Source organism: Centroberyx gerrardi, chromosome 2, assembly GCF_048128805.1.
Source record: "Centroberyx gerrardi isolate f3 chromosome 2, fCenGer3.hap1.cur.20231027, whole genome shotgun sequence".
Classification (NCBI taxonomy): Eukaryota; Metazoa; Chordata; class Actinopteri; order Beryciformes; family Berycidae; genus Centroberyx; species Centroberyx gerrardi.
Genome location: NC_135998.1, coordinates 20978166 through 21109758, shown reverse-complemented (window position 1 = coordinate 21109758; position 131593 = coordinate 20978166). Strand labels below are relative to the sequence as shown.

At 40.7% G+C, this 131593-nt stretch overlaps 1 protein-coding gene across 1 annotated transcript; it reads left to right on the top strand.

Moving 5' to 3' along the window:
- Window positions 1–31027: 31027 nt before the first annotated feature.
- hcn1 (hyperpolarization activated cyclic nucleotide-gated potassium channel 1) lies at window positions 31028–96809 on the top strand. The gene is made up of 8 exons (XM_078287911.1): window positions 31028–31383; window positions 42548–42971; window positions 62984–63145; window positions 71200–71418; window positions 78363–78509; window positions 80955–81195; window positions 87926–88090; window positions 95698–96809. Exons 1-8 carry the CDS (start codon window positions 31028–31030, stop codon window positions 96807–96809), a joined length of 2826 nt encoding a protein of 941 aa, XP_078144037.1.
- The last annotated feature ends 34784 nt before the right edge of the window (window positions 96810–131593 follow it).

Here is a 131593-nt window from a genome sequence, read left to right as displayed (position 1 = left end):
CTCACTCACACCACACAAATCTCTCTCTCTAATAGTTCACTAAATCGGTATTTCAGTATTTAGTGTTTTTGAGAACAAAAGTGATTCAACTGTAAATACAACTGCAAATAATTTGATGAGTCATTATTAAGATGAAAATATCTACTCAGGTGGCATAATTATTGCCTATTAAGTGATTATTTACTTGTCATCTCTATCTTTTCCTCTGTCACACACACAAACACACTGACACACACACACACACACACACACACACATGCACAATGTAATTATTACCATAAAATAACCAATCTCTCCCATTACAGCTGCCTATAGCATTATGCAATTTAGCATTATGCAATTTACAATTCTATGAGGTTCTATATGGTCCATTGCCCTAAAGTGGTTGTGAGGTAAAAATGAATCATCTACTTGAAATAGCCACTGGATGTTTATAACCACTGGATTATCACAATGCATCACCACCATTCATTGTCAGTTCAAAATGAAAAATGGAAAAACTACTTATCATACAACACAGAACTTCTTATTGGAAAATTAACCTGAGAGACCCTATCTTTCCTCCTATCTCTCTCTAACTCTCCCTCTCTCTTCCCCACTGTCTTCCCCTCGCTTTAACTCGTCACTTAATCCTCAAAGTGAGTACCAACACTGTTTAGATAAATGCACACTTTCACTCACTCACTCACACACTCACACACACACACACACACACACACACACAAACACACACACACACACACACACACACACACCATGTACATAAGCATACACCTGCTGTTGTATAGCTGCCATCGGCTGCCATCGGCATGATAGATGATAAAAGTGACATGCCATGAGGGGACAACTGACAGATGAGAAAGTGATGAGAGTTTAAATTAAATAATGAAGTAGTTGTGGCTGGTACAGGCCCTGGAGAGGGAATAAGAAACACAGCATGCAGAAAAACAGAAGGCACAGGACATACTGTAGGCTACTGATGTCCTGCTGCTACGGGGATTGAGGTACAGTATTCTAACAGATGACAAATGAATTCCACTCTGTTTGGGTATTTCTTTGTGTGTGCATACACGTTTGTGTGTGTACCCATGTGAGTAGGCATGTTCTTTATGTGTTATCTGTTTGTGTGTGTTTGTATGTTATCACTGCAGTGCATTTATTGACCCACAGCAAAATGCTCACCGCTGCTGTAGAAAAGGTTTGAGTCATTGAAGAAAGGCTGAATTGAAACGTGGGCACAATTATCACAGCAGTGCTTTAAATAAGTTTCAAAGATAACAAAAAAAATACTAAAATACTGAACTATACATAACTTCTGTAACTGCTGTAACTCTAAGTTCATATCTGTATGTAATACCACCGCTATTACTACTACTACTACTAATACCATTACATTATTATTATTTTTGAAGTACTTTGCAAACAGGGTTACATAAAAATTAGATGAATACACATGTATATAGAAACCTGTCTGTATGTCTTTTCAGAATTGACTTACAGATCAATTTACGCAAATTACACCGATCCTGCTGATCTCCGACCTTGACAACCTTGACACATCTTGTTCCTGAGATCCTACACTGCTAACTACCCTGCTCTCCATGGCTCCTTCCTTCCATCTCCTTTCTTAAGCCAAAGCCACCTTGAGGCTCTCTCTGCCTCCTCTCCCCAACAGTGCCTAGCATGCTGAAGGCCGCATAGATGGATCGGGCTGTGAAGCCCCTGCATCCAACCTCAACTGGCATCTTGCTCTCCAGCAGGCTCAGTCGCTGACGAAGCCCTTGTACTTTGAGTTTCCTCTGAAAGGCCTCCTTTAGACAATTTTACCAAGGGACTGTCAGCTGTTGCTTGGTGGGTTCCAACATGAGGACTACGTCTGGTCTTAGCAAAGTGACTGCAATGTGTCAGTGAACCTCAAGCTTTTTCTCCATCACCACCATCAGCTGCCAAATCCAGTGCAGGAGCTAGGATTCCTTTGCCTGATATCAGACAGAATTGTCGACTCGTTACACTCCATTTCCATCTTCAGTCTGACATTGCCTCCACTCTAACCGATTTCCGAGGGGGAGGGGGATTCGATTTTCCCTAACCAATCACTAGAGACCAACGTATCCGCCTGAATCTAACGTCATTTTAAGTCGACACTAATGCGAAAAAAAAACATCTCCCCTTTGAATAGATGCCTTCAAAGCAGAGTGCTGTTCGGATTTCAAAGTAATTGGTACTTTTAATTGATTTAGAACAGCCTCGATAGCAGTGCCTACCTTGTCTACAGCGGTCGCCATTGTTGTTATTACTCCTCCTTGGTTCCGGCGCACAGCTTGACAACGCTTGACAACAGCTTGACAACGGCGTTAGTCCCGCCCAGTGTGCTGATTGGCTAATCGTTAGTCTCCCCCGGCGCTCATTGGACCGATCATTTTTCAACCGAGAGAAACCGCTGTTTCATGTCACGATGCCAGACCAGAAGCAGTCAACTCGGTGGAGTGGGCGGATTCAAAGGTCTGGACCCAGGCAAAGGATTCCTGCAGATGGTTTTGCAGAGGGCCTAGGCTGTTCTCAGGCCCTAACAAATGCAATGGCTTATAATGGGAATGCATCCACTTGCTTTCCCCAATTCCTGAGTGAATAGCTTCCACAAAGGCCCTCAGGACTTGGCCATGCCACCAGCAGTGCTGTTTTCCTCCCAGTGCTTCGGGGCAGATGTTGAGGATGTGCTCCAGCGTCTGTCGTTTTGGACAGAGAGGACACCCTGGAGTCTCTGCCTTACTCCAGCTGTGCAAGTTGAATGGGCTGATGAGCACATCGTAGACCACCTGGACAAGGAATTTGATGTGGTTAGGCTCTGCTTTCCTCAGCTCTGCCCAGGTGTCCTACCTCCAGCGGATGTTTTCATCTTGTCTAGGCCCCCTGCTGCCTCATCCCCACCATTCTGCAGGCCCTCTCTTCCTCCACAGCTGCTCTCACTTCCTTCTGCCCAAACTGGTGCCTCTCTTTCCCCTTGGTGGTGTCAATGTGGGGAGCTGGAAAGAGCTCAGACCAGCTCTGCTGCAGCAGCAGCTTCCTCTGCTCTCCACTTTCTCCCTGTGGTCACCTCCACTCTAGCTCTGGAAACCTTCATGTCCATTGAGTCTCTGAACTGCATCATCATCAACTGCATGGTGCCTCACTGTTGTCCCTGTACAGATGAATCCCTCACATTTTGTGTGGTGGAAGGTGATGTGATTCTCCATTAACAACACTGAAAGGGATAATTACTGGCAATTATGGTCACATATGATAAATATTGCACCACTTCAGTGCTCTGGGGGCTACCTCATGATCTCAGTGAGCCCAACGCAGGAAGTAATGTGGCTTGCCAGATAATTGCAGTAGAGTTAATGAATTATTGCTGATGATATCCCATTATTTAAAATGCTGGCATCACTGCCACGTTTCACAGCTAAAACGTTCTCTCCCCCTTTCTTTTCCTTGGCCTACTTGAAAAAGAGGAATGAAGTCAGTCAACAAATCCACTTGTAATATTGAATGAGAAATGAAAAGTAAACTGAAATTGATCCTACCTGTATCTTCTGCCAGTCATTGGATATCTGCAATAAGATTGCATGTCAACTTGGGTCTGGATGAATGGTGGAGTAAGAAGAATCCCCAGTTGAAGAGTAACCTCCACCTTTATAGTTTAGTTTCATTGCTTGATAATGTATACATTATGTGTACAGAGACTGTACTACTCTCAGATCCATGATTCAATTTCATATTAATGGCTGTGCTTTTGGTATAAATGATTTTCATCAGAGCTCTGATGAAGGCCATAAATATGAGCACAGCCATAAATATGAAACCTGCAGGGATCTAAGTGTTTGAAAGTTTTCTCTTTTCTCTTTGGACTTAGCAAAGTGTTCCATGCATCTACCAATAAAAAAAATAGCAAAACCTCATTGAACACATACACCTAATGCAATGTTTTATGTAAGAAGAGTGAAACTTTCCTTTGTTAAAGTCAAATTCACATTTGATGAATTTCCAGCAGTTAAAAACATGTGGAACCCATGACAAATCATACCAACAAAAAGTGTGGGATTCACCAAATATTAATAGATATGTGTACATCATAGAGAAAGATATTAGTTAGTTAGTTTTGATTATTTGAACCAAAAAAAAAAAACACCAAACAAACAAAAACTGGTCAGTTTATGAAGCTCCTCAACTGTCTGCTTTTTAGAGCAAATAAAACAAACTAAATGATGAGGTGAAGGAGAGGTTCTATCCTGACTGATATATGAGGCTCGTCATTCTCATTTATACGTAAGTTATGGAGCCAGTAGACACCAGACAGCTGTTACACTAAGGAACAGTGGCGTAAAGAGTACTAATGTCCTGCTCAAGTAGAAGTACTATTACTTTACTGATATTTTACTTAAGTAGAAGTAAAAGTACTGGTGTAAAATTCTGTTGAAGTAAAAGTAAAACATTTCAAATGTACTCAGAGTAAAAGTTCCTGAGTTACTTTTTGGAAAAGAGTTCAAACTTGATTCTTGATCTGAAAATTTGGAAATTACAAAATAAAGTTCACAAACAAAGTAAAGCCATTAGTATTAGTATTAGTATTAGTATATGGATCACCCTTCTGGAATATGTACCTGATGTATGACACAGCAAGATGCAGCTAACTATCCTACTCCTGTCACATCCCCTGGGGACAGATGCTTGAGAGGAGTCCAGAAGAAGAGCTTTGACACCTCAAGCTAAAAGAGTCACACCAAAGTGTTGTTGGTTAAATGTTGGGTCTACCAATGTCAAGCCTGATGAGCTAAGTGAGTCATTAGTGATTGATTCATTAGCAAGAGATCGAACTGGAGCACCTTGCCATGGTTCGCATCTGAATTATTCATGAGGATGTGAGCTCAAAGGAATTTAACCTGGATTTAAAGCTTTGTCCTGGGCCTCTTTTGGATCCTAATTAATGTGAAAAAGCCACAGGAGGAATGTCACCTATGGACACTGTATGCCACTATAGAATGTGCTTTCCTCATTTAGAATCTATTGGAATATATTTAGAGATATTTGCCACTGATTAGTAGTAGGGTTTCATGAAAGTAAATTGTTAACAAATCAACTAGACAAAACAAAGATATGTCTGTTTGGCCTGTGTAAAGGCTACTGTTTTAGTATGTGAAACACAGATCAATCGATTTCTTCATTGAATGATATGTGCATAATCCAGAAGTCATTTATTTAAATTAAATTAAATTAAATTCAGTTCTTATGGTGCATACTGGAAATCTAGTTTGCAAAGCAGAGTTTGAAAAAACAGGCAGCAGTACCATCGACACAACAACAACAAAAACATCAACAACAACAGCAATAATCTATCTGCTTGAGGTTTTTAGACTTTATCAAGCATGCATTCAGCTTAGCGGAGCAGCAGCATGTTTCGTCAGATTTTGTTGTGAACTTGTGCTCTGCATGCAAGAACAAACTCATACTTCACTGTCTTTGCTGTGTCACTCGTCATTGTGTCACTTGATAGACAGAGACAGATGGCTTTGATCCACAATCAGGAAAGGTATAGTTTTCCATGTTATGTAGAGGTGGCTCATATACATATCTAGGGGTAAGGCTGTATGGTAGGTGTAAATATCATGGGCTATCAATAAATAATTGGGTCCTGATTAATGTTGAATTTATATATGTAATATCGTAACTCTAGGCATCTTTTGTACAGCATGATGAGTGTTTTTTTATTGCTTTACAACTGGGAAACTTCACATCACAAAATCATCAACACAATCAGCAAATCACAATCATCATTTGTATGACCTAGTCAAACAAAATCAGAGTGATCCCTTTTTTTTTTATTTATTGGTGAAATAGCATTACAAAAAAAAAAGAGTGACATAGAAGATAAACAAGATAGACATAATGGACAGACATACAGACAATAACATAAAGCAGTTACGATGATGTATGTGATGATTTGATAAGAGTCCGGGAGTGGAGATTACAGGTTGGCGTGTGAAGCAAGGAGTGTGGCATGTGTGACGGAGAGAGAGAAAAAGAGGTATTGTTAATGTTATAGTGATAATAAAAATATGATGTAACAACAATATCATTATAATAACAATAATAAAAAATATGATAATAATATAATAATACTATCACTATCATCATTATATACAATACAATATAATATAATATAATATAATAATGACCATTATAATAGTTAACATTACATTTATACAGCAATGAGGAGAGAGGCCAGACCAGGGCACCGGAAAGGCGAGCGAGAGGCCCCCCAATAAATAATTGGGTCCTGATTAATGTTGGATTTATATATGTAATATCGTAACTCTAGGCATCTTTTGTACAGCATGATGAGTGTTTTTTATTGCTTTACAACTGGGAAACTTCACATCACAAAATCATCAACACAATCAGCAAATCACAATCATCATTTGTATGACCTAGTCAAACAAAATCAGAGTGATCCCTAAACTGAACATGAGTGTTGCTTTTCTCATAATCCAAACTGTATCTAAGAAGTACCATACTGTATAGATTCTTTATCTTTCTGTTCTCATTGTCACTGACAAGCAAGTACACATTCACTAATTAGATACCTTAATGCAGGATGTATCACTTAGTAACAAGTCACTTTATACATGTACATGCTGAATCAGGGGGAGCTGTGGTATTGGACACCATCCACTTTAAAAACTTGATTGGTCAATTAAACATGAATGGATCCTGTTACTATGGCTGTGACCAGGAGGTTCTTACCTCACATTTTGATCCTGGTAGACAGAACACAATAAATTTTGCATTAGTTCAGGCTGCTATACAGTGAGAGGAGCAATAAGTAAGATGCAACTGACCTTTTTGCATCACACTGAAGAGCAAAAAAACCCACTTCATGGCCATCTATTAATATAAAACGGAAATAATAGTTTGTACTCTTTTTGTTTTGGTCCTGCTTAATGATGTTCTGTGGACATGAGTACCACAATTACCATAGCTTTCGAACAAACAAACTGTATATAGGTAAAATGCTATGTATGTATGTATGGACATTGGGCCACTTGTTTGTTGTATTTGGCCAGCATCTGAGTGCATGGTGTGTTTTTCCCATATTCAAAATGACCACCTGGCACAGGAACAATGTGAAACAAAATTAGGTCAAGACAAATCCTGATATAGCAGTGGGATCTGTGCCAGGCACAGCATCTTGTTTTCTCTACTACTCATGCAGTTCCAACCAGTGGGAAAGCAAAGAGATGTTGATGTTGATGTCTGTCTTTTAATCCATATAAAATTCATATCAAAAGTGCCATGTCAGACCCATTGAGTTCTGTGATTCAGTTTCCAACCACTTTAATTAATAGTGTATAAGTGGTTCTCTCTATCCATCTCATTCTGACAGAAGGTGCCATAGTTTCTGATGTGTGCGAAATAGGTGTTTTACAAAATCATTTGCCAACAAATTTTGAATATTTTCAATGACATTAAGTTCAACAATTACTCATTAGTTATCCAAAGCCTTTAGTAATGTTATTATGAGCCGTTATTGTGCCTTGTTAATACAACATCATGCCACTGAGCAGGGTCCAACATGGCGATACTGAAGACACAATATAAAGCAATTAAGCTGAAGATAATCAGGAGACAGATAGCTCACATGATTAGCAAATCAATGTCTCCCTTCTCAAAGTGCCACTGAGGACTCTGAAGTGATTCTTAATTATCTGTGAGAACTGATCCACTCTTTCTGTCTGTACTTTGCATTATTGCACATGCAGAGCTATAGTTAATAGCTCAATCTTTATAGAAATAATCATATTCCAGCATTGTATAATTCTAAACGTGAGTATCCAATTCTAAATGTGAGTATCCATTTTGCAGCTTGCAAGTAACTGGCAGGACCATTTGTTATCCACAACTTCCCAAAAGTTCAGATATAAAACAATAAGAGGGACTTCAGTATGGTAACAGCATTGATCTCCAATTGTCATGTGGCAACCTGTCACGTGAGGCAATGTGATAGGAATTAAGTGCTCCTACTGCTACAGCACTCACAACTGTAGAACATTGCCTGTTCCCAAGTTCCGTTGTGCTGCTACACACACATCACAAGGGGATCTGGACTGACTGAAAAGACTGGAAGCCAAACTGAATGTCCACCATGTCCTCACCATTATAGATTACACATCACATTCGGTTATCTGTTTAACTGTTTTGCAAACTAAAGGAAGGCCAACCCAAATTTTGTGTTATTCTGACCTGTGTTCATGGAAAGAAGATTTTTATGGAAAATGGCAGAAAAAAATGATAGGCAGAGCTTATGGTTCCTATTGACAAAGTTGTTCACCATGGGGAGATGCACATATGTACCAAGTGCCATGTTACGCCATGGCAGTTATGAGGGTTTGACTTTGAGACCTCCTTAAAGCGCCCCTATGGGCACACCTGTTCCACTCTTTATCGCACAGTAGCGAGGGGCCTAACATGTCTATGTGCCAAAATAGAAAAAAAAAACACTTACAAATCAGTGGCTGAGTTATTGGGCAAAATACAGGAAACAAAATGCTACGTGCAGCAATGCAGCAGTCTCCACTGCATGAGGGCAAAGATAAGAAAACCAAAAAAACAATAATTTAATGAGACATTAACAAAACCGACGTTTAAACGTAAACGTCGGTTTTGTTAATGTCTCATTAAATTATTGCATCAGAGCTACGAGTGTGCGGCTACTTTCACCATTTTTATGCTTGTTTTCGCTGGCCGGCACCTCATCACTGCAGGTGTGCGTTTCACCTAATTTGACTCACCTTTAGTACTTAATCAGGAGAACAGAAAGTGATGAAACAATTATCTGCTTAACATTTATAGGTATAAAATTATATTTGACACAAATGTAATACAAGTAACAACATCCAATTGCATGGGATTATTTCCTGTTTTCCTCCTGTATCTAGTCATTACCTATCTGGCAAGGATACAACATTTTTTTTTTGTATACTGCATTCATTGCATATTAAAATTCTCTGTATCTCATCACACAAGGACATTTGTGATGGTGTTATAATGTATTCCTCAGCGCTTCCCCCTTGTTTACCCTTTTTTATGTGAAATGTATAATCAAGCCTGAACACTGTCGCTCTTGCAAGGTGAGGGCACAATATGTGGTAATGAGTAGAGCCGCAGGGAACCTCCTACTTTTGGGAGATTTAACCTTGCTGTGCTGCTGAGGCAGCAGTCCAAAGCACCAGGGAGCCTTTCTGCCATGATAGAATGGGTAGGTAGTGAGATGAGCGTTGAAGGGAAAGAGGGCTGAGTGAGGATAAGGGGTTGAGGGAGGACAGATGAAGAGATAAGAGGCAACAGCAGGGGGAAAAAAAGACGGAAATAGGGGAGGACTAGAGGGGAAATATAAAAAGTGGATAGAGAGGAATAGTCAACAGGGAGGCTCAGTGTTTGGACAAGAGAATGGGATAAGGCAAAGGATAGATGAGGGAAGGCGTGACGTCACAGGTTACGTACGTGGAGTATTACGTAGAGTTATGTCTGTGAGCACCCTTCACTTCAATTCCCCAGCCTTGGATCAGGAACACATCATATCCTCTTACCCTGAAATGTTCTGAATTCATCTACAGTAATTCCCTCCTCTCGTTCCCTGTCCCAAATGCAAGCACACACACTCACACTCACACTCACTCACTCTCTCTCTCTCTCTCACACACTCACAAACACACACACACACACACACACACACACACACTCACTCACTCACTCTCTCTCTCTCTCTCTCTCTCCCTCTCTCACACTCACACACACACACACACACACACACACACACACACACCCATGCCTGTCTATGGTTGGCTGTGGTCTGCACTGTCTGAGAGCTAGAGTACTTCAGATCACCATGGATTATTATGGGATTTTCCCAACAGCCCCTAAAATCTCTGGCTTTCAACATTTAGGCGATTTGACTTTTTGGATCCATAATTAACATTTAGATTCCTCTCATATCTAGCCAGCCATGACGTAGCCTTTGTTTTACTCCAGGGTTTCAATTTGCTTCTACCATGCCAGAAAAAAACAACCCAAAAAAACTATATATATATACACGTATATATATATATATATATATATATATATATATATATATATATATATACACACATATGTATACACACATATATATATATATATAGATATACTGTATATAGATATATATATATAGACATGGAACATGGAACATGGAATTCAACAATGAGCAAAGCTCACATCTTTAAGTATGTTTAGAGAGTAGTATCTAAGTATCTATTATTATCATTATCAACTACTCATGCACGTGCGTGCTGGCAGTGCTGCAACACACTTGAAATAGCATGTACATATTGTATGCTTGCAAAAAGACAGCATCCAATTAAACATGATGATCAAGGACAGGTAGGGTTCTGTCCTTTTCATTTTGTTCTGGCCTCCCTTTTTTCTTTTCCCAAATTTCAGTTCATTAGGTCTAGCATCGGCCTAGCAAGTGATGAGCCCATGACTAACAGTGGTTAATCTGTTTATAGTATTATAGAAACAAGACAGGTCCAGCAATGAAAGTAGACTCTTGGGAGGATAGGCAATTAGACGCATCAAAATCTAATTTCAGTCCAACTGTAACCACTGCACCATCTCTCCACTCACACACAATAATGCAGTGTCTTCACAGTGAGAAGGTCTTCAGCAGATGCCTGTTTCATTGTGGTGAGTGGCAGATAAGACAGCAGAGAGAACATTGCAACTTTTCTGAGTTAGAATGTAAGAGCAGTAAGATAGCTGAATGCATTTCTTTATCAGGTTTGCTACATTTTTCAAGTATCTTGGTTGGCTCTGAGAGGAGATGGCTGAGCAACAGAGGAAGCATTTTCTCTTTACAAAAGAAAAAAAGGGCACATACACACACACGTGCATACTAGTAAACACTTCAGTCAGCAAGGCTGAGATGGTCCACTTCTCCAAAACTGTTCTAAAGGACACCACCCATCAAGGGATCAACGCCAGGACGTCAGTAAATCCATTACTAAAAATACATGCCAATCCTTTGGGATTACTACGCTTAGCAAGTGGACACTGTGTATGCCATAAATCTGGAATTAGGCAGTGAAAGGCTGTCAATGGTGCATCAACACCTGATCCACTGTCTAGGCATTTCTGTGCTCCCAGGGTAAAGGTGACTGTAACTGTCTCACTTAAACTGACCTGTGCCATAATGACCTTTGTTCCCTTTTTCAAAGAGGTCAAGAAGGAATTTCCTGCATTGCTACTTGAAAAAACATTTTCAAACTTACAATGGAAACCACACTTATGATGTTGAATGGCTGTGTCCACTCATCCACTCATTTCCATGAGACGTAATGATATAAACAAATAGCCACACAGCTGGGCCAGCTGTGTTGTTGTTTTCACCTCTTTTCTAAAGCTTGTTGTCAAATTCGGCCCGAATTTGCCTGAAGCTTTTCCTTTTTTTAAAACTAGCTTGTCTCCTCCCTCGCTGTTTGAAAGCGGCGCTCTCCCCCTCCCATCCCTGAAAAAAAATCTGGTAATGGTGGAATCGATAAAGCGAGCGAGTAAACGTTTTCAAGTAGTAAACTTGCTACCTACCTCTTCACTTGTCATTGTGGGACATGTAACCTTCAGCGGAAGAAAACCTGGCCAAAGCGAGACTGGTAACCGGCGATATTTCTCCGTAGGTACGTTTATTTTAGCCATTAGCCTTTATGCACGGTTTGTCCTTAAGGGCTTCTGTCGCCCAGTAGCTTTGCTGTGTGTGTTTAAAAAATGTGTTGCGGTTTCTGTCACCCTCTAGTGGTCGGAAAATCGTTTAGTGTAGCTTTAAAAACAATTAAGCAACAATTAAGTTGTCGTTTTGGATGATTTTATAGTTATAGTTGTAGTGTAAACACAGACATTCTATTTACTTTAAAATCTATTTAAATTCTATTTACGATTTAAATCTTGTTAAAGTTATAGTTATCTTTATAGTTATCGTTCTACATGTGAATGGACCTTTTAAATTGTACAAATGCCACTTATATAGTATATCACTACAATGCAGAGGGCAGAACATATATTATACTAGGGTGTGAAAGCCAAGAGGAGGCGAGACATCAAGGGCCCGGCTTGCACTAGGTCAACCTAGTCTTGTTTTCCTCTATTTCTAGTGAGACGTCAGCATTACCTTCTTGATGCTGAAGAGCGGCAAGCTTGATAAACGTGTTGCAAATGAGTAGCTGCCCAACCAAGCCTATAATTGTGTTAATTTATTGCTTTGAAGTGGTTGTATATTTTTTCAGCACTATTTGTAGCAAATAAACAGTTTTATGCATTATGTGGTTTCCCACCTTTTCTATTTCAGGAATGAGCAAGACACATGACAATACAATGGACCAAGATCCATGTGGGATTTTTCAAGCACCTTGTTGAATCCATGTCTCAACAAATTCAGGCTGTTCTGGAGGCAAAATTGGGTTCTACCTGGTACTAGCTGTTCCTCAAAGTGGCCACTGAGAGTCATAGGTTACAAGTAATGACATTGTGCCATAAGTTATTAATTAATTGCCCTTTAATTAATGCCTGCTCAACTGTCTGTCTTTGCTAGTGGCATTCATGTTCACCTTATATATTATATCTAAGTCTGACCAATTTACCACATCACTCACAACTAATAAGTGTCAAGTTACTGTACTATCTAGTTAATACTATCTAGCATACTTTCTAGCAAAAGTTTTACTTTTTGTGGTTGATGTAACACAATGAGCCCTGTTAAATGGTTCTATTTCATTCTTCCTGACAGCCAGAGGCAGTGCTTAACACTGGATGTCATCCGTCTCGTGCACGTGCAGGTCGAGTGTTTATACCAGCAGAGTGGCGCTACCAGCCCCATAGTATAAATGGCCCTGTCATCCTGAAGTTTGTCCCTTCTGTCTTCTCTAGTGTTGGGCAAGTTACTGAAAATTAGTAATTAGTTACAGTTACTAGTTACTTCTCTCAAAAAGTAATTGAATTACTTTACCAATTACTGCATAATAAAAGTAATTAGTTACTAGGGAAAGTAACTTTTGCGTTACTTTTAAATGTCTGCTTCAATTCTCTTATTACACATAGCTATATTATTTTAGTGTTGCTGTGGCACAGTGTGGGACAAGACAACTGTCAAATTTTAGCTATCATTGTGCCCATTATCACTATGATGAAAAGTAAGTAGTGGAACAATAAAACACAATAGATATGTTTTGATAGGCGTATTTATTGTAGCCTCGACAGGCCCCTGTTTTGCGTCTGATTGCAATTATCAATGTGGCAAAGTATAAATGTTGCCTTAGAGAAAAATGATTTTTTTAGACCGCGAGCTGCAAGTCCTGACGGATGAGGTGCAGAGGCATTCCTCAAAACTTCAGGCAAGAAATTTAACCGGGACTGCGAGAAACCATATTTGGGATTTAATATCCCAGTCTGTCAGTGCTGTTGGTGTTTCCAAACGCACCTTCAGACTGCAAAAGAAGATGGCATGATTTGAAGCGGAGAACAAAGGAGAATGTAGGGGAGCTTTATTCATTTATTTTTCATGGCACAATTGCATCCTGTCACTGCATCCTTTGTTTGTCACTGCATTTCACTGCATCCCAAAATAAACTAGAAGGGCACTCGGAGAGCGCAGACCTCCGCCAAGGCCAATCCAGTCTTCTATGATATGTAAATGTACAAGCGCAACCAACACGGATCCGCTCCAAAATTTAATGGGTTCTTCCTTGGCCCATGCTACACCCTTCCACCAAGTTTCATGATCATTTCAAATCGGGCCAGTAGTTTTTCCGTAATCCTGCAGACAGACAAACAAACACACAAACAAACGCACCGAAAACATAACCTCCTTGGCGGAGGTAATAAATGAGTTTGAGCGGGGCTGTCCATGGTGCTGGATCTTTAGGCCAAAATAAAGCCCACTGTGCTGACTAGTGAGATAAGTGAAAATATTTTCAGAGTGAGAAATTGAGTTGTATTGATTGTTTGGTTGTACTGATTTATTTGCTTTTGTTTGTGAAGCAATCTGTGTTAAAGTTCTATAATAATAATGATGTCAAAATATTATTTACAGAGATTGTTGCAGAGACATTTGCAAGGTCAATTCAATTCAATTCTCAGTTAAATCAACAAGTGATAAAGTCTGGGCGTGACACCCCTTATAAATGCGCTTCAGTTACCACCAACTCTCTGAAGACGCTAATAATTTCACTCTAACTGCGTGTGGCAATTAGCGCCGACCTTTGTGAATTGGACTGTTTTTGCAATGAGGCTCATTTGCATAGAAAGGGGCCAATTTTGCGCCAAATGTATGCATATTACCTAATTTAAATACGTGCAAATAGCACAGGAGCACCGAGATGCTATTTGCGTGGCAGCACAGTTAGCGGTGCATTTCACCCTTTGCGAGTGCTTTGTGAATTACACGGTTTCTTTTTGTTTTATTTGCACAGGTTTAGCGTCAGCAAAAGCCGCGCAATCCTTTTGTGAATTTGCCCCTGTGTGTGCTAAGTTACCGGACCGGTAGCAGTGTTGCCAACTCTTTTGCAAAGAAAGTAGCTATTGGCTGCTCAGAAAGTCGCTAGAAGTCGCCAGATGATGTCATACGATAATTTGCATATCAATATATAATGCTGCACTTGTTATGCACGCTGCGGTGTAGCCCGTTTTAATATAAGTGCTGACTCCGCCCACCCGGGCCAGTTTCGGCGTACGCCGGTAACAATTACAAGTGGACCCTATCCTACAGTCCCTGCTCTCAGCGGAGGGAGTGGGCTACACTGTGTGTGGGAAACGGTGTGATCATCAGACCTCTCTGGATTAGACAAGCAAGTAGAGAAAACCGGCATCAGCCGTACCAATTTATTGCCAAATGCTTTGGGATTCAACACATTAACATTGCTTCCCATGGTCAGAAAAAGTCGCCAGATTTGTCGCTAGTCGCTTTTGAGAAATAAAGTCGCCAGGGAGGTTGGTAATCTTTTGATTCATATGCGCCACCGTAAAGTCGAATGATCATAAACCGGATAATCCAGTAACGAGTAATGAGCCCATTTAAATTTCAGTAATTGTAATTGCGCTATTTAATTTGAAAAAGTAATTAGTTACATTACTAGTTACTGCCAAAAGTAGTGGAATTACAGTAACGCGTTATTCCCAACACTGGTCTTCTCGTAGAAATTTGCGAATACAGGTCTGAAGTAACACAAAGCTAAAAACAAAATTATTGAGGTGTTTTTTTCGTGTGGGAAGCCTCGTAACCAAATAAGGTTGGAGCTACAGGTTTCTTCCTCCAGAGGCTGCTACTTGCCAACAGCTGTTTGATTTTTTTTTCTCCATCAGAGCGGTGTTTTCGCCGGTCTCTGTTACCACTAGCTGACGATCGCTTCAGCGCCCAGCACTAGCAGTGAGTTACCCTGGGTATTATAGCCTGTTAAGTTAAGATAAGTTAAGTTGCTTGATTTATACACAGCAATCGGAGGACTGTCACCGGGCATAGAGTGTTTACGCTCGCAGCCACAGGATAGCCATCAGGGGGGGCAGGTATTGGCGAGTCCTTTCGCTTGCTTCGGCAGATAACGATGACGGGCACTCTGTGTCTAAAAGGCTTATCCCAGTAGCGCTTCATCTCCCTGACGCATGCTGGGACAAAGGGCATGAGCTACTTGGCAGGGGCCTATGAGGTGGGGAGGATTTTGCCGTCGTACAGGTCCCTCTTAGCTCCTTGGTCGGCCTGGGGTACTGGCCACTCGAGGCCTAGCCTAGCTGCAGCTCGCTTGCACACATCATACAGGCTGACATCAGGTGGGAGGGTTGGGAGGATGGCATCCTCCGTATCATCCTCAGGATCCTCAGTGAGAAGATCTGAGGCAGCATCCTCATCATCATCAACTATTCCCTCCTCCACATCGTCATTCATAGGCCTGAGCTGGCTGAGCAACAAGGGGAAGTCAGAGGTATCCATAAAGTCACCCCAACTTTGAGCTTTAGGCTTACTAGCTGACTCTGCCGGCAGAGAGGCAGTGAGGGGGGGATCACCATTTGGGGAGGCAGCAGCGCGTAGTCTCCTCTCCAGGACTTTCACTGGCATGCTGCAGCAATGCAGACAAGACTCAGGGTTTGCAAGGGAGGTTTTAGCATGGCTAACACCCATGCATACAATGCAGACGGGGTGGGGGTCCCTGCTGAAATGTAGGATCCACATGACAGCGGGAAAAGGCGGGATGATGACTCTCTGCTCTTCTTGCCATCCAAATCCAATGGTGCCAAGGTGTTAGCGATGACCGGGAAAAAAACATGTGGGCTTAAAAAGCTGCTTTGATGGAAGCTTTTAAGGTTAGAATAGCCAAGTGCAAGCTAGCAGGTGTAAAGCTGCCAAGCTAGTGGGGACACGTAACACATTAGCTATGTGGCTATCTAGCACAAGGACATATTTTTCTTAACAAAAAAATATACTCAGCGGCACCGACAGGAGAGCCGTAGTCCTGCACTTGGCGATGATGTCCTTGACGGCTCGTCTTTGAACAGTTGAACAGGGAACAGATCTGGTCGTGCTGAGGTGAGCATACACTTCTACAAAGTGAGGGTCTTTGGAGAGTCGGTGTTCTGTAGTCAAGAGGAGAGAGAGAACAGATTGCTTTGTGGCATGCAGAGAAGGGAAGTTGGGATAACAAATCAATGGAGTTGCATATCGGAGCTGTCCATGGACCTCCACTTGTTTTGTTTTGATGTGGGAAGGATTCTACTTGCCATGGTTTCACAATCATCCTCATGAATTCACTTGCATCCCATGAGGAAGGGGTAAAAGTGAAAAGGCATTGTTGCTTCCTGGCAGAAGGTGAAACCAGACTAGTGGGCCCTTGGATGATCCACCCCAGGACAGTGCAGACAGCTATAGGGCCTCCCGATGGTGTAATGTAGACAGGTCCAATGGGCACGATCAATTAAGGATGATCAGAATTGATAAGGAGTAAAGGCTGGACCCTATAGAGCTGAGGTCAAACATAATGTTGCTCCAACACTCTCATGGGGCAAGAATGCTCCACTAAGCTGAATTCCTTGCCAGTAAATACATTCTGCACTTCGTGGTGAGATGATACATTTCCTGCTGGTGATATGCGGAAAGTCACAGATTTCCCATTAACATTCACAACATGTTGCCTAATTGGAGAGTTAGAGTTAGGGTTAGAGAACGTCAGGTTGTCCCTCCAGACCCAGCAGTTTGGCAGCAGCCAAAAGATAATGGACCATTCTGACTCCTCATTCAGTATAGGATAGGATTTCCAGTTGTTGATTGTTGCCATAGAGAACAACAGGGACTACTTTCAAGATTACACAAGGTGATCTTTTAGGATGATCAAGGAAAAGAGCTGATGCTGCTGTGCTGACCATCATACACATCATACAAACAGGTACAATACCATGTAAGGTGATTAAGTAAAGATTCTTACAGATGCCACAAGATTTCTTGAGCATACGTATAACAGTACTTGCAACTTCACTTGTTCTCGAAAATCCACTAGGTTCTCTGGGCAGTCGTAAGTTTGGTAAATTCAGAAGAGCTGTTAAGTAAATGTGCTTTATTTTTACAGAAGGGACAGAATTTTGGGTTTCTTTTGTCAGACAGGTTGAAAGGTCCTCCAATGTGTAGTCCTGCACTGCCCTATCCTGTAAGATACCCCTCATTAGGCAATGTTCCACAAAGGAGTCACGGTAGCTCACAGGCAATTTGTTGAACAGTGTATCTACATGAGAACCACATCACATTTCATTCCCATTGTCTCCCTCCAGGAATTTCAGTAATCAGAGCATGACAGTGGGAATTCCTCAGAGACCTCTATATCTACAATCTTAACTCCAGGGGCATTGAGAATGAGAATGTGACTTATCTCACTTTGAATTAGCTGCTGAGGATGCCCATACCTAGTTTCCAATCCATTCAAATATGTAGGCTCTGGCTAATTTATGATCACTAGGGTGTTTGAGATGATCAAAAAGGAGCTGATATTTATTATTGCTTTGAGAGGTGTGTCTGATTACCAGGCAGATTATCAAAGGTCATCTTCAATAAAGGAAAATCCCTTACTCTACTAGATTCAAATTAAGGCAGACAGGACTTTGGGATACCATATGTGGATAAGACCAGAAGCTCTGCCAGGTGTGGTCCTATAGAAGGCTGTGCAGGGAGTGTCTGCTGCTAGGCCTGAATAGCCTGTAGCCCACTAGTTGATATTGAAGGCCTGTAACTTTGTGTGATGGGCTGCTGCAGACGAGACACAGTAGTTCTGTCTGGCTGAGAGGAAGATGGTCCTCAGACTCAAAAGGAGGATGCTTGAGGTGGCATGATTACAAACTCATTTTTCTTGATCTGAAGTTCCAGGCCAGTTCCACCTGCAGGTTTCGGATTTTTCTCAGATTAAGGTAGATGCTGTGTGACGATGGAGGGTGCAACTGAACCCCCTACAGCACCAAGGGAGATGAGGAAGAAGAGGGGTGTGGTTGAAAGCCTGTTCCATCAATGGTATCTCTGTTTTAGTCAGAGGTAACATTCTTCTTTGTCTGCAGAAAAAATGAGATGAATTTTGCTTCCTCATATTCCATCTCAACTTGTCTGAGCTTTCTAGTCCTTTACCATTTCATTGGTTAGAGCCTCCCAAGTCCTAGCAGCCTCACAAGCCTGGTCATCCAACTTCTGGTAATACGTTTCTGTCTGTTCCTCCTCCTCTTGCTGCCTACAGAGATCATTCAACTCCATATGTCTGAGTCAAATTCAAATGAGCTTTATTGGCTTAAATACTTCAGTATCTGTTGCCAAAAGTCTCTGCTAGGAGCGCAACAGGCTGAATGACCTGTATGAACTCTAGTTGCCAAGATGAGAACACATAGTGCCCGTTGCCACTGTCGGGGCCTCTGATGAACTTCACCTACAGCGAAGGAGCATCCAAGGAGCGAGGAGGACAGTCAAGCCTGCTAGCGCTGCTTTCAGGTGCAGGGAGACATTGCCGTTGGTCTGTATCTGTGCACAACGCCCATTCGCAGGCGCTATGGGAGTGTGTTGTCATCTGATGGCAGGAAAGTGCTTTTTACAATAGCACATTGAAATGTCTTGTCCATTTACCGGTTACATGTTTAGTTTCTTTAAATTAGCTTAGGTCAGAGAGGGTCTAGGCTGATGGGGGGCTGTAGACTGCCATTGGGTGGAGCTAGGTCAAAGTCTTATTCTGTGGAGACTAATTTATGTGCAGTGGATTGCATGCTATAATTTACCTGACACCTAGCCTTGATGGCCATTCGTTTGTAGTGGAATAATTAGGCTACGTCATTTGACTTTTAGGCCCTTTTGGCCCTTATAGTTGTAGGGAGATGTGATGTATTATCATGTGTGGTGTTCAGTCAATTGTTGAGTTGTGTACAGTGTCTAGCCTGTTTAGTCCACAAAGGAGGGTGGTTGGGGTGAACTTAAATATCGATATCGGTGCCTCTTAATGCTTATTCAATAAAGTGTCCCTTTTCTCTCTTGGTGGATTATTCCTTGGGCTCTGACATTGGACAGGACCGGTTTATCAAAACTGGTGGCAGCGTTACCTTCTTCTACTCAATCCAATATATTCCCCTCTACCTTCAGGTCTTGGTTTGTTACAATAACAATCATCGCCAAAATAACCAGTAATGCAAACAAAGAATTAATTAAAAAAACTATGATTAAACCAAATGGTCACTATGGACACACTTGATAAATTGTACAAAAATGATGGCATACAGGTTAACAGAGCAAAGTGAAGTGAGAACAATGACTGAACTTGTTGGTCAAGAGAGATATGAGGCTTGATCGATGATTGGGCTCACTTGTGGCTGGATTGCCTCTGCCAGCAGAGGTGCGCTTAATTTCTTTGCCAGAGCTATACAGTGGTCATGGGGTGGGCACATAATACGGTCAATAAGGGCCTGTCTGTCCTTTTCCAACTTGGAGAGAATGCTTCATGCCTTGATATCTTCCCATCTCAATTACTGTAACTCACTGTATTATGGTATTAGTCAGGCATCTATCTTCCATCTCCAGCTTGACCAGTACACTGTGGCCAGACTTCAAGATCCAAAAAAGGGACCATATTATGCCTGTGACAAGAAAAAGAATAAAACATGTTATTCACTAAGGTGGGTAGATCCCTGTGCACAAAATGTTCAAAAAGTTCAACCATCTGAAAGAGAGACTTAAGGAATGTTACTGCAGTTTTGATTGTTCTATAGCCAAGTCAGCTGCATTTGAAGCTGATTGCATAGCTCTGCATCAACTTTCTGGAGTAAAGTTCCACTGTAGCGAGGAGGTTCTGCAGACTGAAGATGCTCCGAAAGCACTCTGAGGCCATAAACCGGGACATGTTGGAGGTGACAGCGTTGTTCTCTGATGAGGGTGGTGAGGAGGTGCATACCTGATAGATCTCTATGGAACTATACAAGATCTGCAAAATGAAAAAGAACAGATCTTGTACAGGCCCACGGTGCGTGCATTGAATTCCACTAGCTGCGGCCACATTGATCCGTCGGAAAACTGAAAGAATTATTGATGGATATATTTCTGTTTGTTGGGCTGTCTTGGAATGTCAACATGGTGGGAGAGGCATGTAGCGAAGGGGTTGAGCCACCGCTTGGGTATAACTAGTGTGTTCCTGCCTTGGCCAATTGTGATAGTGGAAGGATCTGAGTCCCCACCCCCAATATAATTACTCTCAGTACTCACGTGTGCAACTATGTCTAACCTGCTCAATAACGTAGCCAATAATATGAATACTACAAAATATGGCAAAGTGGGTTTCAGGATTTCTCTCTCACATGGCAGCTACCTGAACTGCAAAATGTGCACTCGCTTACTCTGATTAAGACTTAGCACAAGTCTTAATCACCCTCCCTCCCCATATTCAACAGGATGGGTGAGACACCCTTACTCCAAGGTAAGCCTAAACTCAATAACATGAACTGGAAACTTAGTTAACATTGATTAATGGAGGACATTTATTTAATCAAATTGTATGAATTATTCCCTTCTTTTGTATTTAGGTCTAATATGAATTGTCAGTAGACTCTACAATAAACACTACACTTTGCAGTGAAATCAATGAACACTCTTAAAGCTTAATGTCAAAACAAAATATTCCAACTTCACATTAAGTCTTCAATATTTCAACTTAAATACTTTTCCCACTTCACAAAGTGTTCAGTAATAAGACCATCAGATTATCTCTTAATTTCAAAGAAGTCCATGTTCACACTCTTTGAATAAACAAAAACAATAACTGACACAATAGAAGAAATTTCACTTTTAACTGTGATCATGTATCAGTCAATTTTCCAATGTCCAGTTCAATAAATGATAAAACTTAAACACACCTCCATCTCTGGTATTGAATAATGAATAATAACCAACCAGTCTGTTGAGATGACTCACGACAAGATGAGGTGAGATGACTTGCTGGGAGAATGTTGTGTGAACGGCAGGGGAATCTCTCTCCTTGTAAATAGTTCTGATGACTTCGATCTCCGGTGTATCTCCCGCGACGCAACGTGCAACTCTCACTGCTATCACTGCCAAAATCCGCGCACTGGACCACCGCAGAATCCTCTTCAAAGCCATTGCGTTGTTCCACCAGCAAATTATCCACAGCAGCTACGAAGTGAATACTTTGTCACTTAAACTTGTTCGTAAAAACAACAAATAGTCCACACAACTTCAACATAGCTTCCCGTTTCGATGTCTCTATTTGAAGGCAGAAAATGTTCCTATATCATAAAAGGGGGGCCTGACAGAAAAAGTTTGGGAACCACTGGGCTAGAGGACATTTTCCTATCTGTGCCAGTCCAGTTTGTAAGTGGCTTCTCCGAGAGAGAGAGCTGGACTTCTTCGGTCTTCTCATGGCTGCCTTGAAACAAAAATATGAATGAGAATATTTACTGACTCAACGAGGAGTCTCAATTAGAATTACAGTGTTTATGTAGAAAATGGGTCATTCCATTTACATCACGGAAAGACAAAATGTTCAGATAAATTAAGTGCATACACCTAGGCCAACAAATGAACAGAAGCATTGTGGCAACATCTATATCTAGCTAGCCAGCTACAACACTGTTTGTAAGTGTTTGTTAACTGTTTGTAATTTGCTGTTCATCTGCTAAGCCAATAACAGTAGGTGTTATGGGCTTAGCAGATGAACAGCACAAATGGGCCAACTTAAACCTGTAGTCCAAAGTCATTAGCATTATACAGACTGTCATGCTTCCCTCCACCACATATGACAGGAGGTAGCCTTTGTTTTGTGAATGGTACAGGGAGAAGGCAATAATGCCTGAGTCATTTGTCATGAAGTCCGTCCTCCTTTTCTATAAACATTGTATGAGGCTGGCTGTACCGCACCCACAATAATGATATGAAGGCCCTGAAGGCCCTTTGGGCAGCCACACTCTAATAACAAAGAAGTCTGCAGGTTGTGTACCCCCAAAAGTCCCTTGGCTCCTAAGCTGGACATGGAGGACATGAGGTGGTACTAGAAGCTCTTTGCAAAACCTTTGAACCCTTGGACTCTATAGACCTGAAACATATGTCCCCCAAGACAACATTTCTAGTGGCCATTACTTCTGCTAAGAGGGTGAGTGAGGTGCATGGCTTATCAGCCAGCGATGATGGCTATTGTCTGAGGCCAGATAAGGCTAGCATTGTTTTCAGCCCTAACAGGTCCTTGTTGACCAAGGTTTTACCTCCAGATCATGTGAACCAAGATATGGTCCTAATAGTGTTCTCCCCTACCTCCTCTTCTGGATCTGTGGAGGACAATGTGCATGCTATATGCACACTAGAGCAATGACTCTCAACTGTGAGTCATCAAGGCCCAAAAGTATGCAGGTTTCATTCCAACCAATCACTACACCAGCTGTTTTCACGAATTTGTATACCTTTAACCAGAGAAGGGAGAAATATCCAGTGCAATAACCTGGTCTAGTTTTGAAATGTGGAATGAAAACCTGCATACTCTCTACCTCAGTGGGACATGGTTGAGGACCACCCTATATGTGGAATGGTCCTAGGCAATATGTTAAACCAGCATGGGGTTAACTCACCAGTGCTTGGCACTGTCCTGTCCTCCAATGTTAGTTTGGATCTAAGACATGAACTTCCCAATTTGAAAGCAGCTGTGAGCTTATTTGAATGTCCCCATCTGAATGAGCCAAATCATTCTGAAGTGTTGACTGTTTTGTAAAAACAGTTCAGTTCAGTTGTGAAACAATGAAACGATTGTATCTCATAAGGAGCCGCTTCTCAAACCTGTTGTCAGACAGTCTGTTCCTACTGATGGTGAGCAGCAGCAAACTTCCTAAACTGAACAGCCACTCAGGCACTAGATGGGGTCGGGGTATTGTACTTGATGTAAATGTTTTTGATGTTTGAGAACTGGTTGAGGGTCTCAATCCCATATCCTCCTGATCTCAAATAATCCATCACTCCTTTTTCTGCTGAGTAGCTGTCCACCAGCATGTCCTGCTCTGAAATCCAGATCTGTTGTTTAGTCGGAGTGCATTTGTCGTTGGCAGTGGAGCCTCCTTGTCGGCTGTGTTGCCGTATTAGATACTTTGATAAATTGGATGTTGTGTTTTTCGCTGTGGAAAGCGTTTTGCTGCCACACAAAGTTTACAACGGATGATAATGTTCTTTGCATCCTTAACTGAGATAAATTCAAAGTAATGGGAAAACTTCCAGCTGCTGAAAGTCTGCGTCTCTCCCTTACCCTTCATTTTTGGTTTGCTTTTTTAGATAGTAGCCGACGTAAACTTGCTTGCGCATGTCCTTAAGATACATGTGAGGAAAAAAAACAAACAGGGATTTGGGGGAAAAAAAAAACCCTTCGAAAATTTCAAAGGAGAGAAAAGAAAAGGTTGAAGGGGGTTCGGGTTTAAGTAACGCAGTAACGGAGCATTACTGGGATTAGTAACTGTAATGTGATTACTGAATTTGAAATTGTAATCCCTTACACTACTAACGCATTACTGGCTAACAGTGGTTATATATTATAACCTACACTATACATTACTGCAACAAAACCTTGTAAGAGCTATATTTTGTCTTTTGCACCCTAAATGCATTTGCAATCAGAAATTTCTATGGTTAAGGATGTTTAAATGGCTTCTTGCCAATTTGAATGATCATGAGATGGGTCAGACAAAAAAATCTACATAGACAATGATGTAATTCCAACAACATTGGAGAAGCCAATTGCCATCACCCCAAAACCTCAGTCAGTGACTAGTGAAGACCACTCATGTCCTCTTTGTTGAAACACAGCAACACAGCAATAACATAAACATATCTATAGAATGTAAAGTTAGTCTTTCCCAAGGTCGATATACTTGGTGGCATGACCACGCCTGGCAGCAGTGATTGACAGTAAACAAAAATAAAGTAATTCTTTATCCATTACGCAACAAGTTGGATTTGCACTTGAAGAAAAACAGGTTGTGAAAGAATTATTATTGAGTTGACTCACATTAAGGTAGCAAGGGGAGGCTAGAGATTGGGAAATACGAGCAGACATAGGCCAGCAACCTGAAGTCCCACCAGAGACAGTCAGTATCAGCTTAAGACCTGACATGGTAATGAGGTCCAACACTCAGCACTCTGTTTACCTTGTAAAGCTCACTGCGCAGGGCTACAGTATAATGACTAGACACACCAGTAACCATTTTAGCCAATAGGTTATGAAGTAGGGCTGCATTGTTACTGATGTTCTAAACCTTGAAACTATCACTCAATAATACTATAAAGTATGACACTATCACTGGGCTGATGCACACTAAAAGTCCTTTGGAGGAAATGGGAGAAATGGGCAATGACAGTGTGCTTGTGCATGTAAAGGAATGTAGACCTGCACTGTCTTGTACCTTGCTGCCACCAGCAGCAGCCAGCCATACAGCTACACACTTCAGGTCTCAGATCATGCAGTCACTTCAACTAAGTCTGAATGTGCACGGCATCGATATCACACAAAAAACCCCAAATCTGATAGTTACATGCAACTGACCAATCCACAGTGAGCAGCACTGGGAGGACAACTTTTTAGGCCTATTATTCTTGTGTCGACATACTTACGCCCAGGTGTCTACTGCTCTCTTTCTCTCCCTCATTAGAGACTATAACACCACAGACATTATACACCACAGATCAAATAGGATATTTTTCTATCTACCATATAAATTATGTTAGTGTCAAGATCGTACTGAGTAATTGCTTAAAGAAAATTCTTACTCAGTGAGAACAGCAACTCCCAAAGACGGAGTGCAACATTATTTCTCTTAAAATAGCTCTCTTTATTGTTAAAATCCATGTGTCCACAAGGCACATGGATTTTCAATTCAGACAATTCAATATTTATAGGACATTTCAATATATATCACATTCAGTGTATGTGAATTCATGTAAACTGAATTGTGGATGCATATTTTACTATGACCATAGATACTTAGTGATGTGTATGTTGTATTTATGTATTTGTGCTATGTTATGCATATGTTTGATACTTGACGTCCTGGGTTAATAGGCACACCTGTTCTTGATTATTCATTAACAAAAAGAAAGAAAAGGAGGAGCCTACCTGTGTAACACGTACTTTGACAAACGTGTTGGTTTTTAACAATAAAGAGAGCTATTTTAAGAGAAACAATGTTGCAGTCCGTGTTTTGGAGTTGCTGTCCTCACTGAGTGAGAATTTTCTTTATGTTATTGAGACTTTTTTGACAAGCACCCCTCTCCCAAGAAAAAACTTTTTGTCGCGCCGGCACAATACTAGAAATAGAATAATTGCTGTAATACAATAAACATTTGAAGACTAATAATAATATTTAGATGGGTTCTTTATATTTTACTAATCCATTATTTGTGTATTTCTGAATACGGTATTTAGATTTGGGTACAACCCTCATCATTTTATTGAAGCCATTCCAACTTAACAACCAATGAGTACATTGCACAGTTTATCCCCACAGTTTAGTCTATACATACAGTATATATTATGTGTGAATTAGGATGTGTACTGTAGCTTAAGTACAATGTGAATATATAATTGTAACTGCAATGGTAATCTGCTGGTGTTATTCACTGACTCCAATTTGTTATTGTCATTACACCTAAGCTCTATTAAGCCTCCCACACATAACCAGTACACACTACATTGTACAGAGTAAAGCATATTTGTGTTATTGTGCTGATTTGATTTTGTGAAATGAGTACATTCTAGCTTTATAATAAAAATGATAAATGACTCACTGCTGATTTCATCTCTATTTTGATTTTTTGTTCTTCAAAACAATCCAGCAATGACACACAAATACAGGACAATCTAAATTCAAGTAGGATATAATCTTTCACCACTGAAACTCAATAATGACCTTGGTTTCAAAGACAGATCTGGTGATGTAATTATCATTTACTTGGGGCAATCAGTTGGCTACTGCCCAGAATTTTATCACAACCTGAACATAGTAGGATAATTCAGGAAACAAAATGGTGTGGAAACACTCAGTTCAACCTCTGCTGGCAAATGATATAACGTATCAACTTCAGGGAGACACAAAATAACAATTTCAGAAAGGAAAACAGTAGGAAACATTGTCACATCACTCAACAACATTTTAGGTTTCTGGGACTTGCATAGAAGTACTTGTTTTACGACATGATGTTTATTCACTTTGTAGTTGCACTGTGTTGTTACACCCTTGTAACTACATAATCTTTTAGAGATATTTAACACAGGTTAATACGCTGGAATTAATCCACTGTTAAGTATTATCATATCAATGGTAGCGTAGATTGTGAAAGGAAAAATCTTTAATTTTAAGTTTTAAAGCATCCATTGTATTGTCACTGAAATGTCTCAGAGACCAAGCTCAATAACTGACACAAATTAAAAGTACAAATCTTCTAGCTCCTGGGGCAGACAGGGCTACTAATTCACTTGCCCTCTTTGGACTCTTGTCCCATGACTGAATACTTTAATTAAACCATGATTGGGGCTGGGAAGATGGTAGTGGTGTAATAGGATTGCAAGCTTTGGTCTCTCTCCAGCTGAGACTATCAGGATATCATGGACCTCAGGGATGAGGCTAAGGCATTGGCCAGGAACCAGCTGAGGCCAAGGTTCACTTACAGTAATCAGCAAACTGATTGGTATAAACAAGCGAGAGTATTAGGAGGCTCAAACAAGAAAATGATTGTCGTGAAATGATGGGGGATGGGATTGTAACCATCAGAATGAGTAAACCAGTACAGGAATAGTTATCATACAAGTGGAAAAAGAAAGACTGTCTCATTGTTGCTTACTTCATCACCAACAAGCACTCTCACTGATCTGTGAACTCTTGGATAACTAACACTAACATGGATGGGTGTCTTCACGTATTGGGTACTGCTTAAAGACTCTCTGTTCAGACTCTCCAGATCAGAGATCATATTAACATACCTAATGCTATATTTTATATAGATTGAATTATTAGGATTTTTTTCTGATTGAATGTTGCCTGCAGAAACAGTGCCTATCTTATGGAGACTGAAGTATACTGGCTATACATTGAATGACTTGCAGAAAATGATAAGAGGCCAAAGGGGGTATTGTAACACAATGCTGCCATCCTGTAGCTGGCCGATGCTATTTGTGGCATGAGCAATGGCTGGCAGTGCGAGGGTATGTAATGTTTCATGTCTAGATGAGGTATTGACTGTAAGCAGAGATGACTGGATGTAACCTTAGAGACACAATGCAATTTCAGCAGGCCATTGAAACCATCAGAAGAATCAGGAACACATTTTACCTTGCAGGAAGCAGGATATTTGCCCCACCATTTTCTGTATGTATTATAATATTAGGCAGGATTAGATCCTCTGTAATAGCTCTGCTTCTCCCATTGAGATCTGCTAAATTTAGTTAAAGTGTACATTCTGTGTAAAGATCTCAATCCCTATATATTTTCTGGGATAAACACTGTAAGTGTATCTGCTGAACAAACAGATGCAAAGTAAAATCAAAACCACAATGGTTCAGCCATCTCATTTTTGCCGTTTTTATCTGTAACGTCATAACCCACACTCAGCCCTTCATAAACTCACTATCACTACAATGTAGGAGTAATCCTGCAGCTTGTGATGTATGACAACACTTTGAACCTACAGTATGATGAGATTTGGGGGGAACCTGAATGGAGCCATACTCCACAGGAGAGTCCTGCTGCCAGAGGTCTACTTCTCCTGTGACGCACATTCCTCACCCTGCACATTTATTTTTGTTGTATTTATTCCCTGACACGTGAATGGGCCATCTGGGATTTGCACTTTGGTCAATATCAGTATTACTTTAAGCCATAAATCTTATGCAACATTTTTTTTTCTCTCTGTGCCCCTCCCTGCCCCATTAACTGAAGTTACACAAGCGTTGTGTTGGGGAAACAGTTGGCATGCCAACTAATCCAACCCAACACAAACCCAGCTGAGAGGGAAAACCAAAAAATCAAGGGATGTCTGTTTCAATTATGATAACATTGGGATCATTACATAATAATCCACTACCAAACATGCTAAATATCTGAGCTAATGTCCTGTCTAGTGATGTACATAGCCAGCTGTGGTTTTGTGCAGCAAAGACTGAGTGCGTGGGTTCAGCGTGGGTAGATAGTATCACATTGTGGAAAGAGTCACAGCCTCACTGAGCGGTGATCTGTGACTCAACCAGTTGGATGGTTCTGGGAAGTGTTTCTATTATCCATTTTTTTTTGCATTGAGATTTAATAACAGCTGGTTCCAAGTGGTTCAATATATGCATGCCAAATAGACCCAGAATGTCATGCAATTTTTAACTAATATAAATAAAATACATACAGAAAAGATGTCTAAAAAAGCTTATATCCTATCTGCTAGACATTATAATTTTTATTATTAGTATTAGTATTAGTATTAGTATTATTGCTGTTGTTGTTATTATTACTATTGTTTTTTTTTGTTTGCTTTTTACAGCAGTTACATAATGTATGGCTTTCCTGTTCTATTGATCAATTTCTATTGAATGTTTAGCACCAGCTTGTATGAAATATCTGGTGTATGTATGGAAAATATGAATGGTAAAAGCATTTTCTGGAACCAAAGTTGAGATGTAACGTCTGGGCTCTATATGCCAGACGTGCATTGTCAAAACTAACTTTTTGTGGGTTTAATTGTGAGAAAAAAAATATGAGCCATTTATTAGCAGTGTGTGTGGCAAAAATGTTTGGGTTTTTTTTTGCAACAAGCCAGCATCCATTAGCTTAGCATCTTGACATATCCTATTCTATGAAAAATCATACATTTATATTTGCTTGACACATATGTTTCTAATGTGCAACATTGGAGTTCCCTTGTTCAGAAAGCAAGATTCCAGTTCCAGTACTCAAAATATTCTATAGGGATCTTAGCAGAGGCGTCTGTGTGTCTATAAGTTGATTTCCCATGGGCAGAAGGGTTTGTGTGTTATGTTGTGCTGTGTTGTGCAGTGATGCCATCACGGCCACGGGGCAAGCCTGAGCTGGGGCATCCCTATGGACGAGCAGCTCTGCCTGCTCGCTCGCTCTCTCTCTCTCTCTCCCCTCTCTCTCTCTTTCTACTTCTCACTGTTCTCTCTCTCTCTCTGTCTCTGTCTCTGATAGCAATAATCAACTTCATTTGTTGAGGTGCCCTGTGGACAGGTATTTTGTTTATCACAACAATGAACCCCATAATTAAATTATGAATGTGAATGAATGAAATGAAAAACAGCCCATTTATCGATATAACAAAGGTGGTGGATTGGTAGTAAAAACATTTTGTGTAAGATTACATGGGAAATGTATTAGAAGTAGTCATACACACAACTTGCAGTTTGTTGAAAGGGCACTTCCATAGAAAGAGGATTCAGTGTATTAAGAATTTTAATCACAATACTGATTGGAAATCAATGCCTTCTGGAGATGTTAATGTACCCTTTTGTTTTGAAATACACCATACAGCTGATGTTGGTTTGGAGCACGACATTTACACACAATCTGTACATGCAATGCATATAGAAGTACAGTACATTTATACAAAAAAGTAGTCATATAACCTACTACTACACTACTACAGTATACTCAGTATACGTTATGCACTGCACACTGCAACTCTAAACTTTGGATCATATCTGCAACACCTTAAAAGGTGTGATATCCACAAGATGTTCCAAATGGTTTTCTCACATGACCAATGGCACAAACTAGATGATCACACCACCATTACAATCTGTTTCACCGCGTTGTCTTCCATTATCACTCCTCAGTTGGAAACAAACGTGGTGCCAGCCACCACGGAAGTACTTTTTTTTTTTTCCCCCACATAGTGTGTCAATTGACACCCCCCCCCCCCCCCCCCCCTTCAAAAACAAAGAAAAAAAAAACAAAAAAACAAAAAAACAAAAACAAAGAAAAAACGTCTTCATCAACTCCATATACCATTTAATGATATTCAATTTGCCCATATAATTTGGCTTCTTCCTGTCATGTGAGAAACTGATGACAGAGGAGGAGAGAGAACAGAGGAGAAGGAGGGGGCTATCATGAGCCACATTATGGAAATAAGGTGCAGGAGCATGTGCCAGTTAAACCGCAGTGCCGTGCGAAGTGAGACGAGGCAGAGGGTTTGGACGGTAAACCGGGGCGGTCGGTAGATGGCGGTAACCCAAGAAACCTGATCCACCGGGTTCACAGGCACTCTGTCTCAGTTTGCACCATTCGCAGTGAAGGCAAAGGAGCTGAGCAGTTTGAAGGACATCAAATGAAACAGGAGAGCTCGCGGCGGGTCCTCTTGAGTTTTGCGCGTAGCCTGTCCTCCCGAGCAGGAGACAGTACGTTTTGATAAAAAACGGGGGAAAAAAAATACAGTAACATGGAAGATAAATCAAATTCGTTCTCCAGCAACAAAGAGGAGAAGGCGGACGGGAATAATGTGTTTCAGAGGCAAGACTCGATACAGAAAAATAACATGGGGAGCCAGAACATGAAAGACCATGGCAACTCAGTGGGCTTCAAGGGGGAACGGGAAGAGGCCATGGTCGGTTTTGACGATCTAGACGGGGCGTCCAGGCAATATGGTTTTATGCAGAGGCAATTTGGAGCCATGATGCAGCCTGGAGTCAATAAGTTCTCCCTGCGTATGTTCGGCAGTCAGAAAGCCGTGGAGAAAGAGCAAGAAAGGGTCCAAACGGCTGGATACTGGATCATCCATCCATATAGCGATTTTAGGTAAGGGCTGGAAAAGTCACCTGCTATCCCCCTTTTTCCACCCCTCCCGTCACCCTAAGGTCCGCAAGCCAGCACATACACTTTCACACATAACGCTCTGTCACCAACACACGCACAGCCTGCCCCAAAGCGCATACGCTAATCTCCCTCTGTATTTAGGCAATTACCGCTGGCTGAGGGTGCCACTATCAAAATGTGCTTTGTGATTGTGTGATTTGTATTGCGGCATTTTATTGTATTGGAGAGGGACACATTACAAAGGTGTATCCGCGGTATGTCCTTGGAAAAAGGATGGTGAATGTCATGATTTCAATACACACACGGGCGCACACACACACATACACATACACGCGCGCACGTTCTAATTGTTACACCATAACAGCAATCACTGTGTCAGGTCTTCATTGCGACATATGCGGTTTCTCTAAGGGGCGACGGTACCTGTGCACAACGTGACAATTCCATTGCAGCATCACGGTTGTAAACATTTCATTATAGGCGGCAGTGAGTCGACGGGCCTCAGTGCAAAAACACATAGAATGCGGTAAATTAATGTGAGAAACCATCAAAGAAACGGCCATGTTTTCAATTTGGCCAATATTTGAATGAATGAGTGAAAATTGCTACTCGGATTTGATTATTGAGTAGCGAAAGACTCATTTATTAATAATCTATTGGTCAAAATTAAATATTCACGATGCTCTTTTTGCGGCTGCCCTGCTGAGGAAATGTGATGGAATGTATTGGTTTCAAAGGGGCTGCAGAAGGCTTGCTTCCTTGGCATTCACATGATGATTACTAAATGTCATCATGACATAATTATGTTGGCCTATCATTCTGTCACCTGGATAAGCTTGTAGCGCATTGTCCCAAACGTACCAAAGCATAGCCTAGAATATTGTGAGCTAAATCGGAAGAGCCATTAAAACTGCCTGGTGAAAGAACCTGACTTAGCAAATAATCGTGTTTTCATGATAAGCCTAGTAGCGTACTCAGTTGGGGCTTATCCAAACCACGTTTGAACGTGCAACAAATTGTGCTCAAATGGTAAACAAATTAGAGCAGGTGCAGGCAGGACTAGTTCTCCACAAGCTGCATGTTTACAGTTCACCACTTCACCAATTAAGCATCTCATCTGGCCCTGTCTTTGCACCGGTGTCCCCTGGCACAGCTTGACGGTAACAATCAACCCCGTTTTCCGTTATATCTCCATGCAACGTGCCAGGGCACGTTGTTCCCTCTCCCTTTAAAACGATGCTGTCCATGGTCCTGAACCTCTATCCGGCCTGGGTATGCAGCACCCGGCGTTTTCTTTCAGCTTCGCTGCTGATTCAGAGGAACAGTCTGAATTATAACCTAGATTACTGGTGCGTTTAAAATTTAAATTGCCCCCACCAGCCTCAATGATTGTCCAACTTTGCCTTGCTTGTATGGATAGATAATGATTTCAGTTCAAAAATGCAATGCAGAACAGTGAGCATGATAGCCCCAAACTGCATAGATGTCCCTGTAAGATTTGTGCTTGCCATATAATTACACATAATAATAATGCTACTTAGGATATGCTGCATTCACACAGACAGACAGACAGACACACAGACATACAGACACACAGACACAGACACACACAGACACACACACAGACACACACACACACACACACACACACACACACAGATGTACAATGAAGGTGGGCAAGGATTAGTAGTACAACACAACAGTCAATGAGTTTAACAGTTCCTGAAAACAATTATGTAAGGAGATGACCCCTTCTAAAAGATGACCAAAGGTTACAACACAACCTAACCAATCCAGTGATATGTATCCCTGTTGAACAGTTATTATCATTTATTTCTTCATTAACAGTATTGTTAAGTGCATGGGCTGTATTTGCAATCTACTTTGCTGAACTACTTTGTGAGTAGAGGTCAATCTTGAGACAAGATCAGAGACCTGAGAAAGAGCAGGAGAAAAGCCCCATACTGAGGAATGATGGACTGTGTCATTTTGTTACACGATATGTCTTAGAACATATTTTGTATATCCAGAGTAAGAGAGGCAGTTTTTGCCAGCAATGGGAATCTAGTTAAGCCTAGTTAAGGCACCTCAGTTTCATACCTCATGACATTTTCCAGAGGGCAGTAAGTCAGAGGAAGTCCTTGTCCTCTGGCCAATGTAAAGAAGGAACCCTATTGCTATGGCAGAGTGATTGCCTCCTGGCTAGAGCGTGATGCTGTGCGGTTATATCCCAGTGCCTCAAGCTAGCTAACAATGTTGGTACATAAATGATAGATTTGCAAGGGTGCTTTTTGCTTGGCGGGTCCCCTTGTACTGTAGCTTGAAAGTTAAATCCGTTTCTCTACTGAAGGGCAGGACATTTTTTGTAATTCAATTTATCCTGTTTTTGTCTGCTACAGGAGTCTGGAATTACAGTAGCAATCTTTCACTGTTACATAAATATAAAATTTCATTACTGTCCTGTATTTCTTCTTTATGCTGTGGCACATGCTTTCATGACCAAAAAACCACGCTATCTGATCTTATAATGAAAAACCTTACGTAACTACAGTCCATGAATGACACCACTATTCACGTGGGCTTTGTATTGCTTTGTATGAGCATTTGAAATTCAATATCCAACATTGTACACAGTGGCTGCTTAAAGATTAATGGCAGGTTAGTAATATTCATTATTCATAGATTTTTAGAGAGGCCTCATGCATGGCCTCATATAGCTCTGGTTTTGCTAAGGAGAGGCTTTTGTCTCAGTCTAAAAGTCTCTCAGTGGGGTTTTCTGTCATTAGTCTATCTTAAAGAATGACATGGGTGTGTCTTGGCTATTACAAGGTAACATCAGATCATAGTTAAAATGTCATGCTCTTTATCTCACACACCCTAGTTTTTCCTGCTATTGAGATTTTGTCATTGGTGGCTAGAATTTGTTGTGCAGAACATTGCACTGACTAGTTCTAAAGCTGAAAATCTGTTAAATTTATTTAGATATAATTTATCTGAAATAACAGCTCATATTTGTTTACTACTTCACTGTGGTCAAAGTTAACACTGAGAGATTGCCCATTCCAGATTATATTGTATTCTCTCACGAAAAGACACTTATACAGAAATATAAACAAATTTAGTGCTTTGTATTTGTATTGTTCTTTTGTATTGGTTTTTTACTATGTTTTTCCATAGTAAATTAAAGATGAGATCTTTTCTGGTAAGCTCTTCAACTCATCCACAATAACAGGCATGGTTTTACTCTTAGTAGAAAAATATAATATTAAAGTGAAAATAAAAATAAGAAAACGTCCTTAATTTGAGTTTGTACAATGGAATAAAAACTGTATTTAAAAAATGCTAAAAAACATTGTTTAAAACAGGTGGCAACAACCACAACATTGGAAACTCAGATAATATATGTATAATAAATAATAATAACAATAAAAGAACAGTTAATATAGTTAATATATCAATAAAAAACATTTTATGAAAAAAAATAATACAAGCCATACGATATGATGAATAAAAGTAATGCAAACAGATGATAATAAATATAAAAAGCAACATTTTCTATTTAAAATAATGACAAGGCTTTTTTCGACAATGGGGGCTCTAGTTGCAAAAACATGATCACCTTTGATTTTCATCCTATACTTAAGAGTGATCAGCAATGCCTTGCCTGAAGGCTGTGCTCACATGGAGTTAGAGAGCCTTCAGTCTCAACTGGGGCCATGCATTGCCTTTAAAATAATCAATATAATTTTAAAATCAATCCTAAACTTTACTGTGTAATGAGGCTCCAATTGAAGTGATGTGGTCATTACATTAAGTTCTAGTTAGAAGACTTGCAGCTGCAAACAAAAGACAAAGTGAAAGATGAAATAATTGCAGAGATGAAATTAACCAACGTTGGAAATGTCTCTCAACTGATTGAAGCAGAATTTAATGACCTTTGTGGTTTGTCATACATTTAAATAAGAATCACAATGAGAACCAAAAGTAACTCAGAGAATTATTCCATTATCATAGATGGTGATGGCTGCTGGTCCATCAGAATGGATTGATTCGTATGTATGCATATGTGTGTGGGTGTTTGTGTGTGTGTGTATGTGTGTGTGTAGGCTTGCTGGTGGTGGCTATGAACCAATGAAGTCGGGGCACATTAGACAAAGCATATGCTGGATTTCTCTGAGGTCACCAGTAGCAGATGATTTTGACTTACCATATATCTCATATCGTCATATATCTGAAGTCCAAATGTTTTTCCTAGGTATAAACACATTATTTGACCTCTTGTGGTACAGTGCACCTGGCAGTGCCACAGTGCATTGGATAGGGTCAGGCTGTGCTGAGTGGGATTGTGTGGGGTTCCCTCTGTTGCTTGGCAGGGGCGGTCTGGCATTGATTATGTTGGAGCAGCTGTGGTAGGGAGGGACTGTATAGGGATAAAATGGGCTGGCCGGAGTTGGAGATGGATTGCAAGGCTGGTAATTCCTCTGTCTCTGCTGGAGCTGGCTGCACTAGAGAGCAGGGGGATCTCTACCATGGGAGTGGTGGGTGTGATTGTCAGTGCTATATGATTTTTGTTTTTTTGGGTCCTCCTTAATGCAGGTGCCATGGACATAATAGATTGGTGCCTGTTAGATAAGGGGGCTGTGCAATGCGGACATTTGACAAACAGGCAAATTCTATGACTATGTGGTTGTTAATTTTTATTATCCACTTGTTTGAAAGGTCTTTTCTTGGACACATGGGTGTAGGATTACTTTTGCTTTTTCCACCACCTCCCTCAGCACAGCAGAGACATGCTCATTCTCAGGTTATTGGTACCCATACAAATTACATCTGTTGTTATCTGGTTTATCAATGTTCTGGCAGAGAAGCTGACAGAACTTGGCAATGCTGTGACTGTTGGGCTGTTTCAGAGCCGATTGAGAGGTTGGAGCTTATATCAGTATTGTAAATGACTAGAGGTTGAGCAGGGTGCAGAGCTTAGGGCTTATGTGGAGGTGAGTGCATTGCTGGAGCAGCAGCTGTGCAGCAACACTTTTGGGGCTGGAGCTGGAGGTGGGTACACTGTTAGAGCACAAAGTGGAGCTGGAGTTAGGTGCACTGCTGGAGCTGGAGATGGAGCTGGAGCTGGGTGGACTGCTGGAGCTGGAGCTGGGTGGACTGCTGGAGCTGGAGATGGGTGGATTGATGGAGTCGGAGATGGGTGGACTGCTGGAGCTGGAGGTAGGTGCATTGCTGGAGCTGGTGGTGGAGGTGGGTGAACTGCTAGAGTTGGACCTGGAGGTAGGTGCACTGCTGGAGGTGCAGGTCGGTACGCTGTTGGAGTTGGAGCTGGGTGCACTGGTGGACCTGGAGCTGGTTATACTGCTGGAGACGGATGCTGTAGCTGGACTTGGAGCCGGATGCCCTGCTGGACTTGGGGCTGGAGTTACAGCTGGCTGCACTGCTGCTGCTGGGTGCACTGCTGGAGTTGGAGCTAGAGTTGGAGCTGGAGCTGGAGTTGGAGCTGGAGCTGGATGCACTGGTGGATCTGGGTGTGCTGCTGGAGTTGGAGCTGCAGTTGGAGCTGGGTGCACTGCTGGAGTTGGAACTGGATACACTGTTACAGCTGGACCTAGATGTACTTTTGAGGCTGGAGCTGGATACACTGCTGGAACTGGAGCTGGATGTACTTTTGGAGGTGGAGCTGGATGCACTCTTTGACTTGGGGCTGGAGATGGATGTACTGATTGAACTGGGGCTGGGTGCACTCTTGGAGTTGGAGCTGGAGATGGATACACTGATGGAGCTGGAGCTGAATGCACTGTTGGAGCTGGTGTTGGAGCTGACTGCACCGCTGCAGGTGGACATGCTTTGTGAAAGGTTCTTTAAAAGGAAAGTAAGACATACATTAGTTGTTGCTTAAAATTAAGAACTTTTGTCAAAGTCACACATTTGGCTTTCATTAAACTTCTGCACTGTTCTTTACTGGTTATTCTTTCAGGCGTTTCATTTCTTCTTTAATTTTAAGAACAGCTTCATTCTCATGCAGCTTGTTTTCTCTCAGTTCCACTTCAAGATGTGAGACACAATGTTGAATTCATTTCAGTGAAGTGAAGTGATGTATGCATGCAACCTATCCAGATGAGGGAGAAAGAGAAATGTTCAAAGTGGCATGTGGAGCTACAGCACAGGGGATGCGGGCACTGTGTGGGGTTTGATTTGAGTGTCTTTTCAAAACAAGGCTTTTGATTCTGTCAAAATCAGAATGGAAATCTTCCAACATTTTCTCTGACCTTTGGGACATGACAGTTTTTATAGATGAACATTTTTACAGAAGTTGATATTGAAATTTGGAGAGGTGTCTATATAAATTCGACTTATTTTCTAATTATTTTGAATCCTTCATTGTTAGTATATAAGAGTGCAATGCATTTTGGTGTGACCAAAATGTCACATTACATAATTTTCTTCTTCTCGAGTCATTTTAGTATCATTTTAGTATCAACCTTAGCAAGCAGGCTGCTGAGTGAGGCTTTTTAATGTTCTGTGAAATGTAAACAATTCTGAAACAAATACAATTTATTATTGCTTCAATCAACATAGCACTTTTTTGCATATTATTATGCAAGTTATTCTAGAATGTCCTATAATGTTCTGAGTTATTGTTTTTTAGTGTTTTTCTTCCTATTTTCTCTCTTCCTTCTCACTGACTAACTAAGCCAACTTAATTACCTTATGTTTTCTATAATAATTAAAATAAATGTTAAGAATATGTTTATAATGTTGGTTTCATCTTTATCTTTGTTCTTGCCCCCCTCAGATTTGAATATTTCTTTCCAATGTATCTTGTTTTAAATAAACTGAAAAGGTATAAATCTGCAGGAGCTATTTTTTACTGCTGCATCTTATTTAAATCTTTAGCATTAGACTATAATGCCTCTTTTGTTTAGAACATAAATAACAGACACCCATGTCCCACATATGCGCACTCTCCTGTCATGTTGGGGTAAACGTCAATAGACTAGAGCTTGATAATAGCAGTAACTATAAGCACCTGTATTCAAAATGGCATGGTTTAAGGTGTGTTTGTGTGGTAGTTGCTAAAGGTGGCAGATAAACCCTGAAAAGATTGACAGTGGCTCTTGTGTGAAGTGTAATATCCATCTGATCTGAGTGTTATGGGTGAGGTCGGCCCTCTTGTTCTCTTCAGGACTCTCAGATAAAATCACATCATGTTGTGCATGGGATTTGCTGCTCATATCTTGAGAGCTGATGCAGGCAGCACTATATTATATGGGCTGAGAAACGATGGTCCTCAAGCTCACTGTGAATGTTGCATAAGTATGTTGCGATTATTAAGAATAGAGGAATGGCATCAAATAACATGAAGAGCATCATGTTCTCTGCTTTAATGTGCCTAAATGAAGGCTTTGCAAATGAAAAGTCCAAACCATAGATCCCAGTGAGACAGTTTGATGCCTGGTGAGGCAAAAGTATATGGTGGATATTCTTAACCAACAAGATGACTGCCGTTTAGCTGAAGTGCAGACAATTATCTGACACATGATCTGTGGATATTTATAAAGCCAAGGCCCCAGCTTAATTTATTCAAACAGATCCATTACTGGATGGCTAGTCTGCCAGCCAGACAGGCAGCCTGCCAGACAGTCAGCCAGTCCATTTCCATCTTCACCCACAGTAGTAGACAGACACCAAGGCAGAGCAGAGGCAGGCAGTTAGGCAGCAGCGATGGCGTCAGTGGAGAGTTTTTAGCATGAGATAGGATTCCTGAAAGCATCTATTTTCATTCATGGTTGCACCGGCTTTATCAGTGGCCAGGACACTTTGTGAAAAGAGTGGGGTGCCCATGAATCACTCCTGGCTCTGTTCATCACAAGACAGAGGGCAGGGACATTAACATAGCCAGGCAGTCCTCCCTCTAGGCAAGGGAGGGAGCAAGGAGCACCAAAGCCCCAGTGGTGGCAAAAAGGGCTCATACAGGGCCCCATCACACAGAGTGAGTGGTAACACCACACTACTTGATCTCTTTGAATCATGGTTGACTTCTGGTCCTGCCTATCACAAGACATGAAGGGATACTGTATCAACACAGGCACATGTAGCTTTTAGAGCTGTGCCTGCCTCACACTGAGTCCCCAAAGCAGGATAGCACATGAGGACCTGAGACCCACCACACATCCATAGGCCACAGACTTGAAAGATGTTTCTGCTGATTATTGTTGGTTGTTCAAATCAGGTCAAGGTATTTAGTCAGACAATAGAATAATAATGGTAGTAATAATACATTTTTATTTATATAGCACTTTTCTAAGAAGTGATTTGAAAGAAGACAGTGACTTTTCTAGCCTAATTTCCTCAGGCAGGCTGTTCCCTGGTGTAGGGTTCTGATGACAAATGCCAGATCTCTTTCAGTCTAAACTGAGGAACGGCAAGGAGGGCTCTGCTGAAGGATCTCAGGCTGCGATCCGGTTCATATGGGGTTAAAAGGTCTGCAATGAAGCTAAGTGAGATCTAGCCATACTTGGAAAGTGATCAGTAAGATCTAATGTGGTCTCTACATTTGACACATGTCAAAACGCTGGCGGCTGCGTCCTGAATGAGCTGGAGGTGTCAGAGGGACTTTTGACTGGACTTTGGACCGGCAGGAATAGAAGGAGTTGCAGTAGTCTAAACGAGGGAAGATAAAGGCGTGGAGGACCTTCTCCAGGGTGGTAGATTACAAGAATGGTTTGGGTTTGGATATATTTCTCAGCTGAAAAAACAGGACTGCATTACCGTCTTAACCTGCTGGTCAAAGCTAAGGTTGCAGTAAAAAAGAAAAATGTGGTCACTGGCTTCACATTGAAGATAGACTACCTAATCTGATCTGGATTGAGTTAGTGGAGCTGGGGGAACCAAACAGAACAATTTCAGATTTACTGTTGTTGAGACATCCAGCCTTTGGTATCTGCAAGGCATTCATGGAGGGTGTCAAGGCAGTTTGGGTTGCTAAATTTGAGGTTTAACTGAGTATCATCGGTGTAACAGTGAAAAGAGACGTGTTTACAGATAATGTGACCTAGTGGGAGCATGTACAGCGGAAATTAGATGGGACATAAAGTAGAGCCCTGCAGAACGCCGCAGGTAATATGTGCAGAGGTTGATGAATTACCTATGGTGACTATTTCTATTGCAAAGGTAGGAGGTAAACTAGTTGGGTGCGGTATCTGTAATAGCGACCCCAGTGCCTCAGACAGTCTATTAAGTCTGCATCAATTGTATCAAAGGCCGCGCTTAGATCTAAAAGAATTAGGATTGCTGGTAATAAGTCATTAGTAACTTTGAGCAGAACAATCTCTGTGCTGTAAAACTTGTGGCAAAACAGTTTTGAGATGGACCTGAGGTTATTAAGGACCATGGGATCTAAACTGGGTTGGATTATTGCATGTTTAAAACCAGGTGAGAAGGTGCCAGTGGTTGGTGAGCTATTGATGATGGACAGAATACAAGGACTGAAAAAAACCTCCTTAAAAATGTTGTGGAAGAATGTCAGACAGACAGATGGAGGGTTTTATATGTGACACAGCCTCCTCCAGGAATGGTAGGGTGGTGGGAACAAAGTGGGCACAAAATACCAAGATTTAAATGCATAGGGCTGTGGTAGGAGGTGAGATTAGCAGTCCTATGTCCTCAACGTTTTGGGTGAAAAATCTTCACACTTAACTAAGGAGGGTTCTAAGGTAAAGCCGTGAGCGGGACTAAAGACAGAAATTATGACAAACAGTATCCTAGGATTATGATGATTCTTGGAGATGAGATCGGAGAAGAATGATGCTCTAGCTTCCCTAACTGCTGCCTGGTAATTTAACACTTGCTCTTTCATAATGTCATAAAAGATTTGTAGTTTGCTGGCCTTCCATTTTGGTTCTGCTTTTCTCCACTCTCTTTAAGGCTCAGGTGTGGTCATTTAGCCAAGGCAGGGATATTAGTTTGGATTTTTTATTTTTGAGAGGAGCAACAGGCTATTAACAAGAATAGTTAAACAAGTGGAGAACTCCATTATAATGTAACTTTGTTGATGTTTTAAAAACTCTGATTTACAGTATTAAGATCTAATTACTATTAGCTAGAGAGATACATGACCAAATGTCATGATCATGACAAAACAAAAATCGACAAATAAAAACACTTTTGAACATTCCATGTATTTTCTGACTGCTGTGCCTTTCCTTTTAGTCCACCTTGTTAATCATCAAGTGGAAGCTTTTTTTGAAGTGGTATGGTACTGTGCTGGTGCTTCAAAGCCATCAGAGTTGTACAGCAGTCGTCTGTCCCTCTCCCTCACACACGACCTCCACATGGTCGCCCTCGTCTCTGGAAATTACATAAAAGGGAATGCACAGCTGGCTTTACCTTCTGATACAAAGAAGAGAAAGAAAATTGGGAAGGACATACATTTCTTTACGGATGCATACATTTAAACTCAGTATTGACTAATGCCACATTATAAAGGAGTTTCACTTAATATCACATAAAACACAATAATATTTCTTCTTGAACAGTGTAAAGGGGATTCTGTTTTTGCTTAGTATTGATATCCTGAGATTTCCATATGATTTTATTATTTGGCCTGTGGCTGTCTACCTGAGAGTTTAATTGTGAACACTCAAGTATATTCCAACATACAAACAGACACAGGCTATGTGCATGTGCACACGTGCAAACACTGACATATACACACATACACCTGTGCTTCTACACAATCTGCTGAGATGTGTAAATAAAGGCTCTCCATAGAGCGATCATTTGTGATTTATTTATTTATTTTTAGATTATGGAGGATTTTGAGGAAAAACCTCTAATTGCACAGCTTTATAATGATAAGCAGATTAATGCATTCTAACTTGTCTTCAATAAAACATCGCAACTAGGAAATGTGGCAAGGTCTATGGCTGCATTATTATGGTGATTATTTTGATAAATTAAGTGTTGCTATCATAACAGGGTTTACCCTATTAAACTTTATTCTCATTATTCCTGACACGTTCGTTTATTTTTATTTGTGTGTTATTGAGCGAGGTGTAATCCTTTCCGATTAATTCTCTCCAACATTGCTGACATGTTTGCTTACTTTTTTGTATATTTATTTGTGTGTGTTGCTCTGCAGGTTCTACTGGGACTTGATAATGCTCATCATGATGATGGGGAATCTAATCATCATTCCTGTGGGAATAACCTTCTTCTCGGAGCAGACTACCACCACCTGGCTGGTCTTCAACGTGGCCTCGGACACCATCTTCCTGGTGGACCTGGTCATGAACTTCAGGACGGGCATCGTCAACGAGGAGAGCTCCGAGATAATCCTCGACCCCAAGGTCATCAAGATGAATTACCTGAAGAGCTGGTTCGTTGTGGACTTCCTCTCATCCATCCCAGTGGATTATATCTTTCTAATAGTGGAGAAAGGATTTGACTCGGAGGTGTATAAGACAGCGCGCGCCCTGCGCATCGTCCGCTTCACCAAGATCCTCAGTCTTCTGCGTCTCTTGAGACTCTCCCGACTCATCAGATACATACATCAGTGGGAGGAGGTGTGTATATGTGTGTATGTGTGTGTGTACGTCAGTGGACATAAAGTGAGAAAAATAGAAAGAGACAGAAAGAGAGAGCAAGAGAACAAGAAAGAGAGAGAGAGAGAGAGAGAGTGAGTTGTATATCTGTTTATGTTTTTGTGCTGGGTGGTGGTTGTAGCACTGTCTGGGTGCATTTTTTCTGAGCAGCGTGGTTATAACCTTGAAAGGTTCATGCACTGATAGAATTCTGCGTGTATGCAGCTAACAGGTGCTGTCAATCACCAGTCTGGTCACAGGGCTTATCTACGGGTAACAAGTGATAATGTCACTTTCAGCTCAGTGATGGGTGAAATTAATTTAAAATCAGAAATAAAAAGTAATCCTTAGTCCTTTCAAATTCTCTCAGAATTAAAAGCCTTAGTTCTACCTATATATTAAGGATATGAATTCAAGGCAGTAATGTATTGATTTTATCAAGAGATTGTGACATAAAGGAAACAGATAGAAACAAGAATTGATAGTGGAATAGAACCTAAATGAATTTCAGAATAACACTCTTTTATGATAGCTTTTTTTGGTGGTGTGTCTGTTCCCTAGGACTCGTTTTGTGTTAACATCCACAAAGTTATGCCCCGCTGGACATAGCCCGGAGTAATTTATTACCCTCCATTGAGTCATAGCACTCCTTGACTCACACCATTTAACCAGACTCTATCACTTCTCCTCTCTTTCCGGCTAGCATTTTCATTACATTGATTATCAAATAATCGTGCAACTGTGCACACTAGTACTGGGAGTAAGTTGTTTTTTTGTTTGAGGATTGAGTAGTCATAGAGAAGATGGACCAATTGAAAATTACATTTAAAAGAATATATATATGTGGCGTGTCCTGCACAAAGGTCAGATATTAATTTTATTCCAGTGCTCTAGCTGGTAGCAATGTTAAACTAAAGAAAATATGCTACTGTTTGGATTTGATTGCAAACACTGTCAACCAAGTAAACATGCCATTTCAGCAATGGCCAATTGCCATTATGTTTGATTTGAAACTTAACAACAGGCCTATTAGATCAACTGATCAGGGACAACTAGATTGCTGAAGTTATCATGTATTATAGCAGAGATGGGTTGTTATATCACTCAAATGATGAGTAGCCCTTTCCTGTGGTAGGAAAAAGTGATGGATGTTTGGTTTAGGACAGGTCAGGAACTGGAGTGCAGTCCCATCTCAGGACACATTGATAAACACCGTCTTCAGTCGGCACATTTTGATCAACTGTAATTCTGTAATGAAGTCTTCACAAGCACACACACACACACACACACACACACACACACACACACACACACACACATTCTCCTGCTATTGGTTACAGTCTCCTCTCACAATTAAGGTCTGGAATTCTCATAGCACAATCATTTTGAAATGAGCTAGCCACTCCGTGACGCCGCCTCCTTCGTCCTCTTTCCTCCTCCTTCCTCCTCCTTAACTTCCTTGCCCGTTGCTCCCTTCCCATCCCTTGGTTTTTCTCTACTTTGTTGTGATCACTGCCGTTACCAATGCTGTTTGTTTCATTGGAGGCAAAGTGCTTCGGCTCACAGTCTGATTTTACATCATTTAGAGTGTACACATACACACAAGCACACACACACACACACACACACACACACACACACACACGCACACACACCCACACACACACACACACACACACCCACACCCACACACCCACATTAGATGTGTGCAGAGATGCTACTATTTGTATTTCTTCATTCTCACTCTGAACTATGAACCCAACCAACCTCCTAACTGGGAGACGCTGAACAGTCAATTAATAATGGACTGGGAAAAAATATTTTTAGAGATGAAAAGTGCAAAGGAAATAGCATACAATTTTTAGTGTTTATAGTTTATGTTTTTGGATCAACCTTTTTTAAAAACATTTTACCTCCACTTTTAGTTTAATCTTCATATTCTGCTATAAATAAAAAAGAAAAAAAAAAGAAAAAAAAGCTTTGCTGGGATGAATACTGACATTTCTCTAAGCTGTAGTTTGTGTGGATAAGCTCCTGCACATGGTAGTAGTCTGGAGCGATGGGGAAAGAAAACATCCCTGCTGTACTGAACAGACTCAGAGGACAGCCAGTCTTCATCCACTCCCAGTCAAACCAACTGCCCCTTATGAAGTCTAGTAGAGCAGAGGAGCAGATGCCTCGGGGAAAGCAAAAGCGAAAAACTGACCTTACTAATGCTAAATTAGTAATCAAGATAGACTATTCCCATAGCAAATAACAACAAACAAACACCTCTCTCTTTCTGTCTCTCTCTATTGTGGCTCTATGTGTGTGACAGGCAGTAACGACACAAGCAGACTGACTGAGAAACACAAACCCCGATCCCTTCTCATCTGAGTTCAATTGAGAAAAGCCAGTCAAGTTATTTTCAGCTGAATATGTTCTCTCCACAAACATAGGCATACTATTAAAGCATCTGAGTAACACTGAAAAAATTTGGAAGGAACATATATTCGTTTAAAATACATTGTTCGAAACAAACACACGACATTATAGACTATGTGCTGAAACTGCGAGCTGCATGGCTCTGCGACATATAGATTGTGCTACTGTCTTGCCGTGTATCCACAGGTGGGAAGTTGATTATAAATTTAACATGAGGCAATATATTATTTCACTATCTAGTTTGCACAGCTGTACATGCAGTGGGAGGATGAGCCGGTATAGGCCATGTTAGAAACACAAATAGATGGTGCGGCAAGGTTAATGAAAATCTGCAGCAGGCAGGCAGTGCAGTAGGGCTCGGTCATAATGCATGGAGCTTACAGCACTGCAGTCTCTGTTTCTCTCTCTCACGCTCACTCTCCTTCCTCTTTGTCTCTCTTTGTCTTTGTGCTTATCAATCTGTCTCTGTTTCTTTCTCACTACACCCCCCCCCCCCCCCACTCTCACTGTCTCACTTATTTTGTCTCCCTCTTTTCTACGACCACACCTCCTCTTCCTTCCCTGCTCTCTCTCTCTCTCGCTCTCTCTCTCTCTCTCTCTCTCTCTCTCTAGATGTCGTTCTGTCTAGCCTCAGTTTGTTTAAAAATATACATTGTGTAGTATGCTCAGGGAACATAGTTATTTCGGTGTAACCGAATGAAATAGAAGTGCTGAATAAAACAACAGCAAATCAGACACATTCAGACGAGATGAGAGGAAAGAAAAGGCACACAGTGGAAAAAGCTCCAAGCTGTCGCAACGTGTTAGGTGTGGGATGCAGGTTTAGCGCTGTAACGGAGGGACAAACACAGTCTCCTGCCGTCGTATTGGGCAACAAGCGGTGATCCATCATTACATCAGCCTTGGGATGAAGTCAGTCAGTCATTCATTCAATCAGTTTCCACAACAAGTCCTCTACCAGCCTGTATTCCTGTCATTCCTTCATCTGTCTTGTGCTCCCCAACCCCCCCTCCTCTTTGTCAACCCCCCACACACATCCCGTCCCTCCATCTAAGAGATAAAGAAGTCCCTTATCTCATCAAGGCTGAGGTCCAACACTGCACAGACCAGAGAGTCCAGACTGGACCAGGCCAGTTTGTTTCTCTGCCATCATCCCCTATTGGAGCCATCCTTAAGTACATGGCTGCAGTAGCTTATTCTGTTGTCAATGTCCATTAAGGGACTCATGGGTCTGACTGAAGCAGCTGACTCCACTGTCACCCATTAGAAAGGAGTAGCAGATGACTCCATCTGGCTTTGCCCATTATAATGAAAAAAACAAACAATGTCATGACACTCAAATCAAAATAAAACAGCAAATGCCTTTCACTTGATTCTTTGATGAAATTTGATGAGTGTAAGCCCGTAAGCCCTAATATTACTATTAGGGCTGATGGTCAGAGGTATAATCAAATTTGCTGTATTTGGTTGCATAGTAGAACATTACATGTCGTAATGACTGTGACCCCAGCTTATTAGGTACTCGGGAGGAGATGCCACTGTTTGTATTTGTGTGTTTGTTGGCTCAGTCATTCATGTGTAACACTTTCTGCAATGCGCAAAGCTTGTGCAGGGGAATTACGATATGCACTGTTTAGACTGTGCAGAGCCCCAAGAGCCCTGCACAAGGGAAATGCAGTGTGCGCTCGTACACCAGGCAGTACGGTACACATCCACATACCAGGAAGCAGCTCTGTGATTTAACACATCAATTTAATATTTTGTTCAGTGATTCTCTCAGTTACAACACTGTGCTACCACAGCACTGTGGTGTTAACAGAGTTTTTAGAGTCAACGTAGTTTCACTCACTCACAATCATGCAGACCCCCCAACCCACCCATCCACCTGAGCACCTAGAAAGCCAGCACACTTGTTTTATTTTGCTTAAGGTTTAGAATATGAGACGGGGTATCCTGTGGGTTCAATTCATACATACTCAGCTGTCACACTATCAGTTTTACTGTCTCTCCTCACTGTACTATCTCATCAACAAATGAAATGCTTGGAAGCGTTAAACTGACCACTCTTCAAAAAGAAACAAAAAACAACATAGCAATTGTAATTGAAGTGCTACAAATGAATAGTGTAGGTTATTCTGAATATTAACATTGCCATGACAAAGCACTGAACAGAAAAAAACGCCTGCAATAAACAGAGCTCAAGAATGTTGGAACTGGAGATTAACTTGCTGCCAAGTGAAACAAGTGTAATTCACTTGTTTTCAGAGGAGTATTTTGGTCCTTTTTGGGGGCACTTTTTTGAAATAGAAATACAAGGTACAATGCAAATACACACTCAATTTGTACAACTGACATTTGTTTTATTTTATTTTCCCATTGCTGGAAACTCATGGCAGGGTTTACAGAAGAGGGTGGTGCTGTTTTCCCAGTCCATCTTCCACCCTTCGATTGTTGAGTTTTGGTTGCTTTATTTTGTTGCTGACGCAGTGGTTTGTGTGTGGTTAACATTTTCTTCTATTGCTGGCTACATGGTGTTAACAATACTGCTTCAGGCTGCGTAGTTGGTTGTTTTCTGATCAAAACTGCTCCATTTTTCTGACCCAGAACGCACCGGAAAGAATCCCTCAGTCATCGCCTCCCACAACCCACCAACGGTGGCCCACAGGGGACAGTAATCACATTCACACATGAATATTTTACAACTCAATGAAATAATTTGAAGAGGGTGAAATGCAAAAAAGGGTACTTTTAATTATCGGGGGCATTTTTTGCCCTCTCATTTTTAATTTCACAGACATTTTAGGAACATTCAAGGGCATTTTTGCCCCGTGACCCCATTATGTTCCGACCCTGCTTACGCCATGTTTCTGTTTTTATTATATCATGCCCTCTTGGGTACACAGCTAGTTACCTCAACGACCTTTTAGTCATGACAGGCTGTTTTCCCCAGTTTCTGCTCATGTTACCTATGCACATCCAAACACTTAACACTGCGCCACACCACAGTGAGATCTTCATGATATACATTACCAGTAATGGTTGTAGATACAACCCCCTCCAGTGCTGGTTTCAGATCAGTTGTTTTTTTGTTCATTTGTTTGTTAGATATTGAATAACAAATACAAGACCGTGCTGTAAAGACCAGGGGAAAGGTTTTTTTTTTAGCTGCTGTAGAGAATCCCCACGGCTCCCAGGGCCACATCTGGCTCATCACAGACAACAGGCCTCCTGCCAGATCCCAGCCCAGCACAAGGGCTCAGGTTGGGCTTGTGGCAGCACACCAGCCCACATGTGAAACTCCACTTTCACTTTATTTGTCAACAGCAGAATCATGTCCCACAAGACTTGTCATGCAAGAGTAGAACCTGTTTCTATGAAGGCATTATGACACCAGTTCAACAGAATGAGTTGGCTCTCACAGTTACATGCACTAATAGACTCATGGTGACTTTAATGGTCGTCTGGTATTGTTAGTGACATACTATTAAATGAAAAGATAATGGGTGAAGTAAGGTGTTCCTTTCAGCTGGATATTTCTCCAGGTGACTAGTGAGATAGCTAGTATGCGCTAAAGGCAACGCCAGAGCAAGTTGCAACTGATCTGTTTAATTAGAGTGTCAGTGGGGCCCCATGTCTTTATCCTTCTACCTAAGCAAGGGTGCATAGTTGATTCACGACTGGGCTGGTAAATTGATCTGAAAGGGGGAAAATGTGAGCCAACTGACCTGGGTATCTAGTTTACTGGGTGGGAGCAGAAGAGGAGAGTTTAACCACAGTACATTGGGTAAATTGTAAAATGTTTTATGGTAATTTTGTTTTACTCCAAAATGGTGATGCTGAATTAAAGCCATGACTAGCTTGTTATAAAAATAACATAGCAAACAATAAATAACAAACATAGCATAATACATCATTTCTACTATACAGTGTGCTTACAAAGTTATTTACATTCATAAAAAGGAAACACTCATTTCAAGTCAGGACATAAGACAAAGTTGAAATAAAATATATTACTCTGTCATAGATGAAGACGCATTAAAAGTTAGTGGGACAGTATGTGATGGGAGGCCTTGGCATAGTGAGAAAAAAAGGGGGCATGTTGAAGTCACTGTGTGATTTGCCACCTCAGCAAGAGATGGAGTTTAGTGCCAAAGGAGATTAGTTGGCTTTGGTTTATAGAGCGTTGTGGACTTGCTTCACCTGTCTCAGAAGAGGTGTCATGCCAAGTCCTCAGCGCCTCGGGACCACCATCCCTGCCTCATACAGGGTGCACAGGCACACGCGCGCACACACACATGCATAAGGTAAAGTGCTGAATCATGTGTGAGGTTGAAGGACAGTGTGAGAAAGAGAGAGAGAGTGAGCGAGAGAGAGAGAGAGAGAGAGAGAGAGAGAGGAACAATATGTGTGTCTTTGTGTCTTTATGTGTGTATCACAGAGCAGCAGCAGTGATTCCTGTGGTGCGTCCCCCTGATTAATTTCCTGTCGTGTTGGCCCTTTTTGCCTCTATAATTACAGCTTGTAAGAGGAAGCTGAATGAAGTAAGGACAAAGAGAGATATTTAAATGTGATGTTGTAAGGTTTTCAAATTACCTGTTTGCATTTCAGTGCATGTACTTGACCTCTGCTCTGTTTAAGTTGTTAGAGCTGCACATAAACACAATTTATCACAGTGACTGCAACGCTGTCTCGGACAAAGACAAGTTGAGCAGTCCCTATTTCTGCAAAAAAAGTATACAATGCATTCATCACAGAGAACAGCAAATGACATTTATAGGAAGATAATTAAAGGCAGCCTGGCCTCATTTTCATGTTCTCTGAAATGCCATTTAGTTGTAGGACACACATAGAGAACTAAGGAGCAGTAATGTGACCCGCTGCAGGATTCTCCTATGTAAAAGCTGCATTGGAACAGAGCAGCCGTTGGCTAATGACTGTATACGACTGCTGCCTTTTATGTGATGTGATGTAATTCGATGTGATGTGATGAGTGTGATGCGTGTGCGTGTGCGTGTGTGTGTGTGTGTGTGTGTGTGTGTGCATGCCTATGTGCGTGCATTTGCGTTGTTTGTGTGTGTGGTTGTGTTCTCCATGTGTGTTTGTGTGTGTGTATGGATACGCCATACCCTATAGCCCCTGCATTAGCCTGCACAGCACTGGATAGCCGCGGCCAGGCTTGCTGTAGGAGGCTAAGCAGATCTTCCTTGTTGCGTGTGGGGGGGTTGCAGCCTGCGGGGGGCTAAAGACCTCTGTCACGTGTCTCAGTGTGTGACCGTCTGCCTGGATTTGACATATTTGGAGGAAGGGGAACTTTTCCCCATTTACTAGAGAGGCAACATGCCACAGCATTGCTCACCGGCATCAGTGTTGAAGCTACAACAATGTGTTGTTTTATAGTAAATTATAGTCACTGAAAAAAATCAACTACATTTTAACATCCATACCTTTAAGCTGTCTATACTTGGCTTTGTTTGGTGTTCTTTATCAGTATTGGCTTGCTCTCAAAACATTGTCATTACTGTAACCCTGGTTGTGGACTTGATTTATGTGAGCTTTAGATTTTACTTCATTAAATATGTTAAGGCAATTAAAATGTAGAATTATCTTTCTCCCCCAGATATTAATGTGGTGCTTAATTTGATTTAACAAAATAGCAGCTCACACTTTTTGGGGGGTACAATTGTCTTTTTTGGTACACGCAATTAGCAATTAATCTTCTCCAAAATACACATTATCTCTCCCCCCCTCTCTCTCTATCTCTGTGGACTCCACCCCCCATCCCCCGGTCCTATTTTGTCTGTAAGACAAAATAAACAAGATGAAAGGCTATCCAGTTTTTTCTCCTCATTCTTTCTGTGTTCTTGTCCTCTGTGTAGTAAGATATGGCTTTTAGACGCAGACCGTACTGTGCCTAGAACCGTCTTCTAGCTCAACTCACTGAGGGAGGCTCACTCTTGCCCCATGGGTTGGAAAACCCAATCTCCCACAGACTCTACTGATTTAACCCATTTCCCCTTGCCAAGCCACTCGGCTCTCCTTCTGTCACTAGTTGGTCTTGTTAAATGCAGTAGGGAATGTTAATTGCATGGCCATATGGTTTAGAGTACAAAGTTAATTGTCAGACCCATGGTGTTAAAGTGGTGAGGAAATTATAGGAGCTTTAAACACTGAATCTGAATTAAAGTGCTTTTTCCTTTTTCCACCTTCCGTTAATTGGTTGAGCTTTTGACTGACAGTATGTGCCAACTAAACTTGAGTAAATGTATTTCGAATCTGTAAAGGTTTGTTTATTAAATTTGAATCAAATTGTCAAGTCAAATTGATTTGTATTTTGAGTTACAAATCCTAAACTTCAAGAATCTATCTGTATTCACTTATAGTTGATATGTTTTCAGAAATGTTGAAGCTTTAATGTTTTTCATTTATGTGTCAAAATCGTAAAATAAATTAGTAATTGTATAAGAATAAATATACAAGCAAGGTGTATGGTCCTATACCATGCATGCACACAAAGAACCAAAGTGCATCTTCTTAGGTATTTTCTTAGATAGAGAGAAAGGCGAGAGAAGAGGGAGGGGGAGGCTGTGACGTTCTAGTGAGAGCTGATATTTTCTTTCAAAAGAAAGAAGATAATACAGCGCAGAACCACTGTTCTATATCCTATTAAGTGGATCTTCCTGTATATCTTGTATGCAGACCAAAGTGATGGTTTGTCAACTAGGACATTTTTTCATCTTAAGCACTGACATCTCTGGAACTTCAACCATTAATACATACTTTTTTAAATTGTAGATCATTTTCTTTTTCGCTCTGGCCTTTTTGGAACATACCTCTTCAGTACTTGACGCCCGAGTTGACAGCTGTATGAAGAACATGTTCCCTAGCTGTGGACCACTGTGTTGTTTTAGCTATGGTGTCAGTTCTGAGAGGACAGGTCCTAGAGACACTCTGGTATTGACAGGGCCCTTGTAGGCTCACTTCCCTGTCATTTGAAGCAGGCGGGTGGATCAGTGTATGATAAAAAAAACAAAAAAAACTGCTGCAAGTTGGCCTATATTGACAACTGTTTGCTCTACGGCTCACTTTGTGTATCATGTTGTCAATGTAAAGTGAGACACGACACTTCCAGTGTTGTATACTGTCCCACTGGGAATACCCCTCTTTATATGTGTCTCTCTCTTTCACTGTCACTCTGTCAGCCTGTCTCCCTCGATTCGGTCCTTTATTTGATATAAGATATAAACAGACATGTCTCCATATAGCAGAGACACACAAGGAGACAGAGAGAGAGCTAGAGAGACAGAGAGAGATACAGAGAGACTTTGAGACAGCGAGACAGAGAAACAGAGAGGGAATAGATTTTCTAGAAAGCAGGCTGATCTTTTAAAAATTAAAATAATATATTATGTTTAAATCATTCATATTATTTCTTAAAAATAAATGGAGCCAAGCTTTACGCTATATGCAAATTATTTATCCAGTTATCAGTGCAGAGTGGTAAGTATGATACATGCACTTTTTTTTGCAACATACCCTACCTTGCTGTTTCACTACAGTGGTAACCCTAACCCTAGCCCTTGATAGCAGATCATATTCATTTTTAGCCCCAACCCACTGCCATGTTCCATTATTGGGCCTGGGGCGTAACTGTTTCAGCGGCCCCACAGTAGTCAAAGTACAACAATAGCTGCTATTATGGTATATTTGGGACCTGTTTTTATCCTGATTTCTTTTTTATCTCATGTCATATTTTGACATTCAGCAGCATTCCTTTTTTCTTCTTGAATTACATTAACCCCCTAGAGAGTAAAAAGATACTAGTTGGTGAAAGTAGCTTAAATCTTCTGTCCATTGCCATGGGCTTTCCCCTGTGAACAGTGTTCTCCTTATGGATGGTGTGCATAGTACAGTAAGCAGACAGATGACAGACATAGAATTGGGAGGGGGCTAAAGTGATAAGTGCAGAGATTAGGCTAATCGGGGTTATTTCTGTTCGTTGCTCTGTGGTTGTTGTTGTGTCTGTGTGTGTGTGTGTGTGTGTGTGTGTGGGCGTGTGTGTGTGTGCGTGCGTGCACTCACACAGTAGTGATACATAGAAGGATACATGTCATGGAAATCCCTGGTAGGTAGCCGAGAAAAGCTGTCACATGACCTATCTAGTAGAGACTCTCTATACTTGAATGACTCTGATCCTCCAAGGCACATGATGAGGCCTTATTTGTCATATTAGGTTGAGGGGAGTAATAACATTCATGGCAGACATCCTGTAATGATGCCTTGCACCAATTAATTCATTAGTAACTAGTGGAGCATTAAGGGCTCTTCCACTTTCTCTTCCCAAGAGTTAATGTTCTGGTGGATGGATTTACAGGAAAAGGAAGCACCCAGCACCCATCTGTCTGGATGATTGCTATGCTCAGCTATTGCATTGATTAGCTGGTAATGTGAATCCAAACACAGTTTAACAATCTAAAGTTTCTTGTCTGTGCATTGCTACATTACAGCACTGACAGTATACTTGCACTGTAGTCTGCTCACACTCTGGTAAAGTATTAATATTCATGTAGTCATGCAATGTTCATGCATGACTATAATACAGTGTAGATTAAGCAGCACATCCGTTGTAAAGCTGTCATGTAGTTTGTCATGATGCTACAGTTAACGTAGTGAGAGGTCTTTGTAGGTGAAACTGGATACTGTGCTGTTGTTCCAGTCTGGGTTATTAGGGGACTGATGCTAATGCTATACTGCACTAGTAAGGCTCTGTCTTCGCTGTTATAGAGTCCTGTTTCTACTACACTTAATGTTGTTTCTACTGTGTATCTTAGAGGAACCGCATGGCTACTATTCTACATTTGGGAGGGACATCATTCATTCTGTTTGGGCTTTAAGGGCTACAGTATGGAAAGGAACAGTTTTAGCATGGTGTTGGTATACTGTGTTTGCACTCTTATGCTTTATCAGGAAGGGTCTGTCGCTGGTGTTAGCTATACTGGGAAGGGTCCATCTTGCTGCTATTTACATGAACACAGCAGGTCATCCTGTGCAATCCAGTCAAATCCCCCCTGCCTTCACATGGGCACTAATCTTCCCTGACTGCGTTCTCAGCACACCCACAACTCACGCTAAAACGCTCCTCCTTCCTCTCTTTCCCTTTCTCCCATGCCATTTGCAAGCTGCATCTTGCTATCTTATTTGACCTTTTTCATATCTGTCTATCTATCTATCTATCTATCTATCTATCTATTACTCAGTTTACCCAGTTTATTTTTTAATACTAGGAGAGCTCTAAGTTCAAATGTAAATGAGCTATCTAGTTATAAGCCATTCCAATCCAGTTTATCTCTGGACACATTAATGTGTGGCTTGAAATCACTTTTTTTAACCCTAACCCACAAGTAGAGCTAAAGCAGTTATTGCAGCAAAACCAATCTTTCCCAGGGGCTTTGCTACAGCCTGCAGTATTGCACATATTCTAGATGATGTATGTACTATAACTCATACAAAACACAAACTGTAGGATATTCATACTTGATAGCCCATTTGAAAAGCTTACATTGTATTGTGAATATAATTTTAATCATTTTAAAGCTTTTTCTTTGTGAGAAATCACATGAATATACCACATATCTATGCCAAATGAGGACATATTACCTGAAATGCCACCTAAAGGTATCTTATGCTAATTGAAACCAAACACAATAAGAATGAGAATGGACATCGTAAGGCTTGGCTGCTTGACCAGCTTACAATTCCATGAGATGTCATGTTCTTGCTTCTCCTTTAAATATTTTACATGTGGTATTATTTTTTTTTTTGGCTGCTATAATTAGCAATGTTTGATGGGCTCTGGGGCCTGTTTCTGGGTTGTGGTGGCAGGCAGCAGTGCCTCGGGTAGATGTAGCGTGCATTAGGCCTCTGCCCTCCCTCTTAGCTCACTCAGCTCTTCTCTCTCTCCATCCAACCCCGATATGCAGGGGACATTGATTTAACTCCTGGAATAATGTTCTTGTCAACTGTAGCGCCGAGACGGGCTTCCTTTATCAGACAATGGGAAACAAAATGGGTCATGAGGGAAAACAGATGTTCTTGACCGTAGTGGAATGTGATGGTGGGATTTTGAACCAATATTTCTACACATATAAACTTGTATCCTTAAAACCTTTCTCATTGCATTGATGGGGCTCCTTCTGATTGTACACAGGTACAATTGTCTGGACTCTGAAATGTGAGTACTGTTTGCATTTGGAGATGTCAGTTATGTGCACATGTTTTCTTGGAGCTGATGTTGTTATTTTGTTACCATTGCTCAGGTTACATGCACAAATCAATAGAACATCCCATTCAACCTCCTCCTCATCCATAAATACATGTAGTCTTTTTCCTGATGCACTTATTTTATTGCTGATGCACTGAGACTTACCCGATATAGAATAGACTTTCTGATATGTATAACCCTTGAATTTGTCTAAAAGCATGCCCATACATTAATGGATTTCTCCCCCCAGCTCTCAGAATAGTGTCCAGATGCCACCATTTTGACATGAATAAATCAAACAGGATCGTTTAAAAATGTGTGGCTTACTGACTGTAACTTGATGCACCACTGCATGTTTTACATGTGGTTTGAAATGGCCCTTGACCCCTCTGCCGTGAAGAAGGTATTCATTTTCATCAACATAGACAAACTTAAGATACTTGTATTGTCCACACAAAATGTGCCACAACAAAAAGAGATACAGTATTATTTTTCTCCAAATCAAACACTTTTTTTTTTACTGCTGTTTCAGTCCTAAGATCATTTCCAAACAGAGCTCCTTCCCTGTGTCTTCACAATCCACAGGCACACTAAATCCATGCAGAAAACATCGTAAGTGTGACCCTTTGGGCTGCGAGGGCTGTTGCTCCTGGGGACGCTACTGCCACCGATGCTGCTCTGAATGGTAGAGCACAGATTAAGGCAGAACAGAAGTGTTGAGGTTATCACGCTCACACGACCAAAATAGATGCAGAGCGGGCGAGAGAGAGCGGGCGAGGGAGCAAGGCAGGCGGTACAGTGTGATGTGCTCAGTGGAAGGCTGAGAGAGTACTGGGGACAGACACACAGATGACAAAAAAACATGATGGATGAACAATGGTGCTCCCACTGAAAGCATACGAGGAGAGGATGGATAATGAGATAGATGGATTGAAAGATGTGTCTCTAGTTAAAAAAAGATTGACAGATTAACGAGGGGTGATTTCTCCAGTTAAATGAATACATTACTAAATGGATAAGGGGCTATTCCACAGACGAACAGTGTCTTTTAGTGTTTTGTTATTCTGTGGGTAAACCTCCTACAACATTTGTGATATTAGTGGTCCTAGACATTAGCAGTTGATGTTAAGGATTTGCATCTGTTGAGGTCACACCACAGCTCTGTTCTTTGTGTTTGATTATTGGCAATGAGTGCCATACACCATTTCCATGACTTATCACAGTGATGCAAGAACCTGTTCTCTAAACATGCAATACTTGTCAAATGGCTTCCTCTCATTAAAGTTTAGCTTGTGAAGTGATGCAATAATCAAGCTGTAACAACTTGTTATTTATTAAAAGGAATCCACATAATAAACAAGATGAATGGGAGGCAGATGTTTGTGTGGGATGAGCCAGCATGTTCAACAAATTTCTGTCTTACCAAAATGTTACAGATTATGTATGACAACAAAATCTCTGTAATCGTTTGCCTCTGGTTTTCTCCTCATTTTCATTGATAATTTATAGACCAGTTATCTGGATATCATGCTCTTCCAGGCACCTGGGGGCAGAAGTACATGCAGCGGGGGTGGGGGTGGGGGGGGGGGGGTGAGGGGGGGGTTGCTAATTTCCCCTCTAAAACTGACACTGCTCTTTGTTATATAAATGGATCACTCATTGTTTTCTCCCTGTGTAAAGATCCCATCGATCGCTACCTGGCTTTTAATTAAGTCTCTGGCTACAAATTACTGTGCAGTCTCATTAACTAAACGATCTGCCTTGGAGCTGAGGATTCAGGGATGTTTATGCAAGGAAGAGATCTTACTGCACTTTTGACACGGGGTACACTGCTTTAACACTATGTGGAAGGAATCGCTGGACATATTTGTTACATCACTGACAAAGTCCTCAATTGTAAAATCTCTTCTCTTCTCTTCTCTTCTCTTCTCTTCTCTTCTCTTCTCTTCTCTTCTCTTCTCTTCTCTTCTCTTCTCTTCTCTTCTCTTCTTGTCTTCTCTTCTTGCGTAGTCTTTTCTTGTCTTGTCTATTCTAGTCTAGCCTGTATTACAGAGAGATACACATACATATTAGCTTCCCAGATTATACAGCATGTTGCCTGAAGCTTTGAAATGATGTCAGCTCTATTTATTCACATGTGGAATATTGTTTGCTGAACTATACCTGTATCAACATGATTACGCACAGTGCGTTACAGTCATGTAAATGCCAGTTACTTCCATCCAGCTGCTTTACTTTGGGGGGGGGGGGGGGGGGGGGGGGAGTGGCATTGTAAATATACTTCTAGTGCACTTAGAAGATCCCATATTAAGCTTTATCTGCTAAGACAAATATTACCTTGAATAAGTTTGTTATGAATTACGAGCTTTTGTGGGCAAGCAGCCATTTTTGAGAGACATGGAGAAAATACGAGACTGGCTAAATCCCAGTAAAGTCCCATTACATGATAATATGATTTTTCAAATCCTAGTTCAACTGTAATTTTGTGATTAAGAAAAACCAAGAGCGATCCAAAAGGAGATTTACAAGACGATGTTAAGCGGGAGAATTCCAGATTTTCCTGGAAGCAGTTTTGTCATCCTTCAATGCAATAGCCAGCGGTGGATTTAATCCCCTCAAATTAGTCCCTTGCTAATCCCCGCTAACCTTAAACAGAGGTCACTCATTGCCATGTCCAATTTGAACATGCATAAAGGACACTTTCTAATTGTGTGTCCAAGGCCCACAGCTTGATGATGAGTAATTCTTCTGCATGCTCTTTTCTCTGCAAATCAGATTCAAAAAGTCAGCCTACAGTACACGCATTAACCTGACAGGTTTCAGTGGTGTAAACCCCTTGGAGAGGTTTAAGCAAAGCACATTTCTGATCATTTCTATTAGTTTCATACACATAATACATGGACTATGACAAGGAAATCATTACTTTCGCTACTGGTTGTTGAATATATTTTTTGAAGTTTTATTGCCCACAGCATTGTCTATAAATCCTGCCTTTTGAAGGGTTTTCATGTACGTCAACATGCAACTAGCTGCACTTGACATCTCCGTATTTACATCCAAATCCTACTCTACCGTACTGTTGAATGGATGGGGGAGGGCCAAATGTGAATGAGTGCAGTGCTGGCTGGGCATGACCAGCGTGTGACCTTGTGCCACTATCACATTACATCTTGGCCGTTAGTCTCTACTGTATTAGAGGATTATTCTGACCTATGGCCCTCCTGGTCAAATTTAAGCTTGATGCACTTAATTCTAAGCTTATATTGTGCCAGTGCCAGCCGAGAGTACTGGCGGTGCTTTTGGCTTTATGTCAATACTACCTACCACCTACTGTCATGCTGTTTATTAGAGCTTAGTGGCAGAGAGAGCATTCTGAAAATGCATTCAGACCTTTTCGGCGGACACAGGCTTATACAACATTAGTGAGAATGTTCTGCCACGTACATTTAACGCCGCTGCTTCACTACTGTGTGTTTGTAGTCTGAGAGCAGACCTCTGCTTGCATCTCGAGCACGAACTCAAACTCAATCCACAAGAACTCTCTTTCCACTCCCTTTATTTCTCCTCCTCTTCTCCCTCATTCCTCTTCTCTTTTCCATGTGTCTCAGGGGGTTCACTGTGAGATCAACTCGTTAATTAGGATAAGGAAGCGCTTGTACACACATAATTCTTTCTTTCTGGAACATGTACAGACAAGTTGTATGAATACATTAGATTATTTGTATTATTACAAATGGAGTGATATTGCTGACAGTTATTCACTAGGAGACGTTGTTAGTAAACATTCTACCGCATTTATACTATCTCTCAATACAGTGTATGTTAGATGAAAACATTCATGTGATGTCTATGATTTGTGGGACGTCCTCAGCTTGTAGTTACACAGCAAGAAAAAACCGACTGAAACACCCCACTAGTTGCATTTGTAAAAGCAAAATCAAATCACTGAGCTTAGTGCGTAATGAAGTTTATCCTGTATAATCTTGTGACCTGACCAGCAATCCACAGTCAGAGCTTCTATTATTAGGAGCTCTATTAATAGGCTGCAAGCCCAGGGATCGGCTACCTGCTGCCTCTAGCTAGTACTTTTCTACCCGGTGCATCTGAAATGGTTAGTACACCCAAACAAATGCCGCAATGTGCAAATCAACCGTAGCTTGCACAACTTTTGTCCCTGCTCCCGATGAGTCAGCATGACCCAAAGATCACAGAGGCTTTCCAGCAAGGTGAAATGGTCCCTGGGAATTTGTAACCGAGCCTCTCTGCAGCCTTCATAGACATCATCTAACCTGAAGCTCAATCAACAGCTACGAGCTAACCTCATCACTCCCTCTTTGTTTTTTCCCTCCCTCATCTGGAATCTCTTTTGTTGTGTTTTCGATTATGTATTGGTCGATGAAGGGAAGTGCAGACAAGCTGTCAAGCCCTCTCTGTTTCTGCCTGGTGTGTGAAGCATTAGCAATTCAAATGGGGCTAAAGTGCTACTTCCTGTTTTTCGGTCTTATCCCAGTCCTCCAGGAATATGTACCTTTATTACATGTGATGTCTTTCGTTCTGTCTTTGTTTCTGTTGCTCCCTTTCTGTTGCGCTCTCTGTCTCTTGTTCTTTCTCAGTGTAAGTAATCAAATTGTGATAGACTCACACTCAAGCGCGCGCACACACACACACACACACACACACACACACACAGAGAGAGAGAGAGTTCTAAATTAAGAATAAAGATGTAGGCAGCAAGAGAGGTACTGGGTGCTTTGAGACAGCCATCCTGTAAGCTAGTGGCTAATTTTAGCCTTTCAGGGCAGTGCACTGTATCTCTCATGTGGATGAGTTGAACCATAGAGGGATCTGAGCATCAGCTCAGCCCCTTGTTCTCTCCTCTGCTCTATGTGTGGCCACTGTCCTTTGTGCAGAAAGGTTACAGGACAGTCACAATAGGCAGGGGTGGAGGGATGCGGATTCAAAGAGCTTTTAAAACACCTGGGGTTTAGTGGGGTTGATTAGGCGGGGTTGGTTTAAACTGGGCAAAACTAGTTAGAATTAGGCCAGACTGCATGTCAGCAAACACCTCCCATTATGCCCTTGATCAGGCTCTCCTTGTTTTATGGAATCAGTGCACTATATGACAACAGGTAGTCACCAGGCCTTTGCTATTTTGTTAAAATAAATGGTCTGTATTTTTCCCAGCTCCTATGTCCACAAGCCAGAAAAAAGCAGAACTGAGGAGAACAGTAGATGACAGATGGCTCCAAAATACAGATTAGATGCTAAATTAGACCTTTGGGGATGAAGTAGAGTAAAAGATGGCCCATAGTAAACGTGGCTAGAAAATGGAAATGTTCAATGCAACTAGAAAGTGCTGCAAACCCCACCTCTTATTCAAGTCAAATATCTCAATAGATTATTAATTTATGTACTGTACCTGTGCTCTCTCCGTGTCACTCCATCCCGCCATCCCTTTCTTTTTCAGTCACCACAGTTTGCTTTTCTCACTGCATCTCTTTATCTCTCTTTCTCACTCTACCTCTGTATTTCTTTCTTGTATGCACACGAAAGCACAAAGATGCATGCACACACATACACACACACACACACACACACACACACACACACACACACACACACACATATCACCTCAGACCATCTGCTCTTTCTGCTTAGGTAGCGTCACAAGCAGACAGCAATGTCTTTTCACGCAATTTTGTTTTCTGTCTGGCCTTTCATCTCTTCTTCATCATGTTCTACAGCGTTCAGTGCAGTGCATTCATTACAATTAGAGCCTTGGCCATTACTGAAGTCCCCCATTCCCCATCTATCCAGCAATGTTACAGTAGTACTGTGGTAGTGCATGGTAACAATTTTGGCTTTACTGTAATATGGTACAGTTGAACAAAATCAGAATATCGTAACTCATAATTAGTGTTTTTCAAACATCTGGTTCTTAGATCATGCACTGCAACTTCTGATAGCTTTAAAGACAATACATTTGGTTTTGTAAAACATGGGTGAGCAACAGTTCAGTCCAGGTTCCCTCCTGTTGTTTGAAGACATATAATTGTTGTACTTATTTAATTATTTGCAGCATTTTCACCCTTGAATTTCAATACAACTGGTTCACTTCCAGCATCTAGAAAAACTCCCCAGAAACATAAAGGTCACTATTTCTCACTTTCTGTCAATTAACTTCTTAATCTGTCATGACAGTGTGCTGCACCATACCATAAGGGCCTATTATAATGCCATTACATAAATTCAAGCTTAAGTAGAATAGGCAGTTTATGAGGGGAGGAATGCCATCACCCTAAAAATAGATAACAATTACCTGAAAATCCTGAAATATTTCATTTGGGGATACGAAATGATGGCTTCAACAATACAGTGGGCTTCAACAAATCGGTAAATGGAGCAGGTTTATTATGCAAAACCTGAGTAATCACCGACAGTCTTTATCCAGATGTAACTTTTTTTAGTAGGAAAATTGAGCTTCAGCCTAAGAAAGATGATGGAATAACCAACCTGGAAAGAAGTAATGGATTTCTCATGCAAATGAGAAACTGAATTAGTGGCATAGCCAGCCAGGCGTGAGCCAATTCTCTTTGTCCAGACCCAATGTCAATGAAACCTCTTCTCATTGCAGACATGCTTACTCACCCAGCTGATGACTTTCTATTCTGGAAACTTCCCGCTCTGATTAAATAGCCACACCAGCAGTACCACTTGCCTCAGCTCATAGCATTTAAACACACTTATAGGCTGACTATTCCAAAGGGCCGTACTGCCTTGATCATTCAGTATTTCCCTGAACGTCTCTCGCTGTGGGGAACCAAACCAACCATTAGGCTTTTGCTACGTGTTTTTCTTCCGCTGGTCAGTTTGTTTTGGACAGAGGCCATGCTGAATTATGAATAGCTCAACATCTGTGAGTGCAGAGATGCACACAGACACACTGGCGGCAAACCAAACTCTCTGGTGGCCAAACAGGCACACCATGTCCTCCACTTCAGAGGTGATTTTGTAGTTTGCGAGTAACTATGCCCAGGACATTGCTTTTATAAGTACAGCATGCTGTTTCAAAGATACTGACAAATATCAACTGGACCCTAACAACTGTGTGCTCATGTTGACTGCTATAGTTTGTAAATCACTTTATGACACTGTACAATACACTTAAACATGGTTTAAGGACCCCTATCACGTTTTGATTGTACATTTTCATGCAAAAAAGGAGTGAGCAAATCTTTAAGATGACTAACTGAGGTCTCTCTCTCTCTTTCTCTCTCTCCTCTCTATCTCTCTCCTTCTCTTTGTTTCACAGATCTTCCATATGACCTATGACCTGGCTAGTGCTGTGGTAAGAATATTTAATTTGATAGGGATGATGCTGCTTCTCTGTCACTGGGATGGCTGTCTCCAGTTTCTGGTGCCTCTCCTCCAAGATTTCCCCCCTGACTGCTGGGTGTCCCTAAACGGTATGGTTGTAAGTATTACTCACTCTTCTCCTTTGTTTGTTATTTTGGCATATTTGGTGAATGTATGAATGTATCTGTGGGATCACTGAACACAACATTCTGCCAACTTACAGGTGTGTTGTCAGTAGATCACATACAGACTCTGAAAGCAGTTGTAGTTTAGTTGCTGTGTAGTTATGGTGTTTAGTGAAGAGTTGGATGGGCAATTGACAGCAACAACAAAAAAGCCAGGGTGTCTTAGTCCACTGGGACTTCAGTCATGGGAAATGGAGCTGGTACTTCTGCATTATTTGAAGAAAATGTTAACAAATCAACAGTACTTTGCTTTATGGAAAAAACTACAAATCATTTGTTTTAATGTTCTAATAACTGTTGTACAGCTAAAGATCAGTTCGGTTATAAAATCATGCCAAGCTCAAATGAATCTACCTGAATGGATAAGAGCAAATTAACAGAGGGAAAGGGACCTGTGCACTGTTATTCAACTTTTTTTTTTTTTTGTTGAGTGCTCTGAGTTTCTCAGCACTGCGATTTCATAGGATGTAGTCTTATTTGGCTCATTTGTCTTACACAGTATTCATTTACATTGTACACACTACAAATGTACACATGAATTAAGCAGCAGTGCTCTCAGTCATTCACAGTATATCTAGCTGAACAGTCTGGCAAGAAAGCACCACATTGATTTTTTTTTTTCTAGACTACAGTGTTTTATTTTATATTGACGTATTGATTGCACTGAGTGTATTGAGTGTTCATTGAAATGTAGTTTGGCAAAACCACAGCGAGAATTCCTGGAGTTGAACTCTGAGATACAGTTGTAGAGACAGATCTGTTCTTGTGTTCCCTTGATGTTTTGGGGAAATTGATTTAGTGTCAGATTGATTTGGAGAGGGAGCTTGGAGGTGTGGGGATTGGGATGGGAGTCTGTCTATACATCTGAACTACAGGTACATCCCATCCACCTGCTGTTCTGTTCTGTTATTGTTTTGCCAAACCTACAAAATAACATAAGTTAATGAGGCAATGCTGCAGACAGTAAATATATACCACTGGTATTGGGGCAGTACTGTGCTGCATTTTTTATGCTTACACATTCAAGTAAGGAAATTCGAAACCTTCACATGTGAAGACTCCAGTGTGGCAAACTTGATTACATGTTCCCTCACAACAAGTCTCTCTCTTTTCCTTAGCTTTTTTGCCTTATTTATCCACTTTCACGTCTTTCATACATGCTATCACCATTTCCCTCCGTGCGCACTTTCTCTCTCTGTCTTTCTATCTCTCCCTCTCTGAGTCGGGGTCAAATGGACCGCGGTTGCTCCTCTCAGAGGGATGAGATAGTGTAGAAGTGTGTATAGGCCTCCTGGGTAATGCTGATTGTAAATGCTTGCCCCAGGATCTCTGCCTTCTCATCTCCCTCTTTCCGACAAACATCTCTGTAGTACACATGCACACTGACTGCTCAGAGGCATCATACTGGAGGTGCAAATGTCAGCTCTCCTCAGCATCACGACTCAGTATCCCACTCTTATCTTTGCTCTAAGGCGATGAGGGCCAAGTTGCCCAAGTGAGCCCAATCCCAACTAACATGTGTTATTCACCCCAACACACATTATCCATCTCCATTTGCACCAAAATTATTTTGCAATTAAATAATTTTCCACACAAGTATATCATAATTCATCCTTGCTGATGGGTATTTACACAAAATTAGGCAAATTGCCACCGCCTCGGACATTTACTACAGCAGCAGAGATTTTAAATCTTCCCTTTGATCGGCAACAGTCTGTATTCACATTTACTTTTGATCATTGACCTTAATGGTGAACGACTCGTTGCATCTGTGTTGTGTGGTGTTCCTCTTGCTTGGCATGAATCGCACATATTCTCCTTCATTGTGCATGCAAATCGATACGAATTGGGAATTAAGTAAAAGGCTAATTTGCAGTCCCCTGTGTGGAAGGATCATTTGTGCTGTGGAAAGATAGCTATAGCAGGAGATGGAAGAAAGGCTGCTGGAGTAAAGTGCTACTGGGGGAAATCTGTTGACTGGAAGCTTATAGGTTAGTTTGAAAATGTGTTGAATATTTAAATCATCTTCCAATGGTAATATGAAACTATAGGATGATACAATATGTTGAAACACTATTACAAAGATGTGTCACGACATATAAGGGACGAGATATAAGGTTTCTTGTGACATGCTGTGTCTATAGTCTGGACAAAAGAGTCTGGCAGTACAAGTCCGTAGTGACAATAACAATGCTTTCAAATCTCAGAATAATATGTTTTCACAACTTCTTTAACCATTGGGTAGCATTAACATACAGTTTGTGAATCTATAGTCCCAGGTTTGAAAACAGAGGTTTTGTCAGCAATGAGATGTGGATAGGAGTCAAAACCTTAGGACTTTTAGGTTGTCAGGTCACGGGTATCTAGCACAGTGGTTACTAAGTGTGATGTGGTGGAATCTCTTCCCTGTGGATCCTTGCTGAAGTAGAGGTCTGACTGAGGTCTGGCAAATACATAGTGAAAAGCCCAGCCCGCATGCGGCATCCCTCTCCTCACACCATCACAACGCATCAGTGCTCATAAACAAAAATCTTGATAATATCTCCCTCCCTTTTGTTTATTGCACGTGTGCTCCCTTTCTTCCATTCATCATAATGCAGTTCTGCATTTGAAAACGAATGACATGCAGTGTCTGGCATTGTGATATTTTCTCCTCTCCTCTCCTCTCCTCTCCTCTCCTCTCCTCTCTACTCCTTCATTTACTTCACACATTTCAGGGTGGCAGAGAATGTCAAAAGAACTCCTCACAAGGTATAAATACTTCATCTCATCGTCTGGCCTGTGAGGGGAGTGACGGTCAGGTGAACGATATTGTCTTCAAAGTTCCCGTCTCTCACTCTCTCCTCAGCTGCATTTGTTTGCTCATGAGTGAGGAGTTTAATCCACCAAAGAGTCAGATTGCATCACATGTTTCTGTTGTTGCCTCACTCCTTTCGTTCTCCAGCTGTGAGAGGAAGAGTGTGGGGCCAGCGAGGACTGCAGATACTGCTGAGTGGTGGAGTACAGGGTATAGGACGGTTATCTTCTTGACTAATGGCCTGAGAGTAGCTTCTTCCTCTTTGGAAGCTGCATTTACTTAATCACCAGACAAGATAATGCTGCTGTCACTGTGTTGGCTGGGGTGAGAGGGTTATGGGCTGCTGGTTTGTTTGCATGTGTGTGGATGATATGTGTGTAGGAGTATGGGGTAGTGTGTGTGTGTGTGTGTGTGTGTGTGTGTGTGTGTGTGTGTCTGTGTGTGTGTACATGTCTGTGTGGTTGTGTGTGCTTATTGTGGGTGGGGGTGTTCTTGTCCAGGCTCATTTGAATTTTGATAGCTGAGCAGAAGCCCACTGAGGACGTGTGGGGAGGATTAATGCCCGAGAGAGAGAGGGAGAGAGAGAGAGAGAGACAGAGTGAGAGAGAGACGGGCAGACAGACAGATAGATAGACAGACAGACGGAGACAGAGAGGCCTGGCTAACCATGCATAACCACCCTTCAGCATCAGTCACCCTCCCTGGCCTCTTTTGTCCTTGGACCTCCCACTACTGTCCCATCTATTTCTCCCCAAACCCCTGAATGAGTCACTTCCAATAGCCTGGCTCAGTCTAGAGTTTATGAATTAATCAAACTTTCTTCTCTCTCACATGGCACTTCAATCACCATGAAGACTACCCGGTTTCATCTCAGTAGAAAGCGAGACTCCTTTTTGCCTGGTGTGAATAGCAAGGTTTTCTCCATTCTCCTGGTGGACTATTCGATTTTATAGTATTTGTTTTGGAAGTTGGTGGGTGTGTTATTTGCCTCTCAGCCCCCTTCGACACTGCTTGCTGACAATTAGCGGGTATTGATTACCGTTGTCAGGGAGATTCTCACTTTATTTAGCTATGCTGGGTGTTTCCCTTGAATTCACAGATGGCCCTTAAAAAAACGATAAGGGAAAAAATGAAATTGTGCACTTTAATACTCCAGGAAAGAGATTATCATTATAGGCCAAAAATTCAAAATATCACAATTACATCTTCATTTAATGCATAGAAACACATCAGGTGAAAAAAAACAAAAACCTTGATATAGGCCTTTTGGCTAGTATGTTACGATTAACTTTTTTTTCTTTCCCTCTATTATTAAAAGGGATGTTGCTGTGCTTAGTGGTGGTAAAATGTTTCTCTCTGTAAGGTCATTTTGTGCCAGAGAATGAAAGGATTAGTGAAATGTGAAAATACGGTTTTCTGGTAAAACAATTTGGGACACAAGATCACTATTGTTATGTGTGGCCATCAGCTAAATCAGTGGTTTCTGGGTAAGATACACTGCTGCTGTGAATCCTCATCTTGCCAACCTATATGTGATACCCAAGTGAGCCTGGCGATCCTTTCACTTCCTCACTGTGGTGTTCAAAGGCTGTTGTGTCATTTATGCACGCTCAGGGAGAACAGCTTGTGGTTTGATTATGTAATTGATAAATAAAAATTGTTTTTCATGCATGGGACAGCTTGCTGGGTTTATAGAGATTTACATGACTGAGTAATGAAAAAACATCAGATAATGGTGAATTTGTTTGCGCATTCACTGTTTCACCTTATGAAATATGGGAAACCATATTAAGGAAATTACAGCATTCTCTTTCGTGAAAGCAATGAGAAATGTTTGTAAAAATGAAATATGATGAAATTCTGTACCAAAACAAACAAAAATGTGAAATCTATATATGCACACGCTTTCTAAAAGACTCTTTATAGTGTAATTTCCACAGGAATGTGACTGTAATTTTGATTTTGATTTTGTGTTATCAATTGAAAAAAACATTTTTCATGTTAGCATTTCAAATCTAAAATGATCCTAACAATCTCAAACACCACTGTATGTACAGTGAAAATCTGCCTATGCTTTCACCAATCTATTATGCTACAGTGATACTAGGACAGCCTTTGAATCAGTGTTCATCTCTGGCATTGGGATGACGGTGAATTATTGATTGCCTTCACTGTCACATAACCGATTACATGTTGTGTCTTGGGCTTGTTGGACTGAGGAAATTATAGAAATATTGTATTGGAATAATGTATTGAAGTGGTTAATTATTAAATTGTGTATTATTTTAGTTTCAAAAAGGAAATTCCACCAATTGTCCACAATAGAAAATATTTTTGCAAAGTATTGTTTATGCCTCTTCAGTTCAGTCTCAGGATGTGAAAAACAAAATGATGTTGGTTAAAATTAGGTAGTGTTTCCCATTTTAATACTAAAAGGTTTTTTATTAAAGTAGATTTTAAGCTGTTAATTAGAATACTTTGGCAATGATGTGGGCTGAGATTAGTTTTAATGCATTTCATAATGGAATCCAAGAATTTACCGTACTGCTCTGTGAAATACTTTTAAATAACAGAGCTACTGAAACATGAATATGCAGCATCTGATGTGAGCTCTTTTGCTGCATCCAGCAAAAGAGATATTTAGAGAGAGCTAGGAGGAACTGAAAACTATTGTATACATCTGCTATGATGGTTGGACCAATTGAACTTGAGTGGACCTGAAAAGAATAGAAAGGAATAAACTCACTATCAGGTGAAACAGAATAGAATTATGATACATTTACTGTTTTAGCCGAGGACCCAGATGAGATGTAGTATGACATCAGTAGGTGGGCTTTTGCTTTTGGTTTGGTTTTTATTGTTACTATATACAGTAGAACTAGTTCTGATCATAGTGAGCTTTTTCCATTTGAACTCCATGGCAGGCAATAGTATGTAACCCATACTCCAAAAGATAATAAGTCAAGATCATGATCATTAGCTTGGTGTTTATTATGTAGCAACGTGCAAAAAAGTGGAAAGAGCAGTGCAGACATTTCCTGCTGTATTTACTTATGCACCCACCACAAGGACAAACAAAAAAGGGTGCAGTGAGTCACTCTTCACCTTACTATTTGTTCCATGGCAAAATTACATTTCTGTGCTCGAAGTGGTCCATGCATACACATACGTGAACACAAGCATTGTGCGGTATTGCTCAATAAACAGTCCCCCGCCATCTCAACCACACGTGCTAAATGTACACAAGTCAAAGGACACCTCAGGCCCGGTTGTCACCAGTTGTGTGTTTGTGAGGCCCGTGACCTTGTGTGTGGCATTTGTTGCAGTTCCATGGTTGGGTGAGTTGCATGCGTGCGTGTCTGTGTGTCGCTGGGTGGTTGACTGAGTGTGTGGGAGTGTGTTGTGTTTCCACAATACTAAAATATTTATTTCTACATATAGCATCAAACATTTCCACTTTTGTGAAAGCTGTGGAAAAATCGGTGGCTATTTATATGGCGCTTGAAGGAAGCTTTATATTGGCTAAACCCTTGTTTAGATTCATATCACATCACTTCACCAGAGTGAGCTGATGCAATTGTGGTGTTAAATTTGAAACTGCCAAGTCCAGCAAACTGGATTCAATTTTTTTATTAAGGCTGGCAAGTGTAATTATCAACACATTTTTCTCATCAGTCTCTGAAAGAAACAACTATCAGCATGGAAACGGTAATTCATTTGAATAGGTGAGTCAACTAGGGCAGATGGCTTAGCTGTGAAGTCACTCACTTACTAAATCTCAGCTGATGAATACTTTGGAGTTAAGCAGAACAGAGAATGGCACGAAAAAAGACACCAGTGCTTGGACATAATGGGATGTGGGATATAACTACTTGGCGAGAGGAACTATGTCAGCCTGTGGGAGAGACAGTGATTAACTATATTTTCTTGTGGCTTCATATTTCTTTCATTAGCTATTCTGTTTTGGGGAGACAAGGTATTCTGTGTAAGAAAAGAACGCTCCCTCAGCACTTTTTGTTCACAGAGGAGGAAACTATTGGAGGAGTCAGCAACTTGGCTGTGGCTACAAGGATGTACCAGAGAGCTGTCGCATTTGTCTCCAGAATGGAGCTTACTGGGTTTCACAGATGTAGCCTGGCTGGGCCTGTTCAATTGCTCACTGCAGCTAGAGATTTTGCAGGTCTCTGGGGAGAAGCGGCACACTCTCATATATGACATGTAATGTATTAAAAGCGTAGTCTAAATTGTACTGTGACTCCTAGCAGTAAATTACTTCCACTTTTTGTAGAAGTTGAGGTTGCATAGCAACAAAAAGTGAAAAAAGGCTCAGTTGGAATAGAAGCAGTCAATTTTCAAGCCCTAGATCCTGTCAAAAGCTTCAAAAGTCCCACATACTGTGAAAAAATCTACTCATGCTACACAACTAGCCATTTGAATGCATTTTTAACAAAGAATTAAAAAGACAACACTGTTTTATCCATTCAAGCTGATGTGCCGGATGCCAGATGCCAGAGTTAGCGCTAAGCTTTCCAATAGCTGTACGTCGATGTGTGTGTGTGTGTGTGGAGCGGACTGCAGCAGGGTTCCCTCCCTCGCAGCCATGTGTTTCTGCTCCTCTGCCTCCAACACACTGAATCCCATTAGAACACTTGTGATAATCGAACCTGAGAAGGCACAATCCAGGCCAGTCCTCCCCCCCCCCCCCCTCCTCTCCCTCTGCGCCTCTCCCTGTGAAAGATGCCCTAGGCTTAAGGGAAACTATACATCAGACGTCTGAAACTAATGCAATGTAATCTTTTTTGATTAGAACTTGCAGCCATCAATTGTTTTGCACCCGGTGGCGAATGGGAAAAGATTGGAGCGAGCCAGACAGGAGGGAGAGCAGAGAGGGGAAAAAGAACAGCAAGCGTTGAAAGGCTGAAGACTGAATGAGAGAGAGAGAGAGAGAGAGAGAGAGAGAGGGAGAGGGTAGAAAGTTTAGTCACTCAGTGTGGACATTAGGCTCTGAGGCATGAAGAGTATGTTGGCAGAATGTTCGGTGGAGGTTCAGTGATCCATCAAACAAAAGCCTGCCTTTCCATTCTGCCTGCTGGAGAGCCTTCTCTCCCTGCCTTGCCTTGCAGTAACTCCCCCCCCCCCCACTCCCTCTCTCTCTGTCTCCACTTTTCCTCCCTCTCTCCATCCTTCCAGAACGATTCCTGGGGCAAGCAGTACTCCTATGCCCTCTTCAAAGCCATGAGCCACATGCTGTGCATCGGGTATGGTGCCCGGGCGCCCGTCAGCATGTCCGACCTGTGGATCACCATGCTGAGTATGATTGTAGGCGCCACCTGCTACGCCATGTTTGTGGGCCACGCAACTGCTCTAATCCAATCACTGGACTCCTCGCGCAGGCAGTACCAAGAGAAGGTAAGAGTAGCACGTACTACAATGTTTACCGTGTTTGTGAGATTAAAAAGTAGGGTTTACACAGTACTGAATGTTGTTTCATTTACATATCTTTAAACTAGATCTTATCATGGGACCTTAGAGGTTTGGTCTGGGATGGTCTTAAAGCATTACTGTGAGGGTTTTGCTCTTTCCCACTACATAACATACATAACTCCTACTTATAGGAACTAGACTTAAGTAAATTAGGCCTTCTCTCAGTGGCCCTGAGGACCAAGGGGTTGAGCTGTCACAGATCATAATATCCGGGGGCGGTGGCTAGGAAAGAGGATTTTCCCCCCAAGCAGATCACAGAAGTTCCGGTAGGGTGAGGAGGTCAGCGACGGGACCATCCCCCGCATTGTTTGGGTGCTGCCAGTGAACAAATTCTGTTCTTCTCTTTCATTTTAGCCCCTATTACATCATTTTTTGAGTGGAGGGTGATTATCCAGCATTTCAGCCGAGCCACCATCTGTGATCTCGCTGAGGGGCTGAGGCAATTCCCAGAACACAAGGATATGACTGATGCACTTGCATGCAAGAACCTGAGTTTAACTCCCAAACTTTTGCTATGCTTATGTTGCACAATTCTATCTGCATGAGCATACCGCTGTGGTGCAGGAGATTATAATATAATATTAGATATGTCTTAATCCACTTTAGAGTATGGGTATGATTAAAAATGAAGTGCTGACCTTTACCTGATACTGTAACAAAGTCGGCGTAAGATGAGATGGACTGGTTCGACTCTGAGTTATGACGCATATAGACACAATTTGTTTATTTTTTATCAACATAGCATGACTCGACACAGGACGCATTTTTAAAACCTTCCAACCAATCTAGGAACATTGGCCGAAATTGGCTGTGATTATTATTTCAGTTTTGCAGACGTTTGTGTTTTCAAACTCACACCCACAAATTTGTGTTTGTCAAAAGAGTTCATACCATAAATGCACATTTACACATACACACAAATGCACACACACACACACACACACACACACACACACATACACACTCAGGCAGGACTGATACACAAAGCACACATCAATTATCCTGTGGGAGGTAGTTGGCAGAATCCTTATCAGAGCAGGACACAGCGGTAGAGTCACCTTGGCGGTGACTACGGCAAGGCACGCTCAAATGTACCAAGCAGTTTATTAATTTACATCCTGCATCTAAAAGCATTAGCTGTTATCGTTTCATTCCAATATGATGGCCTGACCTTGCCAGCCTCTCCCATGGTCAATGCAAGGTAGGGGAACCAGCCCCTGTATTTGTGGTTCAGTGTTGTAATGGCGTTTGACACGGCAGTCAAAAAGTTAAATGCTTATAAATGCAATCTATATTCACTGCCTTTGCAAAACAAGAGTACAAATACTATATCCTTGAGTGTCATTGCTGTACAAAACCACTTAAAATAGTGAAATGTTCATGGTATGTCAGGAATTTGTACTATAGGAGTATAATCTAGTCATCATGACAAGATCACAGGCTAGCTATGGAACAAATCACAAGTGGGATCATGGAATGGTAATCATTCTATTTCATCATCCTCTGACAGATTTAATTTCTCCCACACACTAATTATCAGCAGCATCTATCTAGTCATTGTCTAAGGTGTTATCTTGGCTGCCACTGCTCTGATAGCAGATCAGAACAAGTCAATGCACTCCAAAATGATGACAGAGAGAGATGGGGCTGGATTGGGCAGCCTGCGCAGGAAATTATAGACTGAAAAAACAAAACAAACAACTAACAACGAATGACATTTTATTTTTCCTGATGACACCCCTGTGAGTGGCATGGGCATTTGATTCATAGCTGTTCATAGCATGAGTTTTACTCACAACAAATGCAGCATATGAACATTTTTAGAAATTCCTTTTGTTTATGCCTTCATCCAAACATAATTTTTAATGCATATACATACATTCACTGGGTACTGGTGGTTGTCAACATAAAGTAATTGAATACATACATGTAGCACCTTACATAAGTCAGACTTACAGTGGTATTGCGTTATATTGGACTTTTTTGTAATCAGGAAGTGATTTTAATTAAAAACATGTAATTTTATGATTAATCAGAAACAGCCAGATACATAGATGCTACAGCCCATTCCACTGAAAATGAATGACAGCAGGTCGCCCACAGCAAACAAGTCAGGCATTAGAAGTCACTGTTTGAATTAGTGACACGCCTCTTGCTCAGTATGTGATGTACATCTGCTTCACAGCAAATCTGCTTAATCTACATCCCGGTTTATCCTTTCAACATCCCTCCAGGCATTGAACTGACAACTTAGAGGCTGTGAATGCCATGTTCATGGTAACAGAGCCCCAGTGTGGAGCTGGATTCAGCCAGGGCTGATTTGCTGCATGGCTGTGCAGATCAGGGGAGCAGGCTGAGGAGCAGCAGGGATGGGTTCAGGGTGTTCAGCCTCTAGTCGTTTCATCTATCATTGCCACAGCTGGGAAGGGAATCATGGATGGAGTGGTGGAGGGATGGGTAGAGATGGATAGAAGGTGTGAGGCAAGAGGTTAGCTAAGGACAGAGGACATATGGTTATAGGACAGAGGATATATGTGACTTTGGGGAGATGGACAGAGTCAAGGAGATGAGGGAGGAGGGACTGAGCATTAAAGGAGGAGAAAGGATGAAGTGAGTAATTGAGAGAATGAACTCATTATTGTCTAACTATCAATAGGTTCTATTTAAATTAGAATCATCCTGCCTACTAATGACTAGTAATAACATCTTTTTCACGGTCTTTAATCTTAAGAGTTACCTAAAGTCCTTAAGGGATTAAACAAGGGAGAAAAGAGGAGAGGGAGACTGTGATATAAAAGGTGGAAAGAAAGAGATACTGAGAGAAAGAGAAAGAGGAAGAGAAGGAAGGGGGCAGGGTGGTGAGAGTGTGAGTATTTGTGGTCTTGAGGCATGCCTGCTGCAATGCCCTGGTGCTGGATAACTGTAGACCAGCGTACAGCTGTGTGTCAATCGGCAGCTGTCAGCCAAGAAACTATTATTCCTTTAGACGTGTACAAGCTGTACCTTACTTCATTACAAGGTGTAGAGTCTTATGCAACATTATATCAAACTCTCGTAACTCGTAATTGAATGCAGCCATCAGAGTTTCAAGAACATCTCCTGAAAACACATGAACATTTGGAAGCATTGATCCTGAGACAATTTTTGCAGTTTCAAAGCGTAAATAGTGTGGTATGTATATTTTTGTCATACCGATTATGCAAGCAGCCGCACTCATCATTTCTTTCCAGAATGGAAACAGGATGGAGCAGGGCCACAGTTAATTGGCATTAACCTTTCTGAAAACATTTTTGCTTGAGTGTTTACAAGAGCTGTGTAGAGAATACAATATGGGTGTGTGTTATCTCAGCTGCTTATGCATTTAGAGAGACAAAGGCGTTCGATTGTTTCCTGTTGTTGATAACACTGAAAGGTATCAAATCTATTTCTGCTCAATTAAAGATCCATTTGTGCACACTAAGCAAAATCTTTTACATCTTGTCAAACTAATTCCAAGCCTGCCTTACTTAGGTTGGCTCTCTCATCACAGAATCCTTGTTAACGTTGCATATTCACGAGGTGTCACCTTTATTCACAAACAGTACATTATGTTTAGCGGATGTGTTTTTGTATTTTATAATATTTAATTATGATTTAGCATGGCTAACATAAAAGCTCATATATCCCCGTAGTAAGAATGCATGTGAAAATGTCATGGATGTTGTTCTTGTAGCCTTTGTTGTAACCCTAACCCTAACCCTTGACTGACAGAGCCACTGGCAACCACAGATCTGGGTTAATTTGGTGCCAGTGGCACATCCCAATGTGAGTAGGACTGACTAGGCTTAGGCTATTTCTAGAGAGAGAGAGAGAGAGAGGGAGAGAGGGAGAGAGAGAATAGTAGTGGACTTCATCTGATTTCATTTTAGGAGTGTAGTCAGCAAATTGCTCCATTATAATGTGCAGCTAGTGTACTGTGCAAATGCTAGAACAATAGTCTTACAGGCTCAGGACAAGGTAATGTGACTTAACCAATAAAACAGGATTTAGAATCTGTGTGAGCGGAAATGAATGCTTTCAATGAAATATCAATTGATATGTGTCACAAAAAATGACAGATCAGTATTGGTGCTTATTCTGTGCCATCACAAATCTCATACCGGACATGACCAAAAGCAAACCCTCTATATCTCGAGGCCACATTTCAAACCTGAAATGTCAGACACTCTCCAACTTCTGCTATGTACTCAGAATAAATCAATTTCCCGCAAACAAAACCCTGGCCCCTTATCACCTTTCTGCAGCTGGGAGAGGAATCAATGAGAAAGACGACGTGACACGAGCGTCTTCTCTCACGCTGACAAATTTGATTTTGTGGGCCATGCTTGCATCACGTTGGCCATGCAGCCTGCCACTGGGCCACCAACCTCACGGCTGCTGCTGCCTCTCGCCAATTGTTCTACCCTGATTACCAGAGGCAATGTGAGAGACAGTGTTTATTTTCAGTTGCGAGGGCCTTCGACCGGCTTGGAAGATTCTGTTCACACCCCTGTCTGCCGTATACCTGTGTGAGTAAACCGTGGCTGATTAAAATGGATGAGCCGCTAAAGTATCCTTCTCTCTCTCTCTCTCTCTCTCTTTCTCTCCTGTGAGTCAATACTTGCCTTTAGGTTCATGTGGACTGAAAATTCATTCTCATTAAGATTCAGTTAATTACCAGCAAGGGGACCCTTTTTACTGGCCTTTTTACTGGCTATACTGGACAAAATCAGAGTCTTATGTCCATCCATGCATATGCAGTGAGGATAAAGTGGCTTCTATCCATTCTGCTCTCTCTCTCTCTCTCTCTCTCTCTCTCTCTCTCTCTCTCTCTCTCATTCTTTCTCATTCACTGTCTCTGCCTCTGTCTCTGTCTTGCTCTCTGTCACAACTGAATTTTTGAGATCACTTCCTGAAATTCCCAGTATCCCTTCTAGACACCTCCGTCCACACCGTCTCTGTCGCACATTGATGACACGGGCGTCCTGGTGGCTTCCAAGCTGTCCAGTGAAGCAAAAAGAAAAAAACAAACTCTTTAACATCTTGAAGCTACATTTTCCTCTTCAGAATCAGTTCTACTTCTAGCATTCCAGGACAATTTTAGTTTACACATCATGATATTTGGATAATATAGTAGCATTTGCTTCAGTTTCTTGTCAACTCTTTGGAGTTCATCCCTCTATAGCAATTTTAGTTTTTGAGAAAAGTCAATTTATCCAAAGATTTTACTAATACTAATTTAGCTTAAATTATTCAATACTTTCTCTCACCTGACTGTTTCTCTACACAAATATACCACTATTTTATCTTAATAACCAATGATATTTTAACACAAAATAATCAATCATTTATGTTTCCTTACAGTGGTTTCAGAATAATGAACCTGTAAGGACTTAAAAAAATATTGAATAATTTAGGGTTATAACTGTAAAATTTCCACTTATTATTGTCTTGTTCGGGTTTCTTTACAAGTAAACAAATAAGTAATTACTAGTAAATGATCAAGTAATTTACTATATCTGTTTCCTTAGCTTTATTTATTGCTGGTTACTGTGTCCTTAATGTGAGGTTATTGAGAAATTCCAGGTTAATTAGCTGTAATGATGATAAATTAGCAGCCTGTAAATTGATGCATTACCTTTGCATAGCATTTCTAAAACAAAGTTTACAAAGTGTTTCAAAAGACACAGAAACAAAGTTACTGCAAAGAAACAGAGCAAAGAAGAGGACTGCGGCAAAAACAAAGTCAGCCATTAGGGTAGGTGCGTGGGGAAAGATTATACCAAGTATAGTGGTATAATAGCAATAATTTTAACTTAATTTGATTAGATGATGGTAGAGGATGAGTCTGAGTATTTTATTTTATGATATGAAGCCATTTCTTGACTCTGTTGCACAGTAGCACTTTGACAGGAGTGCAGTGACAATCAGCAAGTCCTTCCACTGTTCACCAGTGATAAACCAGAGGAGCTTTGCCTAGTCATAGACGGATAGATTACACAACACAGTACCTGAAGACAGGGGCAGTGTTAGTGGCGGAAAAGGGAGGATACTTTTAGGGGACCCCAAGTAAGAGGGGGGACTTCAGAATGTCAAGGCCATATTGTACTAAATGGATGGGTGGGGGTAGGGGTGGGGGGTGGGGCATCTTGTTAGGGGACCTAGAGTCTGTAGTGCTGCACCTGCCTGAAGTTATCCTTTTGATGTCACATGGTTGGATGCATGGCAAACCTTAATAATCAGTACTGTTGGGTACAATGTGCCTGTGAACCATTCAGATTTAAAGAAATCATAAAGAAATATGAAAGAGAAATCATGCAAAAAATGATCATGTGATCAGTCATGCACACTGTGCCATCTGGATCTTAGTCTACGTAAACGCTAAATCTCTCTCTAGGATATCAGGTATACCTTGCTAGTTCACATTAGATCATGGGTTGGTTGGCTATTAGGACAGGGCTTCCTGCATGGGTGAGATAATCGGAGCTGCTACCTTGGTCTGACATAGCCCCAGGCCTGTACTTGTTCCTACTTTCTTTCACCACCTGCCTCCCTCATTCTATCTCCCTCCCTACGCACAGAACCAGGACATGGCACTATGACTATGTGAGAGCACGGCTTGTCCTCAATACAGAGACACAAATACAGACTGTATGAACACCATATTTTTGTGGGGGGTTGCTGTTTATTCTAGGTGCACTTTGAAAACTTCTGCTTTTTTTCCATCATCTATCTATGGTACTAACATTTACATAAGAGTGGAATATATGCTTGAACTATTAACGCATTAACTTGTTAGTAATGACAGCTGTCATTGAACTGATATCCATCTGCCTTCTTTGCCTTCCCAGTACAAACAAGTGGAGCAGTACATGTCCTTCCACAAGCTTCCGGCAGACATGCGTCAGAAAATCCATGACTACTATGAGCATCGCTACCAAGGCAAGATCTTTGATGAGGACAACATCCTGAGTGAGCTCAACGACCCGCTCAAAGAGGTGAGTCAACTTCGTCTTCTTGGACGCTGAACTAAATTTAAGCATTGGTTCTTTCAGATGCTACCACCCCTGTTTTACAACTCACCTCACTTAGTAACATTTATAAATTTCCTGAGAGACTCAACACAGTGTTGGCATTATGACTTGATTTCCTTTTGAAGACTTTAGATGTATTTTTGGAACAAAACAGCAAAAAATATGCACATCTCAAAAGCATTCTTGACAGGTAGGTAGCACACAGTGGTGTTAGTTTTGGAACATGAATCAGTTTCCTCTCTGAAGATGAGGAGTGAATCATCATTTGGCAACTTGAAATGCACAGTACCTGAAACTGAAATCTCCTGATAAACACCCGATCAGGCTCTAGTTCAACTGTGATGGGTTCATTTACAATACATGTCATCTCATTTTACAAGGTCAAGGAGAAAAACAAGCAAAATGGATTCCCCTCAACATGCTGGGTGAACCCAGACTGAACATCAGTTAGGATATTAAAAGATGTGATTGCCTCAGAGAAGATCGCCCTGTCTACTCCTCATACTTCCAGATGTGAAAGGCAAACTGAGTTCCAGAGCAGTCGAATATTTTCTCTGATTTACAGTATTACAGCTATTGACATCAACGTAAAACAGATACACAGCTACACAACTCCATTATCCACTGAGAATATATTATTTGCAAGAGAGGTAACAAGAAAGAATAATGAAATGTATTGTAGAGTCAGTGACCAGTTTTAAAGTTCTTGGCTGCCCTCGTCGTATCAGCACATTATGGGGCTAATTATGCATAGGTGGATAGGAGGGGAGAGGAGAAAGGCAATGGGGGAATTGCGACTGCCTCTCATGTAGCCCCATTAAGTCACCTAGCGGAGTTGAACACTGAGGCATGGTGCGGTGCAGCATAGCCCCAGACAGACATAGGGAGGTGCAGGGAATTAAAGGTATGACCTACAACACAGAATATCCTACAGGCTTAGTCTACTGTGCACGTCCTAGTCAGGCAAAGTTAAAATCTGCATACAAGAATAATGGAACTTTGTCTGATGATTAATCACACCAAAAGCTCCCAAAGAGCACTGAAGTGCAGCTATCCATAGCACAGGAAAACAGATCTATACTGTCTTAGAAAATCCCTTACAAGACCAGCTGGACACTTTTTGACTCATAATAGACTTAAATAACTTTAGAATTGATTGAGTAATATGACTGTAATTACTATAGTAATAGCAGGTGTTGTTAATACATTTTGTTACTATTTTCTAGTAACACAGTAATCAAGTTGGAAAAAGAATACATATGAATACAAGTGAAACAACGTATAAAAGTGCGGAAAATGGCTGTAAGACTTCTTAAATCAGAACATTCTCGGTAACCTTGACTCAATTACTGAATCAGTAATATGGTATATAATATAACATAATAATGCTATAATTAAAATCTGACGTGTGAGATTAAAAAGCAGAAGAACCTAGGTCATGCCAGATCCATTGCTTGCCTGATAGGATAAAGCAGCTATTGAGGGGGAAGAGGAAGGGTCACAGGTAATAATGCTTGCAAGGTGAAAGTTAACATCTCCTCCTCAGTTTGTCATAACAATCAGACTTTTATATTGCGCTTGCTCTCTCTCTCTCTCTCTCTCTCTCTCTCTCTCTCTCTCTCTCCCTCTCTCTCTCTCTCTCCCTCTCTCTTTCGCTTCCGTGATCGCTTTCTCTTTTTCTCCACCATATGACAACTCTACTCTAAAGATTGTTTCCCCAAGAGAACTCCTGGCTGGGCATGAAAACTGCTCACTATCTAATTCATTAGTTCTGGTGCATGATTGAGGTCAGAGCCCCCTGGCATTAGCTGACACCGGCATCTGAGGCTGAGCTAACAACTCTTTGCCACAACCCTCATCTAGCTAGCAAGCATCCCAGAGATTGGATATCACTCTCTCAATGTCCTGTTGTCACTGGAGGAGAGTTATCCCTCATGGGGGGTCAGCACGCCACCATAGATGCCAAGTGCCCCGGCTTCCCATCTGCACAGCAACAGAGGAGATGTGTGGGTAAACAGAAAACAAGCTCCTAATCTCCTGCTGGGTCTGAGGGGATAGGATGAGACCAGAGAGATGGCCTGCCGCCGGCACCCGAGGGCAAACTCATCAGCATCAGACTAGTGTGCCAGAAAGTTTCTTCTCAGGAGTGATGGGAAGTGCTTTAGAGGTATTAGGGATAAAGCAGCAATATGCATCCAGTTCAATTATGTTAACAGATGAAAGCTGTGATTACCTTTGGAGAAGAGGATTTGTGTGTGTTGTGTCAGTAAAAGTATCTAAATGATGCTCATTTTTCAGGTTTAGGGTGGCAGGGGATAGTGAAATCAAATTATTGAATTATGTATGGCAATGATTCCTGCCATGGTCTCATTTGTATTACCAACTTTCTTTCCTTTTTTCCTCGTTCAGGAAATCGTCAACTTCAACTGCCGTAAGCTTGTGGCCACCATGCCTCTGTTTGCCAATGCCGACCCCAACTTTGTGACGGGCATGCTGAGCAAGCTGAAGTTTGAGGTCTTTCAACCCAATGACTACATCATCCGTGAAGGCACAGTGGGCAAGAAGATGTACTTCATTCAACACGGTGTTGCGAGTGTCATCACCAAGTTCAACAAGGAGATGAAGCTAACAGATGGGTCGTACTTTGGAGGTGAGGGAGCGCAAAAGCTTTATTAAAACTTTAGATATATTTCCATCAGAAGTATTACAGGCTGTGTGTAACTTTAAAAAGAAGATTTAAAGATGGAGGAAGTAATTTCAGTGGGCAAACCTTGAGGAAAAATCCATTTTGTATTCAAATGAGATTTAGATTCACTTATTGAGATTTATTTATTCTGTCTTCACACATTATGTCACATGCATATACAAACAGGATTTACATATGTTCATACTGTCATACAAGAACACCATACTCACAGACACAGACACACACACACACACACACACACATTCATACGTCAATACATAGATGCATCAGTATAGCCTGGGGTCAAGCGTTTGATGCTATTTGAAGTTGAGTTATTGTAGATGTAGATGTAGATGTAGTGTTGGACATTAGTTGGCATCCGCAGTTACGTAACCTCTTATCTGGTTGGTGGAGTAGGCCAAGGCGTGGATCAGGCTTCCCTTAGGACACACAGAGGTTTCTGCCCCCCCCCCCCCCCCCCCTGCCTGATTTCCTGCTGGCTACACTTGGCACTAACGGCAGCAACTAGATGTTCCTTTTGCGTAATTTAGGGAGCAATTCCCTCATTCTCTCTCCGCTGTTCTCTTTTTATTTCTCTCTCTCTCTCTCTCTCTCTAAAACATTACACATATTATTAATTATTTAAATGTGAAATGTAATTTCATTGCAAGTTGTTTACTTTGGCAAAATCTTCCCAGGCAGACATTGTCATGTCTATGTGAAAGCAAAGCAAAGCTTCCTATTTTAGAGGTTCTTGCATATTTTATCTCATGAGTTCATCCCCACTATGGAAGGAGGCTGAGGATTCTAAGAATACCTTCACTTTGGTGTGTCTGCCACATGCAATTGTCTCACAGACGAGCTAAGGAAAGCAGTGAATCAAAAAGAAATGAGTAGTCTTTTATTTTATTTTTTCTGCCTGTTCAAACCACGGGACTGTTGTCACACACCCTCAAATCACGCCACGAGTGCTCAAAACCAAATGCTTTAAATATGGGATTGCAGCGGAGGGAGGCCGTTTTAAACTTTTCTGTGTAAAATGGACACAGCACATTATAGGATATGTGGCTGCGATGTGCCTAATTATGTGCAGTATGTCCTATTAACAAAAATGCATCCTCTTTGGCTGTAGCTCACAGATATTCTTCTCATCAGGCATTTGACACAAGGAAAGAACCATCATGGTGCAGAACAATGCAGATCTTAGGAAAAAAAAAAAAAAGCTGAAATGTCAGGAAAAAACCATTGGCCATTAAGGCCCTGATAAATGGAGCTTAATGGCAACTACTGCCAGTATATTAATCAAACTGTTTCAGACGAAGAGAAAAGAAGGCACTAAAGGTACAGGAAGTTTAACTGACTGTTGTTTCCTGTTAGTGGATCCAATTAATAATGACAACTCTAAGTAGACTGAACAGTGGTGGGCAATACTGATTAACTATCTTATGTGTCTCTGTCTGAACGGAGTGCAGGGGGCTAATTGTGGATGTACTCTTTCTACTGCTCTGCTTGACTCACAACTCATCAAGTAATGAGGATTTTAAGAAAAGTGACATGAATAAGAATTCTTCAAGCTCATGTAAATCCTTCAAGATCATTGGTTCATTGTAAGCTTTTATAGACTGCATGAATAATGAAGCCTTTTTGGAAATTCAAATTTTTTGTCTTGTATATGCTTTGGTGCTCATTTCGGTGGCTCTCATACACTAAGTACTGTACTGTAACACAGTTCACACTACAGAAAACGTGTAGTAAACATGGGTAAATCCCATGGCTTTCATAAGAGTGGAAGATACAGTGATGTACCAATAAAGCAATAGCAAAAAGTTAACAGCAGTTGCAACAAACTGTGACCCTGGACACTGACCTCTGGGGACCAAATTCATAAACCCCAGGAGATATGTTGAGGCAGGGCAGCCAAACAGTTCATGGGAGTGCTACCCAGGGATTTTTGGATTATCTTTTGCAAGCTTTGTCTAAAACATTTTGAAGGTTACATCACAAAATCTGAACTCTATTTTTTTTATTTTCATGTTTGCTATCTGGTGTGCACTCATTCTATGCAGCAGAGACCGTCCAGTAATAGCTCAACACTGTATTGATTTGGGGGAATACTGACAAATTAATACACACAGTTATCAGGACAAAAAGCTAAAGGAGACATGACAGTGAAAGACCACCTCAGCCTCTAGAATCTCCCCAGGTCAATGTAAAGAGAAAAAATATATTGAAGTTCAAACGAAGCAGACAATTAATGCTCCCATTTTATTAATTTGACTAAAAGATATGCGCTGTATCTTTCCAAGGCATGAGGGGTGCACTGCTCATTTTGCTATGTTCTGCTGGTGCCCAGCCACCTGCTCTTGCCTTCTGCCCAGCTGGTATTTTTACCCGTTTGTATGGCATTAGTGGATGAGCCCTGACTTGGGAGCAGCTGGCCGTACCAGGCACCTCACTCTTCTCTTTCTCTCCGATGATTCACACACCCCTCACAACCAGGCCAAACTGAGGCTAGAAAGAGAGACAGAGAAACTGAGAGAAAGAGAGAGAGTGACAAAACCAACCCCAGCCACAGGACACCATTAGCATACTAATGAGCAGGACGTCTGTGAGGACAGTAGGCCAAATAGCACCTCAGACCATGGTCAGTTCCACACCTGCATGCTAAGTAGGTAGCATGCTAATCACTCCTGGGCCTGAGTGAATGGGATTACAATAAAGGTACACCACAGCTCTGCAGCGAAGTCACACCAACGCCCAGGGATTAAGAGAGTATGACACTAGGACAATGACAGACAGCCGATGAAAATCCCTTTTGGGCTTGCATGTCTTAGTCACGTGGGACTCCCCCTCCTCGATTCCTGCCATGGGGGAAAAGGGGAAGGGGAGCTGGTTACCATGGGAGTACATGACACATGAAGTGACGGCAAATTACCCACAATACCCCTGGGGTCAGAAGTGATGCTTTGTGACAAGGCAATGGACATGTGTCAGACCACATCATGTGAAGTGTTAACAGGACCTTTCCTTATGCGCACACACACACACACACACACACCTTGGAACAGGCTGGTGAGTCTTCCAGGTGACAGTGCTAATGGGGCTGTGTTTCCGTTGGGAACATTGTTAAGTGACTATCCAGTCCAGGACGGGAATTTTGTCAATTTTGCCACCTGCTAGGCACAAAAGCTGAGCAAGATTTTTAGTTCCAAAATGGCTAAAATGTACTGTATGTAATACATATCTGTCTTCTCTATAACCTGTGAGAAAGAACATGAATGGTATTAAAATATGAATAGCTTTTTCAAACTTACACATCAGGCAATTTACAAAAGAGTTACTGTATATTCAAAAGATCCAGCCTGCACTATATATGAATGTTTAAAATAGAAGGTAGAATGTATTATCAGGCCATTTAAAAGAGAAATCACAAATATCTTTTCAGAGTGAATGACACAGTTTACAACACATCCTACAAAGTGTCCCTCTCAAAATATTTAATTTACCAGGCAATTCACAGAAGAGCAAACAACCTCCTGTTGTGTCTCTCCCCAATCTTGGTTTGCTAAAGCTATAATATGTAATGGTTCAAATTGTCATTGCCAGTAAATCAAGGTGAGCTCGTTAGCCACCTAAGCATGCCAGACTTTTTCATGTTCACTTTCTAACACAAAACTCCTGCACTTCTCTGCCTTTTCCAGAGCCACGTTGGCATGACACGCTGCAGCAGGAGCATACACACTCCTCCATGATTCAGCGCTGTGCTGTTGTTATTTTTTTTCCAAAATGTGCAACCTCCTAGCTATGGTTGCAGGCCTGGCAGCTGAAGTTGGTTCTACTGTCAGTTGCAATTATGCATAGTTATGTGGAGAATGGCAATTTAAGAAATAGCTTACTGTGCTACTAATGTCCAACTGCAGTAATAATTTGGTTGGACTGGTTGCATCTGTGTTAGATTAAAGTTTCTAGCTCTGACTTTGACCAATATGAATTCAAATGACAAGGCAAGGCAAAACAGTAATGAGATGCCCCTGATGTTGAGGTTGACTGAATGCATCCTCAAGGGTTTTAACTGTAACTGGAAACTGTACATGGCACCAAAGCCGGTTTTGCCCTAAGGCATGCAATGATTTTGGGGGCATCATAGCCAGAGTGGGGTTAATGGTGGTTTCCTGCCCTGGTCCAGTAATTTGTCATGTCAACAGTACATCTTCTTGTTCTCAGCTCACCCACTCAGCCAACTTAACCTGTCTTTCTGGACCTGGGCCGTGGCCGCTCACTGTCAAGTAATACAATTAAGTCTGGATGTAGCCACACACTGTGGCATGCCAGCTCATTACAGTAGTACTCTCTCTCTGGGATTTTACACGACATGGACCTTTCTCTCTCTCCCTTGCCCTCTCTGCCTATCTGTCTGTCTGTCTCTCTCTCTTCCTCCCTCTCTCTCTCTCTCTCTCTCTCTCTCTCTCTCTCTCTCTCTCTCTCTCTCTACCCCGCTTTCATGTTCTGTTATTGAAGATGTGAAGATGGATGTAAACAGGGACAGGTGCTTTGGACTGAATTTTGCAGCATTTTACACAACATAGATTTCTCTCTCTCTCTCTCTCTCTCTTTCATTCTGTGTGTGTGCCTTTCGGTGTTAACAGAGATTTTTCCATTATAACAGCACTAACACCTTATTCACACCCGCAGCTTGACAGTGCTGTTCTCACATCTTGCAGGCTCCCTGTTTTCACTGAGGAAATCGGGCCTTGTGAATGTCAAGGGTTACCAGTCAACTAACCGTAGCTCACATTTTCATTCATTTACTGCTAGCCAAAATGAGATGGGCCAGATCACACTCCCTTTGATGTATAGTTCAGCCTTTTGTGTAGAAATGTTCAGTGTTTCCTTTGTAAGTGGGTGCTCTGTAAAGGTCCTTTTCTGAAAGTGTTTCTGTTATGCATGGTTGAAATTGCCAACAGGCATATAAGATTTTGTTATAACCTATGTGACATTAATATCAGCAATCTGTGCATATATCATAATACAGTATAGTTCTGGCAGGCAGGAAACGGTGGATAAAATGACCTTTAATCGGACCTTTAAACTGTTCTTTACATGGTCGAGTGCGTCATCTGTCAACTTAACTGTGACTATTCTACTTCAGTTGCACCTTTATGGTTCTATACTCGACACATATGAGGTAATTCACCTTGGTTTGCATCCTGCCCCAGCGGCTAACATACCATCTGGTTGCATGGGGCTGTGCCAGGACACGGATACTGGAACAAGTTTCCCAAAAACATAAAATCATCCAAGATTTAATCATTCAGTCCCTGTGCTGTGGGCAGTAGAAAGAGACCGGATCCCTGTCTCTTACTAATATCATATTAGAAGCAAACATTCTATATTGGTCACTACCAACTATACTGTTGGGATGGTTGTTCGCAATAATATGACAGAAAGGCCACCACCCATACTATCTATGTTCTCACAGCTATCACATCCCTCTGTAGGGTCAGTGCGTGGTCCAGAAACTAAGTTCTGTTCTTCTGTCTCTCAAGCTTCTTTCAGATTACTAACCATATTTACTGACCAACTACGAATTGTGATCTGAGAACCAAAATCCCCACTTAGAGATGTGACAGTGTAGTAGAAGCACCAGCCTGAACAGACAACCCCCTTTATACCTGGGCTGGCATTAACATGTCCAACTACGTCCCTTACCACCTCTGATGGAATTGTAGTCAGATTCAGCCGACAACATCAGCTAACTGTGTAACTGCAGTGCATCTTCAATCCACATGTCACAACTACATAAGTTGCTGGAGGATCCAACCAGGAAGCACACACGCCCACACAGTAACATTCTTCCCTATTATGGATTGTCAGTATACTTGGATGGTGAACAAGCGAGAACAGGTGTTTACTGTCATTTTTCAAGGTCCCAAATATTACAAGGAAGTGACTTGTGCAGCAATGTGTAGTTTGGCAAGGGAAAGAGAAATCTTATGTGTATAGGCTACTGCAGATGAATTCTAAAATCAGAGGTAAATGTAATCCATCTAAATCATATGTAGACACAAACTGGATACAAGATGCGTGTTAATGCCTGATGTGAAGGACAATTGTTCCAATCACAAAACACAAACAGTTTGTTCTTTTTACTGATGTCAGAAAGCACAATCAATGATCTGGCATACAGTTGCCTATGAAACAATATTCCTGTTTAGTTCTGCATCACATCTGAGAAGTGCCCACAGCATGATGCAGTGATGCTTGACAGGGGGGGGTTTGTGAAGCGAACCACTGTACAGTGTTATGGGACCATTAGCTCTCTGCAGGATGATGAATGAACTTAGCATAGTGCCAGTGACAGCACCGCTGATGGGCTTGTCATTTTATTTACATTCACATTATCTTCCTCTTCTGTACCTTTGTACTCAGGGTTCATCTATATGGTAATCTGTCCTCATGCTTGGGGCTGCACATCCAGTCTCTAGTATGATGATCTTTGTTAAGGACGGTAATTATTCACTGCGATGATTTCCTTTATGTGTGTTCCTAACCACCTGCCTTTTTTCCTCTTTCTCTCTATCTGTGTCCCTCTACACCCTCTTTCCCTGTCCATTGCTGTTTCTTCACTTGTCTATCTCAAATTCTTTACCCTTCTCTCTCTCTCTCTCTCTCTCTCTCCCTTCCTCCCATACAGAGATCTGTCTGCTGACCAAGGGCAGGCGAACGGCCAGTGTGCGGGCGGACACCTACTGTCGTCTCTTCTCCCTCTCTGTTGACCATTTCAATGAGGTGCTAGAAGAGTACCCCATGATGCGCCGTGCTTTTGAGACTGTTGCCATTGACCGATTGGACCGCATCGGTAAGACCTGCCTACATCTGATTCTCTTGTCTGATTGGTTGAATCTCTTGCCTGTCATTGTGCCTTGTTGTCTTGTCTCCATCAGTATTTGTTTGCCTTCTTCTTTCTTCATAATAGCATTGTGTCTGCCATCTTGTGCTGCATGATCTGTATGCTATCCTTTGTCTACTTCCTCCTCTTTCTTTGTCTTAAGTAACCTTAAAGAAAAATCCTTGTAACAAGCATTAATCCTTCTAAAGAACCAAAGTAGCATTTTGTGGATGGATTAACTGGAAGGCAGTGCATGTCGCTGTCCGGGAGGGAGTCAGGTCGCCCCCTCGTTGGTTTGGTGTTGACCCCCCACTGGATCCCAGCGAGTGGATGGAAGCTAACCTCACATGCATGTGCCTCCGCCCCTCTTTCCACTCATCTGCACACCTGGGTATGAGCAGCACCCCACCCCATGTCAGACTTCTTGAAATCAACCAGACAGTAGCCCCGTAAAAAGAAACTGAGCTGGGCAAGGTGACACCAGAGAGTCGTTAGAGCTCTCTTCCAGGTCTACTTAGTGCTTCTACCAGGTCCAGCCCAGTTTGTAAACAGGCAGGACCCCATATAGTTTCACACAACTAATCCCTCATTGGTGTCTCCTTTTCAATCATGTCAATAATGCTTCCTTACCTCATTGTCTGATAGAGGAACATTTATAGAGGAACTTGGCCATGACTGACTGTAGTCAAAGGAAAATTAGTGATAATGGTTTAAACGCAAACAGATTTGTTACAATTGAAAAAGGGGCACATGTATGTAATACAACCAGGGCAATTATTAGTTGGGTGCCAATCCATAATAGATTTGATGTAACTTTTAGATCCATGGATTCATTAGTGTTGCACATTTTCCCACACCTTTTCAAGAATATTTACAGTCTACTCTAACACACGGAATGGAATTGACACATTTAATAACTTGAACAGGGAAAAGATTATATGATGATATGGAATTGTTGTCTGAAAGGTTCATGCTTCAACTCACACTCACAAGTAGAAAGTATATAGCATCTTTGCTTGTAGACGACTGCATTAGAAAATGCAATGTATCTCCTTGAAACAGTGCTGTTCCCCTTTGATAACATTTTATATGCATCCTCTTTTTCTAAGACAATCATAATGCTGTATGTTTCATGTAGAGTAAAATTCAGTCATATTATGGTAACCTACATTTCATTTTCACATTCAGGTCTCATATTCAAGCAGGAAAAGGAATTTAGTGAATTTTAAGTGCATAATGACGATAACCTTTAAGCAATCAACAGCCCATCTACAGTAGCTCTAATGTCTTTACTCTTTATGGGCAGATATGTAATTTACTAGTATTTATTTTCATCATGTCTTGGTGTCATAGATACTGCATACTTTAAGCACTGTTATTATCAAAGGAACTTAACAAAACATGATCCTGAGGGTTTCTTCTCAACGTGAAAAAGGCAATTGCAGTTTCAAAGCTTCATTATTCTCATAATTATTGAATAGATATGAATAGCACTGATTGATTCCTATAGTAAGCTGTTAATAAGGTAAAATGTTAGGTGGTTAAGTTTGTCTCCCTGTTATTAATATTGAACCAGAAAGCATTCAGATATCACCTGGAAAAAAAAGACAAGGTGAATTTGCATAACGATAGTGTGCCAATGTTGTCTCAAATCAGTGGTTAAGCCTGCAGTCTGTATCTACTTCCTTATTTGTTATTGTTGTTGTTTTTCTTTGTCATGGCTTTGTTTTTGTGTGTTGTTTTGCCTGGTACAGGCATGTTGATATTGAATTGCTTTGCAGCCCTAGCATTGACTCAACATTGAAATACTATTGTGGCAGGCAAGTCAGCATCAATCCATAAACAATATGTTTATGATAAGACCGCTCAAACGCAATCAAAATCCATCAAAAGATCTGGTGTGTCTCACTGTTGAGAAGAATACCATCTTTTGGACACCCAAGTCCTTATATTTGGACTAACATAGTACTAGAATACATAAGCTTCATTTGCCCTGTAGTTAAGTGTATGATCTTTCTATGCTGTGCCCTTCAAAACATATGCCCTTTGACCTAAGCAGTCGTGATCTACATTTGCCCTTTTTATGTGAGAACTAGCTATGTTGGCTTTTTACCGGCCAGCGGTTTCAATCATCATGTGAAAATGAGAGCTGCCCACTCTGAGTAACACTTCTCCCTAATACAGAAGTGTTGTGGATTTGATCCATTCATTCAGACTTATCATTAAGGGGGTTTTGTCTCATACAAGGGAAAATACAATGTCATGATCCGTGCTGGTTGTATCGTTTCTATATATGAACTGCATTTGGTTACATGCTTGTCTCGTTCTAAAAGGAAAGAAAAGAAAAGTAACCATGCTTTGAAACCAATAACGTGTTGCACATTTGACATTATCTTCTATCTATCTAAAAATTATTTGACCAGGAGTCCGTCTTGAGACGAGCACATCTCGTTTTCAAGAGTGTCCTGGCCGACGAATAGGCATCAGGTAAACACTTTATTCCAATTCCAATATTCGCACAGGGGGAAAATGACCTAGAGGCTTGCTAAAATGGATCCGGTCTCAAATTCATTCTTCAAGAACATGACCTCTTGTACAAGGTTACGTTAACTGCTGAATTCCTCTATCAGTGACACATAACTCAAGTTACCCACACTAGCATTGCAGATGGTTTAATGTCCACATTCAAAATGTCAAAAATTAAGACAAGCATCAGGAAAACAAAGATATCTAATTCAATGATATTTATTTTGTAACGTATGCCATATTTATTTTGTAATAGATTTGCATTGAATAAGTAACTGTGGATTATAAGCACATATTCAGCACTATTGATGTCTGACATTTTTATTTAATCTTTGAATCCTTTGTTCAAAGTATATTCACAAATGAAATCATGTCTGTCGATTAGTAAGTCCCCAGAACTTTACTAATGCAATGCCACACACAGTTTTTGTTACATGTAGAAATCCATTTCATTATTTTCTCATGTGTTCACCAGTAGAAAACGTTTGTTTCTGGTTGTCTGACTTGTAATGTGAATTCTGTGATGGATTTTTTTGTAAACAATTGTGAAAAAGATTTGGTCCCTGTTAAAATGACTTAGAAGAGAGGCGGTCTTTAAGCTGCTTTATTTTAAGCCTATATTTAGGCATAGGACTGACATCATGTTGACCACCTGGTGGGGCACAGTTGCTCAATGCTTGCACTCACCATACTCAAAATGTTGTACCTTTAATTTAATTTAATCCATTAATTATCTCAGTCAAGAATCATTTTCATACACACACACACATACACCAGGCAATTCACCTGCTCTTCTCTCTGGCATTTGCTCTTTGGTTATACTGCACCATGTAGCGCTCAACAAGAGGGAAATACACGTTGATTGTTTGCATAATCATAAGCAGAAGAAAAATATCATGCAGCAATTCAAAACAGAAGAAACAAAGGAGTTTCGTAATCAGGCGTCTGACAGATTATTAGTTAAATAATCAAATTGATTAGATTGCAAATCAGAGTAAAGAGGTTTTAATTTTGGTCTTTCTCTACAAAGCACAAGCCTGTTACAGCAGAGGCAGGAACGCATCTGATCTCTGTTTTGTCTCATCAGTCAATATCTGTGTGTTTAATTTGTACCAAACTGGGTCTTCATTATTTATGTGATCTTTGTTAGCATTATGATGTTTTTGTTTGTTTATTTGTTTGTTTGTTTGTTTTGATTGTTTTGTTTTGTTTGTTTTCTTTTCAGATTGTTCATTCTGATTTGTTCAAATTTCAGATATGGGTCATTTTTTTATTCAACCGTTTAAATTATATTGAAAACTTGTTTTAGCTTGTCTGAAGTGCAAATTTGATGAGGTTTGCATGTTTTAACCAATCTCATTAGTTCTATTGTGCCAGGAAAGACAAATCAATAACAGAAAAGTAATTGTATTAATTCCAATGGGTAATTTGACCCATATCGTATTTTTATGTCAATTTGCCAAGTTTTGTGTAAACAAGAAACTTTTTATTTGTGTAAAGAAGAAACTTTTTGATTTACTTGTGACTGGTGTTTACATGTTTTTTAATGTGTTCAGTGTTTTTTTATTGTTATTTTGAGGGGAAAGGCCTGCTTATAATCCTCTCAGCATGAACCGGTACCTAAACTTAAACAGAGATGTTCAGAAATGTTCCAGTGGCTTGGTAAAAAATGGAGGCATCACTGATTGACATTTTTGATGCCTAAGGGCTTTCTTCTGGGGAATGTTATGAAATTAGCCCAGGAGATCTGGAAATATATATGTCAAATATATATGTCAATCTTTACATAGTTCAAAATATCTGCTGCCTCTCACCATCCTCGCTGCATTATGAGTGCAGTCTGTAGAGATTTGTACTGCACAAAAGAGTGTGGGGTAAGTTTGATTTAGTGGTCAGAGCGGGCCGGGTACTTTACGTGAAAATCAAGCTTTGGGTGTGTGATGGTTTGTTGGTGTGTGTATTTGGTAGGAGGCTCTGACAATCACTGTCAGTTTGAGTAGAACTAAAATGTCTCTTGTGTCTCCAGACTGCCAGTTACTTAGTCAGTTACTGAAGTAAAGTTTTGTCAGCTTCATCCATTCAGCTCTATTTGTTTGGACTGATGAACATTAAATGCAGAAAAACTATTTTCCTTTTTTCAACTTGAGGCATTGCTTCCCTTAAATGTGAGAAAATGTTTAAATGTGTTAAAAATGAGATTTTGAATTGGCACCTCTATATAATGTGTAGTGGACTCCCCCAGCCATTCAGAAAGGATTAAGGCTTTTCCAAAGCTTAATCATCTTTGATACTACAGCAGTGATGTAGCATGGAAAAGTATCAGCTTTCTGAGAGGAGAGGATGAGAGGTGAAATCACTTGCTTCTTAAAATAAGTTATGGTTAAACTTAAGTTTCCATATTTAACAAGCAAAAGTAGCTTACTATTAGGTTTTAATAATGTTATGAGTTAGTGAAATGTATAGAGGCACAACCTTTGATTAAATATAACTCTGATTGGATTTAGAGAGAAAGACAGATGAGGAGTGGTGAGCACATACTGTATATCATATATAGCCCTTAAAGTTTTGTATATTCATTGATAACTGTGTCTCTCTTTATCTTTGGCACAACCTGAACTGAACAAGAGAGTGGAGAAGAGGACAGAGACAAAGAGAGATGAGGGGATGAGAGAAATAACAGGAGGCAAGAGAATAATTTAGCAGGGAAGGAGAGAGGAGAGAGACAGTAACAGATAAGACAAACAGCACATTACAAAATATCAATGTTTACTTTGCTGCTTCATTTAGACCTGCGTATGCTCACGTCCAAGTTGACCAGATTGATGCATTTTGCCGATGCCCCTGTATGTTCTGGGATCTAAACAACGCCGCTGTGCCCAACTGCCTTCTTGATATATTCAGATGCTGCAAACTCAAAGCCCTCTGGAATACGCTCTGTGAGATGACTGCGTTATTTCCTTCATTCCCATAGGTTATGTTGTGCTATGTAAAAATAACATATGTACATGTGTTATCCTTCCCATCTACAGAGTTTAACCCTGTCGCCTTTAAAAATGCCATGAAGGCAGCCTTGTAAGTTCACAGTAGTCTTACAATAGTCGGTGTCTGGTGCTAGTTTTAGCTGTTAACCACCCAACCCTGTAGTAACCGATGGTAACTGATGCACTCCAAGTGAAAAACTTCAAATGAAGAACTAGATTCCGAGAAATGGCTGAAGACCTAATAGGAATACAGTAGTTATTGGATACATTATTGGATTATTGGATACATATTTCAGTGTTATCCTCATATAATCCAAAGTTATTTTAGCAACACCATTTTGCAGGTTGTTGCACGACGTAGTGTTGTTACTTTTTGTTGTGGACACTGATTGTATCAATCCACTATCAGCTGAGAGATCCTATGTTCTGCAGAAGTCCTATGTTACAGCTGACTGCATGATTTGTTAGCATCCTTGAAAGGAAAAAGCAGTCCAGCATAATATGGTTAACAGTAAACCGAGGTGCAGAAATTTTCTGTTCTCAAGGTCAGGGCTTAATGATTGATAGACTCTGGCTAGAGCCTTCAGCACATTTAAACTCCACTCTGTCATCTTTACCAACAAAGGAGGTTTTTCAGACTGCTGTTCCACAAGGAAAGGTCAACAATATAAAGGAAATATCTCCTCTAAATAAGTTTGGACACATTCATTCAAAGTGAAGAGGCCAAATAGAACTATAATGTGCAATTTGATGTGACAATATTAAAAATAATTTGTATGTCAAATGGGGCAGTTCTCTTGTCAGATGTTCAGTTTCAAGGGGCCTTTCATGCCCTTGGTACCACTCAGCATTTTACCACAGTTTTGCTCCCAAAGCCACAAAACTGGTTGATCTCTAAAGTAGCCATCTGTCAAGCCCTGATTATCACAGTCCTCATGACTTGTGACAGGCTTGGAAAGATTTTCACGCCTGTGGGCTCAAAATGCCCTTTACAATACATAGTCATAGCACTTACTGTACTAAAAACAGTTTGTTTATTGATTTATTTATTATCTGTAAATATAGGGAAACAAAGCTACGTAATAACTCTTTCATTTGGGTACAAATTGGTTGATTTGCTAATGTGCTCTCCAGCATAGCAAAAAACATATTTTTAGATAGATAGATAATGATCTCCAGTGAATGCCAAGCAAATTTGAATTATAAAGATCACAAGGAACTCTATATTGCAATCTTGTAATTTTAAGGTAAGATGAGTTGGTGATTCACATCCCAGTAAGGTATTTAATGCATGATAATATTCACCATCTGTGCCTATTGATGGTGCAGTAGTATGTTAGAATAGCAGATTGTCTGTTTTTGTTTGTTTGTTTGTGTTTAATTTGCCTTGTTTTATACAAAGTGGTTATTCTAGTATCCTTGTGATGTGTTTTAGGTGGATTATCATTGTCACTGTGATTTAAATAGAATGTGCCTTTGAATTAGATTAGTAGAACACTTTTTCCTTTTCTTCTTGAAACAATAGCCTAATATTTGTCTTTAGTGGGTACAACTTATCAGTATTCTTTCGTATTTCATTATCTTCACATCAATATCTTCACAATCTATGCTATCACACGTCACACTGTCAGTAATCTATGTCTCCTTATGTCTCCCTCACTCTTCTCAAGTGTTATACTTCCCATAGTCATTGTCATTCAATGTCCTTCACACTTCATATCCAATTTCACGACCCTTACTTAAACTTAAAGATGCCGTTTGTAAGATTTTAAGAATTGAAATACCTCAAAATACAAATTTAGAGGAATCAGCAAAATGAAGCTCCTCTGTGAATACATTGTCATAGAATCGAAATCACTTTGAAAGTCTAATGTCTAGGTCAGACATGTGTGCAGCTTGACAGGTAGTAACAATGTCTAAGACAGCATGCCCAAACAAATATGCACCAACCTTCCTAAAAAAAACATACAAACTGCATCTTTAATGTTATTGTCCTGTATCCTGCGGTTTAGTGCTGCCAAGGTTTGCCATGGCTGTGTGCGCTCACCTCTACTGATTGCACCCCAACAGGGAAGAAGAACTCGCTGCTGCTACAGAAGTTCCAGAAGGATCTGAACGCCGGCGTCTTCAATACGCAGGAGAACGAGATATTGAAGCAGATTATTCGTCAGGACAGGGAGATGGTGATGATGGTGGACCGCAAGCAGTCGGTCACCGGGATGAACTCAACACCAATGTCTGGAAACTCCATCATTAACTCACCAGCCCAACCGCCCTACGCCAGCTCCTTAGGCAACAACCAGCTCCAGCAGTCCTCTGTACCCTTGACCTACAGTGCTTCAGCTATTGCCAATGCCTCTGCTGCCCGCATCCTGCCGGCCGCCGCCGCTGCCGCACAGGGGATTTACCCTGCCCCTAGTGTTTCTCATGGCAACCTTAATTCTTCCTCGACCAACCCTCAGACCCCGCTCCAGCAGCAGGGGGCAATCATGTCGCCCTGCTCCTTCACGGCTGCCATGTGTAGCCCACCCGTGCAGACCCCTCTGGCTGGCCGGAGCTTCCAGTACGGCTCGCCCACTGCCTCCCAGCTGTCACTCATCCAGCAGCCCATGCCCCAGCCTCCTCTATCCACACAGCAACAGCTTGCCCAGCAACCTGCTGTGTCATCTGCAGCCGCAGCCTCGGCAACACAGCAGCAACAACAGCAGCAGCAACAGTCACCTCAACAGCAGCAGCAGGTCCCCTCGCCCCAGAGGGGAGACATCCACAAGAGTGCGCAGGCTCTCCAGTCGGGCAGCTTGAGTCGAGATGTGCGACACTTGTCGGCCTCCCAACCTTCCCTGCCACATGACACGTCCCTGGGGCCCAGAGCGCACCCAGCCTCAGGAGACTCTCTGGCCTCCATCGTGCCACCAGTTGCGGCAGGGGCAGCGATCCAGGGAATGGGTCTCCAGAGCGGCATCCGTACCACAGTGCCCCAGCGGGTCAACTTATTCCGGCAGATGTCATCAGGAGCCTTGCCCCCGGTGCGCTCGGCGGCGGCGGCGGCAGCAGCAGCGGCAGTGGCAGCAGCAGCATCATCCACAGCCCAGCACAGGGAATCCCCTGGTTCTAGGAGAGATTCTGTCTTGAGCAGTACAGAGACCGAGCAAGACAAAATGCGTTTCGCATCGAATTTATGATCCCATTTTTTCCTTTTCATTTTTTTAACTTCTATATGTTTCAATTCATTTTTAAAAATGGAGATACAACAAAAGAGATGAATATGAGGAACTTCAGTATTTTTGTTTCTCTCCAGTTTTCTTCTGAAAAGATAACCTCATAGAGATCCTGTACAGACAGCCCTTGTATAATATTTTAGACACATTGTCTCCCTCAACTTAAGAATGTATATTAAACAAATCTATAATTCTATATATATAATATATATAAATATATATGTATTGTATATATATAATATATATAATATGTATATTAGACAAATCTCTATATATAGATAGATTTGCTAGTATTACATATATATATATGTAATATATGTGCGTGTAAATCCAACTAGAATATTTGGCAATGGCTATTTAAAAGCTCTAGTATAAACATGAGTCTTCCTTTCTGAGAAATATAAAGAAACATATACAATGTATGAAGTGTTTTTTTTTATTTGTTTGTTTAATTTATTTATTTATTGCTTTCTGTTTTGTAACTGGAATGCATTGTGGATTCTGACAATGACTATTTCCTTTTTTTTTTTTTTACCAGTGAGGGAGAGGAAAATGATCTTCTCCTATTAAGCAGCTTTAGGCACCACTGTGGAATAATAAATGCAAGCAACTTTTAAAAAAAATACTGTCAAAAAGCACACACTCACAAAATGATTCTTATACCAATTTTCCGGAACCCTTATTTCAGAAGTCAACACAAATACAGTAAGTGTTATTGTTGCTCTCAGCAACACAGATACGTTCTCCTGAGCCACCACATCCTCACAGGCTCAAATACAGACCATGACAGTGTTATGGGTCCAAAGGGAATAGAATAATAGAAATGCTGCTTTCTTTGTTTATTTTAGAGGAGGATGGAGTGTGGAGAAAGATATGGATGGATGCTATTTTTTTTCTATTCCTAATTTCAGATGGCTGAGATAGACGTTATGTAATGTTGCTTAAAAATTATGTGTACATTTATAATATTTATAAACTAAAGATTATCACCATTATGCAATAGACTGTGATATAAAGATTACCTATATGTGTGTTGTAAATAGTTTTGTAGATCTAGTATTTACAGATACTGTGTGGTGCATTCTCAATCATAACAATGTCTTACTTCTATCAGGAACCTGGATATCATCTATATGCGAAAAAGTTAATAAGTGACAAAATACATATGTTTCATTAGAGATAAACAAACCTTAATGCAATAGCTAGCACTACTTGATACTGAGAAATGCCTGGTTGGAGGACATTTAAGAATCCCTTTCTCTCTGTATACTATTCCTAGTCCTAGTGTAGTTTTTGATTTCACATCAAGTGAACATATACAATATTTACCTACAATACACAACTTAATTTCAAAGTCGTCCTATTGAAAGTAAATGTCTTTATCTTTTCTGATGCCTCATTTCCCAGAATTGCTGTGGTGTTGAGATCATTTTAAGAACCATTCTTTGGTCTATCTTAAGCTAAAACTGAGTATTTTATGAAATGTATTGTTGGATGGAGGAAATGAGGCTTACCTTTTTATTCATTATTATATCTTATTTAAATAACCACAATTTCAATTTTATGCTTGCATCAACTGCTTCTTGAGTATTACTGTACTGTGAGCTGTCATATCACAATTACTCAAGTTGAGGAGTCTGGCATGACATTTTCAACACTTTTCTGTTTGCTGTTGAAGAAGTCAGGTATCCAGTTACTCAAGTGTGCAGGGCACATTTTCACCAAATGGTGTTTTTGTACTGCTGCAAGTGCAAAAAAGAAAAAAAAAAAAAAAGAAAAAAAAAGGAAAAAAGACAAAAAAAAAAAAAAAAAAGAAGAAAATGCTGGTTTGCATTAAGGTTTCTGTCTCATGTAAATCCATTATGTGGGCTTAGATACTCTAAACTGACCTGGACTGATGCTGAGGCAGGGGAAACATGGTCAACCCAGAATATTGTGACTCTACCTATAGGAAAGAAGGATAGAAGCTTATTTATGTTGAAAATGTCAATCAAATCAATCAAGTTTTCAACATAATAACTAAGTGGTATTTATATAATTGTGATCCTGCAATTGCCAAACTGTTTTATGACTCAATAAAATTCAAGCCAGTCATTATGGCTCATCTAGTAAGGCCATTTCCCAGCACATAGATTGTAGTTTGTGCTCTAGGCCGTCTTGTGGTCTTTTTACAGTAAGTCTAATGGCTATGTGACAAAGTACTGTATTTTCCTCACAATCACTCATAATTTCTATTTAGAGTCATAGTCTTCATGGCACCAAATATCCCATCAGTTCAAAGTGACTAAGCCCTTCGAGATACAGTTTTAAAAGATTACAAGTCTTCACTACAGATGTGTCAATAGTGTACCAATACAGTCAACCCACCAATGTCATGAAAGCATGCACTGTCACAAATACTTAAAAAGATACTATCTCAAAATGTTGACGTTAAATGTATTGTGAGATTATGTTTTGTTCATTGTCTGTCTGCCTAGACGTTATTTGTGTGTAAACAGAAGCATTGAATTTTCACATGGACATTCTTAAGTATTTGTGCCTAAACTATAGCCATGTTCCATCCTTTGTTATGAGTGTGAGCTTGGTGCATACATGGGCACTTCTGCGCACAACCATGCATTCATTATTAGTATACTCTACGTGTTCTATGTCTCAATATTTTTAGAGAGGAAGGTGTAAGCAATGATGATGGCCAAATGTCTCAGTTTATCCAATTGGAATCTTTAATTACAATGTGAATTACTAGAAACAGGTTTTTCTATCATTCTCAGTTAAGCTATATAGAATATTTAATGAGGTCATGTACAGTTAAACAAAAAAGTGCAATCTTTAGATCTGCAGTAATATCACGCTCAATGAGACATTGTAGAAATTTGGAGCACCTTTATACCTTTCTTTGTAGCTAGCCACTGATGTTTGGGTTGAATATTAATGTTGTGTGGAATGAAACTGGCCAAAGCAAAACATTCTAAGTAATTTTCTTTGTTTTGAATTGCACTTTCCGATTAACTAAAGAGGTGATACAGATTATTTTCAGCTAGTGTAGATGTTGGAATGAGTTAATAATAAGGGAGAAGTATCCCCTAGAATTTGTGCTGCCCTGATCCTGTACGAGGTTCTAAATGAGGGGAGCTGTTCTATTTACAACGAAGAGCGCTTAATCGTGAATATGCCATAGTGTATAGGAACTAGTACACAGTAAAGATGGATAGCAGCACTGTTGGTTTGTGCTGTTTTTGATACTTGCCTTTGGAGGGAGAGCTTCCCAACTATGTGCTTTTTTTCACAATTCCAATCACAACCAACATTCTGGAATGGGCATTATGGAGCTTACATGTTAGCAGTATAGAGACTCTCAACAAACCAGCACATATTTGTATATTTCTTTTTGTTTGTTGTTTTGTTGATTTGAAAAAAAGAGATGCAAAAAGAACTGAGAATAATGCCCATAGAAGGAGAACCAAATGTTTATTTTGGTTTTTATGACCACGACAGTTGCAGGTTTCATATGTTTACCGATGATATGCGTAGTGGAGAGAGGGACAGAAGCTGAAACGAGCTGCCTGCTCCTCTTTAACCCCACTAACATGGTCATTGTTCAGCTCATTCATGTAATCCAAGGCTTAGAGAAACAGAACTATCAGTTGGTTACTTGATACGGATGAAAGAAAGATAAATGTAAACTTTCTTACAACAATATGCAGACAAACGGTGTTTGTCAAAAAATCCTTTTAATTTTTTTGTTTATTTTGTTTGTTTGTAAATAATAAACCTTTAAAATATAGAAAATAAACGACATATTGTCATTTAGCACTGAGTTTGTGTGATTCTATTGTGAAACGTGTGTGCTTGATGGAGACAGACAGAGAGACAGAGACACTGCATGAGAGAGCAAGCGCATTTACTCAGTTACTATTTGATCAGGGGAGAGATGGAGAAATGATTTCAGAGATGAAGCAATGATGGAGAGGGCGAGAGAGTAGTCAGGAACAGTGTCTGTCAGCAGTTACTGGGGAGGTGAAAAATCGCTCCTTGGGGGCACTAGGGATTTCCATTCATTACCTACAAATCCAGTTATCACTCATAAAGTAATCATACAAAAGACGGATTCCTCTGTATGACTATACACTCATGGAGGAGGATGAGAGACAAGTCACTAGTGGAAATGCAGGATCCTCCTGTCACTGTTTTATTACAAACAGAGCTTCATCACCCATGCAGTGATAATAAAAGATCTCATATTACAACTAGAGCTGAGTTTGGGTACAGTGTAGGAGCTGTCAGTTATTTTTGGTTATATGTAAAGCACCGTAATATTTATGAATGTGTTTCTTTGTCAACAAATTATAACCCTTTTGATGAAATCTCAAAGAATGAACTGAGTAAGGTACGCAGCAAGGTTGTCTGTTTTCTCCCTGCCAATTTAAAATTGAAGTTGAGCACAGCTCAAGTTGCAGAGGTGGTTTGCGGTTACCTTTTGAAAGCCAGGCTCACAGGGGTTACGCCAGGGTGAGACATGCATCAGTTGATCTGTAGCTCCATTATCAATGGAACACTGCCCTCAATTAGACATTTATGTTGCATTAAATGTGCGTAATTGTATACACAGTAGATGAATTTTTTAGCATGTGTTGGTGAGATATGACTTATAACAAATAATGACAAATAAATGCTTGTAGCATTAGCACCATTATTTATTACTACCCCGGACACAATATTCATACATAATGTTGCATCTTTCTCCCTTGCAAATGAAATACCTCAATATACTATTTGTAGACTGAACATATGTGAATATGGGGGCACTCTGTGATACAGTAGGCTAAGTATGTATAGCATACACTATAAATGTGCATTTTCCAGTTCATCTCTCAACAATTGTCACATCAATCGTCTTCCTCTCTCTCTCTCTTCCTTGTAAATGTTTTACATTCTATATATAAAGAAACATTGTTATGTAATACATACTTTTGTACAAAATGTGTTTCATCTAATATCTGAAAACAAACACTGTTTCACATGTCAATGTACATTTCACAAACCTGGTACCTTAATCATCTCAACCTGTGTTGACAAGATTCTTTGGCTAAATATAAACTAAAGCCTAAGGGGGGTTGTAATGAGTTTGTTATGGCCAGTCAAAAAGATGCCATGGACACCTTGATGTGTTACTATCAACAATGCAAAGTTTGCTTCAGGTTGTGGTTTAAAAATGAAACCAAAGAGCAGATGTTGCAAATTCAAATCATACAATTGCAGGATCATAAGTTTAAATCATACATAAGGCAGCTGTAGTCTCAAGCTCTACTTTATATCTCCGCAGGTATTTACACTGGATCCACTGCTGCTGCAACATGACATGTCAATCCTCTGTGCCAAGTCTTTTTGAGGCCTTGCTACCATACTGTGAGTTACAGTTTGCAGATTTGGAACCAGGAACCTAATACATTCATTCATCTTCCAATGAGTTGGCAAAATTGCTCCGATTCTGTGTAATTATAGAGATAACCCGGCTTAATGGACTGAATGAATGGCAAATGATTAGCATACTAAACCACTGGTAATGGAAGTACAGCCAACACCATGTAGAAAACAATCTGACCTGGAGTCCTTATGGACTTGTAGCATCATATCACAAATTCCTTGGACATTATTTAGCGAGTTATCTTACAACAGCAAAACTTTTACATTATGTTACATTACTTTAAGGTTGTTCTACTGAAAAAGGCATCATTTAAAACATATGTGCGTAGAACCCTTTAAAATGTATAATGTGCATCTGACAAAGGATTGATTTCTGACCATTATGTGTCTTTTTGTAATCTAGATTTGTCTTTTTTGGATTGTGATGTTCAGTCCAGTCCAGTCAACACTGCATTACTCATACAGGCCGTCATTATATGTGTTATCCTCAGCTTACTGACAATGAACCGACAGTCAAAGTGGGACTACCAATATCATCAGTGTAACCCAACACAAATCGACAAGGAAACCTACAATTCATTTTCGGTAAGAGAAAAAAGAGCTTCCCATTTTGAGTGCGATGGAAACTGCTTGTTGAATTCAATGATATCTTCATAACTAAATGCAGATTTGTTTTTTTGCCCCATCAGGCTGCCATGAGCCAGTCTGGTCCTTGATCAGATACTTGCTCTGCCACTGTGATGTAAAACCAGGTTGTGCTAAAGCATTCAGGTAGTAACTGCTTCTTCATGGTAGATCCATATTGTGTCTGCCCTCAACATGCATCTCTTGTCTATCCAAGCGGGAAAGTTTGTAATAGTTATGTAAACGCTGTGCCTCTAACTCCCACTGTAGCACCTGTCTGCACTGCCTCAGCACTAAGTCTCTATGCTCATCCCAGCGTTCCTTCATCTGTCACTCAGTTTCATACATTGTCACCTAGTTAGGCTTTGTCCTCTCTTCCAGGCTTGCATGTCAACTATTAGGATTAGTGGGTATTATCTCCTTTGAAATAAGACCAAAATAAGGTTACAGGCTTAGGCTTGACCCTCACTGATCCAGGCAGTAACTCAAGGTTGGAGTCTGTGAGAAACCAGCCAAGTCAGAGATAAAAGAAAGATAAAGCTACCATTAAGGACAAGGTTCCTCTGGAAGTGGGTAGCAGCTGATAATAACAATAATAACAACAATAATAATAACAATAATAACAATAACAATAACAATAACAATAGCAATAACAATATTAATATATGTATTATTATTATTATTATTATTGTTATTGTTCGTTATTATTATTTATAACAATAATAATACATATTACTACTAATAATACTTTAGCTAATGATATAATCCCAATATTGACTAATAATGTAATTACTGTAGTAAGAAGAATGTTGTGACCCAGTTATATTATTTGTCATTATAATTATTAAATCAGTTAAATATATGTTATTACAATATCCAGCAATTTGTTATCTGGAAGATATTACATTATCTGTTGCTACAAAAGGATATACTGTAGTATGCAAAAGTGTTTGCAGTTTAAATGTTATGCTTGTTTGTCAGTGGTAAGAATGGAAATTCATAATTCTGGTGCACTATAATTTATTAATTCAGTCAAGGAGAGTTTGAAGTCCTTGCATAATACCCATCTGTATAGCAATTCCATGATGTTGTAGTTTCTGTACTATGTTTAGAGAACATGTGCCTTAACCTTGGCATGACCGTGAAATGACTGGTGACCTACAAGTAAATCTGCTAGCGTTTTAGAATGATGTTATCCTATAGGAGTCAATTATTTTGCAATGCAAAGCAAAATGTTTTATTTAAGCTACACAATTGGGGTCAACAGGCGTGTAGCTTAAATTAAACAGAGGACAGTGTGGTAGGGTAGGGACTGCAGAAGTCTGTGGTAAAGCATTTTCCTGCTTTACTCTGACTAATGGCTATACAGTTAGGAATATATTACATGGAGAGTATAGGAGGGATATTCTCCTTGGAAATAAAAGATTTGAAATTTAATTTCTTTTCCTTTCAGATATATTTCAATGATTCTGTACTTCATATAGTTATAACTTACCATTTATATGGAAAGGGTTTACCATTTAGCAAGGGCTTAATTAGCTTCTCTGCTCATATTGAGTTCTTTAATATAAGAAAAATCTTTGATAGAACGTGTGTGATAAAATGTGCTGCTACACTATAGGTCCATATTTCTGAAATCATAAAAAAATCTTTTTGAGAACATAACCTGCTTGTCAAGAAAATGACCTTTGAGCTAAACATTTTTTTCATCACACTGCCATAAAGGTGAAAAGGCTTGGCAAAATGATAAATTCAGAAATATGATCCACATAGCTGTTGTAGTCTTTACTGTAAGTGATACAGTTAAGAATTTACAGGTGATTTGCTTTGACTTTGCTGATGGTTCATATACTGTTAGGGACTGCAGGATGCACTTCTTTTATCCTTGCCTGAAACAGTGTTCATGCAATTAATTATCGCATGCACAACACTTGGCTTTCAAAACGGTAGCCCATTTAGTTTGTGTCCTATTTGTCCCTGTGATCGAATTTCATCAAACCATTCAAATCAGTTTCAGCTCCCTCCCATTACATTTCATTTTCAACAATCTACTCAAGTGGGAAACATTAATAACTGAGCAACCCCCTTCAAGTTACCCATGCAAGGTCACACCCACCACAGAAGACAGCCGTAGTTATCCACAAGCTGATTGATCCCTTTAGGGTGGTTCTGATCTGAAATTAGTCATATTTCTACAACCTTTAATTTCATTGGCAGCATTGTCTAAAGATTGATTGTGGACTCCTTTTAGAGGAGTCACCTCATTTTTCCTTCTGTCTCACCTGCCTTCTCTCACAGCCAATATTTTTCTGCTGCCCTGAGTCAGACTCATTCCGCTTGGTCAATGTCTTTGTGTGTATGCGTGTGTGTGTCTGTGTGTGTGGTTAGAGGGTGTGTGTGTGTACATGTGTGTGTGTTTACTCAGTGTCTGTGCAAGCGCTGATGAGATGCATGGTGTGCTGGCCAGTTGGGTATAAGAGCTTCCAGGGAGCCAAAGCAGGGGACTCTGATTAGAATGCAAGGGCTGTGTTTCCGCCCTGCTGCTGTTTGGCCTCTACCTCAGCTGCTTTGTCTTTGTCTGCGTCTGCCCACCCTATTTGTCTAGAGTACATACACACACACACGCACACATACACACACACCTACGCACACACATGCACACACACGCGCACACACACATGCAGACACCACACCACTACCACTACCGCCAACAGCTAGTTCATTTGCTTCTTTTGCTTTGCTCTCTGGCGCATCCGTGAGAAAAAAAAATGAGATACATGTATGCATAATTAGGGGAAATATGCAGAAAGCAAAACTAACCTTCAACATTCACGTTGCTTCATGGGTGCAGCAGTAAGATATAATAAATCCATGTGCATGTTCAGTCTCAGCTGGTGGGAAAAGGTTTATACAGTTTATAACCTGAATTTATGGCATTATTCCTTTGACCTAGGTGGGAATACTACTATAATACCTAGGAGTCTTTCCCAGTTGATTGCAGTTGTTTTCTAGCATATTCCGCTGTTATTCCGTCCATTTTAGCAATGCTTTTGAGGAATCACTGCAGGCTTACTATGCAGATGTTGCTTTACACAGTGCACAGTTTTCTGCAGCTGATAAATAGGCCGCACTGTTATGTCTAGACGTACTGAGTGATATGAATCAACACCATGCTGAGATGCCAAGTACAGTACCACAGGTCACATCATCATGAAATAGTCCATTTTACTTTTCAAGCATAACATTAGACTCTTCATGCTATGGCTTCGTCTAAGTATGATACACTCTACCGTAAGAGAGTATGGGGCAAAGATTTTGACAAGTCTCAGGTTATGTACACATACGGACTGCAGAAGGTCAGAGGTTATGATGTAGTGCAGTGGAAGTGGAGGCATCCGACTACACATGTTATTCAAAGGGACGCAGCAGGAGTGCCGGCTCTGTGATCTGAGCTCAATAATGAAGTCTGCAGCAACAGATAAGTCAATCAAGATTAGTTCTGTGAGGTCTCCGTCTGCCCTTCACAGGAGGCCATTTTCAGCGCGGGGCCGTTACTCTGATACATGGGCTCTAAAGTGTCTTGGAGCAAGCAGCCTTTATAGCCTGTGAGTGCAATAACCTTCTCTCGCTTTCTACAGGGACCAAGCTGAAGGTAGAGACATTTCTGCTGTCTGGCAGGGTGTTTTTTCTTGTTACTGGCTCGTGGTACCCAGATGCGCTGTGAGTCACTTTAACCTTCCCCGAGCACCATGCCTCCACATAACACTTAACCTCAGATGTGACTACTGGACGCCTCCACTGACTTCACTGAAGAGGGGGTAGAGACTTCTTGTTATCCTGTAACTCTCATTAGAGGTACACACACACACACACACACACACACACATACACACACACACACACACACATTTCTCATAACAAAAGCCTACCTATCCACCGGGTTTAGCAAAAGCTATATCCTCATTATCTGCAAAAGGGATCTGAGAGGAGAGCATGCACGAGAGAGAGAGAGAGAGAGAGAGAGAGAGAGAGAGAGAGAGAGAGAGAGAAACACACAAATAGGGCAGCATGATTGTGTTGTGAATTAACAGTGAATTAACAGTGAATATTACTACATTAGCCACTTCAGTTCTTTATCTAATGGCCATTTTCATAGTGAAAATGTCCTTGACTCTGTTATAACCTCCACCACCGAAACACCCATTGTTGAACAGTCAGCAGATACCCAGTGTTTGTCGTCTCCTTCATGCAACACATCATGTGCCCTGGTGCCGATTAAATACATCAATTACACCTAGAGGCCTTCTCTGCTCTGAAGCCTATGCCTGCCAGTAAGGCTTTATACTCGTCCCCTGTCCTTCCCTGTGGCCCCAAAACCGGGTGTCAACACACAGAGAGGCAAACAGGGGAAATGGTGAATGTATCTGGGGAAACATGAGGCTATATATTATATAGTTAGGAGTGAGACACTTCACTCCTCTACACCTGTGCACTATGGTTTACTTGAGAAAAAAAAAACCCTAAGCTGCACTTGGTCACACATTTGTTTCTAAAATACAACAGAGGACAAGTCAAAGACACTGTACTAATTGTCAGAACAGTTGTGACAGCTTCCATAGTAAGAAACAAAAAATGTGAAATTATAGCATTAATGGGGAGTCTCCTTACATTTTTTCCAGTTGTGTCTTTCCCTTCCATTTACAGCAAAGTGATGTGGGACTGCTGAATCTGTACTTATTATTCATAAGGGCATTTGGGATCTACTTCCTGATTATTTGTGCTCTTAAATCTCTTTATAAAATGTTGTTGGAAATGGCTTTTATGGTCACAGGATTTGTTTTTATTATCTTTCCTTAATGTCAGAGCTTCTTCAGGAAACCCACTCTCCTGGTGAGTGAAACAGTTAGTGAAGGATCTTGTGGCAGACTCAATAAGGAGCTGCCTTGGCTTTGTTTAGTCAAGATTTAAATAGGCTTGGCCTGTAAGTTTACTGGTTTAACAATGGACAATTAGAGCGCTTACATAGAAAATGTGTTCTCTGTTTTATATGACTGATTATTTTTGGCTTTTGTACACTATTGTATGTTTTCGTCTGCAACATTTATTGTTGTCTTGATGCTGCATTCTTGGCCAAGTCTCCCTTGAAAATTATATATATTTTTTAATCTCAGTGGGACTACCCTGTTAAATAAAGATTATCATTATTATTATTTTTAAAAAGTATAGCCCTGATTCAATTATCAATAGGATCTATAACTTTGAATTTTATACACGTGTTACAGTTATTTCACATACAACAAGATTAATATTCTACCCACATCTGCACAATGTAAACTCTATCAGTACACACCCAGAAGACTAAACTCATTAAAATGGTGCAGAGCACCGCAGGTTTGTCTCAATCCAATTGAGCTTCATAATGTGTAGATAATGAAGATAGGTATGAATTGCTGACTAACTGCAGTGAGAACGATATTAGATAAGTGGGGGACGTTATTATCTTTAATGAAAAAGTTTATTTTGCTGCCTTTCAAATAAACATTTCTCTTGATTTGTATGGGCAACTGCAATCAGACATCATTGTCACTCAAGAAGTTGTTACGGATTAATCTGTCACTGTAGGTAAACACCACAAATGTCTAAATTTTAACTAAATGCAGAAACTTGTTCTGCACTACACTAAATATGACATATCAAATGCATGACACATTCATTAATTAAACTATGGATGAATCCATCCTCCATTGAGAAGCTCCATATGTTGAGTCTGATGAATCCCCCCCACTGAATGACTGGTGGCTTTGAGCAGCAGGGGTCTTCTTAAGGGGTCCCGATGGTCAGATTATCCCATAACTGCATCAAGGCCTATATATCCCATTACCAGGCCCACTTTTTCACTCTGCAACAGTAATCCGTCTGAACAAGCCAGGCTTAATACTTTCCCAGAAATGCCAGCTCATGATATGAACAAGTGACGGGGTAAAAGGAAAACAGGCATCCTTCCACTGATCCACCTAAGGTCAAAACCTAGTGCACACTGGAAAGTCTGTCTGCTAATATTCACTGACAGGGACCAAAATACTTAATTCAGAGTTATCCTTAAACGCTATCTCAATCTTGACCCTGTAATGTATGTCATTTCGCCTTTAATGTCAACCAACACCACGCATACGGTATCAACTGACAGCACACTTACATCTTTTCTGTTCCTTGTCCTGAAAGAAACAGCATTCCTCTGACAGTCTGACATCATCATATCTATTAGGCCAAGTGCACATGGCCTAATAGATGCCCCAGGATGTCTCTGACATTGTTGTGGACTGTTGTGACACAATACTGACCACCTCCCCCATTATGATTCTCTATAACATCATTCATTTTGCCATTTAATGAGGTTCCAATTAACTGCAGAGGATAAGTGTTATAATTAATTTCTGGAATATATTTTCCCCCATTAGAATGATGAAGGGCCACACATATACAAGGTTATTGGAAAGTCAACCATTAAAAAAGATGAACGGTCATTTTGATTAGATTGCCAATGTGGTAATCAATTTATTAAGGGATTTTTTTTTTCACAACTGGACTCTCTAGAGAAGAAATACTAGAAATGCATTATACATGCTGTACAAACATATACATAAACACACATACACACACACTGCAAGTTGTGTACTCTTCTCAAGTTGTGTGTAATCTATGTAAAAATTGCATTGCATCATATTAAACATGGTAGAAATATGTCTTTGGGTTTTAACTCTTAAAGTAGAAAAGCTGCATGCGAGATGTGTATGCTCTGATGTCACACTTCATGCAGCACCAGCTGTCACAGTTTGCCACTGAAAAAGTCGCAGCTGAAAAAAAGGCTAAAATGTCAGTTAACGTCCTATTGATGTGTTTCTCTACAGCACTGGCAGCATCCCTTTTCAAACTTGCAGTAATTGCAGTTGATCAGTGTGAGTAAATCTCCCTGTGCCCCGCCCCACATCCTGCAGAATATTTTCCATTGATGTGAGATAATGTGTTAAACTCCAAGCTCAGTGTTTCAGGAGTGAGTTTATTGACTGAAGGAAGATAGAGGGGTGGGGAGTATTGAAACTATATCTCTACCTTAAACATCCACAGTTCCAGAACAAATAGGGCAACATATTAATTTCTCAATAACCTTCCATAATGAACACAGTAATGTGCAATAACTATACAAAACATATATAGCAAATCACTTGATTGTTCACTAGTAATTACTTATTTGTTTACTTGTAAAGAAACTACCATGAAAACCACAATTGGATGCTTTGCGTCAGTTATAATCCTACAATACTCAATAATTTAAAAGTCCTTAGTGGCTTGTTGTCCTGAAACCATACTTCAAGCAGGAGAAGCCATGAAAGATTTATTATTTAGTGTCATAATATCATAGGTTATTCAGATAATTACAGGTCAGTATCGGTATACTTGTCTAAACCCAACTTTAAAGAAATTGAGTGTTTTATTTTGTCCTTTTATTGCCTAGGATAAATGCTTCAAAATATAGATAGCCTACAGTATTACATATGATCTGATACAAACTAATCTGATTTGATATTCACCACTGAACGCACGTGAGGCTATGTGTCACAAGCAGTGTTGTGAAGCTATTTTTCTACAAGGGGAAGCGCTGATAGAGCAAAAACCTATTAAAAAATGTGCAGAGCAATCACTTAACTCCATCTGATTTCTTTTTTCCTCTAACTGCACAAGTGTTTCTGACTGTGCATAGGGATGGCAAGTGTGGCCTAGCTTGACCTTAAAATGCAAGTGCGGATATAACCCATCAGCCAATGAAAGAAAAATGAGAGTATAAGAATGATAGCGCATGATTGAAGTTTGATTAAAAGAACATACAATGTGAACAGCCAAACAGTGAAACCTCTTTCTCTTATGAGTTTGATAAAAACCCATCGTCCCTTATTATCTGTGGCTGCCGTCATGGATCACTATATTGCTATGCTACAACAACATTTATTATGCATCAATGCAGCACGCCACTGTGCAGATTTGCACTTGTCTGTCTGGTTACAGTTAGATTTGTGCATTAACACAGATGCACTATACTCCTGGCCATAAGGTCAAGTGGTTAGTGATGGGCGATATAGTAGCCAAGCGGCTATACTTACTTCTACTACTACTTACTTCAAGCCAGCTGTCACTCCACAGTGGTGAAAACAAACCTTTGTAAGACCACAGCTTACCATTTCCACACACTTATATTTACATACTTGCAGTAGAGATGATCGGTTAAAGCATTTAACTAAATACTGTATTGATACTTTTCATTTTCTCTCTGTAATATCTGTTTTCTAGAAATCCCTCTATTCCAGTGAAACTGGAATGCCCTTCTTTTTAAACAGAGCATTAGATTGTATTTATCTGTGGTTTTATCACACATTTCCATGAAAGGCTGTTATGAGGTGAAACTGTTCCCTCTATATTGTGTGCCTCTGCACACATTTTGGTAATCGAAGTGGAAGATAGTATCTTGGCTACGCACAATTCACTCAGGTTAGATGAAGTAGTGCATCAAACAAAACTGAAAACCTATGGAGGATTATTAGGCTAATATTTAATGAATACTTGCTGTTGTATTATCACAGAATTTAATTATAGGGTTAGGGTTAGGACGTGCTGCGTCACTATATCAGTGGTGCACAATTAATTTAAAACAGACTGTTAATATCTTCGACAGTCGTCATTGTGCCAGTCATTGCCTCAGAAGTAATTGATTTCTTTTTCAGCTCAAATGAGTTTGCCCTGTGACACTCAAATGAGGCTTCTTTCAGCACTGCATCTTCACAAAATACATGTGTTGAGGGTGACATTTGCTGACTAAAAATGTTAATACCTTTACATTTTATATTTACATTTGACCAGTGTATGGCAAGAGAATTTAATTCTAGTGTAATGGAAGGAAAATGACATATGATTACATAATGGCACTACAGATTATGGCATTGTGTGGATTATATCATCAGTTTTAAAAACGAATAGAGCGGTAAGTTCTTCCAGTCATTGTGAATGAGTATTTTTTTCAGAGAACTGCTTATCACAATGAGCAACAGCAGGACAATATTGTGGGATTATCTTTGATCTGCAGGAATTAAGTTTGTATTGTTTTTGAATGAACATGCTGAAATGTTCAGTTTGGCCTTTGTGAGGGCATCCGATCGTAATGCCATACACCATGGAAAGTATTGACAAACTTTGATAATCTATTTTAAAGTACAATATTTTAGATTGTGGGTTTTGAACCCAGGTACTGGAGTTCAGACAAGCTAATCCATTTTGGTCCTGTTAGGGTCTAGGGTCTCTGTACATTGGCCTCTGATTATGTTAATGTGCTGGCACTGGAAATGAGAACATCTTGTACCTGCTTACATGTGCATAGTCTGGGCATCTGAGTCGGGGGATGGCTGTTGTAAATGTGGAGGTTTTGCACGCGTGTGTGTGTGTGTGTGTGTGCGTGTGTGTGTGTGTGTGTGTGTGTCCTTGCAGGTTTATGCATTTTGTTACACTGTATGGCTAAATTGACTCTCGACCCCGGGTCATTCAGTGTCAGTCAGTCATCATTAAAGTAAACAGTAATCTGGTCAGTTGGAGGGCAAATGGATCTCGGTGGTTTCCCGTTGGTGTAGCGCCCTATCCTACCCTCCATGGACATGTGACACCTAAAGCCTCCTGCATAACAGTAAATAATCCTGCCACCGTTAAACCCCTCCAGATTAAAGCAAATCCCATATGAATTGACTTTTTGTTGTAGTTTTCATAACCATATTAACTATCATATTATCATTCTGCCCTACGGATTCCATCAAAGCTGTCATTTTTCCATTCTCTGCATCATCAGGATGAAGATGTGAGCAGATTACAGAACTGTTATGACCAATACACACAGAGGTGACACAGGCATGCTCCCCTTTTACTTTATAGAAGATAGATGGAAAACTGACTAACATACTACTATGTGTGACATAGTCTGGCAAATCAATGTTTCCAGACCCAAGAGGGTTTTTATTCTGTATTTCACAGAGCAGCATGTTCAGATCTATTTTCCATTTAAATCTGAGAAAAAAGTTTCAGCTGGTTGAGTCTTCCTGTGAACAGTTCCTGTAAAACAAAAGTTTGAGAGTTTGTCACACCATTTCAATGGTGTTCAATGGTATAAATGCATTTAAAACAGCAAAAGCTCCAAGAAATATGTCTGCAATTGATAGTGGTGTAGTACTGCCAGTAGATTAATATTTGGTTAAAATAAGTACAAGATATTAATACGGTGATATAATAGAATGTGAAATGTAAGTTGCAAGTAATGTAAAGTAAAGTAATATTTATTTTGAGATTAATAACAAGTATGTAGTATGTCGCTCTGAGTAATAATCCCTAAACTGGTGAAAATTATTTAGGTTTGGTGTCATTCTTGAACCAATAATGATTATTTAGGCCTTATATGCAAAAACACATGTATGGATGAATTAACTCTGGTTATGTAATGTAAAGTGACAGGATTGTAAATAAACATTACTTTTGCCTATGGCTAAACAGCTCCAACAGACATTTTCCTAATTGCATTATTGGACTACCAAGGAGGAAATTAAAGCACATGTCCGGGTCTCTAACTTTAGCTAACTTACTGTGACCATAGCCTGCGTTTTTCTTTACTCTCTGTGTGAAAGTAGAACAATATATTAGAGATTTATGTCTTTTTAGATTCCAGAGTGAGTCTTTGTTGGTGGCTTGGGGCAGCAAGGTGGTGTAGTGAGTCGGGGACCATCTTTCAGCTGGAAGACCTAAGGCTCAAGCCCCAGTCAGCAAGCACCTATCCTTCTAAAGTATCCTGGAGCAAGCCACTGAATCCCTAGCCACTCCAGGAGTGCTGTTCTGTAGCTGAGCCTGCACTCTGACCTCCCTGAGGACAGGGGCAAGCGGAAGGAGAATTTCCCTGTGGGGATCAATAAAGTATCACAATATTACATTACATTATAACAAAAACCTCATTCTCTGCATTTCCTGCTCATCAGCATCTTTTGAGTATCATTGATTTGTCACTTCTGTCTGTGACTGCCATAGAGTACATACAAAAACCACTGCATTTGGAGGCTTTCAGTGGAAACTAGAAACATTTCTTGGAGAAAGTGTTTGGGCTAGCTGAAAGCAGCTAGAAGTATTACTTATGCGATAAATGTCTTAGCAAATGAATCCCTTGACTATCAATACAAGAAAGAATACTTAACATAAAAAAAATACAGGAGCATAAAACTTTGAATTAAAGCAGAAATTTATTTTTTTTTTAAATGGAATAAAAACATTTAAGAGCTTGAATAGTAAATAGTAGTGTTTCAGTGGAATGTATATTTAAAAGTAGCAGAGGCTAAAAGTAAGTCTATGTAGTAATTTGATCAGCATGTGAAAAAACAAAACAATTCACAGCAGGAATCAAACCTAGATCTAACCACTTGATTTGGTTGCTAGGCTGTTATTGGTGATTGTAGGTAGCTTGGTGATTAATTGATGGTTCATAGGGGGTTGCTAAGTAGTTGCTAGGAGGTTGCTAAATTGTTACTAATGGTTGCTAGGGTGTTACTAGGTAGTTGCTGAGTGATTACAAGTGGTTGATTAGGTGTAGTAAGTAGTCACAAGGTGATTACTAGTGGTTGCTAGGGTGCTACTAGGTGGATGCTGGGTGTTATTGGGGGGTTGTAAGGGTGCATGTGTGTGTATGTAAGCAGCACACCTGGGCCAGCATTCCATGGCATCATCTGACTCTGAACATTCCAACATTAGTGTGTATTGTAAGGTAGCCCACTATTATTATTTTTTTTTAAAGATTATTTTTTTGAGGAATTTTTGCCTTTACTTGATAGATGCCAGTGAAGAAGTGAAGGAAAGGTTGGGAGAGAGAGGGTGATGACATGCAACAAAGGTTCTGGTGTGGATTCAAACGCAGGACACTGTGCCTACATGGCATGTGCCTTAGACCACTGAGCCACCAGGAAGCCAGCTAGCCTACTAATAACCACAATCCTTCCTCACCTACAGTAGGAAGAACAATTGCAGCTGGTGAGATTATGAAGAAAAATAGATATATTATTGAACTCCTGATACCTTTTTTTGTGTTACTCATAGCATGTCAACCATCAAGCAGGTCTAAACTAATCTTGAACTCTCTCTCTCTCCACGTCTTAGGTCAACAGCTGAATTTCATTATCTATCAAGCTTGGGTAGTTTATATCTCCTTGTGTGACAGATGTCTGATACAATCCTGATATAATCTGGCATTAAGGTTGGACCAATAGAGACTTGGTGAATTCCCTGTTTTCAGAAAATTAGTGCTGCTGTAGTAGTATTAGGTAGTAGATATTTACGGCTTAGCTCGATATGTGCATGCAAGCCCCAGATTCCAGGAAGTGTTGTTGTTAAAATGCAGATTTGTGTCTGCATTCCCAATGTCCTAGACCCATCACACATACAATCAGTAGGTACGCTGCACTATTCTTAGGACCAACAAAGGCCATACTAGATTTATTTATTTCATTGCTCCAATCAAATTTATAACAATCTTCAAAAAGAAGGGAAGGCAAAGGAAAGGGAAATCCCCTCCATGATTCAATCATGATGTCAAAAGTATCACCCCATTTTTGTGATTACGGTGAATGCCGACATGGCTTGGCATGGGATTAGAGGACAGGTAGGCAACAAGGGGGAACAACCAAGCCTTTAGAGAGCGAAAGATTAACATGTTGTCAAATAATAAACCATCTGAATTACCTGATATCCCCCCTCATGTTGGACCTGTCCATCCCCGCACTGACAGAAGCTATGTGATTAACAAATGGTTTCCTATTTCATTAGGAGCGATTATTACATCACAGAGTGAATGGTGCCAGGGATCACATACACATGTGGTTTAAAAGTAGCTAATCAGTGGCCCACACCCCGATGATCAACCAAAAGTCTGATAGGCACACCCAGTGGCCATGTGGCTGTTATGCAGTTAGTCAGCCCTATCTTCTGCCCATGTAAAAGTTGTTTGGTGGGTTATAGGTGCTTATTCTATAAACACACTTAAGATGATGTTATCTAAGTCCAATTTGTTGGGAAAAAGAAAAAACATAAACATAATGTGTGGTCAAGAAAAGCAATAAAGGAGTTGTTTTGAAACTAGTAAATATTTACAACAGGTAAAAACTTTCATAAAAAGTAAAAAAAGTCATCCATGAAGTTTTGTGCCTGCTTTTATATATCACTGTCAAATTTCTATTCTATTGACCATCTCAGCATTTCTTACATGGACTTACATGGACTCCAGAGCCCAATGTCAAGTTGTCTACTGACACTCCTAAAACGAGCTAATGAATCACTTGAAAAAAGATGTTGAAAAAAGTGAAACATCACAAACAAGTTCACAAGTTGCTGGTTTACACCATGTTTTTTATAGAGACATTCTGCAGATCCTGCATTTATCTACAATTTTAATAATGTTTAGCATTATTAGCTGCAACCAGCAGCTAGTATAGGACTACAATGGTGAATGTATGCTCACTGACTAAAATTAGTATTGGTATTAGTTGTCGTAGTAGATATATTAGTGGTTGTAGCAATTGTCGTAGCAACTAATAGTAGTCATAGTATATTAGTAGCTGGAACACATTCTATTATTGCTGGACTGCTTCTTTGGAACAATGTAACCCATGCATTAGCCCAAAAAGGGCAAGCTCATTCATCTAGCCTATCTCCAGAAAGACTAAAGCAAACACTTCAAGTAATAAATTTTTGATTGGCCCAGGTGTGGTTGTTTGAGGACTAAATTGGAGCCAAAGCCTTAAGAATTTTAATCTTTTACAGATTTTTTTGTTATGAATTAGGTAGAGAAACATATGGAGCAACAGCTGGACACTAACCAACTATGACCACACTGACTGACAGTAACAGCTGCTGCCTCTCGCAGATTGCTAGCACAGCTACAAGATAAGTCTGTGACAGTCCCTTTGCATCATGTTACCATGCAGATGCATATAAAATAATCATGACTCATGACGATTGTCTGGTGTAAAGCAGATGAGCGCATGTGAGCTGAGGCTTCTTGATGTCACTGTGAGGGATTGATGATAGAACGAGCCTGAACGGTCAAGCGCGGTCACTCTTGCCTCTCTGATTTGCTCAAACTGTTTAAGAAATAAACCTGGGAAAGTACGGAATGGTTTCAAAGTGCTTGATTTACAGTTTTTCACATTCAAATGATAAAAAATATCGCTTTTTATTGTTGGAAGTCCACGCAAACAGTTTATGGAGTGATTTGTTATGGATCAATTAACGATTCCATTATGAACTCAGACTTTAGGTAGAAATGATGTGAAGTAAGGAGGCCAGATCAGACATAATGTGAAGGCGCCCCGAAGCTTTAGTACAGTCAGACGTAAAGAGGCAGAGCCTTTGGTTCTCTGTGTTCTCATCTATTCCGCATCCCGTCCTTTCATATGCACCCATCCATGCCCCTGATGATTTACATAGCTGACATGCGGCACTCATTACTCAGGTATTTGCTCATGGCTGGAGGTTGTGATAAGACCACTGATGGAGGATGAAGGCTGGTGGGGGTAGAAAAGCATTTAAATTTTTCTCTTTACAGTACATTAGTCATATTGATTTAATCAACTCACATAAAGAGAGGAGGTGAGCAACGTTTGTGTGTGTGTGTGTGTGTGTGTGTGTGTGTGTGTGTGTGTGTGTGTGTGTTTGTGTGTGTGTGTGTGTGTGTGTGTGTGTGTGCGTGTGTGTGTGTGTGTGTGTGTGCGTGCACATGTCTGCATGTGCATACTCGCATGTGTGTCCTGTGGTCAAATGTTGCTCTGGACAGTTTCTCTTTGTCATCCTGACATTGGAGGAAGACTACTTCTGGATTGATGTTTGCTCTTGTGACTGATGGAGCATCGCAGTAGTTTATTGACAAGAGGGAAACAGTTGAGCAACCTGACACAGATGACAGGTCAAACCTCTGATGACCTGCAGTCATTGATTATCCCAAGGATCGGCTCTGGCTATAGACCAGAAACACTCTTTTGTGATACATCCACTACACAATTTCTTATTTCTTTATCTTTTCTTTTTCCATCTTTAATCAAATCTCCCCTGACCTCAAGTCAGCATGCTCTGTTGTTTGATCCCAAATCAGTTCGCTATATTGAGGGTTTGATCAGATTTGTCTGTGATATTGATTAACGGGTGTCAACTAAAGGCACAGCATTAAACCATCTCCAGCAGTACGAATACAGTTCTGTGCTTCAGCAGTTTTTTTCTCACATTACTCTACTGAAGACGGACCTTTCTGTGTTTCCTTATAAACCACACAACCTCATATACTGTAAATCAGGCTCTCTTCTATATATCTCTTTCTGTCTTGCTCTCTCTCAGGCAGGTAGGCACCTGAACACGCATGAACACACACTCACAAACACACACAAACACGCACACACTCACTTAACCCTCTTAAGTTAAAAGGTCATGATACTCTCAGTTTGATCCTTTCTGCACCTACTGCATAATTTTGCAAATCGGCATGAGCAGCAGGGCGAAAGGGAAGGGGTGGGCGAGCGGGAAAGATTGTAATATGTATGATGACGTGCAAAATCCTGTAAACCATCAAAATGACACTATTCAGTTGAAGGTTTTTCAGCCGCTAGTTGGCGACAGTAAACTGGGATTTGCACTGAAAATCCAGGAAAAAAGCATCATGTGATGGATGGATGTGTTTCATCATAAAATTGCCTTGAACACCGAGTACAGCTGAAAAAAGTGAGTTTGAGGTTTCACACTCCTTTAATGCTGAGTCAAGCAAGTACTTTGCAGACAGTCATTTGTGTTGCATTTACCACTGCAACACACACACAACATAACTCAGAGCCTGTTTTTAGCTCACGTTATTGGCTTGCTCAGCAAAGTATCCTCTCTCATCTGCTGGACAGAATAATATCCATTTTGATCTTGTCATCTTGAAACTAGACAGAAACTAGAGAGAATGGACAAGAGGTAATGAAACAGGAAATGGTCAAAGAAAAGTCATTTGACAATTGCTGTGATCAAGGAATGTAAAAAAAAATAGTATTGTTCTATTTTATATGGCATGTCCTCAGGCAGAGCATGAGAAAGTTTATAGTATTTTTGCAGGAATGCTCAAAAAGATGGATCATTTTAAATTCACTGAATCCCTTGTCCCTATATTTTTAGATGATATATGGCACTGAATGTTTTTAAAGCCTCTTGTCACCATAATTAGCATTTTTCCAATCCAGCCTTCTATACAGCCTATTGTGCAGGTGTGTTGGGGTTCTCTTTAATTGTGGTAAAATAAACAATCACAACCAGGCGTGCACTGGGACTGCACCACTGTGACTGCACCACTGCTCATGACCATATACCAACATGTGAATGATACACCTACTGTGATTGGTCCTTATGCACCATTTCCATTTTGGTCTTCCTCATTATCATTAATGATCGGTTGGTAAGGCTCAGGAATATGAAATAATTATAATAACAGCTGCATTATGAGAACAGTTACAGAGAGTACACATGAATCCTTTGGGGTCAGGGATGATGGCTTGTCTGTCATAGGCTTATGGGGTGGATGAACTAGGGTCACATGTCCTCTATATGATATTATGTATGATGGATATATGAACAGCAGGGGTTTATGGTCCAGTTTATGGTCCTTTATTACGGTATTTTCTCTGTTATTATGGAGGATAAGTCTTCATAATATAGAAAAGGTCATTAAGGATCGGGGAAATGCAGCTAATTTTAGTTTGATATGCATGCGATCACTGCTGTCACTACTGCCCTGATGCATATATGCACAAAAATAGTCTGTTGTATATTAGTGAACTCTTGCAGTATGTTTTCCAGTCTGCGAGTAAAATATGAAACCCCACCTCAAATTATTTAAAATTAAAAATTAGTGTTTCTTTGCCTTATTTTCCTTTTGTATGGCTGCACTTCTTCACTGTATGCAATTATGTCCTCTACACGGTTTTGAACTTAACTTATAACTGAAGTTATATACAACACTATAGACATATTTGAGGACACTGGACAGGTCTAGACCTTGCTAGCTTTTTCCCTTTATAATTGGGAATTGTCACTCAGCGCATCGTACCAGGCAGAAGTTACACCTATGGGAATCGCAGCAATTCCGTCAACACATTTACAGGACTAGCAGGGCAAAAGGAGGACAGTGAGTAAAACAGGACTCTTAGACAATCAAATCCTGCCTTTTGTCTCACTGTTACAAGTCTAAAACAATCATTTATCAAGCAAAACATTGGACAAATTAGACAAATTTAAGCCAATTAACTGCAATACAGGTTTTAGTTTGCTAGTTAGCCTGGCAAACGTTACAGGTATAGCAAGCTGGCATAGCTAAAAATTATTTCAAACACATTGTGCAAGGTGTGTACCTTCCAAAATGTCAAACAGGGTTGTGAATTGTGAGGAAAGTGTCCTACCTTTTGGTGAATGGGTCCAAAACAAGGGGAGAGGGATACTTCTCCTGATGTTGTGGGCCATATGTTGGCTGCACTGTCACTTGTTGCTGAAGTGTTGACAGGTTAGGTTTTTGTGAAATTATAGCTTTACCCAGTTTGTCTTCTTATCAGTTAAGCCACAAATAATAGTTACAACCAAATGGATTTTGCAAAAAATTAGGCATTTTTTCCTGTGCCAGAATAGTCTAATTGTGCCTTTATATATGCAGTTACAGAGAGGTTTGATCATCAGGGGTTTATAGAGGAACGTGATATCAGCATAGGCAATGGTTTCAGTGTTCAGGCTTGTCACACTGAAAAACCACACTGACCTGATTGTCTTACCCAACACACTGCATATTTATTAAATCTTTTATTTATTTTATTATAATTCTGATGCAAAATGCAATGGAGTGGCCCTTCAAATTGGAATTCCAAGTAGGAAACTCAGGCAAGATTACTCAAACGCATATTTCTGAGATCCGATGTTACGTCAACAAGGCGGCATACACTGTAAATGTTAGACAGCATTACTTTTAACTTGGCTGCCTGGTAGACTAAGTTCATATCTAGCTGCCTGACTGACTATCCTTGTATTGCTTTGCTTCCTGTCAGGCATCTGGCATTGTCTGACATTCTGGCAGCTGCCTATCTTGGCTTCCTCAGAAGCTTAATGTGTCATTCTGCTGCCTAAGAGTCCACTTGTATTATTTAGCAGCATGTAGCTAGTATCACTTTGTACCTGCTGCCTTTGAGGAATCAATTGTGAAATGGAGTCTGGTAGGCCAATGCTACTTTCTAGAACTCTCTCGCAATTGTTAATATTTTAGCAGTGACACAATATCACTGAAGTGTGTGTTCTCATGTATAATCATTATAGTTAATGATACAACAATGACTATTTTAAGAAGAAATTATGTAAATTATTGGCACTTCTCCAAAACTTTAGCTACTAGGTTAGCTAGCTAGCCAACTGCAACTCACATGCCTTCAAATCAGATCCAATTTTAGCTTTATTTATTGAGTCATACGAGGTTTCTAACCAGACATTCACTCTAAAATCATGTAAAGTTCCAAACTTTTAGAATTTGCAAGTTTGGAGAACATTTGGAGATTTTTAAATTTCAAACAAATTTTTTTTTTTTTTAGATTTGATAAGATTTCACTGTGTCAGGGCCATCATGTGGCTCACTGTGCTCATCACTTGCAGTTGGCTCATTGTAGAAAGTAGAGTGCCGGTGATTATCCTTAAGGACACTGCTGCCTGACAGGCCTTCCCACTGTCCTCTTGCCCACGGTGAACCATCACTCAAGCCCGCTACCTCCTTCCTAGCTCTCCAATGGTGGAATGACCTCATGCGTCATGCGACCTACAGTATATCCCATTCTGGTGTGAGTTGAAAACTCTTCACGTCCCCGTTTTCCTTTCTCCCCCTCCACTTGATCTTGCTTCTGTCTTGTTAAAAAATACCTTTTCTGCCTGAATCTTAATTCTTTCCCTAGCAATTTATTATTATCCATGAACCTTCTTTGGACACTCATTTCAGTGATCTGAGAATTGAAGCTTATATTCTACTGTTGTGCTCAATGCAAGTCACCTTGGATAGGAGTGTTATTTAAACATTTAAACAAATTTAGCTGTTGCTCATATTGAACCATACGTTTAGTCTTTTTCAGTAAGGGTGAGGGAGTAGGCTGGTCCATTTCTTTGCTGGGCTTGAGTTATGTTTGTCCCATATGTTGGAACAGGTTTATAACATGAACTCAGTGGTCACTGGAGATCTCACGGTCAACCCTCTCTTACTTTTTGATATTCTCATCTTGCTTAAAACATGTCACTGTGATAGGAATGTTGAAGACAAAAACTCGCATTTTACCGCATTTTATATATTATATTTATGGATAACCCATGCCCTAACATTTTGTTTTTGAGGTCTTTGAGTTTGTGGCCTTGAAGTGTGAGGACAAAAACACAGAAATGATGTCCCGGTCTTCAGCTATCTCAATTTGAACACAGTTTATTTCCTTGTCTTAATGTCCATCCACTTAGTTTAACTTTAACAGCTATGGTTATGTGGAGAGTTTGGGTAGGGAGGGAGAGAAGGCAAAGACTGGGACAAAAACGACTTGGTAGCTCTGGCTACTTGGCTAGTATTGACCGTATTGACTGGATATTTTTCAGCTACGAGTCAGTGGCTGTTTTCAGCTCATTGTAATTGTTGCGGGAAATGAGCAATAGTTAATGTCCTTACTCAAATTTGCTATCAATAAATTAAAGCATAATCTGCACAGTGTTACTCTAGAATTGTGTGTCTTGCTACCACAACTTGTGTTTGCCTTAGCGCTCTGTTGTATTGTGCACATCTTCCTATTTTTAAGCAAGCCACTTATAGCAGCGGTTAGGCTACTGTGGAAAGACATTCAAGGGGAGCTGTGCGTGTGTGTGTGTGTGTGTGTGTGTGTGTGTGTGTGCGTGCGTGCGTGTGTGTGCGAGAGAGAGACAAAGTGATTCACCCCTTCTAAGACTAAATCATTTATAGGCCTAAACAGGTTGTGTCTTCTTGATTTCTGTTGTTTGTGTGATGTTGCCATCAGCTTAGATGCCTAGATGCTGTGAATTATTGGAAATTTTGAATGCACAATTGATCTACTTGGGTTTGACGATTTAAGCTGTTATACTGGTCAGCTTCACAGACTTCACAGACTAGTTTTCACTTGTTTCATAATATTCGTTGTCACCAGATGACAAATGTGAAGATCATACGGCTGCTGCCATGCTAGACACTTGGATGTCTCTAGTCATTGGTTGCCTGCTATCTGCTGTGAAAGGCCATGTGACATTTTGGGTAACTTATAGGACAATTATCTCTCATCCTCTATATCTCGTTTTTGCTCTCTGTCATTCTTAATCTCTCCCTCATTCTCTCATCTCATGTAGTGGCTCCCCCTTTTTATTCCAATTTTTCTCTCTCTGTCTGTCTTTCTCTCTGTCTCTCCTCTCTCTATCTCTCTTTCTCTCATGTTCTGAATCCCAAGTGTGTCACTACCATCCCGCTGCCCTTGGGCTAGGCTCTCCAGTAATTGAATGAGAGGTGAAATATGCAGGTGCTTCAACCAATTCAGATTTCAAAAGTTAACAGCCCTCCAGTTGACCACCACCCGTTGCTAAAGAGCTTTGTAATGTAATAACAGAAAAGCCATCCTGTGTAATGTGGGAGGTCTCCTCTGTGATCATGATACACAGTCCAGAATATGCACAGGTCCAGCCGTCTACCTGGGGAAGCTACTCAGGGGCTAAATGGGCCATTCGTCTTATATCCTTCAGTTTGACACTGAAAGTAAACTACGCAGGTAAACTACGTATTACAGACTAGAAGAGACTGTCTGGCATTCATTCATTTATAAGGTGTCTCATGACAGAAGTGTATGTAGGTAGTATTTACCCCAGTTGCATATGGTGTATGTTTTTTTTTATATTGCCAAATGAGTTAATTCAAGCATCCAAACCTTAACTAAAGCTTTTGAGTGTCCTGTACTGTTAGGTTTGAACAGCTTATTTCGCTTAGGCCCAGATACTAAGATACTGATACTAATGCCCTTGGGCGGTCAAATGACCCCTTTGATATATAGTACGGGAAAATTCAGTTAGGTCCATTTCCTGGTCCGTCTCAGATTATTCAGCATGTCTCCTGAATTATTGCTGTCCTATACAGAGCATGGCAAATTATGCCACTGAAAGAGACATTAAAAAATTATAAACCAGCAGCTGTGAGCGTCAGAATGTTATGTAATCAGGACTTAACAGTGTGTGTGTGTGTGTGTGAGAGAGAGAGAGAGAGAGAGAGAGAGAGAGAGAGAGAGAGAGAGATGGCCATGTGGCTGATGTGAGAGAGAGGGAGCGAAGTGGCCAAGAGCCCAGTGACCATGCTGCATGAGACTTACTCTTATCCATATTGATGTTGCATACACCTCCCCGCAACGTTGACTTAAATGTTACTATTTAATGCTTTATTCATAGTGTTTGAGGACTTTAAGTGTTCTGTACAATATTTACAGTATGAGAGGGGAGTTCGACATTTTATGCATCAACAGATAATTAAGACAGACAGTAAGGGCTAGACCATAAATTATATCAAAGGCCATATTAGCTGCCTATTTACCGCTGCTACTTCTAGGGTGCTCATGCAGTAGAGGGGCAGTATGCTTGGAGTGAGAAACACAAACAAGCACTTACTGACACAGGATGTTCTCTACACTGCTGTACAATACAAATATCCAACGGAGAACCATGTGTGGAAGTGTGAATATGAGTTCAGAATGTTGTTTATGCACATCAAGTAAGCAGCCAGTAAGCGAGCCATGTGTCACACTGTGGCTCTGTGCGGTAATGGTTATTGTATCTCCTCTGCAGGAGGATCCATAGAGTAGCACAATGCGTCACGACTTAAGACAATTATGAGACAGCTGTGAAATGTCTACATAATATCGTAATGATTACTTTTGTGGCCCGTGGAATTAAAGCATACATCAAAAATCCAATTAAAACACTGCATGAGATAGCCATGTTTGCCCATTGCAGAATGAGTGTTTCCTCCCCCCATATATATGTTAAATGTAGACAATCCATAGAGGTTGAGCAATAGTAAATTATATCCAGAATCATAAATGAAACAAATCTAATGGTGCTGATGACTGAATTCAGGGAGGAGGACTCTTCAACTTTTTTTCTCTCTGTTGGTATGTAAACATAGAAGAGCTGGGGTACAGAGCACTATATCCAGTGACATGTGGGAGTTTCCAGGACACTGTACATCCATGGCACTGACATGTCTTGTGTCAATGAGATTACAAAACAAACCAATGCACTATGGAAGGATTAAAACTCTCGTGACTCCTTCTGGCATGCCCACCTCTTACATCTTTGCTTTCAATCTGACTGACTCTTATGGAGGGACCAGATGGTCTGCAATGACCTGACCATGATCTTTGTCAGTCTGGAAAAAAAAAAAAAAAGGAAAATTGCTTACATAAGGATAAAGCAGTTGTTTTGTTATAACCAATATCACTCAAACCACTTTGTTCCCTTTGTTCCATAGATTGTGGTTTATTAAAGTAGAATCCATGTCCTATGTGCTATGAAATATAATTTTATATGAGATTCTCTATGGTTTTGGGTTTGGAACTATGAGATGGTGACATGCTGACTTTCCTTCCTCATATCAAACAAGACAAAAGCTAGCTTACCAGCTAGGTAGACAGTAGGTTAAACAACATGATCAGGATGATAGTAGCCAGCAATCTAATTTGCTAATTAACTGACAGCCGTCTTGCACATTGGTCATTTTACAAAGGTAAAGAAGAGTTTTCTTTTATTTTCACACTTTTACAAAAAGGGATTCAAATTGGTCAGGGAGCCTCTTTGACTTTACACAACTTGTAATAACAAGTGCAACAAATGAACTAATGTTCTGGCACTGTGACTGCTAAGATTTGACAGTAAGCCCTTGATAGTTGGTTGTAATGTGCATAATGTGTAGGCAATATTACCCTGGTTGGAGATGCCCTCCATAGACCACTATTGAAATTTTTGATTGGGTTATACGAAAGTCTACTTACTCTCCCACTAACATTAGCCAACACAGGTTACCTCGATATCTACTTGTTAACATACTAGCCTAACGAAAGAGCTTACACTGAAAATAATTTTTGGCCATTGACTGATATGCTAACGGCCACACTGTAGGCTGCTGTTACTGTCAAGTCACAGTATTTACACCATTATAAGCGATGTTATTGCCTAATGTCATTACAAAAATTACCTGGGCCGGGGATGACATTTTTACTAGGGTGGAACTGTTTACTGGTGAGCTGATGGCACACGAGCGACACTGGCTACTAAACCTTATTTGATGATATAATTATGAAGGTTTTATAGTATCAATACTTCTGTGGTTGTGTGGTTGTCTGAACATAATTTAAAATACTTTTCGCTGCCAGAGGGGGAGATGAAGCAGGGAAATCCCAGATTTCAGCTTTAAAAGAGAGGTAGAAGTGATTTTCATGAGAGAAATTATTTTGAGTAGAGGGGGCCAGGACACAGAGGGTTGTTGGGGATTGAACAATTTGGCTTTTTGTTTAAGGGCTACTCACCCTCTGTATACAGAGGGCCCACAGAGTGCACAGTTCTGCAAGGGTGCACAGTTCTGCAAGGGTGCCGTACATTGAGACGCCAGAACTGATCAAGGCTAGATAGTTCGGAATTGATGGTCAAATGCCAGTGCATCGACGCTGTATATACATGTCAGAGATGTTTTACAGCCTAGGTGCCCTCAAGGATAGACATTTTCCCTCTCACAGGAGTGGGAGTTGTGACTGCAGCTGGCTGATGGGGAGACCTTATCAGAAGGTCAAGGAGGATATATGGAGGACAGCTTTACACTATTGAGTAGAGAGTCTTCATCACAACCTGGGTATTGTTGTTGTATTCTCTTCCTCCTCGGTCTGTGCTGGGGTTGCCATAGTCTTGTTGTCAGTAGTGATACAAACACCCAGGGAAAAAAGCAGTTCAGTCTTGTTGAAGTTGAGTTTTGGGGTGGTGTGCAGACATCCAAATGGAGATGTCAGCAAGATAATTGGAAATGTCAGCAAGGCAAGTGGAGATGAGTGTCAGAGGACAGAAAAGTGGAGCTGAATATCATTGGCATACCAATGGTATGAGAAGTTGTAGGATGTGATGACAAGAAGATGTGGGATTTAATCTGAAATCATTTAATCTGACATCATCACAAAACACTGCGGATGAATAATGAGTAATAAAAAATATTTTTAGATGTGAGAGAAGTCAGATATCAAAAACTGGAGGGCACATGCCACCCCCTCAGTGTGAATAGGCTCTGCTAGCAATTTGACACGTTTTCGTCATCTAGTTTTTCTTTTAATCGTCAACATTTCTGGTTTAGGTTTAGGTACAGTTTTCCGAAAATCCATGTGCCCGCACTGTGCGACAGAAGACTCCCATATGCACACAAGGTATGACACACACACACATACACATATAATTATATACATAAATTCAGAATTTTAATTAAAAAAAAACACAAACTCCCTCAACTGGGAGATACAGTGTTTCCCTAGGTGTCTGGTCCAGTGAGAGCAATATAAGGGACAGAGAAATAACCCATCCAGAGGCAATGTTCTCAAATCTGTGTTGCCAAGTGTGATCATTGTAGCCGTGAAAAGTGCAGCACTGCATTCTGTCTATACTGTACTATACATGCCTAGTTTCATTTGAGACCCACCTCACTATAGCACTCTTGTCATCAGTACTGTGGGCAAATCGAAAAAACCTGTGTTCACATAAAACTCCCTGAATTTAATCTTACGGTAACTGCTGCTAGGCTGCAAAATCAATAGTTTTTCACTGCTGCAAATTCAAATATCAAGTGACAATGAAAGGAAATAAAGCGTCATGATAATAGCTTCCCTGCTAAACAATATAGCTCGGTGTACTGGTGCATGCTACCACAATTGGGCCATAAATTCACTTATACCCGGGGCCAATTCTGGCTAATGCTTCAGAACTAATAGAAATGATGATGAGCCATATTAACAGTCCGCCCTGGTCCTGATCACCAGGAGCCACCACGACCCATCATCTTAAGATAGAGGGAGTTGAGAGTGGACAGAGGGATGAAAAGAGATGAGTGGAGGAGGTAAGGAAAAAGGGTGAAAGGGGAGGAGGGAAATGTAGGTGGGTTAAGGCAGAAGAAGAGGCTAGGAGGAAGGAGGTGAGACATGATGAGCAGAGAGCTTCAGGGAGCTAAGGAGGAGAAACTAATTTGTAACAGCATTCATCCGAGATCAAGGTTGCTACGACTACTGAAACTACAAATGAAACTTTGCCCTGAAAGTATCCTTACCTAATAGTGTGCTTTCACGCAAAAGATCATATTTTTGGTAACACCTTACTGTATTATTTCAGCTCTGTGTGAGTGTCAAGTTAGTACAAAGAGTCTGCCGGAGAAAGAATCTCTTCTTATCGCCTATTTTTCCCGCATGGATTCCCACGGTCCAACCATCTGCTCCTTGGCTCTATATTTCGGCCCACCCAGACCAAGAAATATGAAGCACACTCTCCATGACTAAAGGATTTAAACCACCCATCTGACATGGGGGCTACCAACAGTCCTGTCAGTTTTACTGATGGTTGATCAGAGCAGCAGTGATGTGTGATGAGCAGTCAGGCTCCAATTCACAAATAACTTAGATTCCCAAGGAAAGTTTTCCTATAATCTCTTCCTTTCTCCATTTCCTCCCTCCATTTATAATTGTTTACCATCCTACATACCTCATTTTCTCATCACATCATCATTCTGCTTATCCCTCTGCTTATAAACCCCTAATGCTCCTTCTCCCGGTCCTCTTCACTCCTCCCTTCCCATGCAGCCCAGCTAGCTATTTGTTATAAAGACCAGTGGATTCAGACCAGCGCCTCACGAGTATCTGGACCTGATGGGTGGAAAAAGAGGAAGGATGAATTCAAGGAAGGACGCAGTGACAGAGAGAATGTGTGTGTGTGTGTGTGTGTGTGTGTGTGTGTGTGTGTGTGTGTGTGTGTGTGTGTGTGTGTGTGTGTTTGAGGGCACGTGCGGGTTGCGGGGGTAACAATGAGGACAGAGATAGAGAGGAGGGGAGCGAGGGAGAGAGAGAGAGAGAGAGAGAGAGAGAGAATGGCAGGGAGGAGGGATGAAATGTGGCCATCCCAAGGACACTGCACTGAGGTTATATTTATTGATCGCACCGCCATTGAGGGGACATGTGCAGTGCATGTAGTGGAAGAAGAATCCAATCTCACAGTGATAGTTGCTCTTTCTTGTTTATTCATTGATGGAGGGGCAGGAATGACAGTGTTTCAAATCGGCTTAGTGTCCAGATTTTGATGGTTTCCATGGTGAATCTGTACGGTTGTGCTTCTAGGATTTTGACAAAAATGTAATGCTATTATTGCTGTCCAACAGTACCTTGCATGTGTTAAGAAAGTCATGTTTTTTTCTTTTTCTACGTCGTGAGTCGTGATTATCGTGTTATGTAGCTTTTCAAATATAATATGAATCATATACTGTCAGCACAGCCATCATGTGAAAACACAAAAACATATATCCATTAAAACATTTGATCTTCCAGGTTCTCTTCTGTGGTGTAGAGGGGCTTGTTTACACCAACTGAAAACCAAGACACCCTCACACAGCACATCTCTTTACACCTTCTGTGACTCACCAGTGAACCTTTGAACAGCTGGTGTAGGAGAGCGAGAGAGAGAGAGAGAGAGAGAGAGAGAGAGTCACAGTGACATGAGGTGAGGGAAATCATTATCACTGAGATGACGGGAAAAAAACTCGGCATTAACCTGCTGCCACGACAGTGAAGGGGTGAGAAGTAAATCGATGATGGCCGTGCTCTACTTGCTCCGCTTTGCCCTCCTGGCTGGGTTGCTGTACATCATCAATCCCTGATATTAATTGGGGAAAAACCTGAGAAACAAACAAATTAGCCAAAATATATCTGTCATAAGAAGATGCCTTGTTGTTGGGATTTCCTGGTAGCTTGGTGGGCTGCAGTGAATGTCACTCAATTGTGGGTTTGGGTGTAGCTCATGACCTTTATCCCATGTTGTACCCTATTTCTCTTCCATGTTGCTGTCCACTGTGTACTGTCTGATGAAGCAGACAGGGCAAAAAAATTATGTAAAAAACAGATACACCTTCCATGCGTTACAGGGTTGTTTCTCCTACCATTTTCCAATGCACCTTTGCACCAGTCATTTGGTGACTTATGAATCACATGTTCTCTACGATTGCATTACACATTTGCTCTATGTTTACTCCAACTAAAAGAGCAGGGTAAATAATGGCCTATCTCCATGACAATTTAGGCTAGAGACAAGCTTTAAAAAGTAAAGCAACCAACTTCCTATCTCAATCTATTCTCAGTTTGGATTTATAGTCATTCTTTTAATTGGAGTGGCTTTTGCTGAGTTATATTTGAAGATATATGAACTAGAGAACCACAGAGAGCAAAGAACATTGACAGATACAGTATGGCTTTACAGCATGTGGGGTTGGGCAATGTGTGGGCAGCTGAGGAAAAAAATACCCAGATGTTATATATGAAGAGTATACTAAGCCAATAAATACAGTATCAAGCTAAGGCATGCTAAGGCATGGTAATGATGTTAATGAATGAATAAAATAATACATTGTTACATTTCAAAATTAGAAGAGCTATCTTGCTACTGTCATCCTGCACTGTCATAATTATAACGCCTGCGGCGGCAGGGTGGTAAAACAGAATGTCCTGTAACTGAAAGGTCACAGGTTTTAGCCAAAGTGTTTCCATCAAAAGCCATTTATCCTGTCAACGTGTCATTAGGGAATTCATTTAAGTCAGTTTGAATAGGAGTTTTCAGCTGAATGCCTTCAATGTACAATGCAGCTCGCAAAAAATATGTGAATGTGTGAATGATACAGCCTGTTAATATTTCTTGTGAGCTGAAACTTGCTGTGGCTCTCCCAGTGTGTCTGGGCATGTGCAGAGAGGCACTGCAGTGCTGCGCTGTGGAAAGAGAGAAAGACAGAGAGAGGAGGTTGACAGTGGGGTGTTCGTTCCCTGCCATATTCTCCTTGCCATCCAATGTGTGAAGGAGCATATAGAGGATAAAAAGTCAAACTCAGCCCAGCCTATTGTAGTATATGTCTAGTCCACTCCTGCAGCCAAACACAGCCCAGCCTATTGTAGCCTATGTCTAGTCCACTCCTGCAGCCAAACACAGCCCAGCCTATTGTAGCCTATGTCTAGTCCACTCCTGCAGCCCAGCATTATCAAGCACGCATACCAGAAATGGTTCATGTCAATGTCAGCAACCCACTAGGTATGGAATGGCTTGTCACTGCACATATTCTCTTTGCCCAACTCATCCGTGCAGTTGTACACTTGATCCTTTCCAGATTTGTTCTTGCTTAACAACCAAACGTAGTTTGCTTGGTGTACTACAACCCATTAAACCAAAACATCTCAGGTTAGCAGTCTGGTTCTGCTCTGTCAGCCTTGTCCCATCTCGTTCCGGTTCAGCTCAGGCCTCTTCAGCCTGGT

Bases quoted from the DNA above. Each gene is read 5' to 3' on its own strand.
- hcn1 (XM_078287911.1), top strand. From the start codon at position 31,028: ATGGAAGATAAATCAAATTCGTTCTCCAGCAACAAAGAGGAGAAGGCG. The intron at 78,510-80,954 runs GTGAGTCAACTT...TTCCTCGTTCAG, and splicing joins TCAACGACCCGCTCAAAGAG to GAAATCGTCAACTTCAACTG. The intron at 81,196-87,925 runs GTGAGGGAGCGC...CCTCCCATACAG, and splicing joins AGATGGGTCGTACTTTGGAG to AGATCTGTCTGCTGACCAAG.